This window comes from Hyperolius riggenbachi, chromosome 3, assembly GCF_040937935.1.
Source record: "Hyperolius riggenbachi isolate aHypRig1 chromosome 3, aHypRig1.pri, whole genome shotgun sequence".
Classification (NCBI taxonomy): domain Eukaryota; kingdom Metazoa; phylum Chordata; class Amphibia; order Anura; family Hyperoliidae; genus Hyperolius; species Hyperolius riggenbachi.
The window spans coordinates 19,154,413-19,298,591 of NC_090648.1; the positions used below are offsets into that span (position 1 = coordinate 19,154,413).

At 45.4% G+C, this 144,179-nt stretch overlaps 4 protein-coding genes across 4 annotated transcripts; 1 reads left to right on the top strand and 3 right to left on the bottom strand.

Moving 5' to 3' along the window:
- Positions 1-10,068: 10,068 nt before the first annotated feature.
- On the bottom strand, positions 10,069-71,533 carry LOC137561872 (cathepsin E-B-like). The gene is made up of 9 exons (XM_068273224.1): positions 71,475-71,533; positions 59,727-59,841; positions 56,071-56,188; positions 51,262-51,380; positions 30,908-31,107; positions 23,795-23,926; positions 18,701-18,845; positions 16,434-16,532; positions 10,069-10,251 (listed from the first exon to the last, which is right to left on the bottom strand). Exons 1-9 carry the CDS (start codon positions 71,531-71,533, stop codon positions 10,069-10,071), a joined length of 1,170 nt encoding a protein of 389 aa, XP_068129325.1.
- A 27,724-nt stretch (positions 71,534-99,257) lies between these two features.
- On the top strand, positions 99,258-100,199 carry LOC137561873 (olfactory receptor 5V1-like). Its single transcript, XM_068273225.1, has one exon. The coding sequence runs from the start codon at positions 99,258-99,260 to the stop codon at positions 100,197-100,199; it is 942 nt and encodes a 313-aa protein (XP_068129326.1).
- A 5,671-nt stretch (positions 100,200-105,870) lies between these two features.
- Positions 105,871-119,214, bottom strand: LOC137561874 (olfactory receptor 6N2-like). The gene is made up of 3 exons (XM_068273227.1): positions 118,501-119,214; positions 107,981-108,034; positions 105,871-105,903 (listed from the first exon to the last, which is right to left on the bottom strand). Exons 1-3 carry the CDS (start codon positions 119,212-119,214, stop codon positions 105,871-105,873), a joined length of 801 nt encoding a protein of 266 aa, XP_068129328.1.
- An 18,969-nt stretch (positions 119,215-138,183) lies between these two features.
- LOC137561875 (olfactory receptor 5G9-like) lies at positions 138,184-139,131 on the bottom strand. Its single transcript, XM_068273228.1, has one exon. The coding sequence runs from the start codon at positions 139,129-139,131 to the stop codon at positions 138,184-138,186; it is 948 nt and encodes a 315-aa protein (XP_068129329.1).
- Between the last annotated feature and the right edge of the window lie 5,048 nt (positions 139,132-144,179).

Consider the following 144,179-nt stretch of genomic DNA (forward strand, 5'->3'; position numbering starts at 1 on the left):
CAAACCTTGGCCAGGACATTTGTTTGTACTTTGTAGGTTCTCTCCTCCACTTCTCAAAAGCATATTGTTGGTAAGTTGATTGGCGGCCCCCAAAATTGGCCTTAACCCTCCTGCGGTAACCCCGAACGTAGTTCGGGGTGAGCCGCACAGGAGGATTTCTCAGGTCCTGCTGGGCCGATTTGCATAATTTTTTTTTGCTACACGCAGCTAGCACTGATCGCCGCCGCTCCGCGCCGATTCACCGCTACCCGCCGCGCTGCCCCCCCCCCCCCCCTCAGACCCCATTCGCTGCCTGGCCAATCAGTACCAGGCAGCACTGAGGGGTGGATCGGGACTCCCTTTGACGTCACGACGTCGGTGACATCATCCCGCCCGTCGCCATGGCGACGGGGAAGCCATAATGGAAATCCCGTTCAGAACGGGATTTCTGGACGGGCTTGATCGCCGGAGGCGATCGAAGAGTGTGGGGGGATGCCGCTGCACAGCGGCTGTCATGTAGCTAGCGCTAGGCTAGCTACATGATTTTAACACTGCCCCCTGGCGGTTTTTAATAGACCACCAGGAGGGTGCTCACTTGCAGCACAATTTTCAGGAAAGATAAATAACAGATACATTTGATCAGAAATAAAATGCTGCAATAGAATCTGTACTTTCCATCCATCGTGAAAGATTGTAAGAAAGTAGTTTTTCCAATGTACTAAATTGTCATTGAATGATCACCTTTACAATTTATTATTAGTATTTATGTAATGCTGACATCTTCTACATCGCTGTACAGAGTATATATAGTCTTGCCACTAACTGTCCCTCAGAGGGGCTCACAGTCTAATCCCTACCGTAGTTGTTTTATGTCTATTATTGTGTAGTGTATGTATTGTAGTCTAAGTCCAATTTTTAGGGGAAAGCCAATTAACTTATCTGTATGTTTTTGGGATGTGGGAGGAAAGGGGAGTGCTCGGAGGAAACCCACACAGACACAGGGAGAACATACAAACTCCTTGCAGATGTTGACCTGGCTGGGAAATGAACCGGGGAACCAGCGCTGCAATGCAAGGCAAGAGCGCTAACCACTACACCACCATGCATACAATCATTTACAGCCAATTTGGGGCATCAACCAGGTTTATTTTCTGCCAATCCATTCCTATTTAGCTGATTGCTTGGAGGATTCTTTGCTTAAAGAGAAACCCCGACCAAGAATTGAACGTTATCCCAATCAGCAGCTGATACCCCCTTTTAAATGAGAAATCTATTCCTTTTCACAAACAGACCATCAGGGGGCACTGTATGGCTGATATTGTGGTGAAACCCCTCCTACAAGAATCTCTGAGGTACTCCTGGCAGTTTCCTGTCTGTGAACTTTGCTGCATTGTGGGAAATAGCTGTTTACATCTGTTTCCAACTGCCAAAAAAGCATGCAGCAGCTACATCACCTGCCAACAGTAAAAATGTCACCATGTAATAAATGTCAGAATGTAAATCCAGGGTTTAAAAGATTTTACAATGGGCAAACACTGACTAAATCCTTTATACATAATTATTGTAAAAATGAAGCACTTTTTTATTACATTATTTTCACTGGAGTTCCTCTTTAAATGATCAAGTTCTATTTACATCACTATACACCACTTCATAGGGAGAACTATGCTTAGACTAGTTGTTGTTTGTTTGTTTGTTTGTTTTTTAGTTTGACTAGTTAACTTTGGTTATTCTAGGTACAGCATATTTTATCTCTTATAGACACTTACATAGGCATATCCACACAGTTGATCCAATCTGCCTTCTTTGTATTAGTACCACCTGTTTTCCTGTGTTCAATTATTGTTCAGCCCAGAGTGACCATGTTAATGAACAATAGCTGATATCACTCTAACTTCATCATTGCAATTAAGATGTCATGGACTTATAATTTGGGGACTGTCTTTATGATTAAGATGTTTGTAATTGTTTTTTAAAATAGTACTACGCTTCTTAATGCTACCACTATTCCTTGTTTATAATCTGACGTTCTTGAAAAAAAAAACATATTTAAAGAAAAAATCCAAAGTCCAGCGCCCTTCAATCAAAGCGTCTGCTTTATTGATGAAAATAAAATCACATCAAAGGGCAACAGAACACAGCTGCAGGTTGGCCTTTGATGTGATTTTATCCTTATGAATAAAGTGGACGTTTTAATTGAAATGATGACAGACTTCATTTGGAGGTATAGTTAAAGACATGACCAGGGCGGTATTTAGGATTTGTGCTGGCCATGGCACTTCAGACCTTAAAGGATACCAGAGTTGACATGTGACATGATGAGATAGACATGTGTATGTACAGTGCCTAGCACACAAATAACTATGCTGTGTTCCTTTTTTTCTTTCTCTGTCTGAAAGAGTAAAACATCAGGTATGTATGTGGCAGTTCCTGCGTGACTGATTCAGGACTGGGTCAGACTAATGTATTACCCTTACTGATAAGAAATTACAACTATAAACACTTTCCTAGCAGAAAATGGCTTCTGAGAGCAGGAAAGTGATAAAAAGAGTCAAATTAGTTCATAGATTTTAGCTCTGGCATACTTGAATGAGTCATTGAGCAAAAACAATAAAACAGTAAAAACTTAAAAAGTAGATTTAAATATAAAATAAAACTACGGAATATCTTAAAAAGTCATTTTTAGGAGAAGGAGAGTAGATACAATAGTTTATTTCATTAGTTTATTTTTACCTCGGGTGTCCTTTAAGAGGAATTTAACAACAAAGTATTTGAGCTAGGCCTGGGTGACTTCTCTCTCTTCTCAATCCCCCTAAATTTCAGATAACAATGTCAATTCCAGTCCTCCTCTCAGCTGCTTTTACCGTGAGCCAATCAATTTCCGACTGTTGCTGACCAATCGTATAATGCTCAGAGATGATCAAGGCTATCTGGCTCTCATTAGTAGCAATTCTGTCTCCCAGAGTGCTTATGTCTTACCTTCTGCAATACCCATTAATCACAGTAATTAATCAGCTATGCAAGAAAAAAGGTGCTGGAGCGGCATACCAAACATGATGATAATAGCAGAGCTATTGCTAAAGAGCACCAGAAAGTACTCCTTGCTGGGAAGCATCTCTAACATAGATGGTCACTCACTGCTGCATGTGTTCTGCCTGGGAGGGATGGAGCTTCTTATCACACACCCAGTCTCTTCTGATGAGGACACCTAGTGGTCATGCTGAGAAGGGAGAGCAGAGTGGCTGGCAGCCTGCACTACAAACTTGTAGCGGACAGATGCAGGCAGTAATAAAGTGTGTCAGAGACTCGGACTCGCTAATGTCGGGGGAGATGAGGGAGCAGAACAACACATCAGGAGAGTGCAGCTGTCATTGTGTTGTGCACTGGTGCCCTCCCCTTCCCCCCTCCTCCCCTCCACAACAGCCGACAGCACCCCTATATCCAGCCATGGAGGCTAATTAGAAAATAAAAAAGGCTAGGCTCCCGCCCTTCACAAAGTACCGCCCAAAGCACTGGCCTTCAAGTGCCTCTCTTGAATTTCGGCCCTGAACAAGGCTAAATACTCTGTAAATTATAATACTATAATACCTCATAATAGTAATCATTGATTATGGGCCTATGTTACAATTTTTAAAATTCAGGTTCCTGCAGTTACTTTTTTCGATCTGGAAGTTTCCATCATATGAATAGGATTTTACACTGGAATTCTTACAAAAAAAATGATATGATTAAACAGCGTCCAATACCGACTTCACCTCATTATTTTGGAACACAGTCAATTAGGGAAGAACACACAGACCTCACAAAATTATGAAGTATAACTTTCACATAGGAATTTGAAAGTCTTCACTTCACAAATTAATAATACTAATAATAACAATAACACTACTGAGAAATTATTATTACTATTATTATTATTATCATCATTATTTCATACATAAATTGTGTAATAAAGGATATCAGAAATGGACCTTGTACTTTCGTTTTCAAAATGTAAAAATACAGCCTTTTTTTTTTTTTTTTCCATTTTAGTCTGCAGCCAGTTAATTATTTCTTGAACCAACACTAAGCTCAGATTGCTGCAACCTTAACAACTGGACTTTGTGAACTCTTTTAGAAATCGTGTTGCCATATCCAGAAAGTCCCAGTTTATGACTTGAGTAAACAAACAGTTGTGGCTGACACAGACTTTGTTACTGATTTCTACACCTGGACACATCCACTGAGGTTAGGTTCACAGTGGGCAGTTGCATAACTCACACGCTATAATGTGAGTGAACTGTTCTGGAGACTGGCCATAGACTTTAATACAAAGACTGTATGTAGTGAGTTAGAATAGCACATTCTGTTACTGTGAACAGGCCCATAGGATTGTACGGGCAGTGAGTTGACATGCAGAATTATTCTGAAACGCAACTGACCTCTGTGAACAGGGCCTGACTGTCAGCAAAGCTTCACTCTCTGCCGGCGTCCATTCAAAGTATTGCTGAATGCACTACAGAAGATGTGTGTCCTAAATAAATAAATAAATAAATAAATAATAATAATAATAATAATAATAATAATAATAGTAAGGGCTGGTTCAGACGGATGTTTGGAGGTGTCGCGTTCGTTGGCGTCGCGGCGTCAATGCGTTCGGGCTTTCAGCAGCGTTCGCATTGCGTTCGGATGTGGTCGCGTTTTTTCTTCCTAGGGGAACATTACCTGTCGCGGTTAACCGCCCCTGGAAGCAACATGTAGCTTCCAGGGGCTCCTTGAACGCCAGTGAAAATCGGGACCCGAATGCCGCGTTCGTGTAATCGCGCGTGAAAGCTTGGTACAAACGCTCCCATTCACTTGAATGGGAGCGTTTAATGCCAAGCCCCGAACGCTGGCGATAAACGCTGCTCAAACGTCCGTCTGAACCAGCCCTTACACTGAAAGAGAAGACAAATTTCCCTGCTGCATTTGCACGTCATTTTACTTGTGTTAGAGCAATCATTTTTACGCAATCATTTTCTAGGAGACCCGGCTGGCTTACCTGGAGAATAAACCCTTGTGCATCACAAAGACATGCCTGGATCATCTCTGAATAACCTCCATTATATCAGTGTACAAGCAAGGCCTCGAGAGCCTGCCTTACGCCTATCGGAGGAGCATACACATGGGAAGACGTGACGTTTATCTCACAAAGGACAGAGACGTGCCAAGAAAAGTTTTATGAGAAACTTAAAATAAATTACTGTCAACTTTTGCTTTTCTTGAGAAACACTTTAGTTTGGATCAAAGTTTAGCTTATACATAAATTATTTCAAGGAATGATGGTTAGAAGATGATGCGGATAATGATGACTATTATCATTGGTTTGTTTATCCCCAATATATTCCATGGTGCTGTAAAACATAAGATACAATGATACCTAAATACAGAGACAGAGTGGGTAAGTTGGTTAACCGCAGAAATGTGACAGTGTGACTAATGTGATTAACAAAATGTACAGCAAGGTACAATAAAACAAAAGGAAGAGAACCGTGACCTTGCAAGCTTACATTCTAAAGGAGTAGATGAGGCTATATAAATAAACAAGTAATTCATAATAATGAGGCTATGTGCAACGTGTATATCAGGAGTCCGTGTGTTGTTTAATCACATTCTGCAGAAAGCAGAGCCGATATAATTTTTATGAAAGGCAGGTTTTATAAATGCCCCTGATGAGTACTGATGTACAAAACGTGTTGGAAGGATCTACGTGCGAGGAGGCGGAGCCACGAACCACAGGGAAGTTTGATTGCATGAGAGGGCTGACATCTTGCTGAGCGCTGATCCGGAGCGGCACACGGGGGAGAGCCCGGTCAAAACTCTATTCGATTGAAATCACCTGATGTTTGTGAGTGCTTTTAAATTTTATATGTTTATTTTATCAAACAGTGATGCACTATCAGAAGTATTATGTTTATTTGAGGTACTATTGGTCTAAATGGAACAGATTAGTGTTCCTCTGTAGTGGGGAACACAAAGTATTGCTACACAGGAAGAGGAAGCTTCTGTTTTGTGTAAGACACAGTGTGACTGCAGGAAGAGGAAGTTCCTGTCTTGGTGAAAGACACAGTGTGACTGCAGGGAGACGAACAGACAGCCGGGAGGGGGGATTAAAACCTTCGCAGCGAGATTTGCCTCTAAGTGTCAAAGGATCTGGTGAGTCTGATCATAAACTTTAGTACAGTGAAGTTGCTCTGTGGGGTCTCTGGATATTATTGCAGTGTCACTGTGAGACTTTATTACTGATTTTTGTGTATATATATATATAGATAGATAGATAGATAGATAGATAGATAGATAGATAGAAAGATAGATATAGCAGCAGAATAGGCTGTACAACTTGTGTTGGGGCCAAAGCATTAAATTAAATCAAATTATGTCAGTAGTAGTAGCAGCAGCAGCATGATTTGGCAGTAGTAGCATAGGCCAAGGAACCTGGTGGTGGGACCGTAGTATTAAATCAATTGAATTAAATTATGACAAAAAAATGCATTTTCATTGTCTGTAAACGTGAATTTTCGTGCGAAAATGGCCGTGTTTTCACATGCAAATTTGTGTTTGCACGCAAAAAATGTTACACCTGTTATAGCGCTAGCGCGACCGTCATAAGAACTATCACGGCCTTGTGAATCAAGCCCCTAGAGTGTGCCTCCCCACCCTCCCTGAGAACCCCAGATATAAAAATATGACACATGTAGCAGCAACAGGTTCCAGGCAGTAGTCATGAAGCCGCAGTTGGGCTCTAGCCACAATGCGGACAGAACCGTTTTCAACCCATACACACCCATGATAGCACCAGTTCGGCAAATGTGGTAAGTTGGTGACAAATCAGGCAGGTAATTAGACATTTCAAGGGCCCTTTTCATGTTTAGGTGTGATTGGTACAGTTTTTCACCACTTTTGTGAATCAGTTCTCTTTTCCACATCCAGAAATGGAGGGCGACTTTCTTAATCATTATCAAAAATGTACAATGCTATTTTACTAGAGTGAACCCAAGGCAGATTTAATAGGGGGCAGATGGGATGCAGAGACATGTTCCCTTCTAAATGACATGCCTCTGTGTCCCCTCTGTGCCCCCTCCCCCGATCTGCTTGCCCCCCTCCCCCGACCACCAAATCTACCCACAGCTGCTTGTTGGCATTCTAAGAGGGCAGAGGGTGACCTCTGAAGGGAAGACTCTCCTGCAGAACACCCCCTCTGGAGTTAGAAATGCCCCTTCCCTGTCTCTCAGTGCCCCTGCACCGCCTCTCCCTTGCACCTTCTCCTTATCTCTGGGCTCTGGGTAGGAGAATCACTGTGCTAAGTGGGCAGCGTCGTGACCCCAAGGTTGAGGCCATTTTTTTTAAACAAAACTAATCGGTAAAAAGCTGCAGGAGCAGTGGGGAGTTAGGGGCTCTACCTGATCTAACTAGCCTCCCAGATCAGGTAGTATTTTTTTTTTCAATAATATGTCAGTTTGGTCTTACCTGTGAATAATTAGTGCCAGTTAGCTAGACTACTGGCCTGAATAGGTTGTATTTACCCTATTTGTCGCCTAATGAGACACACTTTTTCGCCCACAAAAGTGGGGGGAAAAAGTCCCAGCAATTTTTGAATTTGGACAAAAAAATTTGCATACGCATATGTGTTTTCGAGTTTGGGATCATGTACGTGTTTAAGCAATCCCATCAACAAAATGCATAGAAAAGGGGTGTTTTTTGGTGTGTCTTTTAAAGCAAAAATCTCATTAAACTGAAGAAGTTAGCCTTGAAGGAAGGATGATCTATTAGGCCCAGTGCACACCGAGCGGTTTTTGGAGCGATCCACCGGCCGCATCCGCCTCTAAAAACGCTTGTCTAATGTATTGCAATGGGATGGTGCACACCGGCGGTTTGCGGTTTTTGCCAAGCCGCAAACGCACCTCCTGCTGCGCGTTTGCGGTTTTCAGAAGCGTTTCGTCCTCAATGTAAAGTATAGGAAAAACGCAAACCGCTCTGAAAAACGCTAGTTCAGAGCGGTTTGCCAGGCATTTTTGTTACAGTAGCTGTTCAGTAACAGCATTTACTGTAACAATATGTGTAATGTGCTACACAAAAACGCACACAAAACCGCTAGGTATGTTTAGAAAACCTCTCTAAACATACCTAGAATCGCTCTGAAATCAGTTCCCAAAACCGCTAGCGTATTGCGGATCTGCTAGCGGTTTTGGTGTGCACTGGGCCTAAGGCCTGAAACACACCAGAGGAGTTTTTCTGAGCGTTTTGAGTTTTTAAATCTGCTGCTAATGTTATCCTATGTGTCTGTGCACACTGGAGCAATGAGGTTTTGTAAAAAAAAACATAGCATTACATTGGGAAGAGCTTTTAGAGGTTTCAAAAGCTCTTCCCAATGTAATGCTATGGTTTTTTTTACAAAACCTCATTGCTCCAGTGTGCACAGACACATAGGATAACATTAGCAGCAGATTTAAAAACTCAAAACGCTCAGAAAAACTCCTCTGGTGTGCACCAGGCCTAACACAAAAAAAAAAATGACCAGCTGTAGGCATTTTTTTTCCAAACAAACATTTTGATGCTTATTGAACTGCATACTAGGCTGATCGTTTTTGCACGTGTATTCCATTTCTTAGTGACTATAATTATATGTGCGGTATATGTGAAAGTGAAAAAGGCATAACTGATTTTATTTAGTTTCGGTGTTTAGACTTCAATAAAGACACTGCTTTTTATTGGACATGTTCTGATTTCTTTAATGGTAACATTTGTGTACATGCCTGTAGGTTAGCTATGAATATGCACATACAGTAGTACATAGATAAGCATCTAGTGATGGGCACAAATTTCATGAAAATTGTAATTCATCTCCGTCATAACTGTAATCATCTGTAATATTACGTAAATTTCCACTTAATATTTGCACAATTTTGTGCTGACTTTAGCAGTTTAATAGCAAAGCCCCCACACATGCTACTGACACCAACATTTCTACATATGTCAAGGAGAAGAGAATAGTGGGTACATGTCAATAAAATAATCTTTTACAAAGACCTTGTCGTTTTTGGAAAAATCAATTTTAAAAATGCAAAAAAGGCAAAATGGTTTTTTAAACTGTAATTTTTAAACTGTAAACTGTAAACTGTAATTTTTCTAAGTTTGAAAACTATTTTCCTTTACATTTTAAAATTAATTTTCTCAAAATCTATAAAGTCTTTTTTGAATTTTGTTTTTCTTTTTTACTTGTATATGTTACGGCTAGAACCCGAAGTGTGGCCACTTCGGGTTCTGGCCGGTCAATGTGCGAACTGGCCGCTGCGCTGCGGCCAATGTTAGAAATGGGATGTTTCCCTGTGAAGATTAATGTGTTTTCTGGCCGTCTCTGGCCAAATGTAGCAAAACTTACTTAATTTAATGAAATCCGTTACATTGCCGCCGGCTTCAGCTATCTCTCCTCCCCCTGCCTCTCTCTCTCCTATGGGGGGGGAGGGGGGAAGGACACGCGTGTCCCCCCAGAGTCGTTCGTGGCTGCAGGTAAGGAGAGCGGGGAGGCTGCAGACATCGCTTCTGCCAGCACCCGCTCTGTAGGAACGGCAGGATTGCCTGCCGCGACGAACGACTCTGGGGGACACATGTCTCCCCCCCATTCCCATCCGGCTGCTAGTATTGGGGAGGAGAGAAGCCAGGGGGGAGGAGAGAGAACGGAAGTCGATGGCTTCATTTCATTAAATTAATTCATTGACCGGCCAGAACCCGAAGTGGCCACACTTCGGGTTCTGGCCGTAACATATAAACTATTCTTCTAGACATATGTAGAACATTTGGTGACAATAGCATGTACGATGGCTTTGCTATTCACTGCTAAAGATGGCTCAAAATTATACAAAACAAAAAAATTGTATCATTACGAATGATTACACAAAATTAATTGAATTTACAAATCGTAATCAAGTATAGGCGTAATTGTAAAAATGTATGCAAACTTTTGCGTAATTGTAATTAGCTGATTACAATCATCACTATAAGCATCTGACTGTCAGTGTCCATTAATCCTGCCTATCTTGATCTTTACGTACAACCTTCCCCACTTTACGTAGATTATAACTCTCTCAGTAGGGTTTGTTGCGGTCTGTGTATGGCCTTGGCAAAGCCCACTCTGTTGTTTCCCCGGTCATACACAGAATAAAACCTACGGAGGAACACGTCCCCGAGAATCCACATGGGTCCTTGACCGTTATCAACATCCAGGGCCAGGAAACCACTGCTGCATTCGTTATCATCCTAGACAGGGAAGAAGGGAAATCGTTGAACTGATTTACAAAGGCATAGTCACATATAGTTATCTAAGTTAAAAGGCCACCATAACAACATATAGAAGAACGTAATACATTATTCAGGACGCCCAATTTTACTTTAACAATCCTGCAGCTGAAATACTTCCTACATCTGTATATTGCTGTACATTGGAGTTTGTCCCTGCTCTCCAAGTGATGGTTAAAGGAAATCTGAGGTGAAACTAAACTTATAATGAATTGTATGTGTAATACAGCTAACAAATAGAGCATTAGTAGCAAAGGAAAAAGTCTCATATTGTTTCCAACGTAGACATGAGCAGAGGAGACAATAGGATAAAAAAGGCTAAAAAGTTCAAAAGTAGAGAAGGCAGTGGTGGACTTACCTCCTCTCAGTAGACACAAAGTAGAGTTGACAATGTATCAACAACAAGGTATTTTTTGAAAATACACTCCAAGATACACAACGCATTTCACAGGCATGACCAGAGGCGGACTGACAACTCATGGGGCCCCCGGGCAATGGGAGATTATGGGGTCCCCTTACCAGTGTTTCCCACCTTTCACGTTATATTTTTAAAGAGTAAGATAGAGTAAGAGTAAGAGAAAACACCTGCACCGCACTGCGTGCGCTGAAAAATGGGTGTGGTCACGCAACAGAATGTGGGTGTTGTCATGGGTGGGGCAAAATATACATGACCTTAGCAGTGGTGTAAAAGGTCTGTTGGGGAAGTATGAACTCTGCCATAGTGTTTCCCCCCAAAATACATGTAATCTGACAGCATTTCACCAAAAATCCATGCAATTTGGCAGAGGTTTCTCCAAAATACAGATAATATGGCAGTCGTTCCCCCAAAATAGACGTTATCTGGCAGCAGCGGTTCCCCCAAATACACATAATTTGGCAGCGGCTCCCCAAAATATGCTTAATCTGGCAGCGGATCACCAAAAATAGTGGTACCCCCAAAACACAAAAAATCTGGAAGCAGCGGTTCCCCCATTATACACAATCTGGCAGCGGTTCCCCAAAAATACACATAATCTGACAGCTGTTTCCCAAAATACACTTAATCTGGCAGCAGCAGTTCCCCAAAAATAGTTAATCTGGCAGCAGTTCCCCCAAAATAGGTGCCCCCAGTATAGGTAACCAGGTCAAAAGGTATCCCCAGTGGAAGTAACCAGGTATATAGGTTTTCTAAGTGCAGGTATCCAGGTCTATAGGTGTCCCCAGTATAAGTATCCAGGTCTATAGGTGTCCCCAGAATAGATAACCAGGTCTATAGATGTCCCCAGTTAAGATAGCCAGGTCTATAGGTGTCCCCAGAATAGGTAGCCAGGACTATAGGTGTCCCCAGTATAGGTAGCCAGGTCTATGGGTGGTCCCAGTATAGGTAGCCAGGTCTACAGGTGTCTCCAGAATAGGTAGACAGGCCTATAGGTGTCCCCAATACAGATAGCTAGGTCTATAGGTGTCTCCTGTATAGATAGCCAGATCTTTAGGTGTCCCCAGTATATGTAGCCAGGTGTATAGGTGTTCCCAGTATAGCCAGGTCTATAGGTGTCCCCAGTATATGTAGCCAGGTTGATAGGTGTCCCCAATATATGTAGCCAGGTTTATAGGTGTCCTCATTATATGTATCCAGCTGTATAGGTGTTCCCAGTATATGTAGCCAGGTCTATAGGTGTCCCCAGTATATGCAGCCAGGTGGATAGGTGTCCCCAATATATGTAGCCAGGTCTATAGGTGTCCTCAGTATATGTATCCAGCTGTATAGGTGTTCCCAGTATATGCATACAGGTGTATAGGTGTCCCCAGTACAGCCAGGTCTATAGGTGCCCTCAGTATATGTAGCTAGGTCTATAAGTGCCCCCAGTATATGTAGCTAGGTCTATAGGTGTCCCTAGGAGGGGAGGCAGCCAGTGAAAGAGGGTGATGGGCATAGCAGCAGAGAAGGGGGGAAATCTCCCCCTTCCCTCACCTTGGGGCCCCCGTTCCTGGCTCTCCCCTCCGGAATGTGTAAGTGTCGCACAGCGGCTGACAGCGGGCGGGGACTTACCGCTGTTACAGTCACTGGAGGAGGCGCTGATCGGTGTGCCACTAGTCTGGTCTACTCAAGACCAGACTAGCGGCGCACAGATCAGTGCCTCCTCCAGTGGCTGTAAATGCGGTAAGTCCCCACCCGCTGTCATCCGCTGTGCGACACTTACACATTTCGAAGGGGAGAGCCAGGAAGGTGGGCCCCAAGGTGAGGGAAGGGGAGGGAGACTTCCCCCCTTCTCTGCTGCTATGCACATCGCCCTCTTTCACTGGCTGCCTCCCCTCCTGCTCAGGGTTCTCTGGCGGGCGGCGCCCCCCCCCCCCCAACCACTGGCCCTCGGTCCGTGCCAGAGTGCCCGAATGGTCAGTTTTCCCCTGGGCATGACCCTACTTTATCAGGCAGTGGGGTGGAGCATATAACAAGTGCAGGTCTAGGACTAAACCAAGCACGTCTGTCAATACTTACTGTCAATACTTACACTCTTATATTCCAATTATTACCAGTACATACTACACTATATTAGGCTCTCAGCATCACCTTTTTCTGTGTTTTGTATTGTTTCCAGTACAGGAAGAGTTAAAGGAGTTATCCGGGCACAATAAAGAAAATAAATGCTACTTACCGGGGGCTTCCCCCTGCCCCAAGCTCCCAGGACCTCCCTCGCCGACCCACGTGGCGGTGATTGACAGCGCCGCTCGCGCAGGCACAGTACAGAGCGATCTGGAGGTCTGGAAGTCGCTCTGACGTCATCGCCGGGGACCGGGACGGACCTGCGGCGAACAGCTGCGGGCAGGGCTGCGGGCAGGGCTGCGGCGTGGGACATGCTGGGAGCTTGGGGCTGGAGGAAGCTCCCAGTAAGTAGCGTTTATTTTCTTTATTGTGCCCGGATAACTCATTTAAGAAGCTTCACTTGTTATCTATGCAAAAAAGCTTCTCTAAGCCCTAAGACCCAAATTGGGTCGGAGATAGTCCTATTTTCTGAAGCATTTAAACATCAAAGAACCAGTGAAAAACAGCTTCAGATAAGGTCATTAGCTCTGCCCAGTTTCATAATTTAAAATAAAGAGTGTTGTTTGTAATTGCAAGTATGATGCAATGTTATAAAAAAAAATACATATTACCGTGCACCCTGCGCATCATCACGACGGCCACCGTAAGAGTCCTGTGCAGATGTCACTGCGTTCTACCCAGAGAGCTCTGGGAGACCAGGGGCAGAGGCGTAGCTAGGGTTTTCAGCGCCCAGGGACAAAGACTATTAATGCGCCCCCTAAGGTGAAGGGTCGTGACCAAATGTGGGCGTGGTTATGGGTACTCCACATTTGGTCACGCCCCTTCAAATGTACATGGAGGTTAGCAGGCTCACGCTCACCCACCCTCCCTCAGTATGTACCTTCCAGCATGTTCCAAGACAAATTCAGCAATCATGAGCCCCCCACCCCCATCAAGACAAATTCTGCAATCATGAGCAAACATGAGGCCCCCAACAAGACAAATTTAGCAATCCTGAGGCCCCCAACAAGACAAATTCAGCAATCATGAGGCCCCTAACAAGACAAATTCAGCAATCATGAGGCCCCTAACAAGACAAATTCAGCGATCTTGAGGCCCCCAACAAATCATGAGGCCCCCAACAAGAGGCACATAAATAGACAGCATTTCACATAAATAGGCAGAATGTCCCCTTAATATGGTAGACACCTCTCACCTGGCAGCAGTTCCCCAAAATACACTCAATCTGACAGCAATGCTTGCCCAAAAATAGGTAGCCCCAGGTCTATAGGTGTCCCCAGAATAGGTGGCCAGCAGTATAGATGTCCCCAGAACAGGTAGCCAGGGGTAGAGATGTCCACAGAACAGGTAGCCAGGGGTATATGTGCCCAGTATATGTAGGCAGGGGTATGTGTCCCCAGTATATGTAGCCAGAGGTACATGTGCCCAGTATATGTAGCCAGGGGTATAAATGCCCAGTATATGTAGCCAGGGGTATATGTACCCAGTATATGTAGTTAGGGGTATATGTGCCCAGTATATGTAGGCAGGGGTATATGTGCCCAGAGTAGGTAGCCAGGGGTATATGTGCCCAGAGTAGGTAGCCAGGGGTATATGTGCCCAGAGTAGGTAGCCAGGGGTATATGCCCAGTATATGTAGGCAGGGGTATATGTGCCCAGAGTAGGTAGCCAGGGGTATATGTGCCCAGAGTAGGTAGCCAGGGGTATATGTGCCCAGAGTAGGTAGCCAGGGGTATATGCCCAGTATATGTAGGCAGGGGTATATGTGCCCAGAGTAGGTAGCCAGGGGTATATGCCCAGTATATGTAGGCAGGGGTATATATGCCCAGAGTAGGTAGCCAGGGGTATATGTGCCCAGAGTAGGTAGCCAGGGGTATATGTGCCCAGAGTAGGTAGCCAGGGGTATATGTGCCCAGAGTAGGTAGCCAGGGGTATATGCCCAGTATATGTAGGCAGGGGTATATGTGCCCAGAGTAGGTAGCCAGGGGTATATGTGCCCAGAGTAGGTAGCCAGGGATATATGTCCAGTATATGTAGCCAGGGGTATATGTGCCCAGAGTAGGTAGCCAGGTCAGGTGTCCCCCTCCCCAGCAGGAGGGGAGCAGCGCAGACAAGAGCTGCTCTCCCTTCCTCGCTGTCCCCTCCAATGTCCGGGTGGCTCAGGCTGGCAGCGGCGGGCGGAACTTACCTCCGTCTCGTCGCAGCGCCGGATGGATCTGCCACTACTCTGGTCTGGTCCAGACCAGAGCAGCGGCTGCGCACTCGAACTTCCGGCCGGCGCTGGAGCGAGACGGAGGTGAGTTCCGCCCGCCGCTGCCAGGCCAGCCACCCGGACATTGGAGGGGACAGCAAGGGAGAGAGAGAGCACCTAAGGTGAGGGAAGGAGGGGGGATATGGCCCCCCTTCCCCACCGTCCGCACAGCTCTCCCTCTTCTCTGCGCTGCTCCCCTCCCCTCCGCCGCAAAAAAAAAAAACCCCGCAGCTCAGCCAGGCTGAGGGCGCCCTCGGGGACCAGGCGCCCCGGGGCACTTGTCCTACCCCGACCCCCCCTAGCTCCGCGCCTGACCAGGGGTCACATAAAATTTAAGGTGATAAGAAGCTCAAGACATGCAAGCTTTTTATCATCTCACGTCACTCAGGATTTACCGGCATTTACCTGTCCGATGTCCTAATACAAGTTATACGCCTGAGAGATGCTCCTGTATCCCATGCAAAGTGATGGGACGTGAGGTATTTGTGCTGTGGAGCAGTCATTCACTTCTCACAAGATACACGTCCATCCGACATCAGCCGCTAGAGTGGGCAGTAGCAATAAAGGCTTTTATTTCTTTTTTTTTCTTTTTTTTCTTCTAAAAGTACACATGTTGTTTAGTGTAAATTATAAGCATTTGCTTTAGCAATACTTATCATATATACTCACATATAAGCTAACCCGTGTATAAGCCAAGGTGCCCACTTTTTCCTCAGAAACCAGGAAAAAGTGATTGACTCACATATAAGCCTCCTCCAAAGTATAGCCCCCTCCACAGTAGCCAGATGTGTCCCAGTACAAGTCAGCACCCCTCCCCATAGTCATGTGTACCCCAAAGATGATACAGCTGTGCCTCAAGATGCCACTAGATGGCATCATAGATATGAGACACAGCAATTGCCACACAGGAAGAATCCCCGATCATTGCACCGCTGACACATTGCTTGCATGCTCCGCTCCAGAAGCCAGGGGACATATGTAGTCTTGAGTAGCGCATCTGCACACCATGTTGCAGGGGATGGGGAGAAGGGACACAACAGGGAGCCAGCTGGCAAGAGCAGGATCACTAGTGCACAATCCTTACGCTCATCTGCCAATAACAAAACCTCCTCCACCACCCATTCTGCTCCACTGACTTGCTTATAAGTAGAGGGTGTAACTTTTTAGCACATTTTTTTTTTTGGTGCTGAAAAATTAGGCTTATATGCGAGTATATAAGGTATGTGTATGCCCTGAAGAACAATGTAAGAATCTGAACTGCACTTGGACGTAAGTGCCCGAATGGTCAGTCCGCCCCTGGGCATGACCCTACTTTATCAGCCAGTGGGGTGGAGCATATAACAAGTGCAGGTCTAGGACTAAAGCACTTACCCTCATAATGTAATGACGTGGAGACAGCTTATACTGAATGCCACCGATGGTGTAGATTATAGGAGGCATTATGTTTAACGTGCTGCAATCCACCGCATTCTGAAGGGAAAAGGATACAGAATACTTTGGTTAAAAATTGGTGCAGTAAGAAACAAAGACCCTATAGCTATCGAGTGACAGATATATTTATGTGGACTGGGAACTCCAGCGTGGCCTGGCTGATCCGAGGTAGTGGATAGTCTTTAGTAAAGATTTCTGGACTGGAGATTATAGAGGAAGGACATTTATACACATACTCAATGAAGCATGAAATTGGAGCGATTTTTTATTCATTTTAAAGGAAATATTTACTTGAGATATACACAAGGTTGAGACCCTCGGCATTATCACAATCAATGCTTTGCCTAATGAACAATTGAGGTTATGGTGAAATCAAGGTGTAGATATCATACAATACAGTTGGCCAATGCCGATTACTGATTCCACGGATTTCCAATTTCGATTCAACAGTAATCGTAATTTTAAATGGAAGCGGATTTCCAAATCGAGTCCGTTAACGAGTTGAAATCAGCTCAATTAAGCAAAATTACGTCAAAATTATGATTTGTGTTAAATTTGTATTGTGTCCACTGATACAGTATATACATACTGTATATATAAAAGATATTTAAAAAACACAAACATACATATACAGTAGATACATACCTACATACATATGGTCTCTGGCCAGACGAGTCAAAATAGTACTGTGTTTCCCCTGTTATAAGACTTACCCCAAAAATAAGACCTAGCTGGGATGCTTTGTGTATGGGGTGGTGTGTGGTCTCTTACCGCACTTCCCTTGTGGCTGCGTCCCCCTCCGTTCTAAGTAACTTAACTTGTCCGGTTTTAGCGGTGGCATATTATTCAAGCTGTGAGGGCACCCTTTGACCCTGATGCTGACATTATGCAGTACGCATTGCCGGCTCTGCACCAAATAACACAATACACTCATATATATATATATATATATATATATATATATATATATATATATATATATATATATATATATATATATATATATTTATATATATATATTAGTATGGAAAACAAAAAATGCAGTTTTTGACAGAAATCGCCAGGTCCAGTTCTAGACTTTTTGTTGCCTGAGGCAAACTTGTGAGGATGTGCCCACCCCCACCCACAATTTGGAATGATCGCACAGCACTCAACAATTTACAATTTGCTTCATTTAATGTTCTCACATGACACGCCGCAGCTCAACACAATAGCACACTGGCTGGTTGTGAGTCTGTAACAAACACACTGCTCACCCTCAGCCACTCCATTCCTCCTCAGTCAGGGCAGCGGTGCCACCTCCTCCCTTCTGCTGTGCAAGTCAAATGACACACTGCTGCTCTCTTGCCTCCCCCCTCCTCACTCACTGTCAGACTCCTCACACAGCACAACAAGCTGCTTTTCCCCAATGATGCTCTCCTGCCTCCCCCCTCCTCACTCACTGTCAGACTCCTCACACAGCACAATAAGCTGCTTTTCCCCAATGATGACCTCCTCACCTCGCTCTCCTCTTGCTTCTCCTCTTGCTTCTCCCCCTACTTTGAGTGCATGCTGTTAGTGTAAACACAGTACAAACATGCTGCCCCTGTAATCTCTGCACCTGATGCAAATGTTTCACCTCACTTCATGAGAGAACTGGGTGGGCACAAGTTCTCTTTTCTGATTGGCTGCCAGGACGTCTACTTGGGGCTCTGTGATTGGTCCACAAGTCAAGGTCTGCCGGGACCCAAAAAGTGCTTCCAAGTTATGTGATTGGGCTAAAACTACCGAGTTGTGGTTATGTGGAATTTCTGCAGAAATCTAGGTTTCCGATGAGTCCTATTTCTGGTAATTTTTTGCATTTTCTGATTGGTCAAAAACCTCTGAGTTGACTGTGTATTCTCTAATTAGTGCAAAGCTTCCAAGTTCTGTAACTGGGCTAAAATTGCTGAGTTGCGGTAATGCAGTATCTTCACAGAAATCCAATTTTCCGTTCAGAAATGTTGATTTCCAATTGGAAATGCCGAAATTTTATTTCCACAGAATAGCACTGTTAATGTTGTCACACCACTGTTCAGATGGTAAGGAAAAGAATTATTAAAAAACAAAAAAAACAAAACAAAAACAAAAAAACACAGATTTGTGGCTACTAAGCAGACACAACAGTGGCATATAATCACTTGCATTGTTTAGGGTGTGTCCTTTTAGAGCTGAGACCATGAACTCACCAGCCCATCTGCATCAGTGTCACCGGCTCCGATAATGCTTTGAATTTGATTGACATCAGCTGTGGGACCAACAAGTTGGGTAGTACCAGTGTCAACAAAGGCTTGGCACCCTTCGCTGCAGAACACCTGATCTCCAAATGTGACCCTATAATAAGAGAAGAGGTGAGGATGGTGTGTAAAATCAGTTTGTCTAGATGTTGCTGTACATCTGCAGTGATATGTATGGTAATATTTTATGTGCTCAGTACTAGGAGGACAATTTTTTGTAACCTTTTGGAAGCCCCTCTGAGCTATTGTAAGACAACTCAAGGCATTGATGCTACAGCCAGCTATGTTTATGCTGCCTAAGCCTAAATGCAGAGTAGTGCAAGAAGTGGTTTGGTATTTACCTGATCCGGACACTTTATTTGTCTCCTCTAGTGTTGATCGAACATTGCTCGCCACTGTTCGTTATTCCCCAAACATTAGGGTGTTCGGGATCGGGTCACCGCATGGTGCTCGGCCGCGCTATTCGGTCTCCTCCCTTCGCCTATTGGCGCCTTCAGGCAGCCAATAAGCGTCGACAATGCTTTTTTGCACAGCTATGGTCACACAGCCTAGCTGGCTGTGACCATAGCTGTGATTGGCTGAGCGGGTCACGTGATCGGGTATATAAATACCCGAACGCGCAGCTGGCTCCGCCATTCACATTTGGGTTTACCTTGGGGTAGGTAGGGACAGAGACAGAGCAGTTTGGTGCCAGCTAGGCCAGCCACATTGTCCCAGCCTCACCACCACTGCGAGCAGCAGCCACAGTGCCCCAGCCTCACCACTGCCAGCGGCCCAGCAGCAGCCACAGTGCCCCAGCCTCACCACCACTGCCCAGCAGCAGCCACAGAGCCCCTGTCTCACAAATGCCAGCGGCCCCGCAGCAGCCACAGAGCCCCTGTCTCACTACTGCCAGCAGCAGCCACATAGCCCCTGCCTCACCACTGCCAGCAGCAGCCACAGAGCCCCTGCCTCACCACTAGCAGCAGCCAAAGGGCCCCTGCCTCACCACTGCCAGCAGGCACTGCCAGCCCACTGCCAGCCCACTGCCAGCAGCTACTGTGCTTTCAGTACTTTCAGTGCCAGCTAGGAAAACGTGTGCCCATAAAAAACAGTTTATTGCATTTTACTCTTGCTTAGTGCCAGCAGCCACTGTGCTTTCAGTACTTTCAGTACCAGCTGGGAAAACTTGTGCCCATAAAAAAACACAGTTTATTGCATTTTACTCTTGCTTAGTGTTGTTAAAAAACAGTACTTTCAGTGCCAGCTGGGAACAGTTGTGCCCATAAAAAATACAGTTTATTGCATTTTACTCTTGCTTAGTGTTGTATAAAAAAGCAGTACGTGATTAGTGTGTTTAGTGCAGGCAGGCAGGTTCAGACTGCCCACTTTATTCAGCTAGCCAGTCATACACTTCGGGTACTACTTACAGACAGTCACACTGCCACTGCCAGTGCTGGTCATTCATTAAGTTTCACGAGTGACATTGTGTACTGTGCTCACTGCTCACTGGTATTATTCATCTCATTTGGCAGTGATACCCTTCACTTAGGTTGTACTCTGCTCACTGGTATTAATCATCTCATTACCCAGTGATACCCTTGAGTTACATTGTACTTTGCTCACTGCGCACTGGTATTATTAAGCTCGTTAGCCAGTGATTCGCTTCAGTTACTATTTACAGACAGTCAGACTGCCACTGCAGTTTGTTCACCACCTTTCGTGAGCCCATCATTAGTTTCTCACAGACCTCCGCTGTGAGCAGCACTCCCAACAGCAGCACAGCCAACGCCCCATGCAAGTTATAACTTCCACCCCAGCAGCCAGTGGTCAGCAGCCCTCCCCAGACTAGAGCGTTGTGTCCCTTGGTCCGGCGTCTGGGCAATTGAGGGCTGCCTTGGAGGAGATGATGGGGCCTGATGTGGAGGAGGAGGTTGGGCTCGGGTCAGCATCCCAAGGTAATGTTGAGGATGATGAGGGGTCTGTGTCTGCGGATGTTGAGGTGGCAGAGGTGGTGGGTTGTCTGGAGAAGAGTTGTATGATGATGATGATGATTATCAGGACCATCTGTATGTGCCTCAGAGTCAGACCCCAGAAAACATGTTGTATCGTGTGTTTAGGTACTAAAATCTGCGTTCCCACTGCCCGGGTCCACGGATGCATATAATTTTTTGGGCAGCACTATCAAACTGTGGTACTATCAGGGAGTTGCCATGGTCCTTCTGTGCTGCCACACTGACTGTCCACTTTGTCCTCCTGACTCATTCGCTGCTAAAGTCTGCCTTCACGGACGGTCAGTTCACGCAGTTCCACCTCCAACACCGCTCGCCTGCAGAGGATGGTCAAGGACTACATGTCAGATGGCGTAGCCGTGTTCAACGATCCATCAGTCCCCTTTAATTATTGGGTCTCTAAGCTAGACACCTGGCACGAACTGGCAATGTACACAATAGAGGTGCTGGCTTGCCCTGTCGCCAGCGTTATGTCCGCAAGTTGTTTCAGTGCTGCCTGAGGCATCAATACAGATAGGCGTATCCGCCTCTCCACAGCAAATGCAGACCGTCTGACACAAATGAAAATGAATAAATTGTGTATTGGAACCGACTTAACACCCCCGACCAACCACCATGAACATCTGTGCTGGGTTAGCATTGCCAGTCCCAGATAGGAATATGACTGTTTTTTAGGAATATCTCCTTTGTATAATATTTATCAATGCATGCTGGCAAAATGCACTGGTTTAAAGTGAACCTGAGGTGAGAATGAGATGGAGGTTGCCATATTTATTTCCTTTTAAACTATACCAGTTGCCTGGCAGTTATAATGCTCTATTTGGACGCAGTGGTGTGTTAATTAAACCAGGAAGAAGTATGCAGGTAATCTTGCCAGGTCGGACATTATTGTCAAACACCTGATCTGCTGCATGCTTGTTCAAGGTCTATGCCTGAATGTATTAGAGGCAGAGGATATGCAGGACAACCAGGCAACTGGTGTTGCTTAAAAGGAAATAAATATGGCAGCCTCCATGTCACTCTCACCTCGGGTTCACTTTAAGCATGCATTTTGTCCTCGTGCAAGGCCTGGGTTGTGTCACAAACGTGGCCTTGTTCTCCGGTTGTACCTCCTCTTCCATCCTGTGTGCTGGGTTAGCGTTGCCAGTCCCATTGGTACTAGGACAGCTTTTCAGGATCTCATTTGTATAAAATGTATAAATGCATGGTGATAAACTGCATTGGCCTTAAGCGTTCAGTTCCCCATAAACGTATACCTTTTTTTTTGTGTGTTTTATTTGTTTTATTGGCAGTCAAGTATAGATGGTGCGCTGCTCTGCAAACATGAGTCTCTGCTTTTATTCTGAGCCGAAGATCTATGTGTAAAATGCCCCCCCCCCACACTATTTCCAACCCATTTAGCAGAAGTTTCCCTCATTTTGCAAATGTTTTCAGGCCTGCAAAGCAGGCATGCTTGGGTCCCCATTGACTTCAAATAGGCTCGGTGTTTGGCCGAATACCCCAAACATCTGGCCCATGTTCGTCCGAGCCGACCCAAACCCGAATAACTGGGTGTTCGATCAACACTAGTCTCCTCTTGAATCATGGAGCCAGTTGGTATGCTGGCATTGTCCTCCTAGTCCAATCACATGATATGACATGTGATCAGGACCCAAAGGAGGATGCATATACAGTGCCACTCAGTGATTAACCGCTTCCGGACCTTGATGCTTGAAATCTATGCCATTTAGATCCCCTTGTGGCTGCCAGGGTGTAGATTTCAAGCATCCTGCTGTACGCTCCCGCCGCTACCGCCAATTTCGTCACACTATCCCCACTGCAGATCACCGCCCTCTGCTGTCTATATGATGGTAAAGCTATGCAAGCTGGCCGGGAGCTGATTTCATGATTTCAACGGCTGCTTTCCCTGTCATCACTGTAAGCCAATCCTATTGGCTTGTATTGTATGGCTTACATTGATGGATAGTGTCAGTAGCCAATGAAAGAAGCTTTTGATCTACTCAAACAGCTCTGCCGTCATAGCGATGACAGGGAGAGGTGCCTGCAGGGATGGAGAAGCGACATGATCGGCAGGAGCGGCTGGTATGTATGGCGAATCATCAGGAGGCAACGTTCTTTGGTACCAGCATTCTCTGGTCCTAGAGGGGGTTGAAGTAGTTAAAGATGCAGAGGGGAAGAGGGACAATGGTCCAAAGCACAACAGAGTTGCTTCCGGTGGGACCTAAGATAATGGAGTCTTGCACAATGTGGACCTCTGTATGAGATATTTGGGTGGCTGTACAATCCCTAATTCCCAGCTACTTCATTCAAGAACATCAGCCATCCTTTAGAAATCTGGCTGCAGAGGCAATTTTAGGGAGAAATAAAACTTTTCTAGCTGATATGGACAGACATAAAAGCAAGGGATGATATTCCTATTCGATACCTTACAATGACATTTCATAAAGTTTTTCTATTATGGTAAATTTACGCATCCGGTGACGCATGCGTAAATTTTTACGCGTACGGCACGCGTTAACGTCATTTTTGCGTTCCGGAAGTTTTTATGCGTATTTTTATGCGTATTTTTGTTCCTATTGGTCTACCATGGATCACATGACTTAGAGCAGTTCCCCATCAGGTCCTCACCCCCTGTCAGGCATTTTCATTGGTTGTTGCGATTTCAAACTCATTGGTTGATTGTGTAACTGACCACTATTTAAAGGAGGTGTGTTTTATGTTTAGTGATAGCAGTATGGCTTGACAAAGGACGTCAAGTTCGAAACAGCGGGCTGTCGCCATTGCTACGTTTTTGATTACTGACTGAATGTCATTTTAATGACGTTTGAATAAAGAGCTTTTTTACTACATTCGGTGGTGCCAGCTTCATGGAATTTTTGTTACTGGGTCACTAGGTACTGTGACCATGAGCTAAGGCACACAGAGGTCTTCTTGCATGGGTGCTTCTCCATTTTTGTGAATTGTGCATAAAGTTTTTCTTGTATTATACTATTTTGAGCTGCTTTGCTGAAAGGCAGTACAGTTAGACGCAAAGTGTAGGTGATGTTTTACTTACTTGTCTAAGTGGATCTGCCAATAAAATTGGTTGGTCACCGGGGTCCAGTTCAGGGACCCGCAGAAACGCGTAGGGTCGTAGCCTCCAAATACCAGTTCTCCTCCATCCCCTTCACCCGACGAATCCACATATCTAAAGGGGCATTCATGGGAAAATAACTGATTATTTTGAGTGTAATATAATAGCGTACCTTCAGTGTAATATAATATAATATTATTATTATTATTATTATTTATTAAATTTATATAGCGCCAACATATTACGCAGTGCTGTACAATAAATAGGATTACAGACAATGATAACAGGGGTGACAGCACAATACAGGTAATAGACAATAGATACAACAATACAGGTAATAGCAATAAGATACACAACACAATACAGATAGTAGTACAATGCCAGATCATACAGTGGAGTGGTAGTGGTAAAAATTACAAGTTCCATAAATCTGGGTAAAGTGCACACAGTCATGTTCGATACACAAGGGGAGAGGGCCCTGCCAAAGGCTTACAATCTAGAGTCTGTTGAGTGTAATAAAATAGAGCAATCTAAGTGGAATATGTGAGAGTACTTTGAGAGTAATGTACTAGAGTACTGTGAGTGTAATATAATAGAGCGCTTTGAGGGTAATACGTGAAAGTACATTGAGTGTAACATAATCAAGAAATCTGAGTTTAATATGTGAGAGTGCTTTGCGAATAATGTAATAGAGTACTTTGAGTGTAATATAATAGTGTTCTGTGAGGGTAATATCATAGTGCACTCACTGCACTCTGAGGGTGTGAAAGTACTTTGAGTGTAATGTAATAGAGTGCTTTGAGTGTAATATAATAGCATACTGTGAGTGTAATATAATATAGTACTGTGAGTGTATTATAATAGAGAAATTTGATTGTAATATGTGAGAGTACTTTGAGTGTAATATACTAGAGTACCGTGATTGTAATGAAATAGAGTACGGTGAGTGTAATGTAATAGAGTACTGTAAGTGTAATATAATAGAGCGCTTTGAGTGTAATATAATAGAGTACTTTGGGTGTAGAATAATAAAGCCCTCTGAGGGTAATACAATACAGAATTTTGGAATTAATATGTAGAGAAATTGGAGTGTAATATAATAGAGTACTGTGAGTGTATTCAAATAGAGAAATTTGATTGCAATATGTGAGAGTACTTTGAGTGTAATATAATAGGGTACTGTGATTGTAATGTAATAGAGTACGGTGAGTGAAATATAATAGCGTACTGTGAGTGTAATATAATAGAGTACTGTCAGTGTAATATAATAGAGAAATTTGATTGTAATATGTGAGAGTACTTTGAGTGTAATATAATAGAATACAGCGATTGTAATGTAATAGAGTACTGTGAGTGTAATGTAATAGAATACGGTGAGTGTAATATAATAGAGTACTGTGAGTGAATTATAATGGAGAAATTTGATTGTAATATGTGAGAATACTTTGAGTGTAATATAATAGGGTACCGTGATTGTAATGAAATAGAGTACGGTGAGTGTAATGTAATAGAGTACGGTGATTGGAATGTAATAGAGTACTGTGAGTGTAATATAATAGGGTACCGTGATTGTAATGAAATAGAGTACGGTGAGTGTAATGTAATAGAGTACGGTGATTGGAATGTAATAGAGTACTGTGAGTGTAATATAATAGAATACTTTGGGTGTAGAATAATAAAGCCCTTTGAGTGTAATATAATACAGAATTTTGGAATTAATATGTAGAGAAATTGGAGTGTATTATAATAGAGTACATTCAGTGCAATATAAAAGAGCAAATTGAGTGTAATATTATAGAGTGCTTTTAGTTAGGTAAACAGGTTGTCCTCTAAATAATAATAATAATAATAATAATAATAATAATAATAATAATAATAATTAAGCAGAGCATCCTCCCCCAAAAAACATGATTAGACAGCGTGTCCGATCTCTCCTCCATCCCCATATGGGTATAATAATTAGGCAGGGGGTGCTTCCCAAATAATATAACTAAGCAGAGTTAAATAGATAAAATGTATAGGTAATAGTATAGTATAGTAATAGGTAAACTGATTTGCTGGGAAAGGTCATATGCAGATCAGTGGGTATATTGTATGGGTTCTAATGACTAGAAATATTAGGGATATGATAATATGTGATATAGTACATATGTCACAATATGTAAGTACATTTCACAGTGGCAGCACAGTGGCGTAGTGGTTAGTGGCGCTCGCCTTGCAGTGCTGGGTAATACCAGTCAGGGCACTATCTGTATGGGGTTTGTATGTGCTCTGTGTGTCTACATTTCCTCCCTCATCCCAAAAACATACAGATAAATTCATTGGCTTCCCCATAAATTGGCCCTAGACTACAATAAATGCACTACATGGTATAGACATACTGTATGACTATGGCAGGGATTAGATTGTGAGCCCCTCTGAGAGACAGTTGATGACAAGACAATATACTCTGTACAGCGCTGTGGAAGATGTTGGCACTATATAAATGCTAATACATAATAATAACAACAACAACAGAGGAAAGCAGCATTTTGCGGTTAGAAAGAGTTATAAATCCACAGTTACAGTTCTGGCACAGGGTGTTATGAGGACAAAGATCAGTTTTCGTAACCAAAAGATAAATATCACCAGAGGACAGGCTGACCCCCAAACTCCAGAGATAAGAAGAGCATCAGGCGGACAGATTCTGCTGTCGCTGGAACTCATTTTTTTTTATATGTTTCACTTTTTTAAACACAAACCAGATTTTTGCTTTTGGGACAAGCATTTACCTTGTCGTAAGGGGATAATAATGCCTCTAGTCATTTATAATTCTACACATGTTAACTCGCCTGTATAAAGTGTAAGGCCTGAAGGCTTTTGTAGGAATTGCCTGTGATTCCAAAAATTGCTATGCCAATGAAAAGGATTGGAGGTGAGCGTATTGGAGTGATTGTGATGTTGTTGATGCATACAGGGAGACTGTAAAAGCTGATGAGGAGTGGTGGGGAGGAGAAGCTAGTGTAGAGACATGCAGGGAGGAGCAGCAGATGAGGAGTGGTGGAGAGGAGAAGCTAGTGTAGAGACATGCAGGGAGGAGCAGCAGATGTGGAGTGGTGGAGAGGAGAAGCTAGTGTAGAGATATGCAGAGAGGAGCCGCATACGAGGAGTGGTGGAGAGGAGAAGCTAGTGTAGAGATATGCAGAGAGGAGCAGCAGATGTGGAGTGGTGGAGAGGAGAAGCTAGTGTAGAGATATGCAGGGAGGAGCAGCAGATGTGGAGTGGTGGAGAGGAGAAGCTAGTGTAGAGACATGCAGAGAGGAGCAGCATATGAGGAGTGGTGGAGAGGAGAAGCTAGTGCAGAGAATTACAGAGAGGAGCAGCAGATGAGGAGTGGTGGAGAGGAGAAGCTAGTGTAGAGACATGCAGAAAGGAGCCGCATATGAGGAGTGGTGGAGAGGAGAAGCTAGTGTAGAGACATGCAGAGAGGAGCCGCATACGAGGAGTGGTGGAGAGGAGAAGCTAGTGTAGAGATATGCAGAGAGGAGCAGCAGATGTGGAGTGGTGGAGAGGAGAAGCTAATGTAGAGACATGCAGGGAGGAGCAGCAGATGTGGAGTGGTGGAGAGGAGAAGCTAGTGTAGAGATATGCAGAGAGGAGCCGCATACGAGGAGTGGTGGAGAGGAGAAGCTAGTGTAGAGATATGCAGAGAGGAGCAGCAGATGTGGAGTGGTGGAGAGGAGAAGCTAGTGTAGAGACATGCAGGGAGGAGCAGCAGATGTGGAGTGGTGGAGAGGAGAATCTAGTGTAGAGACATGCAGAGAGGAGCCGTATATGAGGAGTGGTGGAGAGGAGAAGCTAGTGTAGAGACTTGCAGAGAGGAGCAGCAGATGTGGGGTGGTGGAGAGGAGAAGCTAGTGTAGAGAATTACAGAGAGGAGCAGCAGGTGAGGAGTGGTGGAGAAGAGAAGCTAGAGCAGAGACATGCAGAGAGGAGCAGCATATGAGGAGTGGTGGAGAGGAGAAGCTAGAGCAGAGACATGCAGAGAGGAGCAGCATATGAGGAGTGGAGGAGAGGAGAAGCTAGTGTAGAGACTTGCAGAGAGGAGCAGCAGGTGAGGAGTGGTAGTGAGGAGAAGCTAGTGCAGAGACATGCAGAGAGGAGCAGCATATGAGGAGTGGTGGAGAGGAGAAGCTAGTGTCAAGAATTACAGAGAGGAGCAGCAGATGTGGAGTGGTGGAGAGGTGAAGCTGGTGTAAAGAATATCAGAGAGAAGCAGCACAAGAGGAGTGGTGGAGAGGAGAAGCTAGAGCAGAGACATGCAGAAAGTAGCAGCAAATGAGGAGTGGTGGAGAGGAGAAGCTAGTGTAGAGACATGCAGAGAGGAGCAGCAGATGTGGAGTGGTGGAGAGGAGAAGCTAGTGTAGAGAATTTCAGAGAGAAGCAGCAGATGAGGAGTGGTGGAGAGGAAAAGCTAGTGTAGAGACTTGCAGAGAGGAGAAGCATATGAGGAGTGATGGAGAGGAGAAGCTAGTGTAGGGAATTGCAGAGAGTAAGCAGCACATGAGGAGTGGTGGAGAGAAGAAGCTAGTGTAGAGACTTGCAGAGAGGAGCAGCAGATGTGGAGTGGTGGAGAGGAGAAGCTAGTGTAGAGAATTGCAGAGAGAAGCAGCTAATGGAGAGTGGTAGTGAGGAGAAGCTAGAGCCGTCCTTCAGCTTCACCCTGCTCCACATTTGCCTGTGCCTTTTTTGATATGTAAGCCTGGCCGTGCCTCCTAAGGAAGCATAAATCTGACAGTTAAAACAGTTGCTTCCACCACATTTGCTTTAGAGGGAAAGGTCATTCTGGAGAGTTCACAGAAATACCATGACTAGGTCCAACTGTACGGTAAGTCACTGACCACAGAACACCTCCATGTACACACTCACTCCTGGCCTGCGAACAGATTTCTGGAGACTGCAAGGTAGGCAGAACACAACACTATGCCAGCCCACTGCTTCTTTTTTTTGTTTTTTTACTGCGCATAGATGTTCAGGGGACAACCTTGTCACTAACTGTCCCTCCCAACTAAGGATGTTCAAATCCGAACTTTGGATGAATCCGGATAGTTGTTATCTGGATTTCACCCAGTTATCTGTGCGGCGTGGGCGGGGGGAGGGTCAATCTTACCTCTCTGGCGTCTTCTTCGGTCCGTCCCTCGGGGCGCCTCCTACGATGCAGCCCAGGAGGCGGTCACGTGATTACAAACACTTCCTCCTCCCGGGTTGAAGGATAACAACTATCCGGATTCATCCAAAGTTTGGATTTGAGCATCCCTACTCCCAACGGCTCACAACGTAATCCCATACGTAGGCTGATGTATATATATATGTATAGTGTAGTGTATGGATGCTGTCTAGAGCTAATTTGGGGGGGAAGGTGGGGGGGGGTTAATTAACCACCCTGGCGTTCTGATTAAATCGCCAGGGTGGCTGCGGGAGGGTTTTTTTTAAATAAAAAAAAAACTATTTCATGCAGCCAACTGAAAGTTGGCTGCATGAAAGCCCACTAGAGGGCGCTCCGGAGGCGATCTTCCGATCGCCTCCGGCGCCCAGAATAAACAAGGAAGGCCGCAATGAGCGGCCTTCCTTGTTTTGCTTATATCGTCGCCATAGCGACGAGCGGAGTGACGTCATTGACGTCAGCCGACGTCCTGACGTCAGCCGCCTCCGATCCAGCCCTTAGCGCTGGCCGGAACTTTTTGTTCCGGCTGCGCAGGGCTCAGGCGGCTAGGGGGGCCCTCTTTCGCCGCTGCTAGCGGCGAATCGCCGCAGAGCGGCGGCGATCAGGCAGCACACGCGGCTGGCAAAGTGCCGGCTGCGTGTGCTGCTTTTTATTTCATTAAAATCGGCCCAGCAGGGCCTGAGCGGCAGCCGCTGGTGGTGTTGGACGAGCTGAGCTCGTCCAGACCGCTCAGCTGGTTAAAAGAAATACAGGGTTTTATTGAAACAAAATAATCAATTTTAATTGATTAAAAAAAAATCACAGCAGCAATCAGAGACCACCAAAAGAAGGCTCTATTACTGGAAAGAAAGGGAGGTAAAATTCAATTGGGTGCTAAGTTGTATGACCGAGCAAAAAATCATTACAGTTGCGAAGTGTTGAAATGTAAAAAATGGCATGGTCACTAGGGGAGTTTGGTAAGAGGTTAAAATATAACATGCTACTGTGGATAAAAACTGCACATTTTGCTAGCCTATTTGTCCTAGTTATTACAACATTTAAATTCTTTCCGTAGTACATTGTATAGTGACAATATTTTGTTTGGAAATAAAAGTGTATTTTTCCAGTTTTGCGACCTCCACTAAATACGAGCCCATACTTGCAAAAATAACAGCAATGTACCCTCATTACATACATATTTTAAAAAAAAGTTGAGTCCCTAAGGTAACTATTTATGTATTTTTTATGCTATTATTTTGGTAACTATGGGAGAATAGGAGAGGTAAGGGGTTCATTTTAATGAGGGATATATGTATTTTTATTGAATTTAATGTAAGAGTGTAATTTACCATTTGATTGACCCCCCCACCCCCTTCCCTCCCGTTTATTCCCCATTATTTAAATTGTGAACACAAGAGGAAGTAATGCGTGTATGTTTTACTTTCCTTTGAGTCTCATTGATGCCACACTGAGCAGTGATCACAGGCACTTAGATTGGTGAATGGTAACTGTGTCTCCATTCACTGATTAGGGTCCTTATGGGCGGTGACAAGAATAAGCGCAGGAGAGTGCAAGGACGTGCGCAGCGGGGGAGTTCCGGTGGAAGATGAGTATCTAGGTCCCTGGGACTTCAGGTGAAGTCCTGCAGGACGTAGATATACTGCATGCAGTGCAGTAACTAGTTAAACCATCAACTGGCTACAACTGATTTGTATTTCCTCAGCAGCTGAGTTGGTGTTCTCCCTACAGAGCAGTCCTGGAAGGGAATACGGTTATATTTCAACACTTTTTACAATTAAATAAAGCTTAAAGAACATGAAAGAAAATCTCAGCTGTGAGACAACTAATGCAGGCACAAATCCAAAACTTTGCAGTAGATCTTAACTGAAAAGTGAAGTAGGCTTAACATTTACCCGGTCATGTAGACAGAGAACATGGGCTCATCCACCAAGTGTTGGTTAATCATGTTGTCAAACACGGGAGTGACACCCTTTATGGCCATAGATGGGTAAGCCAGGCCTAGGATTCCATCATAAGGCATGTCAAGGAATGCACTTCCAGGCTCAGAGGTGCTCTCACCAAACTGCTGGTTCTTGATGATGATATTTTGGACCTGTGACACACGTAGATTTGCAATAAAGCTAAAGTAATCTTTAGAAACATAATTCTTCTTGCACAAGCATGTACAGTCATTCATTTGCACATCTGAAAACACTACAATAGTCAAAGGGACTTCTTTCTATAAGGCATCAAAGCATGGGCGTAACAATCACACCTGTGACCTCTGCCATCGCAGGGGGGGCCCAGAGGCTTTGGGGGCCCCCATCTTCCTTTCCCCAACTGCAAGTGCAGCCAATTAGCAAAGAAACCTCCCCATTTGCTCACAAAACGTAGCATGTGTCATTTTTTTCCTGCTCCAGTTGCTGCTTCACAACAGAACACTCTCTGCTGCCATTCACTGGCTCCCAATCTCGTTACCCGCATGGGGTTCAGGGATGAAAAGAACCACATGCTATGATTTTTGCAGGGGGGGGGGGGCTTATAATGTCTAGTTCTGCCCCTGTCTCAAAGACCGCAACAGACAAAAATAAACATGAAGTTCGAATCCCTATATACCGTATATACTCGCATATAAGCCGAATTTTTGAGCACAAAAAATGTGCTCAAAAGTCCCCCTCTCGGCTTATATGCGAGTCACCTACTTTAAGTGACCTCTTTTGTGTGAGATTATGCAGGAGAACAGAGGCGCCAAACTAGAGGAGGTAGTGGTGGACTTACCTCCTCCAAGTAGACACACAACAACTGTAGTAAAGACAGTCAATATATTTTATTTATGTCTGACTGTCTTTACTACAGTCGTTGTGTGTCTACTTGGAGGAGGTAAGTCCACCACTACCTCCTCTATTTACCAAGAATTTGGTTTTTTAAGCTCATTTAGCTTCCTTTTATCCTATTGGCGCCTCTGTTCTCCTGCATAATATTGAGTCCACCCTGGGTGGAGGGTTAAACCCCCTTTTTCTCATCTACAGAGAGCGACTTCTTATTCCTGAGAGGGGTCAGGAAAATCTCCCCACCTGCCCTTACAGTGGTTGCCTAATGGTAACCCTGGTTTGTGAGTATTAATATTTACTCTATCTAGTAACCATTTACCAGTACATATTACACTATTGGGGCTCTTGGTGTTCCTTGTTTTTAACTTTTGTGTGAGAGCACACAGCGGAACAAGAGCTCCTTCACTTTCAGCCACTCACGCGTCCCCCTGCATGTGGGTGGCCAGAATGTATTACAGAGCGGGCATCCAGTGCTGTCAGCCATGTGTCTGAAGTGCCAGAGCCTGCCTGTGTAATGATCAGGGATTTCCTCTTCCGTCTAGTACTGTACTTGCTGTTTCTCATATAGATGGTGCCATCTAGTCAGGGGTGAGCCTGGGGTGCCTGGCACCTGGGTGCAAGATTTTCTCTCTCGCCTATGGGAGTGGTTAAATTAACCGCGCCCAACCACATAACCACACCCATGTCCTGCCTAATCACACCTACACCTTCCACCTCTTTACGCATGCATGCGATACCCCATTCCTACCCCTCTTCCATTGGCTTGCTCCTGGCTGGCTTTGGCTGCCTGCAAGTCTGCTAGTCTCTGGACTGACTCAGGCTGAGAGGCTCTGCGAGTGCAACACAGTCACACACTGCGTATTTATGGCTGCCTGCGGCCACCCTACTCTTGCTCGCTGTCGTCGGCTCCTCCCCCCGCCAAGCCCAAGCGTGAGGTGGGCTGCCTGTATCTTCCCCGTTGTGCCGCACAGCCTGCCAGTGTTGCCAACCTTTCACGTTACTTTTTACTGACAAATACCTAAAAATTTACTGACAAAAGATTTTTACTGACAACATTTCCCCACTAAATGCACATAAGAGACAGCGTTTCACCAGTAAATGCACGTAATGACAGACAATCTTTCATCAGTAAATGCACATAATGAGAGACAGCTTTTCCCCAGTAAATGCACATAATAAGAGACAGCTTTTCACCAGTAAATGCACATAAGAGACAGTCTTTTTCACCAATAAATGCACATAACAAGAGACCGCTTTTCACCAGTAAATGCACATAATAGGAGACAACTTTTCACCAGTAAATGCACATAATAAGAGACAGCTTTTCACCAGTAAATGCACATAAGAGACCGCTATTCACCAGTAAATGCAGGATAATAAGAGGCCGCTTTTCACCAGCAAATGCACATAATAAGAGGTCGCTTTTCACCAGCAAATGCACATAATAAGACACAGCTTTTCACTAGTAAATGCACATAATAAGAGACAGCTTTTCACCAGCAAATGCACATAATAAGAGGCCGCTTTTCACCAGCAAATGCACATAATAAGACACAGCTTTTCACCAGTAAATGCACATAATAAGAGACAGCTTTTCACCAGCAAATGCACATAATAAGAGGCCGCTTTTCACCAGCAAATGCACATAATAGGACACAGCTTTTCACCAGTAAATGCACATAACAAGAGACCACTTTTCACCAGTAAATGCACATAATAAGAGACAACTTTTTACCAGTAAATGCACATAATAAGAGACAGCTTTTCACCAGTAAATGCGCATAATAAGAGACAGCTTTTCACCAGCAAATGCACATAAGAGACCGCTATTTACCAGTAAATGCACATAATAAGAGGCTGCTTTTCACCAGCAAATGCACATAATAAGAGGCCGCTTTTCACAAGCAAATGCACATAATAAGACACAGCTTTTCACCAGTAAATGCACATAATAAGAGACAGCTTTTCACCAGCAAATGCACATAATAAGAGACATATTTTCACCAGTAAATGCACATAATAAGAGACAGATTTTCACCAGTAAATGCACATAATGACAAACAGCCAGTGTCCCCAGTATATGTAGCCAGGGATATATGTGCCCAGTATATGTAGCCAGAGGTATATGTCCCCAGTATATGTAGCCAGGGATATATGTGCCCAGTATATGTAGCCAGAGGTATATGTCCCCAGTATATGTAGCCAGGGATATATGTCCCCAGTATATGCAGCCAGGGATATATGTGCCCAGTATATGTAGCCAGAGGTATATGTCCCCAGTATATGTAGCCAGGGATATATGTGTCCAGTATATGTAGCCAGGGGTATATGTGCCCAGTAGATGTAGCCAGGGGGTATATGTGCCCAGTAGATGTAGCCAGGGGGTATATGTGCCCAGTAGATGTAGCCAGGGGGTATATGTGCCCAGTAGATGTAGCCAGGGGGTATATGTGCTCAGTAGATGTAGCCAGGGGGTATATGTGCCCAGTAGATGTAGCCAGGGGGTATATGTGCCCAGTAGATGTAGCCAGGGGGTATATGTGTCCAGTAGATGTAGCCAGGGGGTATATGTGCCCAGTAGATGTAGCCAGGGGGTATATGTGCCCAGTAGATGTAGCCAGGGGGTATATGTGCCCAGTAGATGTAGCCAGGGGGTATATGTGCCCAGTAGATGTAGCCAGGGGGTATATGTGCCCAGTAGATATAGCCAGGGGGTATATGTGCCCAGTAGATGTAGCCAGGGGGTATATGTGCCCAGTAGATGTAGCCAGGGGGTATATGTGCCCAGTAGATGTAGCGAGTGACAGGGACCCCCTTTAGTTAGTGACACCCTCCCTCTCCTTCTCTAGTCGCCGCCGCTCCCCCCTCACCTTGCAGCAGTGTCAGACCTTGATCAGCAAGCGACCCGGCCAGTAAGAGGGCGCCGGACGCACCCGCTCTATATGCGGAAGTGATGTCACTTCCGCATATCAGTGCGCCATGCTAGGTCTTAGCGCCCGCACTATTGGTCGCCGCCTGATCGAGGTCTGACGCGGCACCGGCGGCTAGAGGGAGAGAGAGAGGGGCGGCCACACAGGGAGAGCGGCGGCCGGGCGGTGCCTCTCAGAGGCAGGCACCTGGGTGCCTTGCACCCGCAGCACCCGCCCAGGCTCGGCCCTACATCTAGTGGCATCTTTTAGACAGTCAGCAAGTACTAAACGGAAGAGGAAATCCCTGATCATTAGGGCCCGTTCAGATCACAAATGCGGATGGCCATGCGTGCGGAACGCGTGCGGACTGCAACGCGTACGAACGCATGGCCATCCGTGTTTGTGTGCGTTGCGTGGCTGATCCCATCACTGAAAAGTGAATGGGACAGCCACACGTTTTAGCAAAATCTGCATGCAGTATGCGTTCCCGGACCGCACAGGTCCGGAACACATGCAGTGTGAACATCAGACAGTGCACTCTATGCAATGTCTGATGTCGTGCGTATCGGCCACCTGCACGCGTTTCCAAAACGCGGCTGGAAACGCGTGCAGTGTGAACGGGCCCTTAACACAGGCAATTCTGCAGGCTCTGTCACTCCAGACACGTGGCTGACAGCACTGGATGCCCGCTCCGTAATACATTTTGGCCACCCACATGCAGGGAAAGCAGGACTCACAAGTGGCTGAAAGTGGAGGAGCTCCTGTCCCACTGTGCACTAATCATCTCCAGAAACATGGCTGGCATCAACGCGTAGGTAAAAGTGATGGCAGACCAGCAGAAACTTCTGACAAATGCGGTGGCCTGGCAGATATCAAACCTCTACTCCTTGGGTAATCATTGTTTACACTGACCTCCAATGAGCATCTCACTCATGGTACTTTGTTTTCTGCAGCAGGGGTGTACAGTATATAATGTACCGTATGACTCTGTTATTCATTACAGACCCTGTTGCATGGGTGTCTTTCTATATCCTTGTCACTTACCACTTGAATAATGCTCCATTTCTAACCTTGGATGGTGGATTTGTTTGGTCACACTTTGTAGGATCGACACTCTGGTTGATAGTTATTCAGTGGTGGTTTCATCTATATTTATATATATATATTACACCTTTTGCTTATTTTCCACTGGTCCTTACTCTGCTATTTTCACTTTGGCACACTGGGGGGCTAACTCATACTGGGGAGGGGGATTATATGCGAGCCAACCACTTTTTACTGTTTTTTGAGGGAAAAGTGGGTACTTTTGGCTTATATGTGGGTCGGCTTATATGCGGGTCATGTATATGGTGTGTGTGTGTGTATATGTATTTATATAATAAAAGAGCATTGAAAGTACGGATGGTGCCGACTTCATCTACTACTATATATATATACTAGCCGACCCGCGGCGTAGCATACACCGCATAAGAGGGTAGAGGGCAGGAAGGGTGTATTGGGCACAGCGGTGGGGAGGGGGGTTGGACCCCCCTCAACTGGGTCCCCCATGTGCGCCCCCCCTCCAGCTTAAACTCAGCAGGAACCCCCCCTCACCTGGGTCCCCCATGTGCGCTCCCCCTCCTGCTTAAGCTCAGCAGGAACCCCCCTCACCTGGGTCCCCCATGTGCACTCGCCCTCCTGCTTAAGCTCAGCATGAACCCCCACCTCACCTGGGTCCCCCATGTGCGCTCCCCCTCCTGCTTAAGCACAGTAGCAGCCGCCACTATTAGTAAGAGGCAGCGGGCAAGATGACTCACCTCTTCCATGTTCCATCGTGCATTCCAATGTCGTCACTTCGTGCAATGCCGCACACTGTACTGGTGTAATTTGCCTTTTTAAAACAGAAGGAAATCTGCAATAATTCAGCTATAAGTGAACATTTGTGGTTACCCACAATGCACTGCTACTAAATATGCAAATTACCCCTTTTCCCCGTTGGTAAGCCAAGCAAGCATCCAGAGCGGCTGCTGTATAGCAAGCATACAGCTTTAAATTTTACACAATCATATCAAACCCCCATGTGACAGCCTGTTTCAGACTTTTGGTCCTCATCAGTACATGGCAGGGATTGATATGGCTGTATGAGATAGGGCTTGGACCAGTACAACAGAGTAACCAAGCAGCTCAGGGAGACCCAAACCACTCGGAATGTATAGGAGGTTAAAAGAGACCAAAAAGACCTTCTACTACAAAAAGCAAAGCTTGGTGTAATTTGCCTTCCTAAAACAGAAGAACATCTGCAATAATTCAGCTATAAGTGAACATTTGTGGTTACCCACAATGCACTGCTACTAAATATGCAAATAATTCATTTTCACCCATAGCAAACCAAGCAAGCATCCAGAACCACTGGCAAATAGCAAGCCTATAGCTCTAAATTTTACACAGCCATATCAAACCCACATGTGACAGCCTGCTTCAGACTTTTGGCCCTCATAAGTAAATGGCAGGGATTGATATGGCTGTATGAGATAGGGCTTGGACCAGTACAACAGAGTAACAAAGCAGCTCAGGGTGACCCAAACCACTCGGAATGTATAGGGGGATAAAAGGGACCAAAAAGACCTTCTACTAAAAAATACTGTTTTCCGGATCATGAACGATTCGGATCTTTGATCCAAATCCTCCAATTCATCAAAATGAGTGATTTTGATCGCAAAGGGGGCGTGGCCAGGAGCGGCACGCCCCCCTCTCAGCGGGCAGCGGGGTCCTGGAAGCAGAGCAGAGATGGATCGCTCTGTTGGAGGGAAGCCAGCCTTGCAGGGACAGGTAGATAAGAGAGAGGGGACATCGGTGCCACTGCCAGATATGTGTAGAGCACACATACTGGCTGAAATGTGCTGCTCATTTTAGGCTGTCTGTTCCGTAGTTGTGCACAGTGAACAAATTGGAAACTTTTGGCTCAGAAGCACAGCACAGTAACTTTGCAGGCAGCGTGCTGGGCTAGCACAGGGCAGGCACTGTGATTGCTGTGCAATATGATCCCCCTGCACTGCTCTAAACAGCTGCACTTCACTTCTGGGAATGCTTTGGGGATTTCTTTCTTTCACTGTGCGACGTTTGCATTCAAAGTATACAGATGAACATATAGGTGAAATGTATGTAAAACATATGATTGCATGTGGGTAATGTGTGCAAACAAACATTTCTGCTCTCTGCTCGTCCCTCCTCTGTCCACTCCCTGCCCTCTGTCCATCTTCTCCCCTTCTCTGTGTGTCCACCCCCGTCCCCTTCTCTGCGTGTCCACCCCCCTCCCCTTCTCTGCCCACTGCAGGGAAAGACATGTCCTGCTAGTCATTTCACCCCCGAATGCTTCCCTAGTAAAATGATCCGAGATTCGGATCAAAGATCCGGATCTTTTCAATGATCCGATTCGAATCATCCAAATCATTGAAAAGATCCGAACTTCCGATCTCTACTAAAAAAATCAAAGCTTGGTGTAATTTGCCTTCCTAAAACAAAAGGAAATATGTATTAATTCTGCTATAAGTGAACATTTGTGATTATCCACAATGCACTGCTACTGAATATGCAAATTATTCCTTTTCACCCTTGGTAAGTCAAGCAAGCCTATAGCTTTAAATTTTACACAGTCATATCAAACCCACATGTGACAGTTTATTTCAGACATTTGGTCCTCAACAGTACATAGCAGGGATTGATAAGGCTGTATGAAATAGGGCTTGGGCCAGTACAACAGAGTAACCAAGCAGCTTAGGGTGACCCAAACTACTAAGAATGTATAGGAGGATAAAAAGTCCAAAAAGCCCTCCTACTAAAAAAACAAAAACAAACCTTGGTGTAATTTTCCTTCTTAAAACAAAGGGAAATATGCAATAATTCAGCTATAAGTGAACATTTGTGGTTACCCACAATGCACTGCTACTAAATATGCAAATAATTCCTTTTGACCCTTAGTCAGCCAAGCAAGCATCCAGAGCCGTTGGTGTATAGCAAGCCTATAGCTTTACATTTTACACAGCCATATCAAACCCACATGTGACAGTTTATTTCAGACATTTGTTCCTCATCAGTACATGGCAGGGATTGATATGGCTGGATGAGATAGGGCTTGGACCAGTACAACTGAGTAACCAAGCAGCTCAGGGTGACCCAAACCACTCGGAATGTATAGGAGGATAAATGGGACCAAAAATACCTTCTACTAAAAAAATCAATGCTTGATGTAATTTGCCTTCTTAAAACAGAAGCAAGTCTGCAATAATTCAGCTATAAGTGAACATTTGTGGTTACCCACAATGAATAGCTACTGAATAGCCAAATTATTTCTTTTCACCATTGGTAAACCAAGCAAGCCTATAGATTTAAGTTTTACACAGTCATATCAAACCCCCCGTGACAGCCTATTTCACACATTTGGTCCTCATCTATACATGGCAAGGATTGATAAGGCTGTATGAGATTGGGCTTGGACCAGTACAACAGAGTAACCAAGCAGCTCAGGGTGACCCAAACTACTAAAAATGTATAGGAGGATAAAAGAGACCAAAAATCCCTCCTACTAAAAAAAGCAAATCTTGGTGTAATTTTCCTTCTTAAAACAGAAGCAAGTCTGCAATAATTCAGCTATAAGTGAACATTTGTGGTTACCCACAATGCACAGCTACTGAATATGCAAATTATCCCTCTTTGCCCTTGGTTTGATATGACACTACTTCTTCTTGCTTGGACCAGCCCCTTCTTCTTGCTTGGACCGGCCCTGGGGGCAGGGCGCTACTTCTTCTTCTTGCTTGAAGGTTGAGGTACTTACTCTATTATATATATAGATATCCTACCAGTGGTGCTCAACAGAGCTCGAATATTCGAGTAGCTCGAATATTCGAGCTATTTTTCAGCTATTCGAGCTCGGTATTTGAGCTCCGAATAGCTGGAGATATTCGAATGGGCTATTCGAGTGAACTCGAATAGCACATTCACTATTCGCGCTATTCGAGCTAACAGCGCTATTCGAGCTCGAATACCGAGCTCGAATAGCGTCATAGCCCAGATTGATGTCCTCAGAGCCAATCAGAGGGCTCCCAGGCCCTCTGACGGCAGCCAATCACTGAGGGGGACCCTGGCCAGCCCCTACCCTATAAATAGCGGCCGCCATCTTCCGTTTTTTCGTCCTTGCCTGACTTTGTACAGAGAGAGATCTGCTCCTTTGTGCTTTGGCTTAGCAAGAGCTTTATTGTGGTCATTCACCTAGCGTTTTTGCTCACATACACCTCCTATATACACCTATATTGTTGTTAGTTAGATAGACATTGTATTTTAGTTAGCAGCTTGTGTGTTACTAGAGAGCCAGCTGCTGCAGGCAAGCTTACACAACTTTAGGCCTCAGGGCCTGCCTGTGTGGGCAGCTCAGCTGTTCTTTCCTGTCCTCTGTTAGTTTATTTCTCATCTATACCAGTATTTCTGCTGTCCTTTACTAGCTACTGAGTGATTGTATTTTGTATTGTAGTTATATAACTGTACTAGGACTAACTAGGACACTCACTGTCACTGTTTGTTCATAGCTCCTGCGTGTGACCGTGTGTGTGTGCGTGCACTGTCTGTAGTGTACACACACTCTATTTCCTTCTGATTACTGATTAATTATTGTAATTTCTAGTTGTACTTCCTGACTGTTACTACTTACTTACTGTACTAGGGACACTCACTCAGTCACTGTTCATAGGCTAGCTCCTGCGTGTGTGTGCGCGTGCACTGTCTGTAGTGTACACACACTCTATTTCCTTGTGATTACTACTGATTACTGAATCTGATTAAGTTGTAATTTCTAGTTGTACTTCCTGACTGTTACTACTTACTTACTGTACTAGGGACACTCACTCAGTCACTGTTCATAGGCTAGCTCCTGCGCGTGTGTGCGCGTGCGTGCACTCACTGTCTGTAGTGTACACACACTCTATTTCCTTCTGATTACTGATTAATTATTGTAATTTCTAGTTGTACTTCCTGACTGTTACTACTTACTTACTGTACTAGGGACACTCACTCAGTCACTGTTCATAGGCTAGCTCCTGCGTGTGTGTGCGCGTGCACTGTCTGTAGTGTACACACACTCTATTTCCTTGTGATTACTACTGATTACTGAATCTGATTAAGTTGTAATTTCTAGTTGTACTTCCTGACTGTTACTACTTACTTACTGTACTAGGGACACTCACTCAGTCACTGTTCATAGGCTAGCTCCTGCGCGTGTGTGTGTGTGCGTGCGTGCACTCACTGTCTGTAGTGTACACACACTCTATTTCCTTGTGATTACTACTGATTATTGTAATTTCTAGTTGTACTTCCTGACTGTTACTACTTACTTACTGTACTAGGGACACTCACTCAGTCACTGTTCATAGGCTAGCTCCTGCGCGTGTGTGCGCGTGCGTGCACTCACTGTCTGTAGTGTACACACACTCTATTTCCTTGTGATTACTACTGATTATTGTAATTTCTAGTTAGTGTACTAGGGGACACACTCACTGTTCACTGTTCACACTTACTGATTACCGATTATTGTATTTTGTATTTGTACTGTACTAATCAGTTAGCCATCTAATCACTTAGTGATTAGTGTCACCTCACCCACCAACCCACTCCATTAAAGTAACCCACTTTTCACCTGCCCTTTTAAAAAACTTTTGTGTTTATGCCCAAAACGTCTAAGATGTCTGGAAGTGGCAGCCAGCGCGGTTTGGGCAAGGGGAAGGGCAGCAAGGGAATCAGGAGGAGAGGGAGCAGCATTGTGGCAAGCCGCGGCCGCGCCACCATGCACAGTTCCGCAGCAGCAGCAGCAGCGTCAGTGGCTAACATTCCTCCTATAGCCACTGGCCGTGGACGCCTTGGGCGCCGCCCAGCAGGAGCATCTGCAACTCACGCTGCAGAGACACAGCAGCAGCAGCGTGTAGCACCTGCTCCGATTTTCCTCCAGCCGGGTCAGAAACGTCCCATTGAGGAAAAGGATGCAGACACTGTGGTGCAACTGATGACGGAGGATGAGCAGCCCGCCATCAGCTCTGCATCCGAGGCCTCCACCCTCACCACCACCACCACCACCACCCCTGTTCGCAGCAGCCGCCCAGCAGGGCCTGGGGAGGAGGCCAGTTCACCGTCACTCGCCGACCTGTCATTCAGCAGTCTTTTGACCCCAGGCATCATGAGTAAATTGTCTGCTGTTGTTGGCGATCTTGAGGAGGAGATGCTGATGGGCACTTTGCAGGGGGGGAGGGATTGGACAGCAAGACTGTGGCAACAGTCAAGCAGCCCATCCATGCATCAGGAGAGGAGTTTGGGGGGTCATCATCCCAGCAGGACATTTTTTCAGGAGGGGGAGGATGATGATGACACGGTGACAGACAAAGACTGGGTGCCACCAGCTCCAGGGGATGTCGTCATCAGCAGCTCTGAGGAGGAGGAGGAGGATGCGCTTGTGGGCCTTGCAAGGAGGCGCATCATTGCAAGCATTGGCAGCAGTAGGCAGGTCCCACAGCCTGCTGGTGTCTCAGGCTCAGCAGCAGCAGCAGCAGCATCTGCCAGTACCACCACCAGCTGCACCCAAGCCCCCGCCCCAACCACCACAGGGAGACAGGCAGCAGCGGCTCCAGGCCGTAGGGGGTTGTTTTTGTCACCAATCTGGCGGTTTTTCACCATGCCCACAGTGTACAGCAAGTACGCCACTTGCAACCACTGTCAGCGGAAGTTGAGCAGAGGTGCAGACCCCTTAAAGTTCAGCACCAGCTCGCTCATCAACCACCTTGCTGCGAAACATTTCCACCAGCATGAGGAGTTCCAGAGGCTGAAGGCATCTGGTGCTGGCAGTGGCACCACACCCATCACTGCACAGCCTTCAGCAGCAGCAGCAGCAGCAACAGCAGCCACCCGCCCTCCTGCTACTCCAGCAGCACCAGCAGGAGTGCGGAAACGCACTGCTCCTCCCCCCTCTGCAACTCCTGCCGCCGACACTGAGGCATGTTCTGGCAGCCAGTCCTCAGTGGCCTCCTCTGCTGTGTCTGCTGATTCCCGTGCCAGCAAAAGGCCACGCCAGAGCCTTTTGAGCGAGTCCTTCCAGGGGGTGGTTAGGGCTCTGCCTCCCAGCAGCCGTCGCGTGCGGCAGCTGAACGGCTTGCTGGCACGGGCCATGTGCTCCCAACTCCTGCCGTACACGCTCGTGCAGGAGGGGAGCGACATGCGTGCGCTGCTTGCTTGTGCAGCCCCAGACTGGCAGCTCCCCAGTAGACACTTCTTCGCCCGCAAGGCCATTCCTGCACTGCACCGCTTTGTGATGGCCAATGTGGAGTGAGGGCTGGAGCACGCGGTTGGTGAAAGGGTCCACGTCACCATGGACTCCTGGAGCAGCCGCTTCGGGACAGGCCGCTACCTGTCCTTCACTGTCCACTGGGTCAGCTTGGTGGAAGGGGGTGAGGATGGGAGAGCAGCAGCGGGCACAGCAGCAGCAGCAACACAGTGGGTGGTGCCACCCCGCAGGGTCAGGGGAACTGCAGCAGGTTCCTCCGATCCTCTGCCATCCTCCGGCACACCTGGCCAAACCCCCCGCCTCAGCAGCAGCGTGAAGGCCCGCCACTGCCAAGCGCTGCTGCACTTGGTCAGCCTTGGGAAGACCAAACTGACAGCAACCCATGTGTTGGCCAAACTCCAGGAGCAGGAGAGGATTTTGCTGACCCCCAGAGGCCTCAGAGTCGGAGAGGTGGTGGCCGACAATGGGGCCAATCTGGTTGCCGCAATAGACAGGGGAAACCTGACCCACATCCCCTGTCTTGCCCACGTGCTGAACCTGGTGGTGCAGAAGTTCTTGCGCACCTACCAGGGGATGGGCAAACTGCTGGAAACGGCAAGGAACGTTGTGCGTCACTTCCGGCGCTCGGCTGCAGCCTGTGCGAGCCTGGAAGACGTGCAAAAGGAGCTGGAGCTGCCACGCCATCGGCTGATCCTTGACGTTCCGACTCGCTGGAACTCCACCCTGGCGATGTTGGAGCGTCTGGTTGAACAGAAGCACGCTGTCAACCAGTACCTTGCCCTGGCCACTGTTTCCGCCGCTCAGAGAAGGGACAGAACCAGCAACATCCCGTCCATCGTCCCCGATGATGACTGGAGGCACATGCAGCAGGTGTGCTTAGTGCTGGCTCCCTTTCTGCAGGCCACTAACATGGTGAGCAGGGACCATGCTATGGTCTGCGAGTGGGTGCCCCTGGTTTGTCTGCTGAACAGGGCCCTCGATGCTTTGCTGGAACAGGGAGCGGCAGCCTTGGACCAGCAGGAGCATCATGCAGCTGCACAGTCCACCTCTGAGGGGGAGGAGAAGGAGGACTTGGTGGAGGTCCCTGACCTTGCTGCTGATGAGGGGGATCAGCACAGTGCAGCTGAGTTGGTGCGGGGGTGGAGAGAGGATGAGGCTGAGGAGGGAGAGGAGGAGGATGAGGACAGCACTGCCGCCGATGTGCCAGCACACGCGGCCCGCCTCTTGCCAATGGCAGCGCACATGCTGACGTGCCTGCGCAAGGACCCCAGGGTGATCCAGATGAAGCAGAGGGAGGACATCTGGATCAGCATTATGTTGGACCAACGCCTCAAGAGAAATTTGAGCCAGTTACTGCTGCCTGCAGGAGGAGACCCAGCGCAACAAATAAGGAGCTTGCAGCAGGCCCTTGTTGAGCGCTTGGAGGAAGCCTTCCCCCAGCCTTCCACCCCCACTGTCCAGCCAGCACAGAGGCAGCAGCAGGTGCCTGCATCCAGCAGCAAGCGCCCCACAGACCTGCTGTCTCTCAGCAACGAGCTCTACAGGACTGTAGAGGCTCCGGCAGCAGTGACTAGAGAGGAGGTGCATGCAGCAGCATCCTCCTCAGGTCACAGCTAGCGCCTGACCCGAATGGTGGCTGACTACATGGGGTCCTACAGCGGGCTTGATAGCGATGCCCCTGTTGATCCCATGGAGTATTGGGTCAAGCGCCTGGAGATCTGGAGCGAGCTGGCGCAGTACGCCCTGGAAGTGCTGTCCTGTCCCCCTTCCAGCGTGCTGTCCGAGCGCTGCTTCAGTGCAGCTGGTGGTGTGGTCACCGAGAAACGCTCACGTCTGTCTCACAAGTCTGTGGACAGACTGACGTTTCTCCAGGGCCGGATTTGTACTTTCCAGCGCGCTAGGCCAGCTGTCACCAACCGCCCCCCCCCCCATTCTGTCCAACTCTAACTAGTTTGAACGGGCCCCCCTCTGTTTTGCTGCTTTGCCCCGTTCAACAAAGAAGCAGTGCATGCTCTGTCCACTCCATGTAATTCTACGCTCCTGTCTGCATGCACAGCAGGCGATAGTGTTCTGGGCTTGCATACTTCAGAAATGATGCTCATGTATGAACACTCAGCAGCACTTGGCAAGTACACATACCCATAACACTCCCTCGGCTCCTGTGCACATGCATACAGGAGTGCAAAATCACAGGGAGCCCCAGTGGACATCGATGCTTCTTTGTCCTCTGTGCTACTTGCTGCCGTCAGAGGCACAAATAGGGCACAGTGCAGCACAATGCAGAGAAGCCCATCCAAACCATTGAACAGGTAAGTAGACGGATCCGACACTACACACACTGGCATAGATGTAGTGTAATGCTAGGTACACATGATGCAATGTTCTGACATATTTACTGTCAGGTCGATTATTTCCATCATGTCTGATCTAATTTCAATTTTTCGATCAATTTGCTGTTCACTTCTATGAAAAATCATTCAGAAAATTGATTGGAAAGCAGATCGGACATGTTGCAAATAGTCGATCTGACATTAAAGCTGTCAGAAAATTGCATTGTGTGTACCCAGCATAAGCTCAGGTGTACTTTACACAGTGACAATTTAGCACTTAAGACAGATTTTAAAATCAGTCAGCAGGAAGTTTTGTAACAAAATAACACTTTTTATTGGCTAACCAAAAGAAAAACAGTGAGCCTTTGGTTTGTCTTCAGACTGTGTTACTGTATACAAGATGTTAGGCACACAGCTATATATACAGTCAGCAGGAGACACTTTGATTGTTTTGTAAATATAAATAAATGTAACACAGTTGTCATTCTGTTTCAAAACATTCTGCTTTCACTGATGGTCAACACAGTACTTTGCTGACAAAAACAAGCCAGGAAAGAGTTAAACTGTAGCAGAAAGAATGTTGTTGTCATTCTCTAGGAGAAAAAAAAAGCCATAAATCTAACAGATCTGAGGTCTTTAACAGCACTGACCTACTAGTAATAAACATCAGTCAGGGAGGGGGAGAGCTGCTAATTTCTGCTCGTGAATGCGTGCTGAATGAGAAAAACTAATCGGAACTCAAGAGTTCTGCTACTTAAGTTGAGCCCATATATTTTTCTTCTCACAGCAGATTGTTTGTCCCCTCTCATCATACAGGTGACAGCAGATGCTGACTGCCATAACACACACTTTGCAAAAGTAAGAGAGATGCAGGGATCTCTGGAATTTAGGCAGACCAGAGCAAAGCAGGAGAGGTGATTTACTTTGACATGTGACCTCTTATCTCTCCAAGTCTTGCGCCCTGCTAATTTTTATCGCCCTAGGCCATGGCCTCTGTGACCTTCCCAGAAATCCGGGCCTGCGTTTCTCAAGATGAACCAGGCGTGGGTGGAAGGCGAGTTCCTGGCCCCTGTTGTCGGTGAGAGGGGGACATGAACTGAAGAACCATCGTTAATGTGCCTTACCACCCTTTACCACATCCTGGCTCCTGCTCACTAAGCCAGCCTGGTTCACTTTGACTATTACGTCGCCTGCAGCCACACATTTTACACCTACAGTGGGCTGCTGTGTACTGCCCTTCTGCTGTCTGTCTGTGTTTTCCACTGCCAGGGTACACAGATTTACCTTCTGCTGCCACTCTGCCACCAGCTATTACGTCAAACAATAGCTATATCTGTTTGTGTAATTTGTTGTAAAAACAAAACAAATAAACCATAAAAAAAAGGTTTAATTTTTCTGAGGTGCCCGGGTTGAAAACTGTGTTGTCCCAGTTGTCTATTGGACACGATGTGGGCTGCACGACCGCTGTCTGGGACCTCCTGCTGTGTTTATTTACAGCCCTGGTATCACCGCTAGGTACCAGGGCTACTATGTCACGCTGCTTGCCTGGCCTGCTGCCACACTCACACTACTCCTCCATTCCTCCTGCTGCTGCTGCTGTCTGTCTGTGTTTCCCACTGCCAGGGTACACAGAATTTCCTTCTGCTGCCACTCTGCCACCAGCTATTACGTCAAACAATAGTTGCTCACATTACTCCTCCATTCTTCCTCCTGCTGCTGCTGCTGTCTGTCTGTGTTTCCCACTGCCAGGGTACACAGAATTACCTTCTGCTGCCACCAGCTATTACGTCAAACAATAGCTATATCTGTCTGTGTAATTTGTTGTAAAAACAAAACAAATAAACCATAAAAAAAAAAAAGGTTTAATTTTTCTGAGGTGCCCGGGTTGAAAACTGTGTTGTCCCAGTTGTGTATTGGACACGATGTGGGCTGCACGACCGCTGTCTGGGACCTCCTGCTGTGTTTATTTACAGCCCTGGTATCACCGCTAGGTACCAGGGCTATTATGTCACGCTGCCTGCCTCATTGACTGCCTGCTGCCACACAATCATCCTCCTCCTCCTGCTGCTGAATTTACCTCCTGCTGTCTGTGTGTTTCCACTGCCAGGGAGCACATACAATGGCGCTTCCAACATGCGTGCGCAACCAGCTATTTATTACGCTCAAAAATAGCTGCATTTCTTTAAAAAAAAATATAAAAGAGAAATAAGTGAAGAAGAAGAAGACGATATAGAAAAAGAAGGAGAAGGAGAAGAAGAAGGAGAAGAAGAAGAAGGAGAAGAAGATGAAGAAGAAGAAGATGAAGAAGATGAAGAAGATGAAGGAGATGATAAAGAAGAAGATGAAGAAGAAGAAGATGAAGAAAATGAAGAAGATGAAGAAGATGAAGAAGAAGAAGATGAAGAAGATGAAGAAGATGAAGATGATGAAGATGATGAAGAAAAAGATGAAGAAGATGATGAAGAAGATGAAGAAGAAGAAGATGAAGAAAATGAAGAAGATGAAGAAGAAGAAGATGAAGAAGATGAAGAAGATGAAGATGCTGAAGATGATGAAGAAAAAGATGAAGAAGATGAAGAAGAAGAAGATGAAGAAGAAGAAGATGATGAAGAAGAAGAAGAAGGTGAAGAAGAAGATGATGATGAAGAAGATGATGAAGAAGAAGAAGAAGACGATATAGAAGAAGAAGATATAGAAGAAGAAGATATAGAAGAAGAAGATATAGAAGAAGAAGAAGATATAGAAGATAAAGAAGAAGAAGAAGTATATACAGTACTGAACAAAAATTTTAGACACAACTTCTCTTTCCACCTTTTTTTTTTTTAAAGGAACATCCCCACATAATCACTTGCTGTTGTTACTTGGAAAAAAAGATATTTCTTGCATCATTCACCCTCAAAACAAGTGTTGGAAGCTATTTAAGGCCAATTCGAATAGTCAGCTTGAATAATGAGCTCGAATACCGACTCGAATAGTGAGGTCGAAGTCCGAGGTCAAATCGAATAGTAAAAAATATTCGACTCGAATATTCGACCGAATTCGAATAATTTACTATTCGAATTCGACCAAACTCGAATTATAAAAAGGGGTATCCGAGCATCACTATATCCTACTAATATAATAAATGGGAAAGTTTGGATGTTTGGATGTTTGGATGTTTGGATGTTTGGATGTTTGTTACTCGATCACGCAAAAACGGCTGAACGGATTTGAATGAAATTTGGCACACACATAGTACATTACCTGGAATAAAGTATAGGATACTTTTTATTCCCATAACCAAAAAGAGACACATACAAATTTCACTGTAAAATGTAAACTGCAGCCATACACTGTTACACTGGAGGTGTGTTTAGCTTCTAAGGGTAGAATAGTTAATTTGCATATATTCAGCAGTGATGCTCTGGGAGACATCTCAAGCTCACTCCAACCTGAATTATCGCAAATTATTTCTGTTTTAAGAAAGCAAACTTTTGTTTTTCTTAACATCTTAGTAAAGGGGCTTTTAGGACTGTTGTAGTCCCTTACACACTCCAATGAGTTCTGGGTCACCATGAGTTTGCTGGGTAGCATGTCCCTCTCGGTGTTACAAGCCCTACTGCATAGAGCCAAATTAATCTATGCCATGCACTGATAAGGATCAAACAATCCAAAACAGTCTGTATGCGTGTTTGATTATTATGGCTCTGCACAATTTAACAAGCTGACACATCATTGCATTCCAGCGGTTCTGGAGGTGTGTTTAGCTTCTAAGGGTAACAATGGTTAATTAGCATATTTTTAGCAGTGATGCACTGGGAGACATCTCAAGCTCACTCCAAACTGAATTATTGCAAATTCTTTTTGTTTTAAGAAAGCAAACTTTTGTTTTTCTTACACTGTTAATGGTAGGGTTCTCAAACTTTGCACAGTTGGTCGTTGGGTGACTGGGATTAATAATCAGAAAAGTGGTTGGAGCCTATAAAAGCCAATCAAAATTCACCTAATGATTTTCAAGGGGAATATTTACATTTCTGCCATTCTTGCACTGTTAATGGCACAAGCCTCAAACCTGGTATAGTTGATCATTGGGTGACTGGGGTTCAATTTCAGAAAGGGGGTGGAGCCACAAATAGCCAATCAGATTTGTTTCATTCCAATGCAAATGATTGTTGCCAAACACCGCAAAGCTCACAAACTTGGTAATTGAGTAATTGATTAATTGTGTGTTAGGGTTAGGAAAGTGGGTACAGCCAACACCAGCCAAATACATAAGCGGGCAACGCCGGGTCATAAGTGGGCGGAGACAAATACAAATTTTACTGGGAAAATGTAAACAGCAGCCATTCTTACACTGTTAATGGTAGGGTTCTCAAACTTTGCACAGTTGGTTACTGTGTGACTGGGGTTAATATTCAGAAAAGTGGGTGGAGCCTACAAAAAACAATCAAAAATTACCTATTGATTTTTCAGGGGAATATTTCATTGCTGCCATTCTTGCACTGTTAATGGCACAAGCCTCAAACCTGGTACAGTTGATCATTGTGTGACTGGGGTTTAAATTTATATAAGGGGGTGGAGCCCCAAACAGCCAATTTTAATAATATTAATATTTTATTAATATTCATAAAAGTAGGTGGAGCCTACAAAAGCTAATCAAAATTCACCTATTGATTTTCAAAGTAGTGGAGCCACAGCCAATTATTGATGCCAAAGACCGCAAAGCTCACAAACTAGGTAATTCTGTGTTAGGATTAGAAAAAGTGGACAGAGCTAACACTAGCCAATTACATACCCGGGCAACGCCGGGCGACCAGCTAGTATATATATATTTATATATATATTTATATATATATATATATATATATATATATATATATATATATATCAGAGCCAGGAGGGGGAAGGCTTTGGCTCGAAAAGACATCACAGAAGACTGTCTCAGCTATAATCATTCCAGAGCAAAGCTAGACTGAATGCTCAGTCAGGGATTCTTATCAGAGCTGATAACAAGAAGACTGTGCAGTGAAAAATGAAGCAAAGAGCAGAGTAGGTGTTTACTGTCATGTTCCCATTGATACATATACTGTATATGGTAAAACAAATGAGGGTGCTTTGTCTCTGATTCTCTTTAAGTCTTCCTTATATTTAAATTGACAGTGTGGTTGGAATGCAAAAAAAAAAATACATTTGTAAATTAAATTCAGTTCCTGACCCACACTACCCGTTAAAGAGGAGCTGTCAGCCATACTATATATATACTCTGCTTACATAACATATGTATTGCACTGTCCACATTTTGATTTTAGTGATTTTTCTATAGTTCAAAAAGAGAAAATTCTTTTTAGGATTCTTAATTTTAACTGTGTCTATCTTGAAGCCAATCCTGATGTCATTTCCTCGCTTACTCTCCTCTGCCTGGATGTGTCTTCAGGCACTCCCACCTAGCTCTGTGCATTGTGTCAGTATAATACATATTGGCCAATCAGAGAGGAACAGAGGTGTGGCAGGGGAAAACAGAACGGAAAGAGGCTTCAGCCAATCAGGCTGCATTAGTTAGGTCTGAGAGCAAAGTAAAGAAGCAAAAAAGACAGCCCAGCATGCCCTGCAACTTCCTTTGTGCAGCAATGTACCAGATAAGAGCCAAGTAAACTGGGGAATGATCTTTTATCAACAACAAAAGGAAGAGTGATTTTAACTTTTGGATTGCCTGGTTAGCATCCGTATTACTTGTTTACCAGATGAAAAGAAAACAATTAGTACTTAGTACTCAACCAGTACTTTATACTGGTTGAGTACTTTATACTGGTTGAACTCGATGGACGTATGTCTTTTTTCAACCAAAATAACTATGTAACTATGTCATTGTTTTTTATTTTATGCCTGACAGTTACACTTTAAATATAAAGACATTAGTGTACTCACCGTAACCTCATCAATTCCTATTATTCCAGAGAGACCTCCTGTACCATAGTCTACATTGAAGCTCTGCCCACCATCTCTGTATGTTGTTGAGTTTTTTGATTGAAACTTGGCATGCTGATCTAAAGGGAACATCAAACATCACAACAGAGAATTTTACAAAAAAAGTTACATACTCAAGTATGAGATTTAGTCAAAGAATTCCAGAGAATTTTTTGGATAAAGTTTATGCAATCACCATATTTCCCGCCATATAAGACACCGTTTTTTCCCCCCAGAAATGGTAAGAAAAAGTCCCTATGTCTTATACGGTAAAGGCAGAGAATCTCTGACTTACTAACACCCACCGATAAGAATCACCGACCCGCTGCCACATCAGGGATTCCCTGCATGTGTGCCCTGTTTATTTCTGCTCCCTGTGTGGTCCTCTCCATCCAATTTGTCTCTCCGCTACCCCATTCTCCAGTGTAATTAGTACAGTACCGCATGTCTTACCTAATCCATGGCACCTGTAGGGTTTGCAGACCTCCTTCTCTTCTGCACAGCTTGCTCTAGTAATGGCTTGTGCTGATCACGTCATTAGCGCAAGCCGTTACTAGAGTGAGCCGCCCAGAGGAGACGAAGGTCTGCAGTACCCTTGGGCACCATGGATTAGGTAAGACCTGCAGTACTCTACTAATTAGACTAGGCGGAGAAGAGGAGAGACAAGCAGGAGGGAGCAGGTCATACAGGTAGAGCAGACACACAGGTGTAAACTGGGGAGACACTGGGGGCAGAAGGGGATGCAGGAGGACACAAATGTGGAGAGAACATCTACAAGACATTCCTGAAGTATAGACACACCCGGTTTAGTATATATATATTTTTTCCCTGGTTTTAGCCCTCGAAACCTAGGTGTACATAGACGTAGCAATCACCCCTGCCATCGCAGGGGGGGCAGAGGCTTCGGGGGCCCCTCCTCCTCCCTCTCCCGAACCGTAAGTGTTGCCAATTAACAAAAATCTCCCCATTCATTCATGACAACCGTATGCAGGAGCGTGTGTAATTATGTCCTGCTTCCAGAGGCTGCTGCACGGCAAAACACTCTCTGTTGCCATTCGCCGGCTTCCGATCACGTGTCCTGCATGGGGTTTCGGAACAAAGGGGGCCACATGCTATATTTTTTTCAGGGGGCCCTATTAAGTCAAGTTATTCCTCTGGAGATGCATCTCATCTTCCAGAGTGTCTTATACAGCAGAAAATACGGTAGATGATATTTCTTTCATATGTTTAATAGTATCCACAATCTCCTGAGTAAAAAGCAGGGTTGTTTCTGAGCAGCCTTATTGTTACTACTTTCTGCCCATCCATGTGATGTGTTTTAGTAACAGCTTTAAAGAGACTCTGTAACAAAAATTTCAGCCTTATTTCCTCTATCCCAGGTTCCTATACCTGTTCTAATGTGGTCTGGATTACTGCAGCCTTTTCTTGTCTCTGTAATAGATCTAATCTTATTTTTTTGTCAAGCCTGGTGGAGACAAAGAGAAATGTACTCTCTCTGCAGTGATAGGGAGAAGTTATGCATGCCCCCTGCAGGCTCTCCTGTGTATGTATGAGTCACAGGCAACGTTTCTGCTCACAGCCAGCGTCTCTGCAAGGCTTGTGGAGCTAGGACATTTCAAACAGCTGTGAATGCAGAGAGATCAGTGCAGAGCTCAGACAAGCAGCTAAGGAAATACATGGGAGTAACATTCCAGCAATAAAGTCACATTTGAGAGGAGCTTCTGCAAACGTGCACCCACTCTGATGACGTATTTCCTGTTTGGCAACCATCTTCATTGTTTACAAAAACAATGAATAAAACAGTGAGGAAAGCAGCGGGAGCGGGAAAATGTCACAGAGGGGGCCAGGAGAAGACAACAAAAAAGGTGGGCCGTTTATTTATGTAAGATTTTCACAGTACAGATTCTCTTGAAGATCAAATGCTATCTCTGTAACTTACCTTTTTTTTTCGTTTTTAAATCACTGAATATTGAGGTTCCTTGATTAACTTAGCTAACAGATTGTGGTGTTCATTCGTCTGACCTGTAGATGGGACTGTTCTTTGTGTATTGCTGCATAAGGTTATCTGGACTTTTTGGGGCTGTTGGTTCCTGTAATGCTCTGGCTAGGACATTGCTTACATAGGGTTTCAGTTATTCTACCTCCCTGACTAATGAACACAACACAAATTTAAAGTACTTGTGCAAGACCCGTCCCACCAGCTTCCTGCACACATTGTCAGAGCTGTAGATGCCAATACTGATCATTTTTGTTTTGTCATAGTGTAAAAAGCACAGTGGTTTCAGTATAAGCAATTTACACACCCCCTAGAAAAGCCTGCTGTTGTCCCTTTCAACTAGGTTACTTATGATTACCTGAGCAATTAATGGGATCAATAACTAGATTTTTAGATGCAGTTCCTATTAAAGAGGAACTGTGCCAGAAGTTAGTATTAGGGAGAAACAAATAACTGAATACATTGCAAAGTGAGAAATTAAAAAATAGACAATACAGGTGAAACTCGAAACATTAGAATATCGTGTAAAAGTCAATTTATTTCAGCAATTCAGCTTAAAAGGTCTGATATATACAATATATTAGATCATGAAATGATTGATACTAGTCATGTAATTAATTCATTTAAATAGTTTGATCCATAATGAGCCTGTGGGGAATCAACTTAACTACTGACAGACATGAAAAAATTGGACAGCAGCAACTGTCATGGTCATGACATCACACTGTGGGAGGGGTTTGACCAAAATATCAGCCATACAGACCCTCGCCTCCCCCCCATGATGATTAGAGTTGGGCCGAACGGTTCGCCTGCGAACGGTTCCATGCGACCTTCCGTGGTTCGCGTTCGCGTCCCGCAGGCGAACCTTTGCGGAAGTTCGGTTCGCCCCATAATGCACCATGGAGGGTCAACTTTGACCCTCTACATCACAGTCAGCAGGCACAATGTAGCCAATTAGGCTACACTAGCCCCTGGAGCCACTCCCCCCTACTAAAAGGCAGGCAGCGGCGACCATTACGGTCACTCGTGTGCCTGCATTAGTGAGAGTAGGGCGAGCTGCTGCAGACTGTCTCTCATAGGGAAAGATTAGTTAGGCTTAGCTTGTCCCTGGCTGCATACCTGTTCTGTGAACCCACCACTGCATACCTGTTCTGTGAACCCACCACTGCATACCTGTTCTGTGAACCCACTACTGCATACCTGTTCTGTAAACCCACCACTGCATAGCTGTTCTGTGAACCCACCACTGCATACCTGTTCTGTGAACCCACCACTGCATACCTGTACTGTGAACCCACCACTGCATACCTGTTCTGTGAACCCACCACTGCATACCTGTTCTGTGAACCCACCACTGCATACCTGTTCTGTGAACCCACCACTGCATACCTGTACTGTGAACCCACCACTGCATACCTGTTCTGTGAACTCACCACTGCATACCTGTTCTGTGAACCCACCACTGCATACCTGTTCTGTGAACCCACCACTGCATACCTGTTCTGTGAACCCACAACTGCATACCTGTTCTGTGAACCCACCACTGCATACCTGTGCTGTGAACCCACCACTGCATACCTGTTCAGTGAACCTGCCACTGCATACCTGTACTGTTCAGTGAACCCGCCACTGTATACCTGTTCTGTTCAGTGAACCCGCCACTGCATACCTGTTCTGTTCAGTGAACCCGGCACTGCATACCTGTTCTGTTCAGTGAACCCGCCACTGCATACCTGTTCTGTTCAGTGAACAGTTTGGTGTGTCAGTGTGAAGCAGTACCTTAATTACACTACCTGATTGATGTATACACATGCAAGATGTTTTAAAGCACTTTAGGCCTGTCATTTAGCATTCAATATGATTTCTGCCCTTAAAACGCTGCTTTGCGTCAAATCCAGATTTTTCCCGGGGACTTTTGGCGTGTATCCCACTCCGCCATGCCCCCCTCCAGGTGTTAGACCCCTTGAAACATCTTTTCCATCACTTTTGTGGCCAGCATAATTTTTTTTTTTTCAAAGTTCGCATCCCCATTGAAGTCTATTGCGGTTTGCGAACTTAACGCGAACCGAACCTTCCGCGGAAGTTTGCGAACCCGGTTCGCGAACCTAAAATCGGAGGTTCGGCCCAACTCTAATGATGATCTATTAGAGAAAAGGTCATGATTTCTAGTGGGAAAATTAGTATCAGTTACTGATTAGGATAAAGTTCAATCCTGACGTTCTTTAACCCTTGTGGCGGTTCATTTGATCTGCCAAATAGGCAGAAATCCATTTTTTTTACAAAAAAATTTGTTTCATGTAAAGCTACCAGAGTGGTAGCTACATGAAACACCACTAGAGGACACATGCGTCCCTCTAGTGCGATCGTCACCATCATCAATAGCAAACAGGGGAACGTGTATATAACACGTTCCCCTGTTTGGCTTCTCCTGTCGCCATGGCGATGATCGGAATGACGTCATGGACGTCAGCTGACGTCCTGACGTCAGACGCCTCCGATCCAGCCCATAGCGCTGCCTGGAAGTCATTGGTCCAGGCAGCGCAGGGCTCTGGCGGGAGGGGCCCTCTTCCGCCGCTGCGTGCGGGCGATCGCGGCGGCGATCAAGCTGTGCGCGCGGCTAGAAAAGTGCTAGCTGCGCGTACAGCACACCAGGGGCTGAAATATCCTCCTGCGTGGCATAGCCCGAGCTCAGCTTGGGCTTACCGCCAGGAAGGTTAAGTTATAAGTTGCATAGGAAAACATTTGTCTGGCTTTCAGCGGAACTGTTTTCTTACCACATGCTGGGCTTGAGCAAAGAGCTGATGCCACCCATAAATCGGAGGAACCTGTGTCGAAAATCACCAAGAAGCTCTGAGGAGGTGTTCCAATGGTGATTTCTCCAAAGTATTCTTCCTTCAAAATGAAAAAGTACATAAAAATAGAAACACACACACACACAGACACACACACACTGTACACACACACACACAGTACACACACACACTGTACACACACACACTGTACACACCACACACACGTACACCACCCCACACACACACACACACACACACACACGCATGCACGCACGCACACACACCACACACACACACACGCACGCACGCACGCACGCACGCACACACACACACACACACACACACACACACACACACACACACACATGCACGCACGCACGCACACACACCACACACACACACACACACACACACACACACACACACACACACACACACACACGTACACCACACCACACACACACACGCACGCACGCACGCACGCACACACATATTGCAATTGTGCTTTTGTTTGTAATTATGATCTTGCAGGTTATCTTGGTAACTTGTAAAAAGTTACACACAACTACATTCATGGAACTCACACACACACACACACACACACACACACACACACACACACATGCACGCACGCACGCACACACACACACCACACACACACACACACACACACACACACACACACACACGTACACCACACACACACACGCACGCACGCACGCACGCACGCACACACATATTGCAATTGTGCTTTTGTTTGTAATTATGATCTTGCAGGTTATCTTGGTAACTTGTAAAAAGTTACACACAACTACATTCATGGAACTCATTTTCACATGGATGAGCAAATGTGCAAAAGTGTATGGGCATGCATGCAAAAATACATGTTCCCCACATCTATTTATGGCAAATAGGCAGGAGAAAAAACATTTTTGTATAGATGTTGAAGGTCATTCCTAGTGTTCTACAGAATCAGAACATTTTTAATACCCAAGCACAACTGGGTCCTGCCTGGAATTGGGTTTGTCATATACAATTACTCAGAGAAGGAATAAGATATATAGGTAATGCAATAAGCATGATTAGGAGCATGAACAGAGTGACGACAGGGGTGAAAGCACCATGATAACCATAGTGTTACACTAGCCAGTCTATATAGTCTATCGGTTTGACCGAGGTGGTCAGGGTTAGTGTTGGGCGAACACCTGGATGTTCGGGTTCAGGAAAGTTCGCCGAACATGGCCGCAATGTTCGGCATGTTCGGGCCGAACCCCGAACTCCCTGAACATCCCGCTTTTGGGGGCCCTATGGGGTCGCAGGCATAAGGGGGGAGCATGCCCCGATCGGAAATTCCCCCCACCCCCTCCGCTAGCGCTCCCCCCTCTGTCCGCTTCCCCATACAAAAGTTTCAGGAAGTACCGGTCCGGTGGTAGTGGGTGGCTGGCAGTGGGCGGCACTGTGAAGTGAGTGACTGAGGAGGAGGAGTCCGGAGAGTGACGCGTTGAGGGAGGGCGGGCAGCGGGCGGTTCAGTAGTAGTACGGTACTACTGCTGAACCGCCCGCTGCCTGTTCGGCCCTGTTCGGCGGCCATTTAGTAGTTCGGGGCGAACCCGAACTTAAAAGGCCGAACACCATCAGGTGTTCGGCCGAACGCGAACATCACCCGAACAGGGTGATGTTCTGCAGAACCCGAACAGTGGCGAACACCGTTCGCCCAACACTAGTCAGGGTGGGTGTGAATGATGGGGGTGGACACTGGAAGTGGGAGGGCTTAAAGGGAATTCAGGAGGTTGAAGGCCAAGGGGAAAAATTAGTTCCTGTGCCTCACGTTTTTGGTGGAGATGACATGAAACCTGCGGCCTGATGGGAGCCAACTGACAAAGCGATGGCCAGGGTACAACTTTCAAGATCCCAAAATGCCATAGGTGCTTTTCAGAGGGGTGCCCAGTGATCACCTGCATAATGAATTAAGGCACTGTCAGTAATTGGCCATGAGAACACCCCGGACCCTGCATTACTAAGCCGGATAGGATGGGCTCTGTCTTTCATTGTACGCCATAATGGTTACATCTTCCTGACACCTAAATCTAACCCTCTCCTTCAGATTAATCCATTCCTGAAGTCTAACTGTAGCATTCAAACGATCATTTCTCCGACTCAAGTTGGGTCGGAGAGCTCAGAGAAGCTCTTTTGCATAAATAACAAACAAAGTTTATTAACTCTCCTTGTACTGTAAATAATATGAGCCTCGAATCTGTGCTACTAATGTTCTATTTCTTAGCTGCACTACACATACACGTCATTATATCATGAGTTTATTTTCACTTTAGATTCCCTTTAATACTAGTGTCAGAATGAAGCAGCCTACTCTGATAAGTGACAACCTGGTGTCAATTTCCAGCTATTTAATAGGTGAATACAGTGCCAAGATTAAGAGACATAGGGCTTAATTCACAGAGACAAATAGCTTGAGTAACCTGTTGTTACTCATGCTATTTAAAGTGAACCTCCAGACTAAAAATCTACTCAGCAGAACAAAAAAGGCTTGGTGTTTCTTGAACAGTTTCACAGCATTCGAACTTTGTTTTTCTTACTAAAGCATCATTTGTAGTTGCATTTTTATCTAAGCTCCACCCATCAAAGAAAAAAGCCTGGGCTTTTCTTCCCTGATGCTGTGCAGAGCATGATGGGATTTACTATGTTGTTGTTCATGTTGCCTAGCAACTGGGAGAGGTGCTCAGGACACAGGACAGTTGGAACTGTGTCTCATGCTTCCTGTCACCTCCTTTCAACCAAAAAGATGGCTGCCCTCATGAAATCAAACATTTGCCTGTTCTTTTAAAACAGGGTGGGTAAGAGATTATATTACCTATCTATTTTAATTAACATAACTAATGTAACTTAATGACAGTATGTTTGTTTAGGCTGGAGTTCCTCTTTAACCATGCGTGCTTTAATGCACGCTATGCATGCTATTGGCAGCATAGCGTGCATTATTACCCATTGTCAGAGGAGTGCTCGCTATGCCCAGCACAGCAAGCGTTGGTAGCTTACGCCAGCAATTAGCCAGCATCGGGCCATCTGATCATCCCACCTTGGACCCCTTCGGTCCAGTAACTTTAAAGGAAGTGATCCTGATTCCTGACACTATGATTAGCCCAATAGACTGCCTGTCAAGTGATGTCAGAGTGCCAGGACCACTTCCTTTAAAGTTATTGGACCCGCTAGGGAGCTGGTGACACGCGGTGCAGCCAAAGATTACCAGCGCAATAACCTCTCTTGACTCCTCCTTGGCTGCCTGCGTCAGACTTTAAGTCATGATCACGTGACCACCGCGTGATGACACCTGATGTCCTGTAGCGGTACTGCAGGCTGTCAGTGCGCGGCACCCATGGAGGAGTCGGCTTTCCAGGCTCTCTTCCCCTGTGTGTTTTCCTGGTCCCTGCTCCCTCCTGGATGAGCAGCTGGTCACTAGTAAGTAGGCAGATCTATTTGTGACCTGTGTGACTGTCCCTAAAGAGTAAGGGTTCATGAGTCAACATGGGTGGGGGGAAAGGGATGCAATATTTACACCCATGCAAATTAGCCTAGAAACTGCCCTAAATAATATACTATATACAATAAAGGTTGAGCCTTACATCATAGTAATTGATAAGGGGCTCTTTGGCAGATGCCTTGTCCGTTAACCACCTCAAAGGGGACCATTTCTCTTTCTGGATTGTCCTTGCAGATTTTAGTCTCTTCAAAGGAATCCTGTTCAAGGGAAAAAATGTATTAGGGAAATCTGGACTCAGAAAACTATTGCAGTGGGCACTGGCATATTCCAAACAACCTTTTATGAAGGCTGAAAGGAAATGCAAGAGGCATTGTGATGGAGTGTTCATTTTACATGTATCTGTTTCTCTTTTAGACAGCAGCTTTCTCTCCAGCCCTTTACCATTACTTATTACACTAAGAATTATTACACCAAAATTAGACTTTCTTTGGGTGATACTTTTTCTTAAGAATTATTTTATTTTGAATGCATTTTAAAAAGAATAATACGAAAAAAATGAATAAAAAATAATTTTATCTTTCAGTCATTATAGTTGTAAAATAAATTGTGCTATTGTAGATAACACCCACACATTTGATGTGCCCATTTGTCCCAGTTATTACAACATTTAAATTATGTCCCTAGTACAATGCATGGTGATAATATTTTTTGGGGAAACAAATATGTATTTTTTCAGTTTAGTTACACTATATCAATAATTACAAGCCTTTATTTACAAAAAATAACAGTAAAATGCCACAATGACATACATATTAAAATCATTAATTGTGAATATTAAAGGACTTTTTTGTTGTTGTGTTTTCATTTCATTTAACACTTTGTGGAAATAAGTAAGGGGTACTTTGTACCCCTATACTCATTTCTCCTGGGAGGGGGCCGGCATCTGGGGGACCCCATGTTATTTTTTTTTCTATTTATCTAAAACAATGAACAGACATTTTTTACATTAATTGTAATTTTGCCACATTTAAATTGAGCCTTTTTTCCTCTAACTTTAACATTAATTTTCTCAAAAGGTCTTTTTGAAAAAAAAAATCCTCTTGTTCCCACCTTTCTTCTTAACATATCCTGTAAATTTGGTGTTTCTAGCATGTAAGGGGGCTTTGCTATTAACCACTTAAGTCCGGATTTCACTATGGGAAGGATTGTAAGTGTGCATGTCATCATGACGTCACGTCAGTGACGTCATGACATCATGTACGATTCTCACTATAGAGAAGACTCGAGCTGCAGCGATCCTTGGGACCAGGCTGGGTAATGTATAAATGGCTGCATTGGGGCGATCTGAGGCAATTGAGGGGTGCTGGCAACCTATACTAGCTAGCCTAGTGCTAGCTAAACCTTTTGCAGGCATTACATCTATTAGATTCATCCTGGGGTGTAACGATCGGTGTAACACAGAGAGGGTCTGATTACCGGTGAACTGCAGTATCACCGACAATGCAGAATATACCCGATTATTGATGATCTGCAGTATCACCGATAATCAGATATATATTCTAACCTCTGGACACCTGAGCAATGAGTGAGTGTTAATGCAACAGAAATACTTTGAGTACACACAGAAGTAAGTTCCTTCCGTGGCCTAGACTCTCCCGGGGGGAGGAGCTAAGCAGAGAGAGGAAGGACAGAGTGTGAGTGACACCAATGAGGGAGTGTCACTAACAGATCTGGGAACTGCCTCTAACAGTAAGGCTAGTTCTCGAGGTTGGACAAGCCAGGTCGTTAACACACAGACAGATAAGGTACAGATTCAGGAGACAGATACGGAATCCAATGAACAGGCAGGGTTCGGTAACGGAGTATCAGAATAGCAGGGTACAGAATCAGGAGGCAGATACAGAGTCCAGGAACAAGCAGAGTTTGGCAACAGGTTGTCAGAAATAGCAAGGTACAGAATCAGAGATCAAAAGAATAGTCAGGCAGGCAGAAGGTCATAACAAATAATACAGTTCAATTTCCTAACGCTAAGGTGTGAGGTCCATGATCGTCAACACCTTTGGAAACTATGCTAGAACACAGATACAGACAAGGCCTGAGTGCTACCACGTAGTGATCGCAACGCCAGACACCAGAGGAATGCCCAGCACCCAGTATATATACATCAGTGCTCTCCAGCACCTCCCTTAAGTGCTGGACCAATGAAAGTTGCTGCACTTGTCAGCTGACCAGCCTGGTCAGCTGACCTTCCTATGACTGCCATAAAAGCCCTGCCTCTCTGCGCGTGCACGCGTCCTCCTAAACCAGTGTGGACTATCAGTCCCAGCCACACCAGTCATGTGTTGTAATGTTGTAGCTGTATGGGATGCGGAATCCGCCGCCACGCTGTCTGAGCGTACGGCGTTTCCTCCGCATCCCACCTTGCTGAGAGAGGCAAGCCTATGCGTACAAGCCACCGCGTCCGACGCGGCGGTTTCTCCGCGTTCCGCTATGCCAGCCGCGGAAACAGCCACCTCCGCTTGCGTCCATGCGGCGGCTTTTCCGCGTTTCTTCACATGGGGACTCTGAGGCTGCAAAACTTCCTGAGCTGCGTAACCCTTAGGAGGTTAAGCCATTAATAAGCAATAAAATAATTTTGATATTATTTTCCCACCTACTTGTTGGTACTTTATCAATTGCAAAGTTATAAGAAGGTATTTTAAAAAGAGTTAGGGTCAAGCTGCTGAAAAATTATCTTAGAAAAAAAGTAATTGTGCCAAAGAGTACATACTGTCTCCATGTGGTGTATGGAGAATTTCTGAAACTTGTTTAGACTAGTAGTAGCAGTAGGGTATTGTACCGTGTTAGCCATCAGTAAAACCAAGAAGTTTTAAACCAGGATGATACCATTTATTGGATAACTAAAAATGAATAAAATTAAGCAAGCTTTCGGCCTTGCAGCCTTCGTCTGGCTTATATCCTGTTAGTTTGCAAACTGGTGGTACAGACAGCTTATATGCATTGCAACATCAAAAGGGAAAACAGATATTTTTTCAAGCATAAATACATGTCATTAAGATGCCTTAATTCACACAGACCATCGACCTGGGGTTAGAAGCTAGAAGCTGGGGTTGTAAGCTAAGATAAGGATCCTTGTTTAACACTTGCTCACAGACCTGAGAGTTAAACAAGGATCCTTATCTTAGCTTACAACCTCTAACCCCAGGTCGATGGTCTGTGTGAATTAAGGCATCTTAATGACATGTATTTATGCTTGAAAAAATATCTGTTTTCCCTTTTGATGTTGCAATGTATATAAGCGGTCTGTACCACCAGTTTGCAAACTAACAGGATATAAGCCAGACGAAGGCTGCAAGGCCGAAAGCTTGCTTAATTTTATTCATTTTTAGTTAGCCAATAAATGGTATCATCCTGGTTTAAAACTTCTTGTTTAGACTACAAATAGGATTTCAGGATCTGCATCATCTAAAAATATATCATTTATTTAAAGCTCTTTAAAATCCATGACAGGCATAGTAAAATATGTGTGCCTGGATTTTAAAGAGCTTTAAATAAATGATATATTTTTAGACGGTGTGGATCCTGAAATCCTATTTGCTAATATATCCCTATGCACTCCAGGCGTGATCATCGCACGTCTTGATCCATTGGTCAGTCATCATAACTGGAAATTAACTTGTTTAGACTACTGCACACTAATAGCAGCTTTCCTTAGTAATCACTTGGGCAGAAATTAAAGTTCTTACACGTGTTTTACTCTAGTATAGTATAGCAATACAAAAAATGCAAGCATAGATTTAGGCCTCCTTCACACTATACGCGCGGCGTTGCACATTTTGGTAGCACGTATTGGTGTGCGATCAGCAAGAACATCAGGTGCATAGAGAGCACTTCTGACATTCAGGCTAGGCGCACTGCAGCAGTGTGATGCGCTATCACACTGCTGCATGCATTTTTGACAAAGCGCGTCGCTGATCCCATTCACTAAAATAAATGGGATCAGCAGCGCAAATCACAGCAACGCAAATGGCGTGCAATCATGTGCGCTTACATCCCGACCGCACGCCCATCTGACTTGTCTAATGTGAACGAGGCCTTAGGTGGAAAATAAGAAAAAAGTTTGACTTTGACTGATAATGGTTGGGGCAAATAAGAGAGATGTTACTTTCCCAATGATATTTCATATTTTGTTATATGGTAAATCAGGAGGATTACTTACCTTACATAACTATGAACCAAAGCAAGGGAACATAACAATAGCAGCACTCGCTTCATCTTCAGGGTGTAGAGAGCAGCAGAGGTTGTAGGAATAATGACCACTGACTCATAATTATCTGCTAATATATGTATGATCCCCACACAGTATTCTGATGGATTAGAAATTTGGCACCTTGCTATATTTAATAAGTAATAATTCACTTAGCTGTTTGCTTTTGCCACAATTGCTATCTATTCCAAATAGATTACACACTTGGCTGTACCTAGCTGTCTATTACAGTTCAGCCCTTCAAAGAGGTCACACTAACATGTTAGGTTAGGTCAGACAGACTTATTACTAAGGGTCATTTTAAGGAAACTTTAGACCAGCTAAAGGAGGAGCTAAACTAAATATGATTTAGTATCCTAAAAAAAACTATTAATCATCCTGCTCTTTCCAGCTACTGTAAAATCTTACTACCAAATGTTTTTTTTATTTTTGTCTTGTTTTTTTTTGTGTGTAATATTATGTTATATTTTCCCCCAAGCTGTCCTAGCCTTCAATTTAGCCCCCAACCCCCACATAGCAATCCCCAATGTGTCATGTGTGTTTATTGCCCCCATGTGTAACGTGTGCCCACATCTTTATGCACCCACCCACACGTGTTCTGAGCTGTCGGTGCCAAATACAGTTCCTTGCATGATACCCTGTACTTGGTGAATAATTCTCCGCTCGATTCTGCGCTCGATCATCATCATCATCATTATTATTACTTCTGGGGAAGAGGGGGGTGGATGGGGATCAGGATATAGACTTTTGCCAAGGTTTTCATTGATCTATAGCCCTCCTCTTCCATAATCCAAACCTCTCTTCCCCTTCAGATATAGTAGTGGCACGGCCCTCCATTAATCTTATTTTTCTATCATGCATACCACCTCTGCTGTTCATTGGAACTGTGGGAAAGATAAAGTAGTAGTGACCCTATTAGTAAGGATGACTTCTCTTACTTTTCCATAGTTCCTGTTCCCAGAAGGGAGGAGATGGTCTTCTTGAAACCGACGGGGAAGAATATTTCATACAACTGGTTAATGAGAGAGCTTCAGATTATTGAAGAGCAGTGCAAGGGACCTTATGAATTCTTACATGAGCGGTATTATGTTTTCTCCCAATACAGTGGTGTGAAAAACTATTTGCCCCCTTCCTGATTTCTTATTCTTTTGCATGTTTGTCACACTTAAATGTTTCTGCTCATCAAAAACCGTTAACTATATTAGTCAAAGATAACATAATCGAACACAAAATGCAGTTTTAAGTCATGGTTTTTATTATTTAGTGAGAAAAAAAACTCAAAACCTACATGGCCCTGTGTGAAAAAGTGATTGCCCCCCTTGATAAAAAAATAACTTAACTGTGGTTTATCACACCTGAGTTCAATTTCTGTAGTCACCCCCAGGCCTGATTACTGCCACACCTGTTTCAATCAAGAAATCACTTAAATAGGAGCTATCTGACACAGAGAAGTAGACCAAAAGCACCTCAAAAGCTAGACATCATGCCAAGATCCAAAGAAATTCAGGAACAAATGAGAACAAAGCACTGTAATTGAGATCTATCAGTCTGGTAAAGGTTATAAAGCCATTTCTAAAGCTTTGGGACTCCAGCGAACCACAGTGAGATCCATTATCCACAAATGGCAAAAACATGGAACAGTGATGAACCTTCCCAGGAGTGGATGGCCGACCAAAATTACCCCAAGAGCGCAGAGAAAACTCATCCGAGAGGCCACAAAAGACCCCAGGACAACATCTAAAGAACTGCAGGCCTCACTTGCCTCAATTAAGGTCATTGTTCGACTCCACCATAAGAAAGAGACAGGGCAAAAACGGTCTGCATGGCAGATATCCAAGGCGCAAACCACTTTTAAGCAAAAAGAACATTAAGGCTCGTCTCAATTTTGCTAAAAAAAATCTCAATGATTGGCAAGACTTTTGGGAAAATACCTTGTGGACCGACGAGACAAAAGTTGAACTTTTTGGAAGGTGCGTGTCCCGTTACATCTGGCGTAGAAGTAACACAGCATTTCAGCAAAAGAACATCATACCAACAGTAAAATATGGTGGTGGTAGTGTGATGGTCTGGGGTTGTTTTGCTGCTTCAGGACCTGGAAGGCTTGCTGTGATAGATGGAACTATGAATTCTACTGTCTCCCAAAAAATCCTGAAGTAGAATGTCCGGCCATCTGTTCGTCAACTCAAGCTGAAGCGATCTTGGGTGCTGCAGCAGGACAATGACCCAAAACACACCAGCAAATCCACCTCTGAATGGCTGAAGAAAAACAAAATGAAGACTTTGGAGTGGCCTAGTCAAAGTCCTGACCTGAATCCTATTGAGATGTTGTGGCATGAACTTAAAAAGGCGGTTCATGCTAGAAAACCCTCAAATAAAGCTAGATTACAACAATTCTGCAAAGATGAGTGGGCCAAAATTCCTCCAGAGCGCTGTAAAAGACTCGTTGCAAGTTATCGCAAACGCTTGATTGCAGTTATTGCTGATAAGGGTGGCCCAACCAGTTACATAGTTACATAGTTACATAGTTATTTTGGTTGAAAAAAGACATACGTCCATCGAGTTCAACCAGTATAAAGTACAACACCAGCCTGCTCCCTCACATATCCCTGTTGATCCAGAGGAAGGCAAAAAAACCCTTACAAGGCATGGTCCAATTAGCCCCTAAAGGGAAAAATTCCTTCCCGACTCCAGATGGCAATCAGATAAAATCCCTGGATCAACATCATTAGGCATTACCTAGTAATTGTAGCCATGGATGTCTTTCAACGCAAGGAAAGCATCTAAGCCCCCTTTAAATGCAGGTATAGAGTTTGCCATAACGACTTCCTGTGGCAATGCATTCCACATCTTAATCACTCTTACTGTAAAGAACCCTTTCCTAAATAAGTGGCTAAAACGTTTTTCCTCCATGCGCAGATCATGTCCTCTAGTCCTTAGAACAACCAGAAGAAAAGCTAAAAGGTCCCTCTATATGATAATGTATATATTGGTGCCATAATAAGCAAATAAAAGTTCCAATCAGATTGCAAGATGTATACAAAAACTTTATTGAAGTTGCCAACTACAACCAACGATAAAACCAATTAAAAACAAGGCGGCCAGGCCTGGACTGATTTGGCCCTTAATGAATAATAAGCTTACTGAGCCAGATGCTGATGTGATAAAAAACTGCTATGTCCTACCTGGGAGTCCCTGCGGTCTAAATCAACAGTGTTACAGCAAAAAATTATTATAAAAATATTATAGTAACACTGGACCACAGTAGATTTCCCACGGAAGGGCATGCACAATAATATACAAAATCCTTAAACAACAACTGTCACTATTGGCGGTTCTTGCCTCTGTTTATGCACATATTGTGCGAGTTCTATCCACCTCACTCTTCCTTACTCACTATTTTGCACTTTATATATTTATGTGTATATATTTTTCGATACCTTGTCACATATGAATTAATTATTATGGCACTAGCACTTAGTGACAGTTGTTGTTTGAGGATTTTGTATATTATTGTGCATGCCCTTCCGTGGGAAATCTACTGTGGTCCAGTGTTACTATAATATTTTATAAGGGCCAAATCAGTCCAGGCCTGGCCGCCTTGTTTTTAATTGGTTTTATCGTTGGTTGTAGTTGGCAACTTCAATAAAGTTTTTGTATACATCTTGCAATCTGATTGGAACTTTTATTTGCTTATTATGGCACCAATATATACATTATCATATAGGGGGACCTTTTAGCTTTTCTTGTTGGTTGTTCTAATATTATTCAGGTCGGTGACCTTCCCCCCTGTTTTATCAGCCCACGGTGGTATTTATAGAGATAGTGTTATATAGATATGTCTGCTCATCCTTTTTGTGTTGAAAAAGTCCTCTAGTCCTTAGAGAAGGCCTAGGGACAAAAAGCTCATCCGCCAAGCTATTATATTGCCCTCTGATGTATTTATACATGTTAATTAGATCCCCTCTAAGGCATCTTTTCTCTAGACTAAATAAACCCAGTTTATCTAACCTTTCTTGATAAGTGAGACCTTCCATCCCACGTATCAATTTTGTTGCTCGTCTCTGCACCTGCTCTAAAACTGCAATATCTTTTTTGTAATGTGGTGCCCAGAACTGAATTCCATATTCCAGATGTGGCCTTACTAGAGAGTTAAACAGGGGCAATATTATGCTAGCATCTCGAGTTTTTATTTCCCTTTTAATGCATTCCAAAATTTTGTTAGCTTTAGCTACAGCGGCTTGGCATTGAGTACGATTATTTAACTTGTTGTCAATGAGTACTCTTAAGTCCTTCTCCAAGTTTGATGTCCCCAACTGTATCCCATTTATTTTGTATGGTGCCAGACTATTAGTACGTCCAAAATGCATGACTTTACATTTGTCAACATTGAATTTCATCTGCCATGTATGTGCCCATATAGCCATCCTATCCAGATCCTGTTGCAATATGACACTATCTTCCTGAGAGTTGATGATTCTGCACAATTTTGTATCATCTGCAAAAATAGCAACATTGCTCACTACTGCATCTACAGAACAGACCCCTGTGGGACCCCACTGCTAACAGTCTCCCATTTTGAGTACGATCCATTGACCACAACTCTTTGTTTTCTGTCCATTAGCCAGTTCCCTATCCATGAACACAGACTCTTACCCAGTCCTTGCATCCTCAACGTTTGCACCAGACTTTTGTGTGGAACAGTGTCGAAGGCCTTTGCAAAGTCCAAGTATATCACATCTACAGCATTCCCAATATCCATATTAGCATTCACTACCTCATAAAAGCTGAGCATGTTAGTCAAACAGAACCTGTCTTTAGTAAACCCATGTTGATGCTGAGAAATAAGATTATTTTCTACTATGAAGTCATGTATAGTATCTCTTAGTAACCCCTCAAATAGTTTGCATACAACTGATGTTAAGCTTACAGATTTATAATTTCCTGGATCTGATTTTTTGCCCTTCTTAAATAATGGGAAAACGTGGGCTGTACGCCAATCCACTGGGACTCTGCCAGTTGCAAGAGAGTCACAAAAGATAAGATAAAGGGGTTTATCTATAACTGAACTTAATTCCCTTAGGACCCGAGGATGCATGCCATCCGGGCCAGGTGCCTTGTCTATTTTTAATTTATTTAGTCTTGCCTTCACTTCTTCCTGCGTTAAGTATTTAATATTACAGTTAGAAGATTGAGACTCTTCCACCTCTGTAGTTTGCAACAGTGCTGTTTCTTTTGTGAAGACAGAAGCAAAGAAAGCATTTAATAACTCTGCCTTACCTTTGTCGTCCACCATTGAGTTCCCACCCTCATCCTTTAGGAGTCCTATACAGTCAACCTTTCTTTTTTTAGAGTTAATGTACTTGTAAAACTTTTTTGGGTTAGATTTGATATCCTTAGCGATTTGATTTTCAGCTTTGATCTTTGCCAGCCTAATTTCTTTTTTACAATTTTTATTGCACTCCTTATAATTGCTTAGTGCAGCCTCGGTTCCCTCCTGTTTTAAGCGCTTATAGGCATTCTTTTTCCTCTTCATTTTATCTTTAACCTTTCTATTCATCCATAGAGGCCTTTTTTTATTCCTAGATATTTTGTTTCCATATGGGATATACATACTACAATATTGATTGAGTATAAGTTTAAAAGCTTGCCATTTCCCTTCAGTGTCTTCCCCTTGTAGTACATTATCCCAGTTCACCAAATTTAGTGCCTGCCTAATTTGATTGAACTTTGCTTTTCTAAAATTCATAGTTTTAGTGGTCCCGCTGCCCCGTGGCCTATCAGTCACCAGATCAAACGTTATCATGTTGTGATCACTATTTTCCAAATGTTCCTGAACCTGCACATTTGATACATTATCTGGTCTATTAGAAATGATCAGATCCAGTAACGCATTCCCCCTAGTTGGTTCCGTTACCATTTGAGTCAAGTAATTGTCCTGTAGTGCTGCCAGAAATCTGCTGCTTTTACCAGAATGGGTAGCCTCAATACTCCGGTCAATGTCTGGAAAGTTGAAGTCGCCCATAATTATGACCTCATTTTTACTTGCAGCTTTTTCAATCTGCTGTAGTAATCGCAGTTCTGCAGCTTCATTAGGTTCAGGGGGCAATTTCTTTTTCACACAGGGCCATGTAGGTTTTGAGTTATTTTTCTCACTATTCTCACTATTTAAGTGATTTCTTGATTGAAACAGGTGTGGCAGTAATCAGGCCTGGGGGTGACTACAGAAATTGAACTCAGGTGTGATAAACCACAGTTAAGTTATTTTTTTAACAAGGGGGGCAATCACTTTTTCACACAGGGCCATGTAGATTTGGAGGGTTTTTTTCTCACTAAATAATAAAAACCATCATTTAAAACTGCATTTTGTGTTCAATTATGTTATCTTTGACTAATAGTTAATGGTTTTTGATGAGCAGAAACATTTAAGTGTGACAAACATGCAAAAGAATAAGAAATCAGGAAGGGGCAAATAGTTTTTTACACCACTGTATATTTTTTTGACTTACCTTATATACCCGCATGTAAGCCTAATTTTTCATCACAAAAAAAATTGCCAAAAAGTTACCCCCCCCTCGGCTAATATGCAAGTCAGTGGAGCAAAACAGATGGCAAAGCAGGTTTTGTTACTGAAGGAGTGTAAGGATCTTGCACTAGTGATCCTGTTCTGGCGCTAGATATCTTACTGCTCTGTCCATTCCCTCCATCCCCTGCAACATGGTGTGCAGAGTAAGCTGCTCAAGACTACCTGTGTCCCCTGGCTTGTGGTCCTGAGCGTGCAAGCAACGTGTCAGCGGTGCAATGTTCGGGGGGATCAGGCAGAATTATCTGTCATTCGGTGGTTTTCCTGTGCGTATGAGAGTGATTGAAACTCAATATGTACTTGGGGCCAATGTTATATAGTAGGTCTTTTATGAACAGGGATGGTCATCCGGATCCGGGTACCCGGGTAAACCCGAGTATCCGACCATTTTTCCGCTATCCGGGTCGGATCTGGATCCGGATACCTGGGCCACTATCTGGATAGCACTATCCGGATTCTATCCGGATAGCTAGCTGCATAATCCGGATACCCGCGGGTATCTGTCCAGCTATCCGGATCCGGATCCGGATAGTGTAACTAGTAAGGAGATGATTTCATTCTGCCAATCAGAGGGCTCCCAGTGGAAGCTCTAGCAACCAATCACAGAGGGGAACCCTGGCCAGCCCCACCTGACCTCATTGAGCCAATCAGAGGCCTCCCAGCCTAAGTCCTGGCACCCAATCACAGAAGGGAACCCTGGCCAGCCCCCCTGTATAGCAAGGAGGGCTGGCATGATGAGACAGATCATCCTTGCTTGTGTGGCTGGCTGGTCACTGACAGACTTGCTCCAGTGCTGGCTTAGCAAGTGCTGTATACAGTGATAAACCTAAAGCTTTGAGTGCTAAACACCTTCACTACACTATTGTTCTATTGTGTTTTTAGCTAGCTAGCTTGTAATTGTTTGCTTTCATTCACTCAGTTAGATCCTGTCTGTGTCTGTGTAGGCCAGCAGGACAGTATATGGAATAGGAGGATTACTGTGTTATTGTATTGTAGTTAGTACTGCAGTTAGTTGTTATGGTGGCGGCCTAGCGGGTACACACGGTGCGTTCCCACACTCGATTTCCTGCTCAATTCCCATCGACTCGATTATTTCCGACATGTCCGATTTGCACTTCGATGGATCGTTAGGTCGATTCGCATGTAAAGTATGCCAAATCGACCTAACGATAGATCGAAATGCAAATCGGACATGTCGGAAATAATCGAGTCGACGGGAATCGAGCGGGAAATCGAGTGCAGGAACGCACCGCGTGTACCCGCCAGGCCATCACCATAACACAGTGTGCACTGTCTGTCCTCTACTCTGCGGCCTGTCACTCCGTGCTGATTTGATGTTAAGTCCAACCCTGATTTTTTTAAACTAAGAGTACCCCACATCATCTGGTGACATCATCATGTATAAGTTGTACTGTGTCTGCTGGCACTGGCAGCTGGGGGAGGGGCCGCAAGGGCAAGAGGACAGGGAGCAACATTACAGCCACCCTCAGAAGGTCTGCCGTGTCAGTGTCGATCCCAGCGGGCAGCCTACCCTCAGACAGCGAGATTTTCGCTCCAGGCGCCGTGATTGAACTCAGGGCTGTTAGCCGCAAGGAGTTTGAGGAGGATGTTCTGGGTTTTGAGGAGGGGGGGTATGATGTTGATTATGGGATGAAGGACCGTGACTACCATCCACAGGATGGGGATGTCAGCTCTGACTCTGAGGAGGAGGATGCGTCGGTGGGTTTGGCACGGAGGATCAGCATTGCAGACAGTGGCCGTGGAATGCGGGACCCACCACATCCTTCTGCCGCTACCACCAGCTGCACCACTCAACCCCCAACCGCCACAGGGAGAAAAGCCGCAGCATCCCATTCAGGCCGCAGGATAATCTTCACCTCCCCAATCTGGCCGCCACGGTGCCATAGGCCACTGCTGCTGATACCGCCACCTATATTCAACCCAAAACACAATTGCGGTGTCATTTTTTTGGAGGTGTCTGGGCTGAAAACTGTCATGTCCCAGTTGTGCGATTGGACTTTGGACACAATGTGGGTTGCACGACCGCTGTCTGGAACCTAGTCCTGATGTTAATTGACAGCTTTTTTTTTTTTTTTTTTCATTTTATGTCCACCAAATAATTAATTAGTATTTCCCTTTAAAAAAAAACATGATGCTACATGCATCATTTACCCTAAACACCATTTTAAAGCTATTTAAAGGGCACTTCCGGGTTTTCTATCCGGATACCCGAATAGGTCGGGTACCCGCGGGTAATTTGGTCGGATATCCGGATCGGATCCGGATATCCGCAAGGTCAGATCCGGATACCCGGATCCGGATATCTGGGTACCCGGATCCGGATCCGGGCGGGTAATAAAAAGCACTACCCGAGCATCCCTGTTTATGAATATTTCCAGCAAATGTCTTTGTTCTCCAGACAAATAGGCAATGAGCAAAAGTAACCTTTAAGTGAGGTTTATTGTATCAGATTATAAAAATACAAAGTCCATAGTACAATTCTTCTAAATAAAATAAAAATAGTTATCAAAGATCTCAAATAAAATAAGAATTAAATAAAGTTTCTTTGTCTTGAAAGGTCTGAAAACTCTAATGTGTGTGCATGAGTTTCCAGCTAGTGAAAAGTAATGTGCAGCGAGTGTGTGTGAGACTCAACCCCCTCAAACTTATTTAAATAACAACTCAGTCCCTGACGTCTCAGGTTCCAAGCTGCCTTTGATTGGTCAATTCAAATGATACTAACTTCTACTTCTATCTGCTAACATATTTACACTTATCTACTAAACAAATTTACTCATTAATATTAAAATCTATCTACTCATTAATATACATATATATATTTTCACATGTATTACACTAATCTAAAGATGTTATAGTTTTCTTTCAGATACAGTCCTGTTAGAATTCCTATATACCTCCTATACAGTGGTTTGAAAGAGCATTGCAATAGCTCCTTTGTACTTAGGAATGTCCTCCCCCAACTCTTAATAATAGAAACCAGATGGTCAGCTACCTTGTGGGGTAGAAGCTGGCTAACGTTTCTGGGAGGGGGGAGGTTAAATCAATCACCTCTCCTACCAAGTAACTTTTAAGAGAGAGAAATGATGGTCAAATATTTCTGTTCTTTAATAGAAGCAAGACGTATCTCCACAAATCCCTTGTTCACCTTTTCCAATATTTCCAAATCGGAGATTACTTCCACTAATTTAACAACCTCAGGCAAGTCTAATCAACAGGATCCTTGTCAATTAAACTTTATCAAAATATAATATTTCAGCCAATCACCCTTGAGGGCTGCTCTGGTAAAGGCAACTTAAATTTCATGTCCTGCGACATCGTTGTAAATTGATGGGCCAGCCAGTACAGATGCCTGTCAGCTGTTTAGCTGACAACGTGTACTGTAGCTATGCAGGGGGCAGATGGACAATGGAGCAGCTTGCATGCAACGTCACACGGAAGGCAGGAGAGTGGCATCTTCAAACAAGTTGATCATCGTTCAGGTGAGTGGCTTTATCGGGAGGATAGATAGGGGGTTGGGGTTTTGGTTAGGGGCTGCCCTACACAGGCTTGATTGTTGGCTGAGGTGGTCGTTATTGCCTGCCTCAGCCAACTTTAGTCAATTGTGTTAACATGCCTTTAGAGGCAGAAAATAAGCAGGACAGCCAGGCAACTGGTATTGTTTAAAGGAAATACATATGTCAGCCTCCACGTGCCTCTCACTTTAGGTTTGCTTTAAGTGTCACAACAACATTTATTTACTCAACAACTGATCATGGTGTGAATAACCATGTGTTCATCTACTGCATCATAGATCAGACTTAAAGGGAACCAGAGATGAACGATTCACACAAAATAAACATATGAGTTGATAGCTTGTAAAGAATAAATGCTCTACCTGATAATTTCGCCATGCTGGTGTGCCTTTTTGAGTGTTTTTTATCCATTATTGCTCCAGGAAATATCCAATATGGCCGCCGGCTCATATCCCTTCTGCTTCCGGGGTATGAGTTGTTCTGGATGTGCTGTCTAGGCTATATGAATATATAGACAAGCAGGGATGCTGCAGCCTTTCATCTGTCTGCTTTCAGCTTCATTATTCTGGTATGCTGTGTGGCTGCCTGTAGGAAGTGTCTCTCATAGAAATGTAACTGCATACAGTAGATAATGACTGGCAGCACAGTGCACACAGATACACTGTCTGTTTCAGAGCTTCTTACTCGGCAGCAGCAGACCCTCCCATGTCAACAGCTCTGAGTAGGAAATATGAGCTAGGAGGGGGCAGGCTTGGGCTTGAAAAGACTCCACAGAAGAGTGACTCAGCTATAATGATTCCAGGTCAAACCTCGACTGAATCAGTCGGTGGATTCTTATCACAGTTGATAACAGATAGATTAGACTGAGAAGAATAAAACTAAAAGCAGGGTAGGTGTTTACTGTCATGTTCCCACTGATAAATGTAATAAAATACATGAGGGTGCTTCGTCTCTGGTTCTCTTTAAAGCGGACCCAAACCAAACATTTTTTTAATTAAAAATATTTAGTCGCACCACTCTGATACATACAAAGTTAAATAAACACTCCTTCAAACCTATGATCATTTCAGTGCATGCTTTTCACCCTTCTCTTTTCATAACTAGGATTATACTGGGGGCAGCCATTAGCAATTCCTCCATTGCCGGACACCATCTACTCCTCCAGTTTGCCGGATTTTTTCCGGCAATTTGAAAAGAAGGGAGGGGTTCCTCCAATAAATGTAAAATATTTTATATTTGTCATCATGCAGCTGAAAAAAGGCTGCTATTTATTATTATAATTTAGAAAATAGATTTCATTTCTGAAATCTTGTATTTTTAACTTGGGTCCACTTTAAGCAGTTACTGTTTCATAATTTTCTCTGCTCCATTCCATAGCTGGACTTACATTGCTTAAAGGGAGCCATACATTGGTTGATTGCCACCAGATCAGCCAATAGATCGATCCCTCTCTGATTGAATCTTATCAAAGAGGGATCTAATGGCTGCCCATACACTGCACACAGATTGTCAATCGATTTCAGCTAAACTTGTGAAAAGAGGTTAACATGTTATTTATTTTTTTGCTTTTATTTATCATAGACATCTGACCTGCATGCTTGTTCAGGTCTATGGCTTAAAGAATTAAAAAAGGTAGAGGGTCAGCAGGACAGCCAGGCAATCCACATTGTTTAAAGGAAATAAACATGTCAGCTTCCATATCCCTCTCAAAATGACATGCGTGAAGTTATATACAATGTATTAGGCTCTGCTCATTGTTCGTAAAACTTTAAGCACATAATTCTGCTTCATTGTAACAATGTTGGAGAGGCAGCCACGGTGAATAACGCTACTTCCACGGCTGCCGTCAGCTCCCTGTCTAGCGTTGTATCCGTGCCTCAGGCGTCTAGCACGCCGAGGACGGGGCTGTCTGTTGCACATAGGGTTGCTTTGTCGCGTGCACGCGCGCATAGACAGGACCTTTATGCGGGGAGGAGGCGCGTCAGCTGACCGGCCGGTCGGCTGACATCAGAGGAGACGCTCGCCGCTCCTCATTGGCTGATGGAAGGGGGCGTGCCTGAGGGGTCTCCTCTGCTTCATAAGCCTTGCTGTATCACTCGCAACTTGTCTGCTGTTGCGAATACTTGGTGTTCGGAATTGTTTGATAGCTCTAATCGTTATTAGAGATGTCGCGAACCTCTGATTTTCGGTTCGCGAACCCCATTCGCAAACGTTCGCGGAAGGTTCAGTTCGCGTAAAAGTTTGCGAACCGCAATAGACTTCAATGGGGAGGCGAACTTTGAAAAATAGAAAAAATTATGCTGGCCACAAAAGTGATGGAAAAGATGTTTCAAGGGGTCTAACACTTGGAGGGGGGCATGGCGGAGTGGGATACATGCCCAAAGCCCCGGGGAAAAATCTAGATTTGACGCAAAGCAGCGTTTTAAGGGCAGAAATCACATTGAATGCTAAATTGCAGGCCTAAAGTGCTTTCAAACATCTTGCATGGGTATACATCAATCAGGGAGTGTAATTACAGTTCCGCTTCACACTGACACACCAAACTCACTGTGTAACGCACCGCAAACAGCTGTTTGCGTAGTGACGGCCGTGCTGGACTGGTGCGCACCGTGGCCAGAGTGTAGGCTGTGGCGTTTTTCAAGCCCATATGGTCGTCGGGCTGTGGTAGCTCAATGATAGAACAACAGTGACTGTCCAGCTGATCAAATGTGGTCTGACCACAATGAAGCAACAACCTTATTATCTTTTGTGTGCCACCCCCACCCGAGACACTCAAATAGCCGGCGGTCATTGCTTCATTGTGATACGCAAGCCCCTTCACCGCGGCAAGGTAATGATCACGAAGGGGGATGGGCACATGTAGATGCCTTTTGTTTTTTTGTTGCAGCCGCCCGCAGTGCAGCCAGAAAAATTAGCCAGGCATGTACACGCACCAGAAAAATTAGTGTAGCGGCCGCTGCTAGCAGCGGCCTTAAAAATTCAGGAATCCGCCTAGAGTCCTGGACACTGTTGGTGGTGGTGGAGAAGGCAAGTGGCCTGCAGGCAGAGATGCTGTGTGTGGGGACTGACTTAGTCTTCGGTCGTGCAGTAGCCCTCCGTGATCCATTCCTCATTCATTTTGATAAAGGTCAGGTACTGATTTACTGAACACTGTCATGACTTAGGCTACTTCTCTTCTCAGTAACTATGCCTCCAGCTGCACTGAAGGTCCTTTCTGACAGGACGCTTGCGGCAGGGCAAGAGAGAAGTTGTATGGCAAATTGGGACAGCTCTGGCCACAGGTCAAGCCTGCGTAGTAGTCCAAGGGTTCATCGTCGCTTTTCGCAGTGTCTACATCCACACTCAAGGCCAGGTAGTCGGCTACCTGCCGGTCCAGGCGTTGGTGGAGGGTGGATCCGGAAGAACTATGGCGAGGAGTTGGACTAAAGAACGTCCGCATGTCCGACATCACCCTGAGATTGCTGGAGCGTCCTGTCCTTGCCTGCGTGGACTTGGGAGGAGGAGGGTTACTGCCAGTGGTACCTTGATTGTGTTGTGCAGCCACATCACCCTTAAACGCATTGTAAAGCATCATCGACCGCTTGTTCTGCAAGTGCTGCATCCTTTCTGCCTTGTGTTGAGTTGGAAACAGGTCCGCCACTTTGTGCCTGTACCGAGGGTCTAGTAGCGTGGCCACCCAGTACAGGTCATTCGCCTTGAGTTTTTTGATACGGGGGTCCCTCAACAGGCTGGACAACATGAAAGAAAACATCTGCACAAAGCTGGATGCAGACGTACTCTCCATCTCCTCTTGTTCTTCCTCAGTGATGGGATGCAACTCCTCTTCCTCCCCCCAGCCACGAACAATACCACGGGAACATGGAGCAGCAGAAGCCCCCTGTGACGGCTGCCGCGGTTGTTCTTCTTCCGCCGCCTCTTCCTCCTCCACAAAAACACCTTCCTCATCCTCATCATCATCAGAGTCTGACTCCTCTCCTTCCCCACACGACTACTCTTCTTCCTCCTCCTCCTCCCCCCTCTGTGCTGCCGCAGGTGTTGTGGAAACATCGGGTTCGGGTGTAAATGGCTCCCACAACTCCTGCTGCCGTAACTTTTCTCCTTCACGCTCATCTACAGCTGTATTCACCACTCTACGCATGGCACGCTCCAGGAAGTAGGCGTAGGGGATCAGGTCGCTGATGGTGCCCTCAGCGCGACTCACCAGTTTGGTCACCTCCTCAAAGGGCTCCATGACCCTGCATGCATTTCTCATCAGTGTCCAGTTGTAGGGCCACAACATCCCCATCCTCCCAGATTGTGTCCTTGTACTGTAATGATACAGGTACTGGGTGACGGCTTTCTCCTGGTCTAGCAGGCGAGAGAACATCAGCAGGGTGGAATTCCAGTGAGTCGGGTTATCGCAAATCAGGCGTCTCACCAGCAAGTTGTTTCTACGCTGAATGTCCGCAAAGCATGCCATGGCCTTGTAAGAGAAATGCCCACACAACTTCCTGGCCTGCTTCAGGACATCCTCTAAGCCTGGGTACTTGGACACAAATCTTTGCACGACCAGATTCAGCACATGTGCCATGCAGGGTATGTGTGTCAGCTTTCCCAAATTCAATGCAGCAATGAGATTGCTGCCGTTGTCATACACCACGTTGCCGATCTCAAGCTTGTGCGGGGTCAGCCATTGCTCCACCTGTTTGTTAAGAGCAGCCAGGAGAGCTGCTCCAGTGTGACTCTCCGCTTTCAGGCAAGACATGTAACACTGCGTGACACCGTCTTACCTGGCAGGCAGCATAGGCCCTGGGGTGCTGGGGCTGTGTAGCTGGAGAGGAGATCGCGGCACTAGCCAAGGAGGAGGAGGAGGATGACGACAGCCAAGCGGTGGTAGCAGGTGGAGAGGAGGTGGCTGGAGGCCTGCCTGCAAGCCGTGGAGGTGTGACAAGTCGGTCCGCTGTGCTGCGTACTCCCTGCTTGCTGCCATCGGTCACCAGGTTGACCCAATGGGCTGTGTATGTAATGTAGTGGCCCTGCCGGTGCTTGGCAGACCAGGCATCCATGGTCAGGTGAACCCTTGACCCAACGCTGTGTGCCAGAGATGACACCACTTGCCTGTCAACTGCACGGTACAGTTTGGGTATGGCCTTTTGTGAAAAATAATTGCGGCCTGGTATCTTCCACTGCGGTTTACCAATGGCCACAAACTTACGGAAAGCCTCCGACTCCACCAGCTTGTATGGTAATAGCTGGCGAGCTAATAGTTCCGCCACGCCAGCTGTCAGATGCCGGGCAAGAGGGTGACTGGCAGACATTTGCTTCTTCCGCTCAAATACTTCTTTCACAGACAGCTGGGTACTGCTGTGGGCAGAGGAGAAGGAACCGCTCAAGGGAAGAGGCGGTGTCGAAGAGGGTGGCTGTGAAGGTGCAAGGGAGAAAGTGGATGAAGACGATGTACCTGAAGGAGGAAGAGGAGAAGGAGGGTGGATTGTCTTTTGAGGGGTGCTGCTTTTCCTCAGGTGTTCTTGCCATAGCTGTTTGTGCCTTCTCTCCAGGTGCCTTCGTAAGGCACTTGTCCCTACGTGAGAGTTGGCCTTTCCATGGCTCAATTTTTGCTGTCAGAGACAACTGATGGCTTTGCTCCGATCTGAGACACACACGTAAGAAAATTTCCAAACCGCTGAGCCCCCCTGGGGTGATGGCGCTACGTTGGCATCAGCAGCTGACGTTGAAGGGCATGTTGGCTGGCTGGCCATAGCTGGTGATACATGGCCCCAGACACTGCCCCCAGCTGTTTCTGAGGATGAGCTCCCTCTGCTTCTATCATGGAGTCGTCTCCTCCTACTCCTCTCTGACTCCTCCTCTGAACTGTCCCCCTGATCATCTCCTCTACCGGGAACATATGTGGTATCCGTATAATCGTCATCATAATCCTCCTGGCCAGCTTTGCTTTCCTCAGACACCTCCTCAACTGCACCAACTTCAGGTGGTTCATCATCCCCCTCCTCACACGTTACGTCCATACTATCACCACCTAACTCAGACGCATGAGGAGGTGTACCTGCGCCTTCTTCTTGTTGTTGCAGTAGTGGGTGTGAATCAGTGATTTCACCACCACCACCAAACAACTCCTGCGAAGTGTCAAATGCAGCGGATGTGGTGCTTGTTGTAGCGCTGGTGGCTGCGGGAGATGAGGTGTTCTGTGTTAAATAGTCAAGCACGTCCTGATCTTGGGAAGTGATGGCACGTGCCTTCTTCTGAGCACTGTATTTTGGGCCAGGTCCGCACGAAATCACAGCAACACCACCTCGCACAGACCTGCCGGTGCCTGGTGGCCTTCCTCTGGGTCTGCCTCTACCTCTTCCTCTACCTGGTTTGTCCATTTTGTCCATCTCGGGGGGATGCTAGGTATATGCAGTGAGGTGGGTTCACTCAACACAACAGGTAGTTAGATGCAGTGAGGTGGGTTCACTGAACAGTAAAGGTACTTAGATGCAGTGAGGTGGGTTCACTCAACACAACAGGTAGTTGGATGCAGTGAGTGAGCTGTGTTCACTGAACAGTAAAGGTACTTAGATGCAGTGAGGTGGGTTCACTGAGCACAACAGATAGTAAGATGCAGTGAGCTGGGTTCACTGAACAGTAAAGGTACTTAGATGCAGTGAGCTGGGTTCACTGAAAACAACAGGTAGTAAGATGCAGTGAGCTGGGATCACTGAACAGTAAAGGTACTTAGATGCAGTGAGGTGGGTTCACTCAACCCAACAGGTAGTTGGATGCAGTGAGCTGAGTTCACTGAACAATAAAGGTACTTAGATGCAGTGAGCTGGGTTCACTGAACACAACAGGTAGTAAGATGCAGTGCGCTGGGTTCACTGAACAGTAAAGGTACTTAGATGCAGTGAGGTGGGTTCACTCAACCCAACAGGTAGTTGGATGCAGTGAGCTGGGTTCACTGAACAGTAAAGGTACTTAGATGCAGTGAGGTGGGTTCACTCAACACAACAGGTAGTTGGATGCAGTGAGCTGGGTTCACTGAACAATAAAGGTACTTAGATGCAGTGAGCTGGGTTCACTGAAAACAACAGGTAGTAAGATGCAGTGAGCTGGGATCACTGAACAGTAAAGGTACTTAGATGCAGTGAGGTGGGTTCACTCAACACATCAGGTGGTTGGATGCAGTGAGCTGGGTTCACTGAACAATAAAGGTACTTAGATGCAGTGAACTGGGTTCACTCAACACAACAGGTAGTTGGATGCAGTGAGCTGGGTTCACTGAACAATAAAGGTACTTAGATGCAGTGAGCTGGGTTCACTGAACACAACAGGTAGTAAGATGCAGTGAGCTGGGTTCACTGAACAGTAAAGGTACTTAGATGCAGTGAGGTGGGTTCACTCAACACAACAGGTAGTTAGATGCAGTGATGCTCGGATACCCCTTTTTATTATTCGAGTTTGGTCGAATTCGAATTGTAAATTATTCGAATTCGGTCGAATATTCGAGTCGAATATTTTTTACTATTCGATTCGACCTCAGACTTCGAGCTCACTATTCGAGTCGGTATTCGAGCTCATTATTCGAGCTGACTATTCGAATTGGCCTTAAATAGCTTCCAACACTTGTTTTGAGGGTGAATGATGCAAGAAACATTTTTTTTTCCAAGTAACAACAGCAAGTGATTATGTGGGGATGTTCCTTTAAAGAAAAAAAAAGGTGGAAAGAGAAGAGAAGTTGTGTCCAAAATTCTGTTCAGTAGTGTATATACTTCTTCTTCTTCTTCTTTATCTTCTATATCTTCTTCTTCTATATCTTCTTCTTCTTCTTCTTCTTTTTCTTCTTCTATATCTTCTTCTTCTTCTATATCTTCTTCTTCTATATCTTCTTCTTCTTCTATATCTTCTTCTTCTTCTATATCTTCTTCTTCTTCTATATCTTCTTCTTCTTCTATATCTTCTTCTTCTATATCTTCTTCTTCTTCTTCTTCTTCTTCTTCTTCTTCTTCTTCTTCTTCTTCTTCTTCTTCTTCTTCTTCTTCTTCTTCTTCTTCTTCTTCTTCTTCTTCTTCTTCTTCTTCTTCATCTTCTTCTTCTTCTTCTTCTTCTTCATCTTCTTCATCTTCTTCTTCTTCATCTTCTTCATCATCTTCTTCTTTATCATCTTCTTCTTCTTCATCTTCTTCATCTTCTTCATCTTCTTCATCTTCATCTTCTTTTTCATCTTCTTTTTCTTCATCTTCTTCTTCTTCATCTTTTTCTTCTATATCTTCTTTTTCTATATCTTCTTTTTCTATATCCTCTTCTTATTATTATTTTTCTATTTCGTCTTCTTCTTTTTCTATATCTTCTTCTCCTCCTTCTTCTTCTTCTTTTTCTATAACTTCTTCTTCTATATCGTCTTCTTCTTCTTCTTCACTTATTTCTCTTTTATATTTTTTTTTTAAAGAAATGCAGCTATTTTTGAGCGTAATAAATAGCTGGTGGCGCACGCATGTTGGAAGCGCCATTGTATGTGCTCCCTGGCAGTGGAAACACACAGACAGCAGGAGGTAAATTCAGCAGCAGCAGCAGGAGGAGGAGGATGATTGTGTGGCAGCAGGCAGTCAATGAGGCAGGCAGCGAGACATAATAGGCTGTGTGGTACCGAGCGGTGGTACCAGGCCATAAAAACACAGCATGAGGTTCCAGACAGCGGTCGTGAAGCCCACATCATGTCCAATACACAACTGGGACAACACAGTTTTCAACCCGGACACCTCTAAAAATAATATCACAAAGTATTAATAAAAAGTATATATATATTTTTTGTTTTTTTAAAGAAATGCAGCTATTTTTGAGCGTAACAAATAGCTGGTGGTGCATGGTGGAAGCGCCATTGTATGTGCTCCCTGGCAGTGGAAACACACAGACAGCAGGAGGTAAATTCATCAGCAGGAGGAGGATGAGTGTGTGGCAGCAGGCAGTCAATGAGGCAGGCAGCGTGACATAATAGCCCTGGTACCTAGCGTTGATACCAGGGCTGTAAATAAACACAACAGGAGGTCCCAGACAGCAGTCGTGCAGCCCACATCGTGTCCAATACACAACTGGGACAACACAGTTTTCAACCCGGGCACCTCAGAAAAATTAAACCTTTTTTTTTTTTATGGTTTTTTTGTTTTGTTTTCACAGCAAATTACACAGATATAGCTAGTGTTTGACGTAATAGCTGGTGGCAGAGTGGCAGCAGAAGGTAATTCTGTGTACCCTGGCAGTGGGAAACACAGACAGACAGCAGCAGCAGCAGGAGGAATGGAGGAGTAATGAGAGTAGCTATTGTTGGACGTAATAGCTGGTGGCAGAGTGGCAGCAGAAGGTAATTCTGTGTACCCTGGCAGTGGGAAACACAGACAGACAGCAGCAGCAGCAGGAGGAATGGAGGAGTAATGAGAGTAGCTATTGTTGGACGTAATAGCTGGTGGCAGAGTGGCAGCAGAAGGTAAATCTGTGTACCCTGGCAGTGGGAAACACAGACAGACAGCAGCAGCAGCAGGAGGAATGGAGGAGTAGTGTGAGTGTGGCAGCAGGTAGGTAGGCAGCGTGACATAATAGCCCTGGTACCTAGCGTTGATACCAGGGCTGTGAAAAAACACAACAGGAGGTCCCAGACAGCGGTCGTGCAGCCCACATCGTGTCCAATACACAACTGGGACAACACAGTTTTCAACCCGGGCACCTCAGAAAAATTAAACCTTTTTTTTTTTTAATGGTTTTTTTGTTTTGTTTTCACAGCAAATTACACAGATATAGCTATTGTTTGACGTAATAGCTGGTGGCAGAGTGGCAGCAGAAGGTAATTCTGTGTACCCTGGCAGTGGGAAACACAGACAGACAGCAGCAGCAGCAGGAGCAGGAGGAATGGAGGAGTAATGAGAGTAGCTATTGTTGGACGTAATAGCTGGTGGCAGAGTGGCAGCAGAAGGTAATTCTGTGTACCCTGGCAGTGGGAAACACAGACAGACAGCAGCAGCAGCAGGAGGAATGGAGGAGTAATGAGAGTAGCTATTGTTGGACGTAATAGCTGGTGGCAAAGTGGCAGCAGAAGGTAAATCTGTGTACCCTGGCAGTGGGAAACACAGACAGACAGCAGCAGCAGCAGGAGGAATGGAGGAGTAGAGTGAGGGTGGCAGCAGGTAGGTAGGCAGCGTGATATAATAGCCCTGGTACCTAGCGTTGATACCAGGGCTGTAAATAAACACAACAGGAGGTCCCAGACAGTGGTCGTGCAGCCCACATCGTGTCCAATACACAACTGGGACAACACAGTTTTCAACCCGGGCACCTCAGAAAAATTAAACCTTTTTTTTTTTTTAATGGTTTACTTTTTTTTGTTTTTTTTACAGCAAATTACACAGATATAGCTATTGTTTGATGTAATAGCTGGTGGCAGAGTGGCAGCAGAAGGTAAAATCTGTGTACCCTTGGCAGTGGGAAACACAGACAGACAGCAGCAGCAGCAGGAGGAATGGAGGAGTAGTGTGAGTGTGGCAGCAGGTAGGTAGGCAGCGTGACATAATAGCCCTGGTACCTAGCGTTGATACCAGGGCTGTAAATAAACAAAACAGGAGGTCCCAGACAGCGGTCGTGCAGCCCACATCGTGTCCAATACACAACTGGGACAACACAGTTTTCAACCCGGGCACCTCAGAAAAATTAAACCTTTTTTTTTTAATGTTTTTTTTTTGTTTTGTTTTCACAGCAAATTACACAGATATAGCTATTGTTTGACGTAATAGCTGGTGGCAGAGTGGCAGCAGAAGGTAATTCTGTGTACCTTGGCAGTGGGAAACACAGACAGACAGCAGCAGCAGCAGGAGGAATGGAGGAGTAATGAGAGTAGCTATTGTTGGACGTAATAGCTGGTGGCAGAGTGGCAGCAGAAGGTAATTCTGTGTACCCTGGCAGTGGGAAACACAGACAGACAGCAGCAGCAGCAGGAGGAATGGAGGAGTAATGAGAGTAGCTATTGTTGGACGTAATAGCTGGTGGCAGAGTGGCAGCAGAAGGTAAATCTGTGTACCCTGGCAGTGGGAAACACAGACAGACAGCAGCAGCAGCAGGAGGAATGGAGGAGTAGTGTGAGTGTGGCAGCAGGTAGGTAGGCAGCGTGACATAATAGCCCTGGTACCTAGCGTTGATACCAGGGCTGTAAATAAACACAACAGGAGGTCCCAGACAGCGGTCGTGCAGCCCACATCGTGTCCAATACACAACTGGGACAACACAGTTTTCAACCCGGGCACCTCAGAAAAATTAAACCTTTTTTTTTTAATGTTTTTTTTGTTTTGTTTTCACAGCAAATTACACAGATATAGCTATTGTTTGACGTAATAGCTGGTGGCAGAGTGGCAGCAGAAGGTAATTCTGTGTACCCTGGCAGTGGGAAACACAGACAGACAGCAGCAGCAGCAGGAGGAATGGAGGAGTAATGAGAGTAGCTATTGTTGGACGTAATAGCTGGTGGCAGAGTGGCAGCAGAAGGTAAATCTGTGTACCCTGGCAGTGGGAAACACAGACAGACAGCAGCAGCAGCAGGAGGAATGGAGGAGTAGTGTGAGTGTGGCAGCAGGTAGGTAGGCAGCGTGACATAATAGCCCTGGTACCTAGCGTTGATACCAGGGCTGTAAATAAACACAACAGGAGGTCCCAGACAGCGGTCGTGCAGCCCACATCGTGTCCAATACACAACTGGGACAACACAGTTTTCAACCCGGGCACCTCAGAAAAATTAAACCTTTTTTTTTTTTATGGTTTTTTTGTTTTGTTTTCACAGCAAATTACACAGATATAGCTATTGTTTGACGTAATAGCTGGTGGCAGAGTGGCAGCAGAAGGTAATTCTGTGTACCCTGGCAGTGGGAAACACAGACAGACAGCAGCAGCAGCAGGAGGAATGGAGGAGTAATGAGAGTAGCTATTGTTGGACGTAATAGCTGGTGGCAGAGTGGCAGCAGAAGGCAATTCTGTGTACCCTGGCAGTGGGAAACACAGACAGACAGCAGCAGCAGCAGGAGGAATGGAGGAGTAATGAGAGTAGCTATTGTTGGACGTAATAGCTGGTGGCAGAGTGGCAGCAGAAGGTAAATCTGTGTACCCTGGCAGTGGGAAACACAGACAGACAGCAGCAGCAGCAGGAGGAATGGAGGAGTAGAGTGAGTGTGGCAGCAGGTAGGTAGGCAGCGTGATATAATAGCCCTGGTACCTAGCGTTGATACCAGGGCTGTAAATAAACACAACAGGAGGTCCCAGACAGTGGTCGTGCAGTCCACATCGTGTCCAATACACAACTGGGACAACACAGTTTTCAACCCGGGCACCTCAGAAAAATTAAACCTTTTTTTTTTTTAATGGTTTACTTTTTTCTTTTTTTTTTTTACAGCAAATTACACAGATATAGCTATTGTTTGATGTAATAGCTGGTGGCAGAGTGGCAGCAGAAGGTAAAATCTGTGTACCCTTGGCAGTGGGAAACACAGACAGACAGCAGCAGCAGCAGGAGGAATGGAGGAGTAGTGTGAGTGTGGCAGCAGGTAGGTAGGCAGCGTGACATAATAGCCCTGGTACCTAGCGTTGATACCAGGGCTGTAAATAAACAAAACAGGAGGTCCCAGACAGCGGTCGTGCAGCCCACATCGTGTCCAATACACAAATGGGACAACACAGTTTTCAACCCGGGCACCTCAGAAAAATTAAACCTTTTTTTTTTAATGTTTTTTTTTTGTTTTGTTTTCACAGCAAATTACACAGATATAGCTATTGTTTGACGTAATAGCTGGTGGCAGAGTGGCAGCAGAAGGTAATTCTGTGTACCTTGGCAGTGGGAAACACAGACAGACAGCAGCAGCAGCAGGAGGAATGGAGGAGTAATGAGAGTAGCTATTGTTGGACGTAATAGCTGGTGGCAGAGTGGCAGCAGAAGGTAATTCTGTGTACCCTGGCAGTGGGAAACACAGACAGACAGCAGCAGCAGCAGGAGGAATGGAGGAGTAGTGTGAGTGTGGCAGCAGGTAGGTAGGCAGCGTGACATAATAGCCCTGGTACCTAGCGTTGATACCAGGGCTGTAAATAAACACAACAGGAGGTCCCAGACAGCGGTCGTGCAGCCCACATCGTGTCCAATACACAACTGGGACAACACAGTTTTCAACCCGGGCACCTCAGAAAAATTAAACCTTTTTTTTTTAATGGTTTTTTTGTTTTGTTTTCACAGCAAATTACACAGATATAGCTATTGTTTGACGTAATAGCTGGTGGCAGAGTGGCAGCAGAAGGTAATTCTGTGTACCCTGGCAGTGGGAAACACAGACAGACAGCAGCAGCAGCAGGAGGAATGGAGGAGTAATGAGAGTAGCTATTGTTGGACGTAATAGCTGGTGGCAGAGTGGCAGCAGAAGGTAAATCTGTGTACCCTGGCAGTGGGAAACACAGACAGACAGCAGCAGCAGCAGGAGGAATGGAGGAGTAGTGTGAGTGTGGCAGCAGGTAGGTAGGCAGCGTGACATAATAGCCCTGGTACCTAGCGTTGATACCAGGGCTGTAAATAAACACAACAGGAGGTCCCAGACAGCGGTCGTGCAGCCCACATCGTGTCCAATACACAACTGGGACAACACAGTTTTCAACCCGGGCACCTCAGAAAAATTAAACCTTTTTTTTTTTTTATGGTTTTTTTGTTTTGTTTTCACAGCAAATTACACAGATATAGCTATTGTTTGACGTAATAGCTGGTGGCAGAGTGGCAGCAGAAGGTAATTCTGTGTACCCTTGCAGTGGGAAACACAGACAGACAGCAGCAGCAGCAGGAGGAATGGAGGAGTAATGAGAGTAGCTATTGTTGGACGTAATAGCTGGTGGCAAAGTGGCAGCAGAAGGTAAATCTGTGTACCCTGGCAGTGGGAAACACAGACAGACAGCAGCAGCAGCAGGAGGAATGGAGGAGTAGAGTGAGTGTGGCAGCAGGTAGGTAGGCAGCGTGATATAATAGCCCTGGTACCTAGCGTTGATACCAGGGCTGTAAATAAACACAACAGGAGGTCCCAGACAGTGGTCGTGCAGCCCACATCGTGACCAATACACAACTGGGACAACACAGTTTTCAACCCGGGCACCTCAGAAAAATTAAACCTTTTTTTTTTTTAATGGTTTACTTTTTTTTTTTTTTACAGCAAATTACACAGATATAGCTATTGTTTGATGTAATAGCTGGTGGCAGAGTGGCAGTAGAAGGTAAAATCTGTGTACCCTTGGCAGTGGGAAACACAGACAGCTAGCAGCAGCAGCAGGAGGAATGGAGGAGTAGTGTGAGTGTGGCAGCAGGTAGGTAGGCAGCGTGTCATAATAGCCCTGGTACCTAGCGTTGATACCAGGGCTGTAAATAAACACAACAGGAGGTCCCAGACAGCGGTCATGCAGCCCACATCGTGTCCAATACACAACTGGGACAACACAGTTTTCAACCCGGGCACCTCAGAAAAATTAAACCTTTTTTTTTTTCTTATGGTTTTTTTGTTATGTTTTCACAGCAAATTACACAGATATAGCTATTGTTTGATGTAATAGCTGGTGGCAGAGTGGCAGCAGAAGGTAATTCTGTGTACCCTGGCAGTGGGAAACACAGACAGACAGCAGCAGCAGCAGGAGGAATGGAGGAGTAATGAGAGTAGCTATTGTTGGACGTAATAGCTGGTGGCAGAGTGGCAGTAGAAGGTAATTATGTGTACCCTGGCAGTGGGAAACACAGACAGACAGCAGCAGCAGGAGGAATGGAGGAGTAATGAGAGTAGCTATTGTTGGACGTAATAGCTGGTGGCAGAGTGGCAGCAGAAGGTAAATCTGTGTACCCTGGCAGTGGGAAACACAGACAGACAGCAGCAGCAGCAGGAGGAATGGAGGAGTAGTGTGAGTGTGGCAGCAGGTAGGTAGGCAGCGTGACATAATAGCCCTGGTACCTAGCGTTGATACCAGGGCTGTAAATAAACACAACAGGAGGTCCCAGACAGCGGTCGTGCAGCCCACATCGTGTCCAATACACAACTGGGACAACACAGTTTTCAACCCGGGCACCTGAGAAAAATTAAACTTTTTTTTTTTTTTTTTTTAAAGGTAAATACAGGCAGCAGGGGCAGCTATTGTTTGACGTAATAGCTGGTGGCAGAGCGGCAGCAGAAGGTAAATCTGTGTATCCTGGCATTGGGAAACACAGACAGACAGACAGCAGAAGGGCAGTACACAGCAGCCCACTGTAGATGTAAAATGTGTGGCTGCAGGCGACGTAATAGTCAAAGTGAACCAGGCTGGCTTAGTGAGCAGGAGCCAGGAGGTGATAAAGGGTGGTAAGGCACATTAACGATGGTTCTTCCGGCAGCCAGTTCATGTCCCCCTCTCGCCGACAACAGGGGCCAGGAACTCACCTTCCACCCACGCCTGGTTCAACTTGAGAAACGCCAGTCTGTCCACAGACTTGTGAGACAGACGTGAGCGTTTCTCGGTGACCACGCCTCCAGCTGCACTGAAGCAGCGCTCGGACAGCACGCTGGAAAGGGGGCAGGACAGCACTTCCAGGGCGTACTACGCCAGCTCGCTCCAGATCTCCATGCGCTTGACCCAATACTCCATGGGATCAACAGGGGCATCGCTGTCAAGCCCGCTGTAGGACCCCATGTAGTCAGCCACCATGCGGGTCAGGCGCTGGCTGTGATCGGAGGAGGATGCTGCTGCATGCACCTCCTCTCTAGTCACTGCTGCCGGAGCCTCTACAGTCCTGTAGAGCTCGTTGCTGAGAGACAGCAGGTCTGTGGGGCGCTTGCTGCTGGATGCTCCAGATCTCCATGCGCTTGACCCAATACTCCATGGGATCAACAGGGGCATCGCTGTAAAGCCCGCTGTAGGACCCCATGTAGTCAGCCACCATGCGGGTCAGGCGCTGGCTGTGACCGGAGGAGGATGCTGCTGCATGCACCTCCTCTCTAGTCACTGCTGCCGGAGCCTCTACAGTCCTGTAGAGCTCGTTGCTGAGAGACAGCAGGTCTGTGGGGCGCTTGCTGCTGGATGCAGGCACCTGCTGCTGCCTCTGTGCTGGCTGGACAGTGGGGGTGGAAGGCTGGGGGAAGGCTTCCTCCAAGCGCTCAACAAGGGCCTGCTGCAAGCTCCTTATTTGTTGCGCTGGGTCTCCTCCTGCAAGCGGCAGGAACTGGCTCAACTTCCCCTTGAGGCGTGGGTCCAACATCATGCTGATCCAGATGTCCTCCCTCTGCTTCATCTTGATCACCCTGGGGTCCTTGCGCAGGCATGTCAGCATGTGCGCTGCCATTGGGAAGAGGCGGGCCACGTGTGCTGGCACATCGACGGCAGTGCTGTCCTCATCCTCCTCATCTGCCTCCTCAGCCTCATCCTCTCTCCACCCCCGCACCAACTCAGCTGCGCTGTGCTGATCCCCCTCATCAGCAGCAAGGTCAGGGACCTCCACCAAGTCCTCCTCCTCCTCCCCCTCAGAGGTGGACTGTGCAGCTGCATGTTGCTCCTGCTGGGCCAAGGCTGCCGCTCCCTGCTCCAGCAAAGCATCGAGGGCCCTGTTCAGCAGACAAACCAGGGGCACCCACTCGCAGACCATAGCATGGTCCCTGCTCACCATGTTAGTAGCCTGCAGAAAGGGAGCCAGCACTAAGCACACCTGCTGCATGTGCCTCCAGTCGTCATCGGGGATGATGGACGGGATGTTGCTGGTCTTGTCCCTTTTCTGAGCGGCGGAAACAGTGGCCAGGGCAAGGTACTGGTTGACAGCGTGCTTCTGTTCAACCAGACGCTCCAACATCGCCAGGGTGGAGTTCCAGCGAGTTGGAACGTCAAGGATCAGCCGATGGCGTGGCAGCTCCAGCTCCTTTTGCACGTCTTCCAGGCTCGCACAATCTTCAGCCGAGCGCCGGAAGTGACGCACAACGTTCCTTGCCGTTTCCAGCAGTTCGCCCATCCCCTGGTAGGTGCGCAAGAACTTCTGCACCACCAGGTTCAGCACGTGGGCAAGACAGGGGATGTGGGTCAGGTTTCCCCTGTCAATTGCGGCAACCAGATTGGCCCCATTGTCGGCCACCACCTCTCTGACTCTGAGGCCTCTGGGGGTCAGCCAAATCCTCTCCTGCTCCTGGAGTTTGGCCAACACATGGGTTGCTGTCAGTTTGGTCTTCCCAAGGCTGACCAACTGCAGCAGCGCTTGGCAGTGGCGGGCCTTCACGCTGCTGCTGAGGCGGGGGGTTTGGCCAGGTGTGCCGGAGGATGGCAGAGGATCGGAGGAACCTGCTGCAGTTCCCCTGACCCTGTGGGGTGGCACCACCCACTGTGTTGCTGCTGCTGCTGTGCCCGCTGCTGCTCTCCCATCCTCACCCCCTTCCACCAAGCTGACCCAGTGGACAGTGAAGGACAGGTAGCGGCCTGTCCCGAAGCGGCTGCTTCAGGAGTCCATGGTGACGTGGACCCTTTCACCAACCGCGTGCTCCAGCCCTCGCTCCACATTGGCCATCACAAAGCGGTGCAGTGCAGGAATGGCCTTGCGGGCAAAGAAGTGTCTGCTGGGGAGCTGCCAGTCTGGGGCTGCACAAGCAAGCAGCACACGCATGTCGCTCCCCTCCTGCACGAGCGTGTATGGCAGGAGTTGGGAGCACATGGCCCGTGCCAGCAAGCCGTTCAGCTGCCACACGCAACGGCTGCTGGGAGGCAGAGCCCTAACCACCCCCTGGAAGGACTCACTCAAAAGGCTCTGGCGTGGCCTTTTGCTAGCACGGGAATCAGCGGACACAGCAGAAGAGGTCACTGAGGACTGGCTGCCAGAACAGGCCTCAGTGTCGGCGGCAGGAGTTGCAGAGGGGGGAGGAGCAGTGCGTTTCCGCACTCCTGCTGGTGCTGCTGGAGGAGCAAAAGGGCGGGTGGCTGCTGTTGCTGCTGCTGCTGAAGGCTGTGCAGTGATGGGTGTGGTGCCACTGCCAGCACCAGATGCCTTCAACCTCTGGAACTCCTCATGCTGGTGGAAATGTTTAGCAGCAAGGTGGTTGATGAGCGAGCTGGTGCTGAACTTTAAGGGGTCTGCACCTCGGCTCAACTTCCGCTGACACTGGTTGCAAGTGGCGTACTTGTTGTACACTGTGGGCATTGTGAAAAATCGCCAGATTGGTGACAAGAACAACCCCCTACGGCCTGGAGCCGCTACTGCCTGTCTCCCTGTGGTGGTTGGGGGGGGGGGCTTGGGTGCGGCTGGTGGTGGTACTGGCAGATGCTGCTGCTGCTGCTGCTGCTGCTGAGCCTGAGACACCAGCAGGCTGTGGGACCTGCCTACTGCTGCCAATGCTTACAATGATGCGCCTCCTTGCAAGGCCCACAAGCGCATCCTCCTCCTCCTCCTCAGAGCTGCTGATGATGACATCCCCAGGTGCTGGTGGTGGCGGCACCCAGTCTTTGTCTGTCACCACGTCATCATCATCATCATCATCCTCCCCCTCCTGAAACATGTCCTGCTGGGATGATGACCCCCCAAACTCCTCTCCTGATGCATGGATGGGCTGCTTGACTGTCGCCACAGTCTTGCTGTCCAATCCCTCATCCCCCAAAGTGCCCATTAGCATCTCCTCCTCCAAATCGCCAACAACAGCAGACAATACCCTGATGGTGCCTGTGGTAAAAATACTGCTGAGTGACAGGTCGCCAACTTGTGACGGTGAACTGGCCTCCTCCCCAGGCCCTGCTGGGCGGCTGCTGCGAACAGGGGTGGTGGTGGTGGTGAGGGTGGAGGCCTCGGATGCAGAGCTGATGGCGGGCTGCTCATCCTCCGTCATCAGTTGCACCACAGTGGCTGCATCCTTTTCCTCAATGGGACGTTTCCGACCCGGCTGGAGGAAAATAGGAGCAGGTACTACACGCTGCTGCTGCTGCTGTGTCTCTGCAGCGTGAGTTGCAGATGCTCCTGCTGGGCGGCGCTCAAGGCGTCCACGGCCAGTGGCTAGAGGCGGAATGTTAGCCACTGACGCAGCTGCTGCTGCTGCGGAACTGTGCATGGTGGCGCGGCCGCGGCTTGCCACAATGCTGCTCCCTCTCCTCCTGATTCCCTTGCTGCCCTTCCCCTTGCCCAAACCGCGCTGGCTGCCACTTCCAGACATCTTTGATGTTTTGGGCGTAAACAAAAAAGTTTTTTAAAAGGGCGGGTGAAAAAGTGGGGTACTTTAATGGAGTGGGTTGGTGGGTGAGGTGACACTAATCACTAAGTGATTAGATCGCTAAGTGATTACTAGTACAGTACTAATACAAAATACAATAATTCAGTAATCAGTAAGTGTGAACAGTGAACAGTGAGTGTGTCCCCTAGTACACTAACTAGAAAATACAATAATCAGTAGTAATCAGATTCAGTAGAAGGAAATAGAGTGTGTGTAGTACACTACAGACAGTGCACGCACACACACACGCAGGAGCTAGCCTATGAACAGTGACTGAGTGTCCCTAGTACAGTAAGTAGTAACAGTAAGTACAACTAGAAATTACAATAATCAGTAGTAATCAGAAGGAAATAGAGTGTGTGTACTGTACAGACAGTGCACGCACGCACACACGCAGGAGCTAGCCTATGAACAGTGACTGAGTGTCCCTAGTACAGTAAGTAGTAACAGTAAGTACAACTAGAAATTACAATAATCAGTAGTAATCAGAAGGAAATAGAGTGTGTGTACTGTACAGACAGTGCACGCACACACGCAGGAGCTATTAACGAAAAAACAGTGACAGTGAGTGTCCTAGTACAGTTACAGTATACTACAAAATACAATCACTCAGTAGTAAAGGACAGCAGAAACACTGGTATAGATGAGAAATAAACTAACAGAGGACAGGAGGACAGCTGTGCCCACACAGGCAAGGCCCTGAGGCCTAAAGCTGTGTAAGCTTGCCTGCAGCAGCTGGCTGTCTCTATGTAACACACAAGCTACTAACTAAAATACAATGTCTATCTAACTAACAATATAGGTGTATATAGGAGGTGTATGTGAGCAAAAACGCTAGGTGATTGACCACAATAAAGCTCTTGCTAAGCCAAAGCACAAAGGAGCAGATCTCTCTCTGTACAAAGTCAGGCAAGGGCGGAAAAACGGAACATGGCGGCCGCTATTTATAGGTTAGGGGCTGGCCAGGGTCCCCCTCTGTGATTGGCTGCTGTCAGAGGGCCTGGGAGCCCTCTGATTGGCTCTAAGGACATCAATCTGGGCTATGACGCTATTCGAGCTCGGTATTCAAGCTCGAATAGTGAATGGGCTATTCGAATTAACTCGAATAGCCCATTCGAATAGCTGCAGCTATTCGAGCTCGGTATTCGAGCTCGAATAGCTGAAAAAGAGCTTGAATATTCGAGCTACTCGAATATTCGAGCTCTGCTGAGCACCACTGGTTAGATGCAGTGAGCCGGGTTCACTGAACATTAAAGGTACTTAGATGCAGTGAGGTGGGTTCACTCAACACAACAGGTAGTTAGATGCAGTGAGCTGGGTTCACTCAACACAAAGCTAGGTATATGCAGTGATGAGGTGGGTTAAGTAAACACAACAGGTACTGGGTATATGCAGTACTGGGTAGTACAATGAGCAGCTCCCTGTCACACACACAGGTAGTCACTGAATGTGCTGGGCTGCTGGCAGTGGCACACACACTATGAATTAGCAAGGCTGTGCATGCAACAAAAGTGTCAGTTTGACACACAGAAAAAATAAAAGTACAAGATGAGCTCTGAAAAGAGCTATTGAGGGGTGCTATAAAAGCAATAACAATCAGCCAGGAGCAAGCTAAGCAGCCAAGAACCTAACTAATCTGTCCCTAGAAGAACAAGTCTGCAGCAGCTGTCCCTAGTCTGTCTCTACTCTCTAGCAGGCACACGAGAGAGGCTAATGGCCACTGCAGCCTGCCTTATATAAAGGGGGGTAGGGCTCCAGGGCTTAGTGTAGCCTGTAGTGTAGCCTGAATGGCTACAATGTGCCTGCTGACTGTGATGCAGAGGGTCAAAGTTGACCCTCATAGTGCATTATGGGGCGAATCAAACTTCTGCAAAAGTTCGCCTGGTGCAGGCAAACGCGAACCCCCAAAGTTCGTCTGGAACCGTTCGCAGGCGAACCGTTCGCGACATCTCTAATCATTATATTACTGTGTATTATTTGTTTATGACTCTGGCTTGTTCTGACTATTCTTCTGCTCGGTGATTCTGTACCTCTGCCCATCTGATCTTGCTGCCGGCTCTGCTTGCTTATACCTTTCAGTCTCTGCGCTCCGATTTTGTACTGTATCTGTCTGTCTGTTGCCAAACCCGATCTGTCTGACCTCTCTACTCTCACCAGAGGGCCCTTGACTCTGGTGAGAGGCACTGTACTGTTAGTACCCACCAGCTCCTCTGGTGAGGTATTGCCAAACCTATCAGTACTACTGTAGCACCAAATCACTATATATTGTTGTCACTACAGCTTCTGATATACCAGCATTATAGGTGATTCTGCAGATCACCATATAATCAGGTATACATCTGCCTTATAGGTGATACTGCAGATCACCTATAATCATAATTCTGTTATTTGCTGATACAAATCGTTACATTCATGCAGTTTATTGCATAGACCCCCATGTCAATCAACACCATGCAACTGGATTATAGAAATCAATGGAATGGTTATTTTGTGTTGTTCTTTCTTTTCTTGCCTGGTCTTATTTTTAATTGCCTCCGCTGAGTTCTAATTATAATTCTCTGCTCTCTTATCCCATCAACGAGATGCATCCCAGCGCTCATGCCAGCAGACAGCATGCTGACCTCCCGATTAAGGACACGATAGAGGAGACATTTACACTAAAGGGATTATTAATACAAATAGAACTGATGAGGGTCTTCATGTTTATCTTTTACATCCCCGAGAGAATGCAAATGGTTTCTGTTTATCTCAGACAACAACAACATAACAAACAATCCCCCAAGGTGAATAAACATATAAAAGAGGCAGACAATTACCGATACAAGATGCAGAGAAGGAAGAGTGGGCAATCACATTACACATTGAGACAAATCTCTGATCTCTTGAGTGTCACACCTATTGTAAGTAGAAATCTGATATTTTAATTTACCATTTACAAATACACAGTACAGCAATCTGGATTTAAATGGAGTTATTTTTAACTTCATTTTAATATGTATAACCTTTCTTGCAATATGTTTTTTTTTTAAATTTGATTTTGATTTTACTTGGTTAGGTATAAGGTGTTTACAAACAAAAAATAAGAGTAAAAGCTCGTACACACGTCATACTAAAGCCAATGACGGGTCCGTCGGTACCTCCCGCTGGGCGGGTTTTCAGCAGACAGTACATCGTGTGTACAGTCTGTCGGTGGACTGATAAGGCTGTTTCTGATGATCTGCCGGGCAGATCGCTCAGAAACAGCCTTATCTGTCCGCCGACAGACTGTACACACGCTGTACTGTCTGCTGAAAACCCGCCCAGTGGGAGGTGCCGACGGACCCGTCGTTGGCTTCAGTATGACGTGTGTATGAGCCTTAAGAATGGTAAATCAGGAGGGGAACGTAGTATTAAAATTAAAAATCACATTTTAAATTAACATTCCAGTTATCCTCTGGCAAAATAGTTGTAGCGGTCCATTTCATTTCAGTGAGTTCATGCTTTTGTTGAAAATGACTAGGAATGGTCAGAAATGCCCATTTCTGATCCCAAGGAAATTCTGATTTCGAACCATGTCAATTTCCAGTTTTCTGTTTTTCCAATTTCTGATTTTCTGATTTCTGAAGAGTATTTTATTTGTCTTTTTTTTTCATCAGAGAATGTAACCAAAGAACTAAAAAAATCAGAAATCGTAAAAATGGAAAATCAGTCAGATATATGATTTTTTGTTTCAGATTTTCCAATTTTAGATGAGTATTTTATTTGTCACTTTTTTGCAGCAGAGAATACTGAAAAAAAAAATCGGAAATTGGAAATTGTAAAAACAGAAAATCAATCCTGGGCAGCACGGTGGCGTAGTGGTTAGCGCTCTCGCCTTGCAACACTGGGTCCCCGGTTCGAATCCCAGCCAGGGCACCATCTGCAAGGAATTTGTATGTTCTCCCCGTGTCTGTGTGGGTTTCTTCCGGGTACTCCGGTTTCCTCCCACATCCCAAAAACATACAGATAAGTTAATTGGCTCATCCCTAAATTGGCCCTAGACTACAGTACTTATACTACATAATACATACATAGACATATGATAATAATAGGGATTAGATTGTGAGCTCCTTTGAGGGACAGTTAGTGACAAGACAATATATATACTGTACAGCGCTGCGTAATATGTCGGCGCTATATAAATACTAAATAATAATAATAATAATAATAATAATCCTGTGATTGGTCTAAAATGACCACGATAATCCGATTTTGTGGAAACATTTTGTATTCTCTGATTTGTCCAATGCTTCCAAGCTCTGTGACTGGGCTTAAATTACTGAGTTGCTGTAAATCGTATTTCCATGGAATTCCAATTTCTGATTTCCAAGTTTCGATTAGAAATGCGGAAATTTCAGTTCCGCAGAATCCGAATGAGAATTCCAAAAATGAAAGCTGACAATATACTGATGAGATAAACAATTATGTCTATCCCCCTACTCCTTAAAATGACTATTTTAGAATCCTACCATTTTAATTTCTGTTTAAAAGCTGAATAAGTAGGTTTTATCTCCCCTGAATGATACAGGCTTTCAGATAGGCCGACACAGTTCTAGCGTACATTCAAAAATGCTGCGATCACATTTGGATGCAGGGTGAAGCCAAAAGACATCTTAGCCTGCTCTAGCCAAACTCCTGCCTGGTTAAAAACTACTCCCCTACTGACTACCTAAAGAAGACCTCTCAGCCCACATAATTTGGCTTCAGCTAATGCCGGCAGCCAATGGAACTTTTTTTTTTGCTAATTTGCACTTTGGGTATTGCTGGCATCCGAATTAATAACTGAGCACCGCTGTAGCAATAATTCATATACTGGCCTATCTTTCTATAGAAGGCAGCGCCTACACAACCACAAGTCCAGTTTTACACTATGTGGAGTTTTTTCCTTTTGAGGAATATCTTTTGACATGCATGGTGGCAAGCATAAGAGTCTTTGATCTATGAGCAAGTGGACTATCCAGAGGTGGTGAGGGAAGGCCCTAAGTGTCCCAAGGTGCATCTTGGCCTAGTTTAGGTCCTACTATCTGGTGAGTCAGGAACCTTGCGGTGTGGTGGTGGTGAACATTTGAGCGATGAGATCCTAGACATCAGAACTACCATACATCCATAGACATACGAACTTGGAACTGTGACGTGCACCTATTGCATGGATTTGTGGTTGAGTAGGCGCTGCCTTCTATAGAAAGATTTATTTACATTCACAGAAGGAGCTGCTCCAATAGTTTTTTTAGTTCTATTTTAGTCATTTTAATTGTGTTTTGTTAATTAGCAGGTATAGGGATTTTGGTGTAGCATAGCGCTATTTTTACCATATACTGGCCTATGGCGGTGCCAAAATCTAAGCTGCTGCACTGCGCCAAAATTAACTGCTTTCTGGTTCTAAGTCTATATCTATGAACTATTGACCTTTTTTAATCTATTCCCTACACCCAGAAACAGCTTTCTGCCAGTAAAGTGTTTTATGGCAGTAATTCCTTATTAGTGAGGCGTACGCTATAGTCTGACTAAAAAGAAACTGCCACTTGCATACCTGAATATTAAACCTTTTCAGGCAGAAAGCTCCTGTCTAGTTCCTCAAGTCACACAGCTCAGGTACCCATTAAGATTGTGATGTTACTGCAACAGCATTGCTTTAGATAACGAGCTAGCATTTTTTTTTCCTCCAAGGTTTTTCAATGCTACTAATACCAAATATACTGAATACTACTCCTTCTATTCCAACAAAAACTACTGCTGCTGCTACTCCTTCTACTACTACTTCTACTAAACATAATAATAATAATAATAATAATAATAATACATGTCATAACAACCATTATTGTTGCTGTTTCGTTGCTATTGTATTTTCTTATGTGTACCTATTTAGTTCACTTCATGTTTGCCAATCTGATTTTCCCTATTCCACACCTTTTGAACAAATTACATGATTAACTCTTTATAAATAAATATTTGTCTTTACATTAACAAGTTTATATGTTTTGTTTCAAGCAAATAGTAAAACCGATGTTATAATGGTAGACATTATCCTCTTCTAGACCAGCAATGATTATGCTCTTCCACCATGTGCAATGAAAACCAGACTGTAGTGACAGAATTAGTTCTAACTGGATTCCAGAACACATACAAGACCAAGGTAATCTTATTCTGTTTCATCCTTCTAGTGCACCTATGTACAGTGATCGGGAACCTGCTCATCATCTTTCTGGTGTCCTCCAGCCACATTCTTCGCCGTCCAATGTACTTGTTCCTGTCAAACCTTGCTCTGGCAGACCTCATTGTCTCCTCCAGCATTGTCCCGAACATGTTGTGTATCATTTGGCTAGATGGACACACTATGACAATAAATGGGTGTGCCACACAATATTTCTTTGTTTTCGTCTCAACCTACGCCCAGTGCTGTCTTCTTATGATCATGTCCTTTGACCGGTATTTGGCAATATGTTTGCCGTTACGTTACTCTTCCATAATGAGCACAAACTTTTCCTTACGTTTAGTGATTTTGGCTTGGCTGATAGGGATGCTCTTAATTAAGGTTGAACTCATTTTAATCGGCCAGCTGCAGTTCTGCACCTCCAACATCATTGATCACTTCTTTTGTGACTTTGCTCCTCTTCTGGCCCTCTCATCTTCGGAGGTTACTGTCTATGAACTGGCCCAGCTTGATTTTTCATTTAATATATTTGTAATATTCCTTCCATTTGTCTGTATTACCATCTCCTACATCTGTATCTTCTTTGTTATCCTCAACATTGCTTCTGTGAGCGGGAAGAAGAAAGCCTTGTCAACCTGCAGTTCTCACCTAATAGTTGTGTGCACGTACTACGGGTCTCTCATCACCGTCTACATGGCTCCAGCCCGAGCAAGCTCACTTTATGAGAACAAGTTCAGGTCTCTTTTGTTTGTCATGCTCACTCCTTTTACCAACCCAATAGTCTATAGCTTGAGAAACAAAGACATCAAAGATGCTCTGTCAAAACTTTTTTGTAATAGGCAAAGCAAGTAGTGAACTCACAAAAGGAAGATAATAAACAACATGTAAAAACCATACACACACACAGAACATTTATATCACACTTTTCTCCTGACGGACTCAAAGGGCCAGAGCTGCTGCCACTAGGACGTGTTCTATAGGTAGTAGTGTTACGGAGCCTTGCCCAAGGTCTCCTACTGAATAAGTGCTGGTTTACTGAACAGGCACAGCCAAGATTTGAAACCACAGCATCAGAGGCAGGGCACTTAACCAGTACACTATCCAGCCATTAGTACACTATCCAGCCACTTTGACATGAGCTAGCAGAGTAAATACAATGATACTTCTTTTCACAAACAAGGTAGTACTAGATTTCTATTTAAGTGCAATAACACTGGAGATTTCCAATTTTTTTCCAAGTTTCTTAGTTACGATTTCCAAGGAGTCTTTTTTTGACATTTTTTTGCATTCTCTAGTTGTCCAAATACTTCCGAGTTGACTCGAAAGTATTGGACCAATTATAAAATGCAGAATCTTACCACGATAATCGGGATTCCATGGAAATGTTAGGCCAATCGCAAGACTCCGAAATATCCGAGTCTTGTGCTTGGTCTAAAATTACAAAGGCAACAGTTTAAATTTAGAGTTCTCCATTTAGAAAAAACTGTTCATATGTTAAACCAGCGTTTCCCAGTCCTTGTGACTTGCCAACAGTGCATGTTTTGCAGGCAGCCTCATCTATGCACAGGTGGGGTAATTCGTGTCTCAGCTACATGAAATCCACCTAGCTGAGACACTAACTACCCCACCTGTGCATAGGGGAGGTTGCCTGCAAAACATTCACCGTTGGGGAGTCACGAGGACAGGTTTGAGAAACAATGTGTTCAACTAAAGTGGCTTTAGAGGTTGCTATAGTGGCCATAATGCAAATCGGCTTTCAACATTGGACTATTGCACATATAAAAGTTGAAGCTCATGTTAGGAGAATGCAGATCTGATGAGCATTGACATGTGTTACTTTGTGAGGAAAAAAACAAAACAAAACCATACAGGATAAATGATTGCTTGGGTTTGTTTTTTTCCTGAGATTGTGAAGCCTTAAAGTCTATGTCATAGATCACATGATGTGCACATCTGTAGGTCATTACATTATACACATGACTGTATGGGATAATTGTGACATGCATTTACTCCTTATAGCATTGAGCATAGGTCATTTTGTTAATGGACAACTGAAGTGAGAAGTATATGGAGGCTGCCATATTTAATTTCTTTTTACAAAAAAAACAGTTGCCTGGCAGCCCTGCTGATCTATTTGGTTGCAGTAGCATCTGCATAACACCAGAAACAAGTATGCAACTAATCTTGTTAGTACTGACAACAGTGGGCAAAACACTGCTGCATGCTTGTTCAGGGGCTATGGCTAAAAGTATTAGAGGCAGATGATCAGCATGACAGCCAGGCAACTGGTATTGCTTAAAGTGGACCCAAACTAAAAATACAAGATTTCAGAAATAAAATCTATTTTCTAAATTATAATAATAAATAGCAGCCTTTTTTCAGCTGCATGATGACAAGTATAAAATATTTTACATTTATTGGAGAAACCCCTCCCTTCCTTTCATATTGCGGGACAGAATCCGGCAAACTGGTGGAGTAGATGGTGTCCAGCAATGGAGGAATTGCTAATGGCTGCCACCTGTATAACCCTAGTTAGGGCAAAGAGGAGGGTGAAAAGCATGCACTGAAATGCTCATAGGCTGAAAGGGGTGTTTATTTATATTTGTATGTGTCAGAGTGGTGCAACTAAATATTTTGAATTAAAAAAATGTTTGGTTTGGGTCCGCTTTAAAAGGAAATAAATATGGCCGCCTCCATATGCTGTACCTCTCACTTCAGTTGTCCTTTAAATAGTTTGGCTGACATTTTTAATAAGATAGATACCACTATTACCACTAAGAGATAATACCACTATTTCTTACAAGAAAAATGATGTGTTTCTACTGATACACTTACTAGGATTAATGTATAATATTCAATTTACTAAATAATAAATTATTATTTTTATTTTAAATGCAACCATAGTGTTTTCATTTTAGACATGTTAAAGTGAACCTCCGGACTAAATATCGACTCAGCAGCACTGAAAAGGCCTGGTGTTTCTTTAACAGTTTAACAGCATCAGAACTTTGTTTCTCTTATACAAGCCTCATTTTTAGCTGCACAGAAGAAAACTGCCCGGGCTTTTTTCTCCTGATGCTGTGCAAAGCATGATGGGATTTCTGATGTTGTTGCTCTCGTTCTGCTGTTTTGGTGCAAATTTTTTTTTTACATTTTGAATTTGACATTTGAAGCCTAGCGTGTGCAGCTGGGAGGGGTGATCAGGACACAGGGCAGTTGGAACTGTGTCTCATGCTCCTTGTCACCTCCTTTCAACCAAAAAGATGGCTGCCCCCATGACAAAGATGGCAGCCCCCATGAATCACAAACATTTGCCTGTTCTTTTAAAACAGGGTGGGTAAAAAATTATATTACCTATCTATTGTAATTAAAATAACTAATATAACTTAATGACAGTATGTTTGTTTAGGCTGAAGTTCCCCTTTAAGAGGCATTAAACTCGTGTTACAAAGTTACATAAATATTGGGTTGAAAAAAGATATCTGTCAAGTTCAAACAGAAAATATGTTAAATGTCTTGTAGATTTGTGACGGGCTAATTAATGATCATTCACCTTTGTGCTCCATGTAAAGTGGTCACCAAATTACAGAATATCTGTCACCAAGATGAGGTTTTACAGTCATCTTTGTGGACAATCTTATCACATCTGTAGCTGCATAAATATAGCTGCATACAAATAAGTAAAAAGAAATAATCAACCTGTACGATAGATACACTGGGCCTATTTATTATGGAGAAAAGATGCCTAAAGGCTCGTACACACGTTTGATATTTTGAAACAACTTGTCGTTCAGTGGTCCGGTCATCTGGACGTCAAATCGGGCGTGTGTACAGTCCGCCGTTCAGCTGATAAGAAGTGGATTGTTCAAGTCTAGTCTTATCAGCTGAACGACGGACTGTACACATGCCCGATTTGATGTCCAGACGACCGGACGACTAAATGACGGGTCATTAAAAAAAATCAGACATGTGTACGAGCCTTTAGAGGAGCTCTAATTAACATGTATAAATACATCAGAGAGCAACATAAAAGCTTGGCAGATAGATTGTGCAAAGAAATAGGGAACATGATCTGCACATTGTGGAAAAAAAAATTTGCCACGTGTTTTGGAAAGGGTTCTTTACCGTAAGCGTGGTTAAAATGTAAAATGTGTTAACACAGAAAGTAGCCATGGCAAATTCTATATCTATATCTAAAGGGGGCTTGGATGCTCTCCTTGTATTAAAAGCCATCCATGGCTATAATTACTAGAAAATTCCTGGTGGTGTTGATCCAGGGATATTATTTGAATGTCATCTGGAGTTGGGAAGGATTTTTTTTCCCTTTTGGGGTTAATTAGTCCACGCTTTGCAAGGGTTTTCACCTTTCTCTGGATCAACAGGGATGTGTGAGTGTGGGTGCAGACTAGTGTTGTATCATATTTTCTGGTTGAGCTTAATGGATTGATGTCTTCTTTCAACTCAGCTATGTAACTATTTAAAGCGGAACTGAAGAACCTTTAAAAAAATAAGAGTTTTACTTACTTGGGGCTTCTGCCAGCCCTCTGCAGCCGACCTGTGCTCTTGAAGCTACAAAGCGATCCTCCATTCCCCGCCACAGCTCCTTTGTCTTCACGCAGTGGACACTTATTTTTTTTATTTATTTATTAATTGTATTTATAAAGCGCCAAAATATTACGCAGCGCTGGACATTAGTTTAGGTTACAGACAGTATTTAGGGGTGACTAGAGATGGGCCGAACGGTTCGCCGGCAAACGGTTCCAGGCGAACTTCGGTGGTTCCCGTTCGCCTGGACCAGGCGAACTTTTGCGGAAGTTTGATACGCCCCATAATGTACTATGAGGGTCAACTTTGACCCTCTGCATCACAGTCAGCAGGCACATTGTAGTCATTCAGGCTACACTAAGCCCTGGAGCCCCCCCCCCCCCTTATATAAGGCAGGCTTGCCGGCCATTACACTCACTCATGTGCCTGCTAGAGACAGACTAGGGACAGCTGCTGCAGACTTGTTCTCCTAGGGAAAGATTAGTTAGGCTCTTGGCTTGCTCCTGGCTGATTGTTATTGCTAAAATAGCACCCCTCAACAGCTCTTTTGAGAGCTAATGTTTTCCTGATGTGTTTTTTTTTTTGGTGTGTTGCTCCCTGACATTATACAGCCCTATCTGTTGCAGCTGGACCTTGGTAATTGTTATTACTGTGCCAGCCAGGCCCTGCCTAACTATCTATACTGGGACACCTACCTATGCCTACCTAACTACTGGGGCACCTACTTACCTATACGGGGACACCTACCTACCTACCTATACTAGGGGACCTACCTATGCCTACCTACCTATACTGGGTCTCCTACCTATGCCTACCTACCTATACTGGGACTTCTATCTATGCCTACCTACCTATACTGGGACTCCTACCTATGCCTAGCTAACTACTGGGACACCTACCTATGCCTACTTACCTATACTGGGTCTCCTACCTATGCCTAGCTAACTACTGTGACACCTACCTATGCCTACCTACCTATACTGGGACTCCTACCTATGCCTACCTACCTATACTGGGACTCCTACCTATGCCTAGCTAACTACTGAGGCACCTACCTATGCCTATCTACCTATACTGAGACTCCTACCTATGCCTACCTACATACAAGAAGATAATAAGGTCGTTGCTTCATTGTGGTCAGACCACATTTGATCAGCTGGACAGTCACTGTTGTTCTATCATTGAGCTACCACAGCCCGGCGACCATATGGGCTTGAAAACCGCCACTGCCTACACTCTCGCCACGGTGCGCACCAGTCCAGCACGGCCGTCACTACGCAAACAGCTGTTTGCGGTGCGTTACACAGTGAGTTTGGTGTGTCAGTGTGAAGCAGAACTCTAATTACACTCCTGATTGATGTATACACATGCAAGATGTTTTAAAGCACGTTAGGCATGCAATTTAGCATTCAATGTGATTTCTGCCCTTAAAACGCTGCTTTGCGTCACATCCAGATTTTTCCCCGGGACTTTTGGCATGTATCCCACTCCGCCATGCCCCCCTCCAGGTGTTAGACCCCTTGAAACATCTTTTCCATCACTTTTGTGGCCAGCATAATTTTTTCTATTTTTCAAAGTTCGCATCCCCATTGAAGTCTATTGCGGTTCGCGAACTTTTCCGCGAACCGAACCTTCCGCGAAGGTTCGCGAACCTAAAATCGAAGGTTCGGCCTATCTCTGGGGGTGACATACAGCAATATGACAATACAGGAATACAACAAAAACCAGATCACGCAGCACAGTATGAGTACAAGGTAATGCTTAGTCAGTCACTGGATGGAGCATGGAGATTAGGCAAGTTTGGTTCACTCAAATGCATAGCATGGGTGCACAATAATGGAGGTGCATGATCAGGTAGGACATAAAAGGAGGAGGGCCCTGACCAAAGGCTTAAAATCTAGAGGGAGAGGTAGGGACATGAAAGGTAGGGGTCCAGAGTTCAGCTGTGGGTTTGGAGTACTTGTTGTAACGATCGGTGTCAGCACACAGAGAGAATCTGATTGTTGATGATCTGCAGAATCATCAACAATACAGATGTATACTTGATTATGGATGATCTGCAGAATCACCAATAATGCAAGTATGACTAACCTCTGGACATCTAATGAAGTGTAAGTGTTTGGTGCAACTGTAGGCTATCTCCCGTGGGGCGGGAGACACAGATAACTTAGGCCAGAGACCACCTGAGGAGCAGGTGGCCCTGGGCTGTGCAGTGGGCTGTGCATCTCCTTAAGAGAGGGGATAGAGACATTCTGGCAGCCAGTGATTCCCTGGTAACCTGGTAATCAGACTGTACTGCAGCCAAAGGACTCCTATGGGACTAATCCACCAAGTGGCAGCACTTGGTGGATTAGTGTCACGGGTAATACAGACAGACTGAACACTCGAGGGATGAGTGCCAGTCAGAAGGGTCGGGCAGGTCAGGCCGGCAACACACGAGCAGATAAGGTACAAAGACAGGAGGCTGATTTGGTAAACGGGTACAGGCAAGGTTGGCAACTGGTAGGCAGATAGGCAGAGGTACCGAATCAGAAAGCAAGAGGTCAACAGAGCAAATGGTCATAACAGATACAAAGCACAATCCTAATCTAGGGTGTGAGGTCCTTGGTCTCGACACCCAGGAACTAGTCTAAGGAGTAACACAGTATCCTAAGCTTGGGTGTGAGGTCCTTGGTCTCAACACCCCGGAACTGGTCTAAGATATAACACAGCAATGACACAGTAATCCTAATCTTGGGTGTGAGGTCCTTGGTCTCAACACTCCGGAACTGGTCTAAGATATAACACAGCAATGAACAAGAGAGTAATCTGGCTAAGTGTGAATTCCCAGGTCCACCTGGTTCTAACACACTGTAGGATCTGACTGAGGTCTGAGAGCTCACACGTGAGTATTCGCACCTGCAGACAACCAGCAACTGGCAGGCAAGATGTATATATAAACTCCAGCGCTCCTCAGCGCCGCCCCCAGCCACTCAGTCAATCAGGAGTTCCGCTGGAATCAGCTGATCATCCTGGTCAGCTGATACCTCTCCTGCTGGCATAAAGGCCCTGCCTTCTAGCGCGCGCGCGTAGCTCTCCATCTGTGTGCAATAGAAGGCCCAGGCAAACCAGACGCATGCTGCTGTGCAGGAAACCGCCGGTCTGAACGCGGAGACAGCCGCCCCGCCGCCAGACCGCGCGGCGGCATCTCTGCTATTCATTACACCTGTGAGCTGTGGTAGGCCAGAGTGAAAAGGTGAGTTTTGAGGGCCTTCTTGAAGATGTTGAAGGAGGGGGCTGCCCTAATGGGTGGAGGTAGGGAGTTCCATAGTGTTGGAGCAGCTCTTGAGAAGTCCTTGAGGCGTGCATGAGACTGGGTGATGTGGGGGGGGGGGGTCAGGCGCAGTTCATTGGAGGAGCGGAGTGAGCGGCTAGGTGTGTACCTCTGAGTAAGATCGGAAATGTAGGTTGGACAGGTTTTGTGGACAGATTTGTAGGTCAGACACAGTATCTTGAATCTGATTCCGGACTGGATAGGAAGCCAGTCGAGGGATTCACAGAGGGGAGCTGCCCTGGTGGAGTGATGGGAGGAGTGGATAATTCTGGCTGCTGCATTCATGATGGACTGCAGTGGGGCTGTTCGGGTCATAGGGAGACCAGACAGCAGGGCATTGCAGTAGTCAAGGCGGGAAATTATGAGGGCATGGATGAGGAGTTTAGTGGTGGCAGAGGTCAGGATAGAGCAGATCTTGCAGATGTTACAAAGGTGGAAGTTGACTTCTAAGTCTTAGTCCACTTCGTCCCTGGCCACGCGTAGCCTCTTATGCATTCCCGTAGCCAGGAGCATACTGCACAGGCACAGTAGGAGAAAATCTCTACTGCGCCTGCGCAGTACGCTCTCGGTGATGGGAGCATGAACGAGAATGTGCTATAGTATCCAGCTGTGCAAAGTGAAAGTGATCTGCTGCGTAGTAACAAAGTATCGCCTTGAACCTGTGTGGGCACAGGTCAGCTGCAAGGGGCTGGCGGAAACCCTAGGTAAGTGAAACTCTTGTTTTTTAAAGGTTATTCAGTTCTGCTTTAAATATTATTCAGTTTCTACAGAGTACCAGAGGACCAAATCTTATTAAATCTTCATAGATCTCAAAAATCTCAGCAAATTCCTACAGAGAATCAAATGGGAGTGGTCAAAAGGATGCTAAACATCTTGATTACCTTTGAATGAAGCTAATCCTGACATAATTTCCTCCGTCAATCTTTTCTCTCCTTGCTAATTCGTTACCCGCCCTCCTCCCTTCTTCAGACACTCCCACTGAGGTCTATACTAGGAAGTGCACTATCTTATGTCATTAGAAGGAGGGGGAAATAAAGGGAAGAGGAGGAAAATATTGTAGATAAAAAGACGCCCAGCATGCAACTGTTTTGCCAGCCGATGGCAATGGCAATTAAAGGGCCAGTGCTCCTAAGGTGTGTGATAACTCCAAACCATGACAGCAGAAAAAGTTTTGAATCCAGGATTAGCATCGTTGGCCCATATGCAATTCACTTTTTCTCCTGATCACACCTTATCAATGGAATGCCTTTTAAGTCACCAGCAAGTAAGAAAATACTCAGAATATTTTTGACCTTTTTTTTTTTTTTTCAACTAGTTTTGGTATTTTTTTAATTACAAAGTGCTGAAAAGTTATTTTAAGCATAAAATGAAACATAATCTCCTAAGAGAAAACTTAGGAGAAAACATGAATTGCATAAGGGCCTTTATCACTTAATACACTCAGACAGTGGTGCTCGGATGTGCCTCATCCACGAATTCGGCAATCCGCGTGGTTGCAAAAAAAAAATCCGCATTCGGCCCCGCCGCATGCGGATTTTCATCCGCGTCCACGCAACCACGCGGATTTTCTGCCGTGAATGGCGTAATCACGCGTGGATTCCCGCCCGGAGGCGGAATTTCTTTTAACGTTAATAACAAAGCCCCCATACATGCTACAATACCCCAAATTGCATGGATTATCGAGGTGATAAGGGGCAACATAACTTCAACATAAAAAATTCCGAATTTTTTTTTTTTTTAATGGCTTTTAAACACAAATCACCACTGTAAATGGGGCTATTAATTGGTAATATGTGGTTTTAAAAAGGGATATACACGTTAAGCAATCAAAGAGGTGAAGGCGAGTTCCAATGGCACTTGGCGGCGAAGGTACCGCTGGAGGAGGATGAGTGGCTGACGCCAAAAAGGCCCCAGAGAGGTTTTTGTAATTTTTTTTTTGGCAGCAATTAGCAATGACATCGCAGCAGAGTTTTCAGTGGACACGGGCAGTGTGAACGCAGAGTGCAGTGGTGGTAGCGACTGAGTCAGGAGAAGGACTATGCGGGCGGTCAGTTCAGCAGCACAGAAGGACCACGGCAACATACTGGTAGTAGTCGTAGCAGCACAGCATCATAGTGCTGGCCAAAAAATTAAATGCACCCGGTGACCCGGGCAGTGATAACGCAGACAGAGTGCATTGGTGGTACCGTGGTAGCGACTGAGTCAGGAGGAGGAGGAGGACAAAGCGGGCGTTCAGTTCAGCAGCAGCAGCAGCAGCACAGAAGGACCATGGCAACATACTGGTGGTAGTAGTAGCAGCACAGCGTTGTAGCAGTAGCACAGTAGCAGCACAGCGCTGGCCAAAAAATTAAATGCACCCGGTGACCCGGGCAGTGTGAACGCAGACAGAGTACATTGGTGGAAGCGATTGAGTCAGGAGGAGGAGGACAATGCGGGCGGTCAGTTCAGCAGCACAGAACAGAAGGACCATGACAACATACTGGTGGTAGTAGTAGTAGCACAGGTCTATAGTAATACAGCTTTCGTCATTTTCTGGTATACAGGATCTTCGAACAAAAAGGTAAAGAAGCAAGGCTTACCAGATTCCAACAACCCACATTATAAGGTTGTAAACGAGTTTGATAGATGGTCCGCAGAACTTTCAAATGGTGTCGTTTCACCAGCGATGTTGCACACCACAGATCCCTCCGGAATATATTAGATATCCTGAGGTCGCAGAGACTCGCCAAAGAGGAGTCCAGTAGGATAGTGACATGAAAGAGATGTACGGCACATCTAAGTGTAAACCGTCTTTATTACATAACAAGTAAAACAATTTAAAAACAAGGATAAAAGAAACTCACATACGGGGCCCGTGCACTGGGAACCCCGAAAAAGTAGCACCCATAAAATGGTCAATAGAAGACCTCAAATAAAATGGTGCCACCTGTCGCCTTCCCGACCGGTTTCGCAATCTTGCGTCATCAGGGGAGAGACCATGCCAACATACTGGTGGTAGTAGTAGTATCACAGTGTCATAGTGCTGGCCAAAAAATTAAATGCACCCGGTGACCCGGGCAGTGATAACGCAGACAGAGTGCATTGGTGGTACCGTGGTAGTGACTGAGTCAGGAGGAGGAGGAGGACAAAGCGGGCGTTCAGTTCAGCAGCAGCAGCAGCAGCACAGAAGGACCATGGCAACATACTGGTGGTAGTAGTAGTATCACAGTGTCATAGTGCTGGCCAAAAAATTAAATGCACCCGGTGACCCGGGCAGTGATAACGCAGACAGAGTGCATTGGTGGTACCGTGGTAGTGACTGAGTCAGGAGGAGGAGGAGGACAAAGCGGGCGTTCAGTTCAGCAGCAGCAGCAGCAGCACAGAAGGACCATGGCAACATACTGGTGGTAGTAGTAGCAGCACAGCGTAATAGTGCTGTCCAAAAAATTAAATGCACCCAGTGACCCGGGCAGTGTGAACGCAGAGTGCAGCAGCGGGAAGCGACTGAGTCAGGAGGAGGAGGACAATGCAGGCGGTCAGTTCAGAAGCAGCAGCACAGAAGGACCATGCCAACATACTGGTGGTAGTAGTAGTAGTAGCACAGTGTCATAGTGCTGGCCAAAAAATTAAATGCACCCGGTGACCCGGGCAGTGATAACGCAGACAGAGTGCATTGGTGGTACCGTGGTAGCGACTGAGTCAGGAGGAGGAGGAGGACAAAGCGGGCGTTCAGTTCAGCAGCAGCAGCAGCAGCACAGAAGGACCATGGCAACATACTGGTGGTGGTAGTAGCAGCACAGCGTCATAGTGCTGGCCAAAAAATTAAATGCACCCGGTGACCCGGACAGTGTAAATGCAGAGTGCAGCAGCGGGAAGCGACTGAGTCAGGAGGAGGAGGACAATGCAGGCGGTCAGTTCAGCAGCAGCAGCACAGAAGGACCATGCCAACATACTGGTGGTAGTAGTAGTAGCACAGTGTCATAGTGCTGGCCAAAAAATTAAATGCACCCGGTGACCCGGGCAGTGATAACGCAGACAGAGTACATTGGTGGAAGCGCATTGGTGGAAGCGACTGAGTCAGGAGGAGGAGGACAATGCGGGTGGTCAGTTCAGCAGCACAGAAGGACCATGGCAACATACTGGTGGTAGTAGTAGTAGCACAGCGTCATAGTGCTGGCCAAAAAATTAAATGCACCCAGTGACCCGGGCAGTGTGAACGCAGAGTGTAGTAGCGACTGAGTCAGGAGGACAAAGCGGGCGGTCAGTTCAGCAGCTCAGAAGGAGGACCATGGCAACTTACTGGTAGTAGTACCATAACACCAAAAAATTAACCAAGGTAGGCACTAGGCAGGTAGTAACTGTCTTTATAAAGGCAGGCATAGTTAACAACAGCACATGCAGCAGCCACTTCATGTCCCCCTGTGTCCGACAATAGGGGCCAGGAACTCACCTTCCACCCAAGCCTGGTTGATTTTCAGGAAGGTGAGTTTGTTCACAGAGGCATGGGAGAGCCGAGAGCGCTTCTCTGTGACCACGCCACTGGCCGCACTAAAGCATCTCTCTGAGAGGACACTGGAAGGAGGGCAGGATAGGAGTTCCAGGGCGTACTGGGAAAGCTCGCTCCAGATGTCCAGTCTCTTGACCCAGTACTCCAAGGGGTCCACGGGGCTGTCGGTGTCATTGAGCCCACTGGATGACCCCATATAGTCAGACACCATGGTGGTCAGTCGTTGCTTGTGCTGGTTGGTGGTGGATGCTGTGGCGGGCACCTCTGTTCTGGGCTGCTGCACTGCATACAGGCTCTTGCTTAGGCTCTTCAGGTCTCCGGGGCGCCAGTTGCTGCTGCTGCTGCTGGTGGTGGTTGTTGTGCTGCTAGTGGCAATGGCAGGCACCTCTTGCTGGCTTGGCAGAGCAGTTACAGTGGGGGTGGAAGGCTGGGGGTATGCTTCCAGTAGTCTGCGCACAAGGGCCTCCTTCAACTCCCTTATGCGTTGCTCGGTGGTGGATGGCGTCATTAAGTCTCCCAGCTTCCCCTTCAGACGGGGATCAAGCATCAAGGTAATCCAGATGTCCTCCCTTGAACGCATCTGGATCACCCGGGGGTCCCTGCGAAGGCAGCGCAACATGTGCACAGCCATGGGAAACAAGTGGGCCCTGCCAGCAAGATTTTCCTCGTCCTCGCCATTGTCCCATAACGCATGCCTGTCCTCTTCCTGTGCCATGTCGTTGTCCTCCTCAAACCGCCATCCATGTACAACGCCTGCTGCATTCTGCTCCTCCTCCTCCTCCTCATTCAGGTTAGGGACCTCCAACTTTTCCACTACCTGCTGTGAGCCCTCCTCTGAGCTGGACTGTGCTGCCATCTGCTTCTGTTCTTCCAACTGCCTCAGGGCTTCATCCCCACGCTCAATTAAATTGTCCATTGCCTGCTCCAGTAGACAAACCAAGGGCACCCACTGGCACACAGAGGCCCGCTCCTCACTGACCATCTTGGTTGCCTCCAGGAAGGGACTCAGCACCAGGCATAGTTGCTGCATCAGTGTCCACTGAGTGGCAGTAATCATTGGGACTTGCTGGTTGATGGGGACACTTGGGTCTAGCATGTAGGCCCTAAGAGCCAGCCTGTGCTGACACAGCCGCTCCAACATGGCCAGAGTCGAATTCCAGCGAACTGGCATGTCGATGATCAGCCAGTGTTGTGGCCTTCCATACTGCTGCTGTAAGGTGGACAAGAGTGCAGAGGCAGTGGCTGACAGGCGGAAAAAGCGTACCACCGCCCGGGCATCCTGCAGCAGCTCACTCATCCCCTGGTAGGTGCGCAAGAAGCGCTGCACCACAAGATTGAGCACGTGGGCCAAGCAGGGGATGTGCTGGAGGTTTCCCTGCTGCACTGCTGCCACCAGGTTGGCTCCGTTATCAGCTGCCACATACCCCACTTCCAGGCCTCTGGGGGTCAGCCACCTCCGATCCTGCTTCCTGAGGGCGGCCAGGACGTTGGTGGCCGTAAGCCTCTCCTTCCCCAGGGTCACCAATTTTAAAAGGGCTTGGCAGTGCCGAGGCTTGGCGCTGCTGCTGCCGAGGCGGGCTTGCTTTCCGGGTGCAGAGGGAGTGTCGTGACAGGACCCTTCTGCATCCCCCCTGATCCCGCGTGGTGGCACCACTAGCTGGGCTGATGCGCTCTTGTCCTCCCTCCCTTCCATCAATGTCACCCAGTGGGCCGTAAAGGACAGGTAGCGACCTGTCCCAAATCTGTTACTCCACGAGTCCATGGTCACGTGGACCCGCTTGCCCACAGAGTAGTCCAGGGAACGGGCCACGTTTTCCACCGCAAACTTGTGGAGTGCTGGGATTGCGCTCCTGCTGAAATAGTGGCGACTGGGGACTTGCCACTCGGGGATGCCAAATTGGAGCAGCGTCCGCATGGCGCTCCCCTCCTGCACCAGGGAGTAGGGAAGCAGCTGTGATGCCATGGCCCGGGCCAGCAAGCCATTTAGTTTGCGGATCCGCCTGTGGCTTGGAGGCAGAGGCTTGGTCAGACCCTGAAAGGTGTCGCTCAGCAGGATCTGACGACGCTGGGATGCAGGGGAGACAGAGGAGAGAGACGACCACTGGCTGCCAGCTTCAATGTCTGTGTCCTGAGTAGCCGAGGTGGAAGAGCGCTTGCGTGCTACTACTGCTGCTGCTGTGGGGGATCCACGACCCTGAGGGAGGGATGATGCTGCTGCGCTGGTGGGCCTTCTGCTCTCAGGAACCCCTGCCAGCAGTGCCTGCTTCCTCTTAAACTCCGCATACTCGCGGCAGTGGTGGCTTCTCAGGTGGCCCTGGAGGGATGAGGTACCCATCTTGCTCAGACTTTTCCCACGGCTCAATCTTTTGCTGCATAACCTGCACACCGCATACCTTTTGTCATCAGTACATTCGTCAAAGCAATCCCACACTGGTGACTTTAATTTACTGCAGCCCCCACTAGCAGAGGGTGCAGCGGAACAATGTGTGGTAGTAGTTGCCGGGGGTTGCATGGTGGTGGTGCCGGCTGAAGCAGTGTCCTGTCTACTTCCTCCACGCCCACTGCTGCTGATGCCCCTGCCCCTGCCTGACATATGGCAATATCCTCGCCTAGGCCGAGGTGACTCGTCATCCTGCTCTGACCATTCTTCCACGGACTCAGCAGGCTGCACATAGTTAGGGTCCACAATGTCGTCATCATCAGCAGCATCATTATAATCCAGCTCTTCCTCTGACTCCCCCGCCTCCTCTTCTGTCCCTACATCCCCAGACACAGACCCCTCTTCTTCATCACCAGAACTCAACAACGCTTATGATTGTGGCCCGATCTCAATCTCTGCCACATCAGTCCCCAGTAAGTCCTGAGCTTCTTGCATCAGCAGGTTCCCAGATGCCGGACTGAGGGACAGAACGCTGTCATCCTGGGAGGGCTGCTGACCAGTGGGTGCTGGGGTGGATGTCACAACAAGCGTGGGACGTTGGCTGCTGCTGCTGCTGCTTGGAGTGGTGCTCACAGTAGAGGTCTGGGAGGAAGTCATGATGTCCATGAGTACGTCAGGTTCCATTTGCTCAACCACCACACGGGGACCAGAAACTTTAAAATATTTGGACAATGGCGTCCGCTGACTCGGCCCAGGCTTTGCTGCCCCCCTTTCTGCTGCATCACGACCACGTACAGCTGGGCGTCCTCTCCCTGGACGTGGAGCAGTCCCAGAAGTGGCTGAGGCAATTGAACTCCCTTTCCTCTCACCCCGCAAAACCCTGCCAGACATGTTGCTAGTAATGAATCACTGGATGCAGTGGGCACAGTACAAGGTCACTGAAGGATGCACCAGGCACAGTACAACGGCACTGAAGGATGCAGTGGGCACAGTACAAGGTCACTGAAGGATGCAGTGGGCACAGCAGTGGGCACTGGATATACAACTAGGTCACTGAAGGATGCAGTGGGCACAGTACAAGGTCACTGAAGGATGCAGTGGGCACAGCAGTGGGCACTGGATATACAACTAGGTCACTGAAGGATGCAGTGGGCACAGTACAGGGTCACTGAAGGATGCAGTGGGCACAGCAGTGTGCACTGGATATACAACTAGGTCACTGAAGGATGCAGTGGGCACAGTACAAGGTCACTGAAGGATGCAGTGGGCACAGCAGTGGGCACTGGATATACAACTAGGTCACTGAAGGATGCAGTGGGCACTGTACAAGGTCACTGAAGGATGCAGTGGGCACAGCAGTGGGCACTGGATATACAACTAGGTCACTGAAGGATGCAGTGGGCACAGTACAAGGTCACTGAAGGATGCAGTGGGCACAGCACAGCAGTGGGCACTGGATATACAACTAGGTCACTGAAGGATGCAGTGGGCATAGTACAAGGTCACTGAAGGATGCAGTGGGCACAGCAGTGGGCACTGGATATACAACTAGGTCACTGAAGGATGCAGTGGGCACAGTAAAAGGTCACTGAAGGATGCAGTGGGCACAGCAGTGGGCACTGGATATACAACTAGGTCACTGAAGGATGCAGTAGGTACACAAGGATGTCACACTGTGTAATGAGATGCTTATATGCCAGCGAGCGAGCAGTGGGCACTGGGCACGGCACAAGGTCACTGACAGAATGAATGAACAGCGCTGGCAGAGAGTGGCGGTGCCGGCGGTGTGACTGGCTGCCTGCAAATAGTACAAGTGTATAACTGTCACTGGAATATACAAGTGAACACTGCAGCTGCACTAACCTGCCTGCCTGCACTACACACAGATAATCCCCACTCCCACTACACTGACTACACTGCAGCACTGAACCTGCCTGCACTACACACAGTTAAATAATCACTAGACTCCCACACTCCCACTACACTACACTGACTACAACTAACTACAGCAATCACTCACTGACTAGCTAACTGTGTACAGTATAAGAGCAGTGTTAGCAAAAAAAACGCTTTGTTTTTAACACAATAAATGCACTTGCTCAAACAACAATGGCCTGGAGATAATCCTCTCAGCACCACAGTCTAGCAAGGACAGAGCTTTTCCATCATGGCCGCCGCTTTATATTCAGGAGGGGAGGGCATAGCTCCCCTCCTGTGATTGGTTGCTAGGGCCTGGCTGGGGCACTCTGATTGGCCTGCAATGTGTCACTTCCGCATAGTTTGACGCATTTCCGCTAACCACGACTTCAGCGCCGGGTTTCACGAGCGTGAATGCGGATTTCTGTCCGCATTCACGCGAAGCCGAAGCAGATTTTCGTGGTTGAAAATCTATTCACGGCTTAGCGTGTCCGAGGCGGAATGCGTCAAAATGGTCGTGAATCCACGCGTAAGCGTGATCACGACCTGGCGGTGAGCACCACTGCACTCAGACCAGTTGGTGTTGAAATTTGATTTGTATGCTGATATTTCCGCTTTAAAGCAAGGTCAGCTAGATAACATACTGGTTAAAGGACAACTGAAGGGAAAGGGGTATGGAGGCCGCCATATGTTTTGCTTTTAAAGCAATACCAGTTGCCTGGCTATCCTGCTGATCCTCTGCCTCTAATACTTTTTGGCAGTTAAGCTGGTTTGAAAGCACAGGCTGGTAACAATATGTCTGCTTTCATGAAAGCAGGAAGTAGAAACAGTGCAGTTTTATTTTAGGATTTGTATCAGCTGTAACGAAGAAATGTTTTTTGCTTAAATGTTATTATGCTGTTGTGTATCTTTTAGAGCAGAGAGGACATTCTAAATTGAGGTTCGCTTTCCTGCAAGGTGATTGGCTTGCTGCACTGCACTTGCTAACCACCCAGGTAGTGGAGGAGACATGGCTTCTGGCTTCCACTGCCCTTTTTGCACTATTACATTGAGCACAAGACTTAACTCCTGGTCCACACGACCCACTGATAGACATCTGCAAATAGGGCCTGGCCATCTTTAGTTATTCCCCTTATCAAGATAATGTATTGCTGCAAGACAATCAACCCAAGGAATGGGGGAATGGAGGATGGTGTTGGATGCAGGAGATTAGTATTGGGAATGGTTGGTTTAGAGATTGTGTTATGAGAGGGGCATAGTAAAATTTTTGTTGTTTGTTTTTGGTTTGTTTTTTTTTGTTTGATAATTTATTATTATTATATATAGTGACAACATCTTCTATAGTGCTGTACAAAGTACAAAACAAATAGTGGGGAGCATAGATATATGAGACGTTTGAGTACATACATAGTTGTGGTTTGAGAAATAATCAATACTGATACATGTTTATATAATAATTTAGATTAAAATAAGAAACACTAGGAGGAGGTCCATGCCCTTACGAGCTTCCAATCTAGAGGGTTGTGGGTTGGAGACATTATGGGAGGAGACACAAGGGTTAGCAGATGAGACAATGAGGCTCCACTGCTGCCTATAGCAAATTATCGGCTTGATAACAAAACATGTTAAATTTTGATTTGGTCCATAACTTTTTCTTCAAGTCCTCAGTAGAGTAGCCCATTGATGGTGTTTCATGGCCCAGAGCAAAAAGTCTCTTTTTCTGAATCTGATGTTTTAGCATTACGGATGGGGCTTTCATGCTGCAACTCATTCTATCAAACCTGCATCTCGAAGTCTTCTCTTTGTAATTAAAACTGAGACTTGCTTACTATAGCAATAATAACAACAACTGTTAAGCTGTGGTCCAAGCTGTGGTCCTGTAAGCCACCTACCAGGCAAGCTGATGATTTTCAGAAACTTGGATTACTCGTATTATCATCTTCACTTGACCCTGTGGCTTTGGGTTTGCCAGACCTCCTCCTGTAAGAGGTTCCCCCAGTTTCTGAGTTTCATCTTATTGTGAAAAAGGCTTTAATGGCTGAAATTTTGACTTTCTTTACAATTCAACTGAAGTAATAAATTTCATGGATTAATCAACCTCCATAGCTGCAGAACAGCTGGACGTTGTTAACTCATTCAGTCCCTGCCAGAGTTCATCTTGTATAATTCTGATGTGAGCGTTACTTTCCAGTTTTGGAATACTTTACCTTTTTTTTTTAATCCTTCCTGATAGTTCAATACTTTCCTCTGTACCATTTCAAGCTTTTCTGTGAACTCAAACTGCATACATTTTGATTTTAAAGAATTGGATAATTGAGGTATTCTAAAACATTTGACTGACGGTGTATATTTTTTGCTAAGCCCAAATTCTAGTACTTACAGTTATGTATCTCTGTTTGAGCTATATACAAAATCAAATCCTATTTTTTTTCCTGTTAACCAGCCTGCAGAATGTATACTGAATGTCATGGTTTCTCAAACTATATATTATGGGATTAAATAATGGTGTTACTGCAATATATAAGAGGGACATAAACTTGTTCATATTCCTTCCACTTGATGGAACCACATATACGACAATGAGAGTCCCGTAGTACGTGCCTACGATGATAAGATGGGAGCTACATGTGGAGAAGGCCCTTTTCCTTCCCACCGCAGATGAGATCTTAAGTATGGCGACTATGATAAAAATATAGGTAAATAGAATGAAAAGAAACGGTATGATGATAACTGGAATTGAAAAGATAAAGTCTTCAAGAATGACTATGGAGGTGTCTGATGAAGATAGCTCTAAGAGTGGAGCAAAGTCACAGAAGAAAAAATCAATGGTGTTAAACCCACAAAACTGCAAGTTCCATATGAAAATCATCTCCATCCCCATTACAAGAAAGCTCAAAAACCACGACCAGGCAGCTAGATTGAACCACACTTGTGTGTCCATAATGGAGCCATAACGTAATGGATTGCAGATGGCGACATATCGATCATAAGACATGGCAGTAAGTAGGAAACACTCAATGATCCCAGCTGTGCTATGGAAGTAGAACTGAGCTATGCACTCATGGAACAACATTGAGGCCTTATTCCACAAAATGACTTCAAGCATCTTTGGAATAACATTGGTGGTGAGGAAGATATCCGCCAAGGCTAAATTTTGGAGGAAACGATACATTGGCACATGAAGCTTGGAACTTACCGTCACCAGTACTATGAGTAAAGTATTCATGCTTACTATTATAACATATATTAAAAACACCAGCAAGAAAAATGGAATCCTGAGCTTGTACAGACCTGGAAAACTAAGAAGCCAGAATTCTTCCACTCTGGTTTGGTTAGCATTGCACATATTTTGAAGAAATTAGAGAATATAAATATCTAGGTACCAGTTATCCAACCTAAAGAGGGAAATATGGTGAGAATGTGGCATATTGAATTTGCTTTTTATTATACCTAAATTCCAAATCTTTTAAAAAAGCCACCAAACTATTTACATATATTAGATGTGATATATAATAGAGTTTCCTCAAGAAAGAGTACACAAAATAATTTTCCTATGATCACCACAGTCCTGGTTATATAAAGACACTGCATTTGACACAGGAGACTGGGGTTTAAATTCTGTCTGGAGCTAATCACCTATTCAGTGAGGAATCCTTTGGCAAGACTCCCTAACGCCCCAGGATGACCTACTGGGTGCATCTGTATTAACTGCAGCTGTCCAGCGCTTTGAGTCCACAGAAGAAAAGTGCTATACAAAGGTTAACATTTTAACATTTAGCAATATAGTATAATATAGTGTAATATTATAGTATAGTATATAGTATTAAGAATTTTCTTATTTCTTATTATGTAGGTAGAAAAAAAAAAGTATTGTAAAAGTAATACCTTTTAATGGCTAACTGATAAAGTTAAATAATGCAAGCTTTCTTACTAAACTATGACTCAGGCAGTCCAGACTAATTTCATATGCATGAAGCACAGCAAAAGGATAAAGGGGTGTCAGTAAGTTATGTGCTATATTAACCCCCTTCCAATCCTACATCAGACTGCATCAATCAAGGGATGGATGAACTAGCTTGTCAGCAAACAGTAGTTGATGAGCAAAAATTACGATATTCTTTTTGCATTAATTTTCACAAAAAATACTGTCATATTTGACTTTTGTGCTTTATTCATTAAGTTGTACAGCGCTTTGACTGATGACTGTTCTCCCCTACCATTTGCAATGTGATCCTAGTTCGTCATACAGCATCAATTGTGTGCCTATTTTAAAGAGCTCCAGGCTATTAAGTAAGTGTAATAGAAACAGAGGCGCCAGCAGAATAAAAATAGGTCATAGATAAAATCAAGTAATAGTTGGGGGGCAAGGGTGGACTTACCTCCCCAAAACCAAACACAACCACTATGTATGGTTAAACAAGCTCTAATTCTTACTCCAAAACCTATGCAACGCGTTTCACGGGTCTCAAGCCCGCTTCCTCAGGCAAAAATACAGGCAGGAGTAACTGCAATACAAAACAACATATAATAAAATAACATCCGCCCTCGCTGGCAGAATTATCATATTCCAACATCCATATAACAAAAATGATGAGATATAAAATACACAATATAAAATTCAAAGTGTCCTCATAAACTTAAAAAAAAAAAAAACATGGACCATAATCAATACATATATGTGTGTATATATATATATATATATATATATATATATATATATATATATATATATATATATATATATATATATATATATATATATATATATATATATATATATAGTCCAGGGGGGGGTCAGCAGCTATCACAGGCTGGAGGTAGATGGCGCACGCAACTGGGGGTGCCCAAACCCCTAAGTTCAAAAAAAAAAAAAAAAAAAAAGCACGTGGAGTTGCAGCACACAGCTCTTTTATTTAGAGCAAGTAAATTCACAATCAGCAGACAGTTTCGGTCGTCCCCGGGCATTGATGAAGGTCGGGGACGACTGAAACTGTCTGCTGATTGTGAATTTACTTGCTCTAAATAAAAGAGCTGTGTGCCGCAACTCCACGTGCTTTTTATATATATATATATATATATATATATATATATATATATATATATATATATATATATATATATATATATATATATATATATATATATATATATATATATATGAAACATAGTATGACATTGAATTTAGGGGGATATGTATAGACTAACACAAACCTTCTCTAAAGATATACTGGCTTTTTACTAATAATGATTAGGATATATGGACGTCATTTTATGCTACTTTTGGTCATATAGGGCACAGTATGTGAATTGATTTTGGCCCATGTTTTTTTTTTAAAGTTTATGAGAACACTTTGAATTTTGAATTTTGTATTCTGTATTTTATATCTCATCATTTTTGTTATATGGATGTTGGAATATGATAATTCTGCCAGCGAGGGCAGATCGTATTTATTATATGCGGTTTTGTATTGCAGTTACCTGAGGAAGAGGCTTGAGACCCGTGAAACGTGTTGCATGGGTTTTGGAGTAAGAATTAGAGCTTATTTAACCATACATAGTGGTTGTGTTTGTTTTTGGGGAGGTAAGTCCACCCTTGCCCCCCAACTATTACTTGATTTTATCAATGACCAATTTTTATTCTGTCTGCGCCTCTGTTTCTATTACAATTACTGTTATCCGCCTGGTGGAAGGGTGTGAACACCCCTTATTTCCTTCTACAGAGAGCGACTTTTTTGTCCTGAGTGGGGACAGGTCTAATATCCCCATAGGCACATTGAGTGGTTGCCTGAATCTGGTAACCCATATTTGTGAGTATATTTTTTATTGCTGCTACCTTAACATTCCATCACCATCAATAATACACTATTGGGGGCTCTCAATTGTGTCTTTCTTTGTTTTACAGGCCATTAAGTAAGGCTCATCTGGGTACCAGTCTTTACAGCATTGCCCAGTCCAGTTCTCCATTGGAGCTCTGTGTATTACACTCAATATAACTGAAAGGCTGACTAATACTGAGTTTGTGGGATTTTTTTTCTCCCCAAAAAGGAGAACAAAATTGTAAACTGCAATAAAGACGAGCTTAAAATTTCAACAAAGTAATTTTCACATAAAAAAAAAAATGTTTTATGAATATGGAATTGGTTTTTCGAAGGGTATCTTCTTTTTTTCTTTTCCATGGGTACTTGAATATGACAATTCTAAGTAAGGGCTGGTGCACACCGAGCGGCTTTTTCTGCGTTTCTGTAGCCGCTTGCGGCTGCGGATACGCTTGGTCAATGTATCTCAATGGGGTGGGTCACACCAGAGCGGGAGGCGTTTTGCAGAAACGTATACTCCCGGGGTGAGGCATTTTTTGGATTGTGGATGCGTTTCTGCCTCAATGTTAAGTATAGGAAAAACGCAAACCGCTCTGAAAAACGGCAGTTCAGAGCGGTTTTGCAGGCGGTTTTGTTACAGAAGCTGTTCAGTAACAACTTTACTGTAACAATATCTGAAATCTACTACACCAAAACCGCTACACAAATCCGCAAAACGCTACATAAAAAGAAGAAAAAGCGTTTCAAAATCTGCTAGGATTTTGTGGATCTGCTACCGTTTTTTGGTGTGCACCAGGTCTCAAAAAAGAAAAAAAATTCTAAGTGAAATTGTAACCTATTACAATTAGTGTTATGGCTTGTGCAAAAGTATATTAACAATGCAATTGCAATTTCACAATGCAAATTCAGAATCCACAAAATTTGGAATTTGTTTGGAATTCTGGGCTAAATTTTGGAATTAAGGAGGATTCACATTTTTTTTTTTGCTTGTTTGTTTGTTTTTACTTGTTGTGAAAAGATGTAAGAAGTAAGAAAGTGCTGCTCATGTTTAAGGACTCTCATAGGAGATTTGAGACAGAATTCCAACCTACAGTAGAAAAGTCCAGCTGAAGACAGAGATAGAAGCTACTGAATACATATGTTAGCTCCCAACGAACCTTTTTATTATATTGATGCAAGAATTGAATACTTCTGATATAATTCATACATCTTTGTTATTTTCAATAAAATAAAGATTGCGACTGGAAAGTAAATATACTCACAATTTAACAATTTAACAATATCCTAACACAACAAAGTTACATTTACAAAATTTTCAAGCTGAAAAACGAATGAAAAATATTATTGGATTCGAGATCACCAACATAAGTTCCATTATATATAGATAGAAAAAGTTTACACAGAAGGAGAAAACATACATGAAAGTGAAATGATGTTAGCAGTCCCGCACTCACTTGCTACTCTATAACCTAAGAGCTCCGAAACAAAAACAATGACAAGGTAAGTCTCTAAGATCATGTTGGCACAGTATTTATAGGTTTCTGGTGTTATCAGAATACATATTTATAAATCTAGAGGGATCTGTCATCATCTGAGCTATTTGGAGAAATGAATATTCCTTTGAGCAAATAACTATTAGTTAGATAGAAAATCCTTAGCACTGTAATATATGTGCAAAAGAAAACTTCTGCATTTATTATTAATATTATTATTTGTATAGAATTTTGACATTCTGATAATATAATAAAAAAAAATTTTAACTTCAAGATCCAAAATAAATTATTACTATCCACAAGAAAACAATCCACATATGTCTTCAAATCCATAATTGATCATACTAAAAGGGTACGTTCACACAAAGGCCCCTTATTCAATTCACTTTTTTTCTCCTGAATTTTCTCCTAGGCTAGGAGATGATTTTTCATCTTCATTGCAAAATATCTTTTCTGCACGCTTGGCTTAAAGGGTTATTTTATTTATAAGGTACGTAAATATCACCAAGTGAATTGAATAAATGCTCAAAGGCCAATATGCAATTCACTTTTTTTCTCCTGAGTTTTCTCCTATGTGATATATTCAAACTTGTCAATAAAATGCCTTTTACAGTAATCCACTAAAAAAGCATAAAAAAGGCTCAAAATAATTGTGATAACACCTTTCTTCTACTTTTGGTACTTTTTTTTTTCATTGGTAAGTGCTAAAAGTAATCCTAAATTTAAAAAAAATGATCTGCTACCGATTCCGCTTTCCGCTACCGATTTCCGCATTCCGATGCAGATTTTCGTGGTAATTTCTGATGACTTTAACTTCAATTTTCTCAAAAACTACAAGGTTTTTTTTTAAAGTTTTTTTTTTCTTCTTGTTCCCAACCTTCTGCTTAACATACCCTGAAAATTTGGTGTTTTTAGCACCTACGGGGGCTTTACTATTAACCGCTAAAGTCACCGGCTATTGACTGTAATGTAAAATGCAGAAAATCAGCATTACCGATATGCGGTATGACACAGACTTTAGAGGTTAATAGCAAAGCCCCCATAGGTGCTAGAAACACCAAATTTTCAGGGTATTGACCTTGTAGTTTTTGAGAAAATTGATGTTAAAGTCGGCGGCCATATCTGCAAAAATCCCCCTACCGTACTTGCATTACCGATTTCCAAATTTCGATACAGAAATGCAATTTCCGATCGGAGATGTGGAAATTGCATTTCTGGGGAATCCGAACGAGCATCCCTAAGTATAATAATATGATATGACATCATGCTGGGTACACCCGATGCATTTTCCCGTTCAAATGACAGGATCTGGTGATTATTTCCAACATGTCCAATCTGCTCCAGATCCACAATGGGATCAATCAGGAGCAGTTTGGATACAGATAATAATGAGGACAGCCAACATTGCTAATGAAGGGGAAACTCACACAGCAGGGCACAGGGCTGTGCTCATACCTGATTGTTAAGTTAACCAGAGCTGCTCCATGCTCTGTACACACACTGCTGCTCCATGCTCTGTACACACACTGCTGCTCCGTGCTCTGTACACACACTGCTGCTCCATGCTCTGTACACACACTGCTGCTCCATGCTCTGTACACACACTGTTGCTCCATGCTCTGTACACACACTGCTGCTCCATGCTCTGTACACACAATGCTGCTCCATGCTCTGTACACACACTGTTGCTCCATGCTCTGTACACACACTGTTGCTCCATGCTCTGTACACACACTGCTGCTCCATGCTCTGTACACACACTGCTGCTCCATGCTCTGTACACACACTGTTGCTCCATGCTCTGTACACACAATGCTGCTCCATGCTCTGTACACACACTGCTGCTCCATGCTCTGTACACACACTGCTGCTCCATGCTCTGTACACACTCTGTTGCTACATCCAAAGCCAATTGTAGCAGGGAAAGAAAGGGGGCAGTGTTTTGAGCTGCAGGATGCCTGCAGATATTCTGCAAATCCCTAAGCAAGCTAATTTTTCTCTTGGGTATATCACACTGGTACATGCTAGGCTGGCTTCAGCATGTAGTGTTGGTGGTATAGTGGTGAACATAGCTGCCTTCCAAGCAGTTGACCTGGGTTCGATTCCTGGCCAATGTATGTGAGGTTGCTTTTGACATCCTCCAAATCCCTAAGCAAGCTCATTTTTCTCTTGGGTATATCACAATGGTACATGCTAGGCTGGCTTCAGTATGTAGTGTTGGTGGTATAGTGGTGAGCATAGCTGTCTTCAAAGCAGTTGACCTGAGTTTGATTCCTGGCCAATGTATGTAAGCTGGCTTTTGACATCTTACAAATCCTAAGCAAGCTCATTTTTCTCTTGGGTATATCATAATGGCACATGCTAGGCTGGCTTCCGGTGTCTCAACTTGTACTTGTCCTCCGACACTGCACTGGCCCTGGTCTGAGGGGAGATTCTAAACAGCTGTAATCCCTCCTGTGTTTCCCTATGCTAAGGAGAGGAAAGGCTATGGGTCCTATAAAGCCTTCCCGCTTCTCTCTTGGTCCCCGTTCCAGCGCTGGCTCTCCCGTAGCAGCATTTGACCAATTTGGTCAAATGCTGCTGTCTCTGCCACCGAAGGCAGGCTTCACAAGTGTTCGGGAGCCCTAATGCAAGCGCAGTGTTAATTTTTTTTAAAGACTCCCATTAGCTTTTAGTCTAAAATAACAATTCTTTACCAACACTTTGTTCCGTAAACAGTAATTTCAAGCGGAAAACATTGTAAATGTGAACATTGTCCTAATTCAAAGCAGTTACCAGGCATGTCCCCAAGTGCAGCAATTATTCACTTCCTTTTATGCAGATGAGTATTCCCCTCTACCCCTTTCCTTGTTAATTTTTGTGGCCAGGACTTTCAGAACTGTGTTTTCTTGGCATTTGCTTTCCTCAAAGTATCACTTACCACTGGGTAAATTGCTGCAAATGGGAATGTCACTAGTGTGCTCAATGTTGCTCCTGACTCATGTATAAGTCGACCCATATACTTTTATGCATTGAAACTGACCTAATGCATTCAAATCCACAGCGCTTGGTACTCAAATCGGCATCTGCAGTAACCCCACAGTGCTCAAAAGCATATTTCCACAGTGACCATCACCAGAAATAAATTGAGAAGGGTCACTTCTCCATCCAAGAATCACATAAACATTTATTAAAATCCAAAAAACGATCTCATATAAGTTGCCCAGTCCCCAGTTCCTACCGGTTTCGGCCTTGCGCCGTCATCAGGCAACACTCACACTTTTGGATTTTAAATGTGTACTGGGTTACACTATAAGCTTTTAACTACTAAGGGTCTCTGTCAAAAGGACCCTGGAAGTAAGTCATTGTATATGTGATATAGATTCAGCTTCTAATAAATGTTTATGTGATTCTTGGATGGAGAAGTGACCTTTCTCAATTTATTTCTGGTGATGGTCACTGTGGAAATATGCTTTTGAGCACTGTGGGGTTACTGCAGATGCCGATTTGACTACCAAGCGCTGTGGATTTGTATGCATTTTTCTTGTAACCTATTGTGAATGTGGTTTATCCTGAGCAGCTGGTGGAACATACACATGAGATAAAGTTTGGATCAGCGCCTGTATATACTACAAAATTGAAACTGACCTAAATTTATAGACTTATACTCAAGTATATACAGTACATAATCACATAGTGCCATTCCCAACACATGTCACCTCACTGTAACCACACCGGATAGTTAGTACGTTAGCATTAGTCACCCCTCAGGTAAGGAAAGAGGCATGTGCCAATTCTCCTCTCACGAGTGGCAGTGAGACACCACACCTGGTCAGTGTTGTGTTTGTAGCAGTTATCTTCCGGAACTCAGAGGAGCCCTGGCCAAGTCCAGTGGTGACCCCAATGGTATAACTTTGGAGTGCTATGTATGTAGGATCTGGTCTTTGGGGGAGTTGGTTTTTAAACAAATATGCTGGTTGTACAGCAAAAGTTAATATTACCTTGAAAATACACTTTACATTATATAACTCAATAAATACAATTTCTTGTTTGGTTTCTTTTTTTTAATTTATTTTTACAAGATTAATTTATAAATTATTTAGTCAGTGTTTACCCAGAATGTTTCCTCACTCTTAATTTGCATGTGTTTTGGACCATTTGCACAATGGTTTGTACACAACTAGTTGGAAAAAAAAAACAATGTAGCACTGCAGGTGCAAGAAAGCAACAATATTTAATTGTAAAGTATACATTATAACTAGAGTGGGGCCGAACCTCCGATTTTCGGTTCGCGAACCGGGTTCGCGAACTTCCGCGGAAGGTTCGGTTCGCGTAAAAGTTCGCGAACCGCAATAGACTTCAATGGGGATGCGAACTTTGAAAAAAAAAAAAAATATGCTGGCCACAAAAGTGATGGAAAAGATGTTTCAAGGGGTCTAACACCTGGACCCCCAGGTGGAGGAGTGGGATACATGCCAAAAGTCCCCGGGAAAAATCTGGATTTGACGCAAAGCAGCGTTTTAAGGGCAGAAATCACATTGAATGCTAAATGACAGGCCTAAAGTGCTTTAAAACATCTTGCATGTGTATACATCAATCAGGGAGTGTAATTAAGGTACTGCTTCACACTGACACACCAAACTCACCGTGTAACGCACCGCAAACAGCTGTTTGTGTAGTGACGGCCGTGCTGGACTGGTGCTCACCATGGCGAGAGTGCAGGTTTTGGGGGCTTTACAGCCCATATGGTCGCCTGGCTGATGTAGGTGAATGACAGAACAGTGACTGTCCAGCTGATCAAATTTGGTCTGACCACAATAAGGCAATGACCTTATTATCGTGGGTGTGCCCCCCGAGACACTCATCTAGGCGCCGGTCATTGCTTCATTGTGATACGCAAGCCCCTTCACCACGGCAAGGTAATGATCACGAAGGGGAATGGGCGCATGTACATGCCTTTTCTTTTGTTTTTGCAGCTGCCCGCAGTGCAGCCAGAAAAATTAGGCAGTCATGTACACGCACCAGAAAAATTATTACAGCGGCCGCTGCTAGGTGGCAGGAGGCCTCCCGGACCCTGTTGGTGGTGGCGGAGAAGGTAGTCAAGCGGCCTGCAGGCAGACATGCTGTGTGGAGGGACTGGGAGCAACTTAGTCTTCTTGGGGCAGGCCAGGCAGCCAGTCACACGGCGTGCAGGCAGAGATGCTGTGTGTGCGGGGACTGACTTAGTCTTGGGGCGGGCAGCAGCCCTCCGGGATCCATGCCTCATTCATTTTGATACAGGTGGGGTACTTAACAGTTTTGTGACTTAGGCGACTTCTCTTCTCAGTGACAATGCCTCCAGCTGCGCTGAAGGTCCTTTCTGACAGGACGCTTGCGACAGGGCAGGAGAGAAGTTGGATGGCAAATTGGGACAGCTCTGGCCACAGGTCAAGCCTGCGCACCCAGTAGTTCAAGGGTTCCTCATCGCTGTTCACAGCAGTGTCTACATCCACACTTAAGGCCAGGTAGTCGGCTACCTGCCGTTCCAGGCGTTGGTGGAGGGTGGATCTGGAAGGGCTACGGCGAGGCGTTGGACTAAACAATGTCCGCATGTCCGACATCACCATGAGATCGTTGGAGCGTCCTGTCTTTGACTGCGTGGACACGGGAGGAGGATTAGTGGCAGTGGTACCTTGCTGGCGTTGTGCTGTCACATCACCCTTAAAGGCATTGTAAAGCATAGTTGACAGCTTGTTCTGCATGTGCTGCATCCTTTCCACCTTCAGGTGAGTTGGTAACAGGTCCGCCACTTTGTGCCTGTACCGAGGGTCTAGTAGTGTGGCCACCCAGTACAGCTCATTCCCCTTGATGTTTTTTATACAGGGGTCCCTCAACAGGCAGGACAGCATAAAAGACGACATCTGCACAAAGTCGGATCCAGATGTACCATGCACCTCCTCTTGCTCTTCCTCAGTGACGTCACGTAAGTCAACCTACTCCCCCCAGCCGTGAACAATACCACGGGAAGGTTGAGCAGCACAAGCCCCCTGCGACGCCTGCTGCGGTTGTTCTCCTGCCGCCGTCCCCTCCTCCTCCTCCTCCTCCCCCAAAGAAACACCTTGCTCATCATCCTCTGAGTCTGACTCGTCTTCTGCACACGACTTCTCTTCTTCCTCCTCCTCCCCCCTCTGTGCTGCCGCACGTGTTGAGGAAACAGCTGGGTCTGATTAAAATTGGTCCCATGCGTGTTCCTGCCGTAACTGTTCCTGGTCACGCTCATTCGCAGCTTCATCCGCCACTCTACGCACAGCACGCTCCAAGAAGTAAGCGTAGGGAATCAAGTCGCTGATGGTGCCTTCACTGCGGCTCACCAGGTTGGTCACCTCCTCAAACGGCCGCATGAGCCTGCATGCATTTCTCATCAGTGTCCAGTTGTCGGGCCAGAACATCCCCATCTTCCCAGACTGTTTCATTCTACTGTAGTTGTAGAGGTACTGGGTGACGGCTTTCTTCTGTTCTAGCAGGTGGGAGAACATGAGCAGGGTCGAATTCCAGCGAGTCGGACTATCGCAAATCAGGCGTCTCACCGGCAAGTTGTTTTTCTGCTGAATTTCCGCAAAGCGTGCCATGGCTGTGTAAGACCGCCTCAAATGCCCACAGAATTTCCTGGCCTGCTTCAGGACATCCGCTAAGCCAGGGTACTTTGACACAAATCTTTGAACCACTAGATTCATGACATGTGCCATGCAGGGTATGTGTGTCAGCTTCCCCATATGCAAAGCGGCAAGCAGATTGCTGCCGTTGTCGCACACCATGTTGCCTATCTCCAGGTGGTGCGGGGTCAGCCACTCATCCACCTGTTTCTTAAGAGCAGCCAGGAGAGCTGCTCCAGTGTGACTCTCCGCTTTGAGGCAAGACATGTCTAAGATGGCGTGACACCGTCGTACCTGGCATGCAGCATAGGCCCTGCGGAGCTGGGGCTGTGTAGCTGGAGAGGAGAACTGCCACTCAGCCAAGGAGGAGGAGGACAGTGAAGAGCATGTAGCAGGAGGAGAGGAGGTGGCAGGAGGCCTGCCTGCAAGCCGTGGAGGTGTCAAAATTTGGTCCGCTGCGCACTGCTTGCCATCGTTCACCAGGTTGACCCAATGGGCTGTGTACGTAATGTAGCGGCCCTGCCCGTGCTTGGCAGACCAGGCATCCATGGTCAGGTGTACCCTTGACCCAACGCTCTTCGCAAGAGATGACACCACTTGCCTCTCAACTTCACGGTGCAGTTGGGGTATGGCCTTTCTAGAAAAATAAGTGCGGCCTGGCAACTTACACTGCGGTGTCCCGATGGCCACAAATTTACGGAAGGCCTCAGAGTCCACAAGCCGGTATGGTAACAGCTGGCGAGCTAACAATTCCGCCACGCCAGCTGTCAGACGCCGGGCAAGGGGGTGACTGGCCGAAATTGGCTTCTTCCACTCAAACATTTCCTTCACGGACACCTGACTGCTGCTGTGGGCAGAGGAGCAGGAAGCGCTCAAGGGCAGAGGCGGAGTGGAGGAGGGTGCCTGTGAAGGTGCAAGGGAGAAAGCGGCAGAAGCAGATGATGCACCTGAAGGAGGAAGAGGAGAAGGAGGGTGACTTTTCTTTTGTGTGCTGCTGCTGCTTTTGCTCAGGTGGCCATCCCATTGCTGTTTGTGCCTTTTCTCCAGGTGCCTTTGTAAGGCACTTGTCCCTACGTGAGTGTTGGCCTTTCCACGGCTCAATTTTTGTTGGCAGAGCGAACAGATGGCTTTGCTCCGATCTGAGGCACACACATTAAAAAATTTCCACACCGCTGAGCCACCCTGGGATGTGGGCACTATGGGGGCCTCAGCAGCTGATGCTGAAGGGCAAGTTGGCTGGCTGTACATAGGTGGCGATACATGGTGCCGGACACTGCCACCAGCTGTTTCTGACGAAGAGCTGCCCCAGCTTCTTTCAGCAACTTCTCTCCTCCTACTACTCTCTGACTCCCCCTCTGAACTGTCCCCCTCTTCATCTCCTCTATTGGGAACATACAGAGGATCCGTATCATCGTCATCATTGTAATCATCCTGCCCAGCTTCGTTTGCCTCAGAAAAATCCAAACATGCACCATCAGTAGGTCCTTCATCCTCCTTACACGTTACATCCATAGTGTTGCTGCGTAACTCAGACATATGAGCTGGTGAAAATTCATCTGGCTGTAACAACAATGGCTGTGCATCAGTGATTTCACCACTAAATAATTCTTGCGAAGTGTCAAATGCAGCGGAAGTGGTGCTAGTAGTAGCGCTGGTGGCTGAGCAAGATGAGGTGTTCTGTGTCGCTAAATACTCAAACAACTTCCTGACAATCTTGGGAGGTGATGGGACGTGCCTTCTTCCGAGCACTGTACTGTGGGCCAGGTTCACACGAAATTACATTTACACGACCTCGCACAGACCTGCCGGGTGGCCTTCCTCTGGCTCTGGCACTACCTCTTCCTCTACCGGTTTTGTCCATATCGGGTATGCACGGAGTGGTATATTACACTGCGTGCACTCACGTAGGTAGGTGGGTTCACTTAACTGCACAGGTATGCACACTGATGCAGTGGGTTCACTAAACAGAACAGGTATACAGTGGCGGGTTCACTGAACACAACAGGTATGCAGTGGCGGGTTAACTGAACAGGTATACAGTGGCGGGTTCACTGAACAGAACAGGTATGCAGTGGTGGGTTCACTGAACACAACAGGTATGCAGTGGCGGGTTAACTGAACAGGTATACAGTGGCGGGTTCACTAAACAGAACAGGTATACAGTGGCAGGTTCACTGAACACAACAGGTATGCAGTGGCGGGTTAACTGAACAGGTATACAGTGGCGGGTTCACTGAACAGAACAGGTATACAGTGGCGGGTTCACTGAATACAACAGATATGCAGTGGCGGGTTAACTGAACAGGTATACAGTGGCGGGTTCACTGAACAGAACAGGTATACAGTGGCAGGTTCACTGAACAGAACAGGTATGCAGTGGCGGGTTCACTGAACAGAACAGGTATACAGTGGCAGGTTCACTGAACAGAACAGGTATACAGTGGCGGGTTCACTGAACAGAACAGGTATGCAGTGGCTGGTTAACTGAACAGGTATACATTGGCGGGTTCACTGAACAGAACAGGTATACAGTGGCGGGTTCACTGAACACAACAGGTATGCAGTGGCGGGTTAACTGAACAGGTATACAGTGGCGGGTTCACTGAACAGAACAGGTATGCAGTGGCGGGTTCACTGAACAGAACAGGTATGCAGTGGCGGGTTCACTGAACAGAACAGGTATGCAGTGGTGGGTTCACTGAACACAACAGGTATGCAGTGGCGGGTTAACTGAACAGGTATACAGTGGTGGGTTCACTGAACAGAACAGGTATACAGTGGCGGGTTCACTGAACAGAACAGGTATGCAGTGGCGGGTTCACTGAACAGAACAGGCATGCAGTGGCGGGTTCACTGAACAGAACAGGTATGCAGTGGTGGGTTCACTGAACACAACAGGTATGCAGTGGCAGGTTAACTGAACAGGTATACAGTGGCGGGTTCACTGAACAGAACAGGTATACAGTGGCGGGTTCACTGAACACAACAGGTATGCAGTGGCGGGTTAACTGAACAGGTTTACAGTGGCGGGTTCACTGAACAGAACAGGTATACAGTGGCAGGTTCACTGAACAGAACAGGTATGCAGTGGCGGGTTCACTGAACAGAACAGGTATACAGTGGCAGGTTCACTGAACAGAACAGGTATACAGTGGCGGGTTCACTGAACACAACAGGTATACAGTGGCGGGTTAACTGAACAGGTATACAGTGGCGGGTTCACTGAACAGAACAGGTATACAGTGGCAGGTTCACTGAACAGAACAGGTATGCAGTGGCGGGTTCACTGAACAAAACAGGTATACAGTGGCAGGTTCACTGAACAGGTATACAGTAGCGGGTTCACTGAACAGAACAGGTATACAGTGGCAGGTTCACTGAACAGAACAGGTATGCAGTGGCGGGTTCACTGAACAGAACAGGTATACAGTGGCAGGTTCACTGAACAGAACAGGTATGCAGTGGCAGGTTCACTGAACAGGTATACAGTGGCGGGTTCACTGAACAGAACAGGTATACAGTGGCAGGTTCACTGAACAGAACAGGTATACAGTGGCGGGTTCACTGAACAGAACAGGTATGCAGTGGTGGGTTCACTGAACAGGTATGCAGTGGTGGATTCACTGAACAGGTATGCAGTGGTGGGTTTACAGAACAGGTATGCAGTGGCAGGTTCACTGAACAGGTATGCAGTGGTGGGTTCACTGAACATGTATGCAGTGGTGGGTTCACAGTACAGGTATGCAGTGGTGGGTTCACAGAACAGGTATGCAGTGGTGGGTTCACTGAACAGGTATGCAGTGGTGGGTTCACAGTACAGGTATGCAGCCAGGAACAAGCTAAGCCTAACTAATCTTTCCCTATGAGAGACAGTCTGCAGCAGCTCGCCCTACTCTCACTAACGCAGGCACACGAGTGAGCGTAATGGCCGCCACTGCCTGCCTTTTATTAGGGGGGGAGTGGTTCCAGGGGCTAGTGTAGCCTAATTGGCTACACTGGGCCTGCTGACTGTGATGTAGAGGGTCAAAGTTGACCCTCATAGTGCATTATGGGGCGAACCGAACTTCTGCAAAACTTCGCCTGCGGGACGCGAACGCGAACCACTGAAGTTCGCATGGAACCGTTCGCAGGCGAACCGTTCGGCCCAACTCTAATTATAACAACCAATACAAACATTTGTTTCTCAGAAATCGTATGCATGTTGCAATGAGACATATAACACTGATTACATATAAATAACATAAAAAAGGTAATTATTCAGTAAACATAGCAAACACAAGCTGACAAAAATACAGCACATTCCTGGTGACTTATGTATCATTCAGACATGCAGAGCTCGGCGCTCGATCATTTGAAGCTGAAGCTGAGATCAAGAAACGCTGACACCTCACTATTATTGAACAACATATTGGACCCAATACAATTCACTTTTTCTCTTCTTTATGCAATGGAATCAGGCCCTATTTATAGCTGTATGCATTTTAGACAACAATAACAATAAAAAGGCTATTTTTTACTTCAAACATATATTTTCAAAAATACATTGTATGTTCACAATGTCCGTTTTTGAAAAAAAAAAAAATATATATATATATAATAATATTAATAATAATAATAATAATAATAATAATAATAATAATAATAATAATAATAATAATAATATTATGATCAATCCAAGAGAAAAATTTGCTTGCTTAAGGATTTGTAGCATGTCAAAAGCCAACTCACATTGGCTGGGAATAGAACCCAGGTCTGAGTGTGTGGTAGGTAATTCACTTAACCACTATACCACCACCAACACTACATGCTGAAGCCAGCCTAGCATGTACCATTGTGATATGCCCAAGAGAAAAATGAGCTCTCTCTCTCTCTGTCGCTCTAGGACTTGATGCCATTGAACTGAATTTTCAGCTTAAAACCATCAACGGATACCGGCAGAATATCACAGGCATTTTCGGAATTCCGCCAGATTGAAAAAGCAATTTCGTTCCGACCAAACGGAACGGAATGACCAATTTCCGCCTAAAAATTCAGGAAAATACAATTCCGCGGAAAGCGGGGACCATCCCTACTAGAGAGAGTGAGAGATGAATCTACCCAGGGCCGGATTTCTGGAAAGGCCACAGAGGCCCGAGCCTTGGGCGGCTGCAGCCTAAGGGGGCACCTGCACAAGAAAGAGGGGCTGCTACATGTGAAAGAGGATGCTGAAAATGGAGAGCAACACATGAAAAAAGTGAAACTGATGCTCAAGGGAGCTGTTCATGAAAGAGACAGGCTGCTGTTCATGGATAATCCATATGGAAGATGGGGCTGCACATGGAATGGGAGGGAGAAAGGGGAGACACAAAATACTTGGCCTAGGGGCAGAAAAAGTATAAATCCAGCCTTGAATCTACCTGGCTATCTGGGATTCTCTTTGGACAACTGTTGAACACAAAAGGCAAGGCCATGCCTGGGTGGGCTTGAACCACCAACCTTGCAGTTAACAGCCAAACATGCTAACCAATTGTGCCACACAGACTGTGTACCACAAAGACTGTGCATGCAGTTGCTGTTGAATGATTTTATGGGGATGTATGTTTGTCTTTTGGAGGGAGGTAGTAAGTCTGCTCCAAGAAGTTTCAGCATGTAGTGTTGGTGGTATAATGGTTAGGATAGCAGCCTAAAGAGCGGTAGGCCTGGGTTCTATTCCCAGCCAATGTGAGTTGGCTTTTGACATGCTACAAATCCTTAACCACTTGCCGACCGCGCACTCATAACGTGCGTCGGCAAAGTGGCAGCTGCAGGACCAGCGACGCACATCTGCGTCGCCGGCTGCAGGCTAATTAATCAGGAAACAGCCGCTCGCACGAGCGGCTGCTTCCTGTCAATTCACAGCGGGGGGCTCCGTGAATAGCCTGCGGGCCGCCGATCGCGGCTCGCAGGCTAAATGTAAACACAAGCGGAAATAATCCGCTTTGTTTACATTTGTACAACGCTGCTACCAGTAGCAGCGTTGTACTAGATCAGCGATCCCCGGCCAATCAGCATCGGGGATCGCTGTCACATGACAGGCAGGAGCCTGTTAGAGGCTGCACAGGACAGATCCGTTCCTGTGCATCCTCCGATCTCCAGGGAAGGGAGGGAGGAGAGGGAGATCGGGAATCCTGCGGTGGAGGGGGCTTTGAGGTACCCCCCTTGCCAGCCACACGCAGGCAGGAGCAATCAGACCCCCCCAGCACATCATCCACCTAGTGGGGAAAAAAGGGGGGCGATCTGGTTGCTCTGCCTGGTGTTTGATCTGTGCTGGGGGCTGTAGAGCCCACCCAGCACAGATCAGCGAAATCAGCGCTTGTCCTTAAAGGGGGGGTAAAGGCTGGGTCATCAAGTGGTTAAGCAAGCTAATTTTTCTCTTGGATAGATCATACTGGTACATGCTAGGCTGGCTTCAGCATGTAGTGTTGGTGGTGGTATAGTGGTTAAGTGAGTTACCTACCACACACTCAGACCTGGGTTCTATTTCCAGCCAATGTGAGTTGGCTTTTGACATGCTACAAATCCTTAAGCAAGCTAATTTTTCTCTTGGATTGATCATAATGGTACATGCTAGGCTGGCTTCAGCATGTAGTGTTGGTGGTGGTATAGTGGTTAAGTGAGTTACCTACCACACACTCAGACCTGGGTTCAATTCCCAGCCCAGCCTGGGTTCAATTCACAGCCACGGTATGTAAGCTGGCTTTTGAAATACTACAATTCCCTGGAAGATGAGACCCTCCTCCCTCCGGGAGGAGGAGAGGAGGGAGGAAAAGGAAGGAAATGGTTAGGTGTTAAACTGTATGCTCAGCAAGGAGTTGCCAGGCTGCAGTCAGCAGTTACCAGGCAGCAGCAAGCAATTGTGAGATTTTGAGTAGGACATTGTGGTTTAATGCGACGGTAAAGTAAGCAGTGTCTGTAAGCAGTGATTTACCACAACGCAACATTTTTAACACGACAATATTGTCACACTGTGAGGATTATCATTGCAGTGCGGTTAGCTGTGTTATAAGACTTTATAACGCAGCTCCACAATGCAGCACTGTAAATGTGACCTCTGAGGCATTTCACTGCCTATCAACTGTCCATGGAAAAGAGGCTCTTTTCTACAGACTGTTGATAGGCAGTGAAATGCCTCTCAAACTCTCACAACTGCTTGCTGCTGCCTAGCAACTGCTCAATTCTGCCTGGTAACTGCTTGCTGAGCACACAGCTCAACAGTCCGTGGAAAAGAGGCCTAAAACCCCATTCAGGAATTAGAACATGACTGTTTCTGCTTAGACACTGCTGTACATTCACTGAGAAGAATCTGAACTCTGACTTAACGGTGGCTGTGTTATCGCAGCATTTCCATTAGCAGAAGATCCAAACAGAAAGCAGAAGCAGAAGAAAAAGTAAACAACGGGTAAATAGAAATCACTGAAACATGTATTTGATATAGGGAAGGATGGAAGAGATCTATGAGGCTTGGCTGAGGCTACACAACATCTGATAAGACAAAAAGAGGAGAAGCAATCAAGCTAGTTTCTTCTTTCTTTGTTGTCTGAAGACATTATTGTTTTTGAAGCCGTAAGGTGGCCGTACACTGGTCGATTTGCCATCAGATTCGACCAACAGATAGAGCCCTCTCTGATCGAATCTGATCAGAGAGGGATCGTATGACTGCCTTTACTGCAAACAGATTGTGAATCAATTGCAGCATGAAACCAATTCACTATCTGTGGAGCTGCCGCTGCCCCCCCCCCCCCCCCCCGCATACATTACCCGATCTGGCCGGCGTGTGTCCCCCGGTCTCCTCTGTCTTCTTCTCGGCTCCAGATTCACTGAACTTCCTGCCGGGGGAAGTTTAAACAGTAGAGGGCGCTCTACTGTTTAAACTTCCTGCCGGGACAGGAAGTTCAGTGAAGCTGTACCGAGAAGAAGACAGCGGTGACACGGGCCAGCTGGAGCAGGTAATGTATTGCCGCTGTATTGCGTCGGTCATCGGGCATTCAAACGCCGCTATCAACGCACTCCCGACCCGCCGGCAATCGAGGTAAATCTTTTGGCACGGACAGGATGACGGAAATTGATGGGAACGATCGATTTCAGATGAAAATCGATCGTTCGGTCAGCGTTTGCATGACGATTTCACAGCCGATTCAATCACAGTGATCGAATCGGCTGGAAATTCGGTAAGTGTATGGGCCCCTTTATTCGAATTCCTTCTTTTAGAATAAAATACTAATAATAATTTCCTCAATTTTTGCACTATAAATATATATTATGAGTGTCCTGGAACTTGATCTAAACAAAATGCTGTCTTCAAAGCTCTTTTAATGTCCATATTTTTTAAACTATATATTAAAGGATTGAACAAAGGCCAGACTACAGTGTAGCATATAGAAAAAAGTTTGTCCACACTGTTTGAGCTTAAACCCAAGATTGGTCGCAAGTAGATTCCAATTGTTGTGCTGTAAAAAGAAAGGACTACAGCGAGATGGGAAGCACAAGTAGAGAATGCCTTGGACCGCCCTTTGGATGAATTAATTCTTAAAATCGTAGAAATGATTGATATGTAGGACATCAATATGATAGGAAAAGAAGTAAGCCACATCAAAAAAGCTACCAAAAAGACAACTAGCTTCCTGGCATAGGAGTAGGCACATGAGAGCTTTACAAGTGGGGGGATGTCACAGTAATAATGGTCAATTTTGTTTGAACCACATAAAGGAAATCTGAATACGGTGAGTGTATGAGTAATGGCAGCCAAAAAACTGATTAAATAAGCCCCAAACACCAATTCCCAGCACTTGCTGTTGTTCATAATACTATGGTAGGTCAGTGGTTGGCAAATGGCCACGTAACGGTCATACGCCATGATTGTCACCAAAAAGCTCTCAGCTATAACAAATATGGCAAAAGAAAACATCTGAGCCGCACATCCGATGAACGAGATGGACTTTGTGTTGGAGGTTAAATCTGCCAGCATCTTGGGGGTGATGGTGGAGGAGTAGCACAAGTCTACAAATGATAGATGACTCAGGAAGAAGTACATGGGAGTGTGAAGGTGACTAAAGGCCCTTATCATCAGGATCAGACCAAGATTACTCAGGAAGGAGCATGCATAGACAATGGAGAAGACACCAAAGAGAACTTTTTGGATAAAAGGGTTGGTGGTCAGTCCTAATAAAATAAAATCATCAATCCTGGTCTGATTCGCAATGTCCATTATGTGCACAAAAGCCTGAAAGAGAATACTAAGCAAGTTAACTTGTTAATTACATTTTATGCATTGCATGCATTTTTCTCATTAGAATTTTTTCAGAACATTAAAGATTTTATTTATTTACAGTATTTTAGAAAGACTTGTTTATTGCCTCTCTATCGAAGTCTAGGGCCAATCTTTTTTCAATTATGAAGGAACATTTAAGTGGAAGAAAAAAGGTAAGTTGTACCAACCAGAGGCCTCTTCCAGCACCCTGTAATATCTGAGGTCCCTTGGTATCCTCCTGGGCCCCATATTGTGCTGCCATGAGCCAAACTTAAGTCTGTGACTGGCTCAGTCACTGACTATGGTGCCTTTGCTGTCCCAGCCATGTGCCTCCTTGATCCTGCTCCAATGGACACGTTTTATTAACTCTGCAGGGGTAGAATGCTCCCAGCCATGGCTACAGAATTGAGGAGGCTCACATGGCCGGGACATCATTTGGTATGACAGTGGCACAACAGATGGGGCCAGGAGTAAACTGAGGCACTTGAGATACTGAGGAGGGGGGGGGGGGGGGGGTGTAAAAAGCCCAAGGTAAGTAAATCTAAACTTCTTTCCCTCACTTAAGATTTACTTTAAATTTGAAACATGCGTAGAGAGGTTACAATTTGTAGCCATTTTATTATCACTTGCTGAATTCCCACTGTAGGATGATTTGTTTACATTTTTTTAAAATTTTTTGAATTTTTAATGTCTAACCTTTGGACCTCTATGAAACTAGATGGCTTCAATGCTGAAAAGAGGAATGGCAATAAGAAAATAAAATGAATAAAAAAACTTTCCAGTGGACCTAACTATCCCCCAAAGCACATGACTGTTTTATTTAATGTTTCCTGAAAATAATTTTTACTTACTGCACTAAAAATCTTAAAGAGATTACAGCTCAATACTACACTATCTGTTGAAAAAAAAAAAATAAAATAAAATAAAAAAAACAAACAAACAAACAAACAACAGATTTTAGCTTAAACCAAACTAACCAGAACAATAAACAGTGTGTTTCTCAGTTAAAAACAAACCAACAAATAACAAAAGCCCAATGCTCAGCCAACTGAGGAAGTATTCCCTTTATTGCTGTATGTATATCATCAGCAAAGTGCATATTGTATAACTGAGAAAGAATGTTTGCCAAAAACATTGTGCTGCTGGCTATTCCTACCTAGTCTGCAGTCTGCTGATATATAGTAATATAGTAATAAAGGACATACTGCCATAACTGGCTTTTGTTGTTGTTGAATGTTGATGTGTTACAGACTGGCAGTGCTCCAATGTTTATAAACTCTCCCGCTCAACTCATTCATCTTTCCTCTTGCTCCTCTGCTGCTGCTCCTCTCTGTCAAACTCTTCATTGGCTATCAATTATCTAGAGGATTCATTTCAAACTCTTCTTAACTCTAACTTGCAAAGCTCTCCACAATCTCTCTCCCCTCTGTACATCTCCTCACTAGTTTCCAGCTACCAACCCAACCGCAATCTCTGCTCTGCACATGACCTTCTTCTGTCCTACTCTAGAATCACCTCCTCACATTCACGTATACAAGATATCTTGTGTGCTTCACCCCTCCTCTGGAATCCTCTTCCACAACACATCCGCCACTCTCCAACCTTTGATATCTTTAAACCCTCCCTCAAAACGTACTTTTTCCGACAAACAGTAGCAGTACCCTAGGCCATTTCCTCTGGCCAAGTTGTACTCCTTACTAGACAACCTAAAAACACATTGCCTCTAGGTATGACTATTGTATATTACTCCACCTCTTGTATTGTGTACCAGTTCTGTATCTGGTTTATTGGTGTACGCTGTTGTTTGCATTATTATGTACCCCATGTTTGTTTCTTACTGTGTACAGTGCCTCAGAATATGTTGGCACTTTGTATATATAATAATAATAATAATACAACCATATTTAGTCAGTAAGCTCCTCATTACACACTGCTTCACATTTTGTGTAGACTACAATTTTAGTAAACACTTTTTTTTAATAGCACACACCATTCATACAATTTTTTTTTAATCTTTCAGAAAATGTTAAAATAATTTAAAATGTATCATGTTGGCCATTGAAATAATAGTGGGAAGGAACAAGTGCAATTGCAACTTTTAAAAATTCTTGGTTGGTTGTTTATTGTGAAAGGTTATTTTTAATATCAATGATTTTCTAAGACATTTGCAGAAATGATCTGCATGCATAGAAATTTTACGATGAAACTGGAATTTTCCTTAAAGGGAAGGTTCAAGCAAAATAAAAAAATGAGTTTCACTTACCTGGGGTTTCTGCCAGCCCCATGCAGCCATCCTGTGCCCTCGTAGTCACTCACTGCTGCTCCAGTCCCCCACCACCAGCTAGTTCTGCTTCTACCAGCCCCATGCAGCCATCCTGTGCCCTCGTAGTCACTCACTGCTGCTCCAGTCCCCCGCTGGCAGCTAGTTCTGCTTCTACCAGCCCCATGCAGCCACCCTGTGCCCTCGTAGTCACTCACTGCTGCTCCAGTCCCCCGCTGGCAGCTTGCCGACCTCGGAGGTCGGCGGGACGCATTGCGTACATTTTTACGCATTCCCGCTAGGGCAGGAACATTAACACATACATTTTTACGTGTTACTGGTTCAATGCGTACAAATTTACGCATTGAACCAGTAACGCGTACAAATGTATGTGTTAATGTTCCTGCACTAGTGGGAATGCGTAAAAAAGTACGCAATGCGTCCCGCCGACCACTGAGGTCGGCAAGCTGCCAGCGGGGGACTGGAGCAGCAGTGAGTGACTACGAGGGCACAGGATGGCTGCATGGGGCTGGTAGAAGCCCCAGGTAAGTGAAACTCATTTTTTAATTTTGCTTGGACATTCCCTTTAAAAGGTAAAATTGTCAGACGCAAAGCAGAGACAGCCCAGCCAGCACACATTTGATGCCTCCATTTCTGTTAAAAATGTACTTTGGGAATTAATTGTAAGAGGTTTGAATAATACCATTCTGCAAATTTGAGTACAGCTCAGTCTGCAAAAAAGCACAATATTTATAAACACATTTCACACATTTATCTAATAAATACACTGTAAACACTGTGTCTGGAGTTACATCAGGAGCTGTAACCTTTTTATGTGTTAGTAAGAATGCATGCGTCTTTCATGTCTTCATTCACTCAAGCCAGATCTCCAATACAATCTCCTTTTATACCCAATGACCTGGGAATTGGGAATTTTTTGTTTTGCTTTGAATTCATTACAGTGCTGAATATTCCAGATTAGCCTTACACAAAGGAATAGATTGTAAAGGATAGAAAATAACAATGTACAATGCATGGGATTAAATACATTTGTAAGTATGAATTAATTTGTAAGATGTTTTGAATCAGGATGATACCATTTATTGGATAAATTAAAAGAATAAGAGTAAGCAAGCTTTCGGCTGTTAAGCTTCGTTGAGCTTTAAAAAGCTAGATGAAGGCTTAACAGCCAAAAGCTTGCTTATGTTTATTCTTTTAGGCTGGTTTCACAGTGGGACGTCACGTTGTGTTTTAGGGGATGTTATGGTCGCATAACGTGCCCCTAACGGAACGCCTGGTAGTGTTGGAGCAGGACGCTACCAAGAGAATCAGCTCTTGGTGCGCCTGCTCCGTCGGAGGCACTGCGGAGACCACGTGAGCGGAGCTCTCCGCATCACGTGGTCCCGCCAGCCAATCCGCGGCCACTCCAGGATGTAAACACTGCAAGTGCAGTGAATAATAAGTAGCCATGTGCCTGGCTACGTAGCGGCCTCTCCCCGCTTCCTCTCCGCCCCTAAAATGAAAAAAAAAAAACCTACTGAGCATGTGCAAACCGTCTAACGCGGCTTAGCCGCGTGTAAAGTACTGCATGCAGTACGTTATGCAGACATGCTGCGTTACAATGTAACGCAACGTGGGCACTGTGAACAGCCCATTGATTTTTCATTACTGTGCGGTGGGGTGCGTTACAGGCTGCTCTAACGTGCGCCTGTAACCTCCCACTGTGAAACCAGCCTTAAGTTAGCCAATAAATGGTATCATCCTGATTCAAAACGTCTTGCTTTTACTGATGGCTAACGCAGTACAAATACCCTGCTGCAAAGTATAAACTGGCGCTATTCAATTCACTTTTTTCATGAGTTTTGTCAAAGGTTATGTTTTTTTTAGCCCTCAGTGTCGTTAACGGTAGGTGTGCACCAGACTTTAAAGACAGGTACACACATGCAATATTGATTGGCTGTCTTTTACCACTTCTTGGTAGTAGGACCATTTACAATACCATGTGCAAAAAACAAAATTGTCACGAGAAATTATGGACAGCGGTAATTATTTTTATTTTTTTTCTTCCACATTCACAATTTTTTTCCTAGTTCGAGTTAGGCCTCTTTTCCATGAGCAGTTGAGCTGTGAAATGCCTCTCAAACTCTTACAACTGCTTGCTGCTGCCTGGTAACTGCTCACTGCTGCCTGGTAACTGCTCACGGCTGCCTGGTAACTGCTCGCGGCTGCCTGGTAACTGCTCACGGCTGCCTGGTAACTGCTCGCGGCTGCCTGGTAACTGCTCACTGCTGCCTGGTAACTGCTCGTGGCTGCCTGGTAACTGCTCGCGGCTGCCTGGTAACTGCTCACTGCTGCCTGGTAACTGCTCACTGCTGCCCGGTAACTGCTCACTGCTGCCCGGTAACTGCTTCCTGAGCACACAGTTCAACTGCCCGTGGAAAAGAGGCCTAAAGGTCAGTAAGGCCTTGCTCATGCTAAGAGCGATTTTGATTTTTGGTTGCCCTAAGGCCTCGTTCACATTGCATTCCAATCGAGTTAGCGTTTGCGCATTTTTTCTCCTTTCCCCGCGCTTGGGTGGGCGATACGTTTTTGTGAAAAGCACTTTTCTAAGCACTTTTCCAGAGCGTTTTTTGATTCACTCCCTGACGCATTACAAATACAATGTATTTACTCTTAAAAATGTGAACGCAATCGCTGCACAAAGTGTTTTTGTGAGCGTTTTGCTGTTTTTCCTATACTTTCCATT

Bases quoted from the DNA above. Each gene is read 5' to 3' on its own strand.
- LOC137561872 (XM_068273224.1), bottom strand. From the start codon at position 71,533: ATGTCGGAAATAATCGAGTCGATGGGAATTGAGCAGGAAATCGAGTGT. The intron at 59,842-71,474 runs GTGTGTACCCGC...TCCCTTGAACAG, and splicing joins ATCGAGTGTGGGAACGCACC to GATTCCTTTGAAGAGACTAA. The intron at 16,533-18,700 runs GTGAGTTCATGG...TTTTCCCTTCAG, and splicing joins ACACTGATGCAGATGGGCTG to AATGCGGTGGATTGCAGCAC.
- LOC137561873 (XM_068273225.1), top strand. From the start codon at position 99,258: ATGTGCAATGAAAACCAGACTGTAGTGACAGAATTAGTTCTAACTGGA.
- LOC137561874 (XM_068273227.1), bottom strand. From the start codon at position 119,214: ATGAATACTTTACTCATAGTACTGGTGACGGTAAGTTCCAAGCTTCAT. The intron at 108,035-118,500 runs GTAACACCATTA...GATTCTCTGTAG, and splicing joins TGTCCCTCTTATATATTGCA to GAATTTGCTGAGATTTTTGA. The intron at 105,904-107,980 runs GTACTCTGTAGA...ATGATTCTGCAG, and splicing joins TAATAAGATTTGGTCCTCTG to ATCATCAACAATCAGATTCT.
- LOC137561875 (XM_068273228.1), bottom strand. From the start codon at position 139,131: ATGGACATTGCGAATCAGACCAGGATTGATGATTTTATTTTATTAGGA.